The following is a 128219-nucleotide window of genomic DNA, read 5'->3' as shown; positions in this document are numbered from 1 at the left end:
GAAACTGCATTTCAGCCTGACCCATGTGTGAATAGGGTATGCCCTACCCCATGCCCTTGTTGAAACCACATGGTTGAGAGGTCAATTGTGCCTTTAAGATTTGCATCATTGCAAAAGTTTTTCCCATTGTTCCACCATCCTCCCATTCCATTTAACTTCAGGCTACATTGAAGTGGAATGCTGAGCAGTCCAAGAGAATTCCCAAACTTCTGACTGCTCCCCATGTTAGCATTGCAAGTAATCCAAAATTCAGAAGGTCAACCTGATAGGCTTGGCTGATGGCATTTGTCTTGAGAGGAGGCTGAAAGAAAGGCTTAGACTTCTGTGGTAAGAAGGCTATAATATTAACAAGCTAACCTGAAAGAAAGGCTTAAGGTAGAACATCAGTAAGGTAGCTATAGAGTTAATATAGTGAACACACCTCAGACTTCTGTGGTAAGAAGGCTGAGGTGCAGGAGGAAAAACTAACTGCCTAAGTGCGAAGAATTATTATGTAAGCTCATATGCTGTAAATAAACAAACACAGGGGACATATGTTCCAACAATTTGGAAGATACCATAGCAGGATGCTGCCCTCCTTGTCAATCACCACTGTAGGACATGTAATTTCCATATCATTTGAATGGGCCAGGTCGGTCTGAACACCCTGCTTTATGTTTCAGGTCACTTGTTGATGCTTTTAACCACTTTTCATTTGGTGGATCTTGTGTACTCACTGCATTCTCGATATACTTGTATGATGATGGCTACAATGTGATCCACCTCACAAGCTATTTGCATTGGAATGGATATTGCCAGGAGGGCACACAGGCCATCCACTATCTCTTCATGCAGCCTGGCCACCATGTACTGGCAGACAGCATCTGTTAGATGCATTTGCCAATCATTGGAGGTGTTGGCAGGACATTGCATGGCAGCCATTCAATTTTGGTCAAGAGGTAGATGGCCCAATGGAAATCCTGAGATGCAAGAGTACCAACACCACATTTGCAATATTTTTAACTTTCAACATGAGTTGGCACCCAATATGTGGTCAACTGCCTGGAAAGGCAATTGAAGCTATCAACAGTGTATTGATATTGCACCTTCAATTCCAGCTTGAAAATCAGATCAGATATGATTTCCAGAGGCCACACTCAATACTGCAACAATTCAGTGATGACATGGGCTGGATACATTTCCTCTACTGGTTGTTCACATACTTTGCTATCATCTACAATAGCAACAGTGGACCCCTCCATGGGTTGCAATGACAGGTGCCATATCAATAATGAGCATGTCTTCCATCTCAGTTTCACCTTGCCCGACCTTCTTGGAGATGCCTGTCAGCAGAGTGGGGAGGAATCCACCACATATGCAGCACAGTCAGCCATTGGGTTTGACTTTTGGACCAACCCATGGACTGGCCCATTGGTTGCTTTTGACTGGATTGGATATATCCCAGAGGCCCTGCCCATTGGTTGCAACTCATGCAATCTTCCTTCTATTGGCCCATCCATGGTTTGTGATGTCATCCAATATCTACCTGATGGGCCCACCCATACCATTTCACATGCACAACATTACTTGGACAGGCTCTTCCATGGGTTGTCCCCTCATCTGACATATATTTGACAGGCCTGTTTCGCATCATCTGATTGAAATCATATCCCTTCAATGGGCCTGTCCCTGATTTCAAACACCATCTGCTATAGACATGATTGGCCCTCCCATAACATTCATTGGATAGAATTGACCATGGATGGGCCCATCCATAGGTTTCAACCTCATCCAAGATACAACTGTCAGACCTTCCCATATGATTTTTCAGATGGAACATCCCATGGACAGGCCCATTCTTGTATTACAACATTATCCAATATTTACCTGATGGGCCTGCCCATAAGATTTGTCAGATGGGTCTTCCCATGCATGGGCCCATCCATCAGTTGAGACCTCATCTGCTATATACCTGGCAGGCCTGCCATATGTTAATATACATGCCACACCCCTTCTATGGGCCCATCCTTGTGTTACCACATCATCTGCTATATACCTGACTGGCCTGCCCATAAGATTTGTTGCATGGATCATCCCATGGATGGGCCCATCCATGGGTTGAGACCTCATCCATTATATACATGGCAGGACTGCCATATGTCAGTGCACATGCTGCACCCCTTCTATGGGCCCATCCTCATGTTACCACATCATCTGCTATATACCTGACAGGCCTGCCCATAAGATTTGTTGTATGGATCATCTCATTGCCAGGCCCATCCATGGGTTGAGACCTCATCCATTATATACATGGTGGGACTGCCATATGTCAGTGTACATGCTGCACCCCTTCTATACACCTGTCCTCATGTTACCACATCATCTGCTATATACTCGATGGGCCTGCCCATAAGATTTGTTGTATGGATCATCTCATTGCTGGGCCCATCCATGGGTTGAGACCTCATCCATTATATACATGGCAGGCCTGCCATATGTTAGTGCACATGCCATACCCCTTTTATGGGCCTGTCTGTGTGTTACCACATCATCCACTATATACCCAATGGGCCTGCCCATAACATTTGTCACATGGATCATCTCATTGCTGGGCCTGTCCATGGGTTGAGACCTCATCCATTATATACATGGCAGGCCTGCCATATGTTAGTGTTAACAAAGGTATGAGTTTCTACACTACATCAGTACCAAGTCAACAAGTGGGAATCTAGCTATACTCACCTCAGTGTATGTAGTCACTGAGGTGGAAAACAAAAGTGTGGAAAATTTATAGTATGGTAATTAGTAAGTGTAGTGACATCAGAATTTAATTCTGAGGCTCAGGGAGAAACTCCGAGAGGCTACCATAACTCCAGAATGCATTCTCAACACTCCCCCTCAATTGGAACAAAGTCTGAGTGCAGATGCAAAGTGTTTCACCCTGATGCTTGGTAAGGGTTTGGTAAGGGTATCAGCAACCATGTCATTAGTAGGGCAATAAATTAAACAAAAGGAATGATTTTCCACAGCAAAATGAATGAAGTGGTATCATATATCAACATGCTTGGTGTGAGCATGGTAGCTGCCATCCTTGGTGAGTGCAATAGCAGATTGGCTGTCAGAATACAGCAGGATAGGATGTTTGAGTGGTCAGAAAACTTCCCCAATGAGTTGTCAAAGCCACAAGCCCTCTTTGGCTGCATGAGTTGCTGCAACATACTCTGCTTCTGCAGTTGAGAGCATGGTGAGTTCTTGTTTCCACAAAGCCCAACTAATAGCTCCTCCATCCAATAGATATGCATATCCACTGATAGGCCTGTCAATTCTCCTGTGAAGCTCCATCTGCATCAGTATAGCCCTCAAGGCCTTGTTCTGAGTTTCTGAACATCAAAGCAAGCACTTTTGTGCCTGAGATATACCTGTAGATTCATTTCATGGCCTCCCAGTGAGTCATGTTGGGTGTGTTGTTGAACTGTGTGACTGTGGAGACAGAAAATGCAATGTCAGGGCATGTTCCAACAGCAAGGTGCATGAGGGAGCCAACAGCAGCACAGTAGGGTACACTTTTCACATGTGCAGCTTCTTTGGCTGGCTGCAGAATTTCTCCACAGGAGAGTTTTATGCTGGGGTCCATTGGAATTGTGGCTGGCTTGCAGTCAGTGAGGTTGTATTTCATTAGGATGGCCTTGATGTATGACTGCTGCAACAGGGATATGGTGCAGGCTTCTCTATTCCACATCACCTTCATTCTGAGTAGCCAACTGATAGGCCCTAGGTTGGATATTTTGAAATGAGTGCTTATCTCCTGTTTCAATGAGCAAATTAATGATGGGGAACTGCCTGTTATAGTGCAGTTGTTGATGTGGCTGGCAAGGATGAGAATTTCTGATCCTATGCAACCATAGAATATTCCCCAGTCCTGCACATGCCCTGGTGAGTCCAAGATCTGTGAGAGTGGCACATAGCTTCTGGTACCATCGAAGTGCACCTTGTTTCAAGCCATATAATGTGACATTTAACTTCCCAACTGGATGGGAAAAATTCCTGCCCTACAGTGTAGCCCTCAGGGAGCTCCATGTAGATGTCTTCACCATCTCCAAGTTTGCCATTGAGGAATGCTGAGTGGAAATCAAATACATCAATGTCCCAGTCATTGCATGCAGCAATTGCTAGTATGGTGCAGAGAGATGCAAGTCTTGTGATGGGAGCATATGTTTCATCATAGTCAATGCCCTGTATCTGAGAGTAGCCCTTAGCAACTAGGAAGGCCTTGTACTTCTCAATTTCTCCAGCAGTGTTGTGTTTGATCTTGAAAACCCATTTGCATCCTATGACATTTGCACCTTTTGGGCACTCAACAATGTCCCAGGTGTGCACTTCCTCTAGGCTCTGTAATTCCACATTTATGGCATTTTGCCACTTTGGCCAGTCAGCTCAGGATTTTGCCTCATGAACTGTTGATGGGTCCAGCCCTTTGGCTTCAGCCATCCCTGCCACCATAGCATACACCATGTTGGTGTCATCTTCATCAGCAGCTGTGTCCATCTCATGCTCACATGTCTAGCTTGGAGCCAGAGGTGTCATGGACCTTGACATGACATCCCCAGACTGGGATTTTTGAGAGGTCAGGTGGTCTCTTGTAAAGCATTTTGTAGGGAGTCTTGGTGCCTAGACAATGAGTCAACTGAGTGGTTTTTGAGCCAAGTCACATGCATAATGGCCTCCCCCCAGAGGTTCTTGGGTAAGCCACTGGCATGAATCATCACTCTCACACACTCAACAAGTGTTCTGTTGAGCTGTTCTGCAACTCCATTGTGTTCAGGGGTATCATGGACAGTTATGCATCATTCTGTGCCTCAGGATTTCAGATATTCTGAAAATTCTGCACCTAAGGTATTCTCCCCCACAATCCAAGCAAAGTCACTTGACTTTGGTGTCAAATTGCATGTTCAGCCATGCTTTGTAAGCTTTGTAGGACTTGAAGGTTTCAGCCTTCATCTTTTGCAAAATTAGGGTGGTGTAATGAGTGTGGTCATCCATGAATGACACATAGTATTGACTGTGGCCTGGGGTTTGAACTGGAGAAGGTCCCCAAAGGTCTGTATGGATCTTGTCACCAAGGTGTTCATGGCAGGGTGGGTCACACTCCTTCCCAATGGGCTTCTGAGTCACTTTGGCACATTTACATGAATTGCATGCACCCATGGTGGAATGCCCTTCATCCAGTTTAATTCTGGTGATTGTGCCATCCTTGAGCATGCACTGGATGGCTTCAGGAGCGATATGGCTGATCCTGACATGTATCTCCTCCATGGTGAGGGATTCCATGGCCTTAGCTAGGCCTTCAAAGGCATGACAAGCTCATTTGAGGCAGTAGAGCCCTTTTTGCATCAGAATTTTGGCTACTTTCTTTTTCTGAGCATCGAAAATTTGACAATGCTTGTCTCAGAATAATGCCACATACCCAGTGACATCAAGTTTGCTAACAGAAACAAGCATAATTCCCATCTTGGGGGCACAGAGCACATCCTTGAGTCAAATGTGGGTTTGCACAGTGCCATTTGGGAGTGAGATTGCAAGATTGCCTTTCCTGATGGCATGGAAGGTGTGATTGTTGGCAGCAGTAATAGCTTTGGGAATAATTGGCTTGTAGTCTAGGAATTTGCTGTGGTAGGAGGACATATGACATGAAGTGCCAGAGTTGAACAGGATGGTCTCCTCTGCAGAATTTAGGCTTTTGCCTGCAAGCAGAGCATGATTGAAGGTGTTTGTATATGCTTCTTCTTCATCAATAACAATATCCTGGGGGTTCAGAATTTCTTCCTCCATGATTTCCATTAGCCAATCATCATCCTGCAGGTGCACTAGCCAAACTCCATCAGGTTCGGAGTTGGTGCTGGTCTGTGTGCTCAAGCTGGCTGATGCACTGGCCACAGTGGCTGCTTTTCCAGAGCCTTTCTCCTTCTTTTTCCCTTTTCCCTTGTTCTGGAACCACCTGGGCACTTGCTCAGCTTTTCTGCCACCCTCTTCCCAGCATTGGTCTTTCATATGACCTTTCTTTCTGCAATTTTCACAAGTAGACTTCTTTCCATCCTTCACTGAATAGGCTGCATCTTTGGAATTTCCAGAGTTGCTGGAATTCCCTCTCTTTGTCTGCATTTGGTGCCTATTGTATTCATTGGAAATTACTTTGATTATAAAGTCCAGAGATAGGTCCTTTTGCATGACTAGGGCTGAAGATGTCGTAGCTGTGAGGTTGGAGTCATATGAAGTGGGAAGTGAACTGAGAATGATTGCTGTGAAGTCATCATCTGTGATAGATTGTCCAAGTGCAGCAAGTTGTTTGCACAGTGTGTGCATCTTGTCAAAGTGAGCATGGACATTGCCTTTTTCTGCACAGCAGGATTCTTGGAGTTTTCTCTGAAGATTGATTGCAATGATGTGAGAGTGGTTTTGGAAAAGATCAGTGAGGACACCCCACATACTCTTTGCAGTCTCTTCCTTCAGAACTCGAAGGAACAATGATTCTGGGAGTGACACAGTGATCACTTGCTTGACATATCCATTGTCCTTTGCCCATTGCCAGAGTTTTTCTGGGTATTTGCTGACAAGTTTTTGCTCTGTGGCTGTGGGCTTCCAGGAGGGGTCTTTTCCCACTGAAGGGTCCTCTGGTTTTGCATCCAAGCCAGTCAGGTGTCCAGTCAGCCCTTTTGAGCTGATGGCCCATTCAACCCAAGCCTTGTAATATAACCAGTTGCTTCCATCCACATTTAGGGTTGGGACTTGTAAGGAATGATCATCTTTCACCATAGTGGGTATTCTTGCTGTGTAATAACTCTTTCAGAATTAGAGCATGAGAGCAGGGCTCATAACCTAACAAAGGTATGAGTTTCTCAGTGTATGAAGTAGTCACTTTATTAGTACCTAACAAAGGTATGAGTTTCTACACTACATCAGTACCAAGTAAATGAGTGGGAATCTAGCTATACTCACCTCAGTGTACAAAGTAGTCACTGAGGTGGAAAACAACAGTGCAGAAAATTTATAGTATGGTAATTACTAAGCATAGTGACATTGGAATTTAATTCTGAGGGTTGGGGAGAAACTCCAAGCCCTCTGGGCAAAACTCCAAGAGGCTACCATAACTCCAGAATGCATTCTTGACAAGTGTACATGCTGCACCCCTTTTATGGGCCCATCCATGTGTTACCACATTATCTGCTATATACCTGACAGGCCTGCCCATAAGATTTGTTGCATGGATCATCCCATGGACAGGCCCATCCATGGGTTGAGACCTCATCCATTATGTACATGGTGGGCCTGACATTTGTTGGTGTACATGCTGCACCCCTTCTACAGGCCCATCCTTGTGTTACCACATCATCCACTATATACCTGATGGGCCTGCCCATATGTTCCCATGGATGTTTCATCCATTCCCTGGGCCCACCCATGGGTTGTGACCCCATCCATGATATACATGGCAGGCCTGTGCATAAGATCTGGGCCCTACCCATATCTTCTTATAGCTATCACACCCCTCCCACTGACCCACCCTTGGGTGTAACATCATCTGATATTTTCCTGACAGGCCTGCCCATAAGATTAGACAGGTAGAACACCCCTTGGACAGGCCCATCAATTGGACATTGCATCATCTGCCATATTAGTGATGGGCCTGCCCATATTTTCTGACCAGTGCCTTATCCCTTTGATGGGCCTGACTATTAGTTTTGATGGGTGCAGCATGCTTCAGACAGGCCTGTCCACAGGTTGTGGTGCATGCACTGTATGCATGATGGGCCTGCCAATAAGTTGCAATGGATTGACTCTTGTAATATACTTGTCATGGGCCTGCTCATTTCCTGCTGTCACTCTGGGCTTCCAGGCCTCTTCATATGTTATGACTTAATTAATTTGATGGGCCCACATCAGGCTCTACATGAGTAATGGTAATTTGGTGCACAGGCTACCCATATGTTGTGACTAAGCTGACTACATGGGGTCCTGGCTGTGAGTCTATCATTTACCACCTTGGCAACCTGCCTCAGATTTGATTAATCCTGATGCCCTGCTTCTCGAGTATACACCAACTCACTCTTAGCAGTGTACGTGCTTGACGTTCCTCCGCCCTCTAATCGATATTTCAATTAATCTTTCTGGATGGACAGGCTGAATGCCCGCGCTAAGTTCTCTCGCGAACTGTAATACCCAGGGTCAGCAGACGGTTTAGATCTGTCGTTGAGTAGACTTGATGCACGACAGCTGCACACCTAGCGAGAGTAGATGGTCAGTGTTCCGTCACAGAGAAGCCCACATGTGTGGACATATTGACTCAGACAATTATTCGCACTGCTCTCAAGGAAATTCAGGAGGCTGGTAATGGGGAGTGTACAGAGCTCGAGGGTGGTTCTAAACTCTACAAGCTCCGCACTGACACGTGCCATTTACGACTTGAGAATGTTTTATTCACGTCCCCACCGAGTGCTTTATATCCCGCCTTTCCGCCTTTTGCTTCTGCGGAAGAAAGCGGTTATCACAATATAGCTTATTTTGGGGATTGATTTCGTTTGGTTACGACTTGCATGGAATATTCTATCCGAGCGGAGGAGCCACTGCATCATGAGGAGCCTAGAGAGTCCATCTGAAGAGAACGAACGCTTATCAATCGTCCTTGCTGTTATGGTTGGAGAATTCGGAGTCTAGCTTTTTCCAGCACCACATTTTTTTCATAGTTTTACCTCCGGCTTCTCCGTGTACATATCAAGTTGCGCCAGCCTCGGTCAAAATCTGGATCCGAATGGTACTACATACAATCGTTCTCATTCGATCGAAGCATTCTTGCTCCCTATACTGGCAGTCAATGGCATGCTGTCTGGCAAGTGTACAGCAAACACAGTTTTTTTGGTTGTATGCACAGGCAGTGTGGTGATTGAATTGCAAGCAGTGGGGGTTGTTGCTCGTGCATGAAGCATCACGTGAGGAACCAATCTCATGGATATACCACCATCCTGCGCAAGTAAACGTGGGCCGAGTCGGACCTGCACAGGTCCCGGGCCTCTATCGGTGTTGGCTTGTTCCCGCCTCCACATGGCATAAAGGCTGGCTTTTCTGGCGATCGATCAGTTGGAAGGCTCAAGGGGGGCCCCACTTCTTCAGTACTCGTTATCCGCAATATCATCAGCCCAATGCCTCCTGTTTGGCCTCGGGAGTTGGTTGCGGGTCCCGCTCCGCTCAAATACGTGCACTTCGTTCTGAACAGCGCCGCAGTGGCTGGTCTCTTGGGTGGCGAGGAGGCCCTTGCTTCCATGGCAGCTGTTCACGTTTTTGGCGGGAAGACGTGGGCTACATGGCTGGTGTGGTACAATTCTCCTGGTTCATACAGCATGGGCATACGCTTCATGCGGCTTGCTCGATCAGCGGCCCCTGCATATGAGGGCGGCAAGGTACAGGCCGATTTGGCCGCGCTGTTCGAGTACAATGGTTGGAAAGGACCCAAGTTTACGGCTGTTCACTCCGGGACTACCATGCAGGATACGGGCCATATTGCCGCTTTACTGAAGAAGGAGTGCGCAGAGCTAACAAGAATTGCTGGTGTGGCGGAGGGTAGGGAGTCACAATCTGTTGGCGTTACTATCGCAACGCTCGGTCGACCCCCCAAGACTAGCGCAGAGGTCCAGTCGCCCATCCCCTACGTGACCTACTTCGCCAGTATACCCGTGTCCATCAGTGTCACCACCTGTGTCCTCTCTGCCGTGTACTCCGACTGGTATGCCTTCGCCATCATTCTCTTTGGCATCATTGCCAACGGCTTGGCTTCCATGGTGATTGGCTCCGGTAAATTCTTTTTCACCCATCCAGAACCCGCACCTGGTTCGCCTCCTGGAGATGGCATCCTTAATTTCGACGACGGCATCGTGTTGTTGAAAGGCGAAGAAGGGGCCGTCAACGCGGTTACTCGGGGAAGATTCTTCCTACTCTTCCAGTCCAAGGATGCCTCCCTAAAACTAAGAATCTGTTCTATTCTCCTCATCGCGCAATCCCTCGCGATGTTGATACTTATATCTCAAAGCTCATTCTTCGGCCAGTTGATGTTCGTCATCTCTTTGGCCTTTTCGTGGGCTTACAATCTTTGGGTCTGGACCTTTGACAAGGAGAAAATCCAGCGCGAAATCTTGAAAAATCTCCTTGGGGACCCAGTCTTCACCAAGTTCATTCTGAAGACCCGCACTAGCATGCTGGTGTTCGTTGTCCTCGCCTTAAAACTGAGGAACGCTACGGAGATCATGAAGGTCTTCCTGGTTCCCAGCACTGCGGTGTGGGAAAAGTGGAAGCAGATTGTGATCGAGCGCCTCAGTGATGGGCAAAGGCTCGATTTCGAGGAACCGGATTGGAACTGTGATGGTTTCTCAGAGGATCAGAAGTCCTTGTTGAAGACACTTCTCGAGGATGCCATGGTGGCATATAAGCTTTTCAAAGAACACGAGAGTGAGATCAATACTTGAGCATCGCAACAGGACATGAGTTAATCTAAAATGTATGATGTTCATCATTCTCGCATGACTCTTAACATGAGCATATGGATATATACCCCTGTGGGCTGTAGAGTAGTGGTAATCATGTCTTCTTGTTGATGTTTTGCTATCCTGTCTTATCGCTATCTCATCGCTTGTCTTGTTGGAATCACTACAGTCTACACTCGTATCTGGCGCAAGCCATCATTGATAATGACATCTAGGCCAACTGCCATTCCCTCAGAACTCTTAAGGATCGACTATTATCCTAGCAACTTACAGTACTTTGTATGTCTACCCAACTCTACGGCATCGGGACAGTTCGCCGTGGAAGGTCTCGTCAATTTGTGACCTGAACAATGGAATATCATTCATCTTCAAAATCAGGCAATCGCTCGAAATAAATACACGGAATGAAGATACGGTACACTGCAGCTACGTGGACGCTGCTTGCAAATCATCACGAACTTTCGCCACGGTAGCCTCCAGCTCCTCGTACGACTCACTGCTACGACATATATCACGAAAGACGCCACCTTCCTTGTAAAACAACTTCAATGGGGTATCGAACTCAACGACCTTTCAGGCAGTTAGTCTACAGACGGCAGCGTCGTGTGACAAAATAACTTGCCTTCCCGTCTTGGAGGACGATTAAGCGATCATAGTCAATTATGTTATTCAGCCTGTGCGCGACTGCGAGTAGAGGTAATCAATCCGTTGCAGGCTAGACGAAATAAAATACCAATACTTACCAGTTATAAGCAAAGAGTTATTAAACTGCTCCCGGAGAGTTGCTTGTATTTTTTCATCGGTTTCGAAGTCGACACTACTCGTCGCCTCGTCAAGGACAACGATGGGAGTCCGTTTCAACAAAGCACGAGCCATGGCGACTAGTTGCCGTTGGCCCAGCGAGAAGTTAGCTCCCCCAGGGGCAACTTCGGTATCCAAGGTAAGTAGAGGCCCTGGACTGGTATCGGCCCCTGCTTGGGATGGCCCACTAGCACTGCTTCGTGGTTGGCTGTCGTCGCCCAACAACTGAACGCGGCGAAGGGCGTCATAACAATCAACGTCCTCATGCTCATCTGCAGGAGTCAGTCAGTCCTGCGATTTTAACAAAAAAAGTGCCACTGACTGAATGGATCTATGTTGTCCCGCACTGACCCAGAAAATAATACAGCATCCTAGACGCAATTTGAGTACCTTAAAACCCCACGAACCAAGTGGCAATACCTCAGGGATGTAAGTCTGTGAATGGTTATTGAGTATTAGGCTCTACCATTGAAATTAAAACTCACTATGCGTGACCTCAAATCACGAACTCCAATCTTTGCAATATCAATTCCGTCTATCACAATGCGACCAAGTTCAGGGTCGACCTAATCCATTGGTGGAGTTTAACGAGCGCAAGCAAGATTAGAGGGACCTTACGAATCGCAGTAAGCTGATAATCAGGGTGGACTTTCCGCTTCCCGTTCTCCCGACAACACCAATCCGTGCAGGTGCATCCAAAGTGAACGAAACCTTAGAAAGGACACGTGGCAGGCCCGGAGCGTATCTAACGCTGATGTCTTCTACAGACAGGAATGGGGTAGTTGAGGTAGATGGCCAATATGCTGGGGGTCTGTTGGATTCGATGACAGTTGGAAAATCTTGGGGGATATTCAAGTATTCCGCGACCCGCTCCACGGCACTGTCGTTGGAAGTGAGAGATGCATTTGGGGTCAAACGCGAAAACTTACTTCAATTCGAGCTCGAGAGAAGCCCAGAATCGGCAGACCAGATACACACTGAACGTGAAAGTCATCGCGCTAGTTATAGAGAGACCAGCTGTGCCTGCGCCGACGTAACCAGATAGGGCAAATAGCGTAGTCGCTAACACCGCGAAGGCCCCAAGAACATCATAGTTAAAGAGTAGCCACCTGCTAGTCATCCAGGAATTGTAGTACATCTTAAGGGGGGGGGAAGGGTCATGTTATATGAGAACTCAGAGTTAAAAGTACAAACCTTGTTGGCGATGTCTACTTTCCCGTGAAATTCCTTCATGAAACGAGACTCAGATTGGAACGCCCGTATGGTCACAATACCGTCCAGAAGTTCTCCAAAGCCAGAGAAGATAGGAGACCGGGAAGTGGATTCCATGCGGCGCAATTGTCGGTTGATACCCAGGTAACGAATCGCAACGAAATGATAGCAGAAGGCAATGGCCAGCGCAGGAACGATGAACTCCGGGAAGAATATGCTAGGAACGAGGGAGGTTAACCTCCGTCACATGTTAGGGTCATGGAAATCCTACGCACATGACAGTGATGACAGCCACAAGAAAGTTCACCAAGGCATTACTGATGGTAGATACGTTATTCGAGAGGCTGATATCAATCGCATCCATGTCCTTGCTGAAGCGATTTAGAATCCGGCCTGCAAACAATGTCAGTGAGAGTTGTGTGCGAAGTGGGGGACGATTTACCTCTTGGTGTAGCATCGTGCCAAGGCAGGGTAGCGTGCATCACCTTTTCCAGTAGGCGGTGGAACAGTGAGCGTGATGCTCTCAGACCAGAGAAATACAGTGTCGTAGTCGATGCGATGTTGAACAAAGCCATAAAGAAACCAACTATGGCATAAACCTTGACGAAAAAGAGTGGGTGTACACCCGCATCGGGAAGAAATACTAGGTTCTGCTGGTAGTTGGGCTCGAAGGAAGCGTTCTTGCTCGGTCTATGAAGCATGGAGGTGTCCATCTGAGCATTACCGTAGGCACGTCCCCATTCCTGTTTTTGAATCAGTATCAAGCACACCGGCAAGAAAAATGACAGTGCATACGCGAATCCAAAGTTTTTCAACCACAGTCATGACGTGTGAAGATATGATCAGAAGAGCAAAGGCAATCCATATCCAGTAGGACCTGTTGCGACTTTAGCACTCCACCTCGGAAACGTAATGGGCACGTACGATGCTTGGAGATACGTTTTATAAGTCGAGAGCGTGACGGCCCCGCTAACCTCGTCTGGTACTGGTTTCTTGGCACGTTGTTTACGCTTTCGTGGGGGTTTTGGAGATTCCTCTTCGGGCAAGTCCTCTTGCAAGGGAGGCAGACGACCGGAAGCTTGAAGATCCTTCACATAACCTTGGGTAGCAATGCGACCATCTTGCATGTGGACTATATAAGCAACACTAGGTAGAACAAGTTCCACGTGGTGGGTAACAAGGATCTGCGAAGAGACATCAGTAGCGTACACATTCAACCTTATCACGTGCTCACAACGGTACGGCCCGCCAACAGTGGGCCACAGATCAATTGGTCGTACAAGAAGCGCGACGTCTTGATGTCCTGTAGGAGATAGTAGGCATGTGGAAAAGGGAAAACTGGCATTCGATACGTACAATTGCGCTGAAGGGATCGTCAAGAAGGACAGTATTGAGTCTGAGCATAAACAGCGCGAGCAACACCAACTCTGCATCAAAGCTAAGTAAAATCGTCGTCAAGATAAGATGCAGCATACCGAGCCTTCTGTCCTCCCGATAGGTTTGAACCTCTACGGGTAATTTATGGATCAATGCATCACAGGGTCAGAAGCACAAGCCCCACTCACCTATCACCGACTTCGGTGTGATCACCTTCCTCCCAACTCTCAAAATCGGGAAGCAAAGCACAGCTCTCAATCACATTCTCGTACCTCTGTTCGTCATATGGGTATCCAAATAAGATATTCTGCCTGACCGTTCCGCGCTGCAGCCACGGAGTCTGAGCAGCATACGAAATTGCCCCCGAATCAAGGTGCTCCGTCCCGGACGTATGTTTCGGCCGTACGAGTTTTCCTTCGACGATTGTCATTTCTCCCAACAACGCCAGCTGACGGCAAATTCAAAAACTGCCTCATACTTGTTGATAGGCACCTACCAGCAGCGCAGTCTTGCCACATCCCGTCGGACCCGTGACAAGCGATAGCTCACCCTCCGGAAAACGCACACTAATACCACGCAATTCGAAATAATTCCCATCCCGCAGTGCAATTTCCCCAGCATCAACCGGCGGACCGGCCGGCTCGGTTTGCACAACCGGTTGCGTGGTCAACTCGCCACTTCGTTCTTGGGGTGGATTCGCCTTTTTATCTCCGACCTTGTTCCACTTGAAGCGACCTCCCTGGATAGCAAGGGCACCATCGTATATTTCAGGGTCAGGAGACAGCGCGACGGGAGAAGAGGCATAATCGGATATTTCTTCTTCATTGAGGAATGCTTCAACACGCTCGAGAGAGACACGAGCCTTCGAAGCAGGTGTAAACTAGTTCGGATAAAACTGGACGACAGGAACGCACCTCGAATATTTGCATGATAAAGTTTGGGAAGACGTTCAGAGGTTGTCTACATGATAAAGGCCAGGTGAGTATCGAGCCGCTGAACTATGGTGATTACAAACCGGAGCATTCCTATCAGAGCAATAGTCTAAGACACATAGTCAGCCCTGCGTTAGAACATACGCAGATCCGAACTTGCCGTAAACGCGATAGAAGGGGTTAACTTGTTGCCCTGGTAGACGTAAGCAAAGAAAGAGAAGAAGGACACCAATACAGGAGCGGCCGCCCAGAGTGTTGCGGATTCGATAGAATTCATCCTAGCTGTTCATGTATCCCGTCAGAGCAGTATACGGTAGCAGCACAGTAGCCACTAACATCGCTTCAACCAATCCATTTCCTTGTCACGTGCATCCATGACTCGCATGATCCAGCTATCTTCCCACGTGAAGAACTTGATGAACCTGACAGCATTTACAAGTTCGTGGAGAATAGACATGCGCCGATCACGCGACGTTGAAAGACCTTTTTGGAGAGGAATCTTCAACTGTGTCACGTAAATATGCAGTATCCAAGCAACCACAATCACAGCAAAGCCAGCAAATGCTGCAGAACCCATGAGGCTATGGGTGTAAATTTGAATAACCGAGTCTCTAAGGAAAAGAAAGACAGGTACCTGTACAACATAGCGCACGCCAGGATAATCTCGAAAGGACCTTTTGGATACTTATGTTAACGGATCCTGCTATACTCAAGATGACATTCAACATACCTCCATAGAGAAGGTAGGCGCTTGCAACAATGGCGGAAACTTTAGCTGGCATCTATGGCCATCACATTGACGACTTTCCCAATATCGGCGCCAGGTTTGGGATCATTGGATTTAGGCACGTCCTTGGTAGGCTCAGTCTCCTTCTCCTTTACGACACCAGAATAATCCCTTCGTTTGAGAGCCTTGTCATAGATCGCATTCACGAGCTGTGCGCTAACACGAGCTGAAGCACGTCTGCCGAAAAAGAGATGTTGGGCATCGGCTTCCCCCTGAAGGAGTGTCATGATGACGTAAGGAGAGGAACGCATTCGGATGCACCTTCAATGCAGCACAAACGAAAGCAAGTAACGCCAAAACATATGCCTCTGAACGACGTTCCGGAGTAGGATTCTCGATCAGATCCAAAATCCGGCTAGTAAGTATGCACAATAAGGCAAAAGAATCGACAGTGACATGTAGTACTAACCGGAGAAAATATGGTGCGGCATAGCTCAACGAGACGGTAACTACAGTGAGGAGGATGTCGAGACTGCAGGAATCAGGGGACTTTGGGACGTGCAAGAGAGAACAACTCACATGAGGTCACTGCGGTTTGCAGCGATCAAACGAAGTAAAAGATTCGGTCGTCTGCACGTTGCTCAGACATGTACAAACTTTTACACTGAATAATGCCTACTCGATAGAGCTGAATTTGGCGAAGATGGGTCCGGAATGCATAGCCGGGGTTAGGTCCCAAACGTCTTCGTACTTCATCTCCATAGTGTTTCCGCGCTTGATGAGGGGGTATACCCAGCTGTAAGTGGCCCATTCAAAGATACTGGCATAATCCTCGGGAGAGCGCTTGTCATACTGTCGACGACATCTGCAGTTAGTCTGTGCAATGGTGATGCGAGTTTGTACTCACAATTTCTTTCTGGAGATCATCGGATGGAATTTTCAAAGGCATCGTCGAAATTATGCCCAAGCCGGCGATAATCGCAACGAGATTGAGAGACATTCCGATCCACTCCAGAATTGCGACAGAAGTGGTCTGAAGGTAATATATGGAGGCCCCGATGCGAATGACACCGAAAATAAGATGGAATGTATAGAGGATGAACATATCGATATATGCCGTAGGTCTTGGGCAAAGTACGGGCTTCAAAACGTTATAAAGCCAAGTAGTGCCGATCACGATGGAAAAGATTGCAATTTTGGAATCGCCATCGTCCCTGACCAAGTGGTATATTCCGAAAGCTGTCCAAGCAAAGACCTCAAGGAGTGCAATGAACGCGAGGAGTGCGAGTCGCCATTGGTACATGAAAGGAGTGGAGTGAATGTTATCTGTTGTGGCGTCCTCTCGGGTGTCAAGAGACGTCTCTGTTATCTCGTCCTCGCCCAGTACCACATACGATTGGAGCGGAGGCTTGATACCATCACGAACCCTGGTGAGAAAGATACGTATTGAAGGGGCGGCCGAGACCAAGACAAAGGTGACGGTGAGCAGCGCGGGTAAAATGGCGCTCCAGAACGACTGTACGCATGCGTTGGATATGTCGATGAGGCCCATGTCTCTACACCAGGGAAGCATGTTTACGGGCACACCGTCGTAGCAGTGAGGGAGTGTAGGGTGCCGACTATCGGCACAGCATTGGACAACAAAAGCATTTATGTTCGTCGCGGTTTTAAATTTAGCTTCAGCTGTCACTGCACAAGGTGACCTATTACAACCAAACGGCTAATTACCGCTTGGAGTCTACAGCAAGCACGCTATGCGCAGAATCCCAGTAAGTGTTTATTGGTTATTACAAGGTAACCGGCTTGCTTCTACTATCCTCTGGAGAAGCGGTGTATGCCTAGCAGTTATCACCAGGCAGTGGCACCGCTGGGAGCTCTCGAGTGGAGGTCGGAGCCCAAGTGACGAATTAAGAGCGGTCATAGTGAGAACCGTAAGTATTAAACATGTTTTGCTGATCCTACCTACGGCTGCTACTTGCCAAACTCGACGATTCTTCGTCTTGCAGACGACCGATTGGCGTTCCAGCATCCAGAGTCAAGGTGGAGATGATAATTTAGATGGAATTTCTCTGAAGAAATGAGGAGTTAGTGTCACACCCCAAGTCAAAATCTAGGCAACTCAGTCGAGTCATTGGTTGATGACATTCATTGCCTCAAATTTCAAACTCGGAGGCTGGCAACAACCGTCCTCATCCGAGCCCAGAATAGGTACCGGTATACTCCTCCCAACCGTGCAGTCTTTTGACCGCTTTGTTGTCAATCTCCAGTTCCGACTCCGATTCAAGACTGGTGCCAGAAGACCATTGAGTCAGAGCCGCCGCTGCAGTCACTAGTGACTATCAGGTCCTTGTCGGAAGCGAAATCCCGCAGCAATTAGTAATGTCCGTATTTCTCATATGTAGGAAGCTTGCCTGTCCGTCGGAAATATCAACACGTGTGCCCAGTGCCACTCTCTTCCGGTATTAAAAGGTCGGAATCACGGTGCGTAACTCACGCCCTCTGCCATCGTATGGCCGTCGTGCAGCTCCCCCAACGCGGGGATATCGATGTCCAGTCTAGTTCTTGGGATGAATCCAACTTCACTCTCAACAGCCCCTGAGCGATGGTCATGTTGGGCGGTGAATAAGTGATGTCAACCACAGCCTCGGTTCGTGTCTTTGAGGGTTTAAAATGGCTCGGGTGGCACAATTCTCCTGGCTCATACTATCATAAGCAGTTGGCTGTGCCGGCTCGCTCAGCCGGCCACCCATGTTGTTTCACCATCGGGTGCCGATCTCGCTGCGCCGTTCGAGTAATGTGGGTGCAAAGCGCAATTCAGAGCGGCCTACGCTCTATTCTGTAATTGTCACACAGGAAACAAATGACCTGGCGACTCTATTTTTGCAAGGGTGCAACTTTGCCTGGCACAGTGATCGGACACAGGACCCAACCTACTGGAATCACCATTGCAGGACACAATCACGTTCCCGCGCTCACCATGACTTGGGGTCATTGCGTGTGAAGTAACCTGTTTCGTCATGGGCTGCGGCATGCTCCTGTTTGCCCACACCGAGCCAGCCGCCCGTGGCCACCGTGAAGACCACATCCTCATCTCCACCGACAAAATAGCCCTGTTGAGAGGTGATGAAGGTACCGTCAATTCTGTCACACATGGCAGGTTCTCGCTGCATTTCCCACACACACCATATGATACTACTCCGACTTTCTCATGACACAAACCATGACGCAGTTGATCGTCATACCTCAAGTCTCGCATTGTGGCTAACTCATGTTCCTTGCTTCGCTTGTTCCTTGGACCTATAATTTATGGTTCTCCGTGCCTTCTAGGACTATAAGGTTGCAAAATAAAATTCTGGTGGACAGAGTTCTCTGTAGGCCACTATTCACCAAGTTCGTGCTTCGTAGGCTACACCAGCAGTGGTGTCCATTGTTCCTGTCCTGGACCTGAGGGACTGGAGAGAGAATATGGATTTACCTACAGTGGTTTGCTGTGAGAAAAACTTCAAAATTACTGCCACCACCTAGTCACCTCAGAATTGACATAACTCATCAACTATGCAAGCTATTGACAAAATTCCAGCAGATTTAGTGTCCTGGAAGGTAGGTGCAGAGCACCATATCAAAATTTTGGAATTTTACCATTCCATTCTCACAGTCTACATTCACCCCCTTCCATGACAAAAATTCAATCTCCTGCACCAACTGTTGTAGTTCTCACTTGCAGCCCACCCATTTCAGCAATGTGTAGCCAAGACAGAGGGCACTATACCTGTGTGGATATGCCACAACGCAAACTCATCACAGAGGACCTTGGATGGGTGGCTGTGGACAATCTCACACTCACAGACATCAGTCATCTGACTTCATTGATTTGAGATTTTGAGTCCTGATCGCCGGTGTCACGTACCATGAGGCTCTGTTTTATTAGTGTGGGTGACAGCCGATTCTGCCAAACACCTCATTCGAGGCCTAGCGGCGACCATTCAATCCTACGCGTTTTTTATCTTCCCGCCTTGGAGAGAACAATCACTACCGTTACCAGAGATGTGCGCGGCCTCCGTTCTTCGGCTTCGCTAGAAATAGGAAGGGTCCAATTGGCAGTGGATGCTGTAATCGGCAGTCAGAGAATGCCTGATTCGTTGTTCCCGATACCACTACCTGTTAGTTCCAGTTGTTGTCAATCTGCAGCTTCGGGTCTTGTGTTTTCCCTTGTGCCCCCTTCCTGTGCGTTTTACTGATGGCCTTGTATTGTTTACTAGTCGCATGCGTCGACCCTTTTATTGTTCTCCCCAGCGAGACGCTCAGCTTGTTGAGTCTTGGCCTGCGTAACTGGGTATGCATGCGTGCTTATGCCGGGTTTGGACGTTCGACGTCCTTTCCATTGCCTTTTCTAGTTTGTGTTTCTCGGCGTGCGCGGTTGTGGCGGAGTTAGATGGAAGGCATAGGCATACTACGATCCCACTTAACCGGACCAGCCTTCGGAAGTTCCTCAGACGACGAGGACTCTTCCAACGAGCCGTCTATTCCACACTTATTATAACCCGTCTCTTTGTTCCTTCGTTTCCCTCTTCGGGCCAGAGACAGAGTCAAACGCAGAGCAGGGGATCTGACCGAACACGGCAAGACTCTCATCGAACTTAGATGCCGCGGCTGCGACTCCGACGCCTATCGCTTCTACGGGTAAGATCAAGTTCCCAAGATGATCCCCGAGAAGACCGCCGTTATATACACGCCACGCCTACCCCGTCTGCCTCATCGACAGCAGTAGCAACAGCACCGTAAGCAGTAGTGCCGATACTGGTACCACTGATGCTACTGCTGCTGGTGATGTCCCCGCCATCACCGTTGCCCCTGTACTCTCGCTCGTAGTTCCATTACCTTCTACAGCAGTTTTGCCCGTGGTAAGCGGACACCGTCGATCCGTGAGTGCAGCCGCAATCCCGACGCTGACGAATTACAAGATGAAGTTCAGTCGTAAGTCAGGTCCACCCCAGAATAATCACGAACACAACTTTTCGACAGCGAATGATATCGTTGGGATCGTGATGCTGGAGACACATGGAGCAACCGATTTGCCAAAGTTGAATAGTGAGTGGTGCATGTTGTCTTTCTTTTGTGGGTCGACGCGTGTATGCAGATTGGGCTGGGTTACCTTCCCTCGTGATGGTGATCCGTCCCCGCGATGGCAGTGGCGAGGACGAGCTGGGACATGGACCCCTTTAGCAGTGTTTTCCTGTGGGAAGAAGGTCTTCCGCGCCCGCGTCATCTGACACACTCTCAAACCCCGTATGGAACGAGAAACTACCCTTCCACGTCCGTTGCTACGAGACCCGTTCAGAGGTCATGACAGTTCTAGACTCAAAACTCTTTTCAAATGACGACGTCGGTGACGCCAAGTTTGAGGTCTCTGAACTTGTCGGACTTGAGTTGTATTACTTGCATGAGGATGGAAGTCATTCGATGAAGGAGATCAACTTATTGCTTTGGATGTCGAAGCAGGTAGCTTGGGAGGTGAAACATGCCCCGATGTTGTACTTCGGGTATTTGGACCCCCCCCCCCATGCGTTGCTTCGACAAAGGGGTTCTTGGCGCAGTATCTCAGTATCTCAACCAATACGATGCAGACGAGACGGACACACTGTCACATATCCAGTTGACTTCAATGCTGGGTTCGATTGGCTCGACCACTATCTGTGCACACTATGTATCGATTTGTTCTTCACACGACACGATAAACGCCCTGCCGAGAATGAGTTGACGTTCCCGAGGCAGAGCTGTGCAGACCCAAGTGCGGGAACAAACAATGGCCCATCGAACATAGTTTTTCGGATAGTTTACTGGCGACCCCTAGGGGTGGTGTAAGCGCAGGAGGTGACGGGCAAGGTGGTCGGTGCGGTGGAAGACCGTTCTGTTGGACGAGTTGGATTCCTCGGGGCCTGGGTTGTTTGTAGTTTCTCGGAAAAGGAGAAGAGGTAGGTGAAGATGCTCCTTGAGGCCGTGCAAACAGTGTGCGATGGTTTTCATAAACAGACTATAGATCGTCCAATGCAATCGATGACTCCGAGGTGATGTAAATTCCGGAGTGATGATCTACAAGTATGCCATTATAATAACTCCGGTTTAATTAGTTACTGGCATGAAGTCCTCCCAAGACAGTTGATGTCTAAACCTCTCAGAAACCCATCACAAGAACGGAACGTTCTTCATCTCAGTAGTGGCAAGGAAGTCTCTGTCAAACTCCTCCTCTGCGGCCTCCTCCACAAACTCATCTCCATTCTCTTCCTCATCATACTCATGGGTTCCTTCCTCCTCCTCTTCGTCCATCATAAATTGCTCGTCGTTGTCTAGTGATCCAGGCATACTCGTCACGCTCGTGCTTCGTAATCTTCTTCTGTCCCTCTTCAAAGTACCACCTCCTTCCACGTCTACCTCGCCCTCTTCATCCGAATCTAACATTGTCGACGAAGCTGACGAGCGTGATTGGAGACTTTCTTCACCACTCTCTACCAAAGTAGATGGCGACGATGACAGCGCCAGCGCTGACAGCCGACTGCTGAGCTTCTCGAGCGAAGACATCTGACGCAGATGCGTACTTCGCTGCCCGAGAACCCCAGCACCGCCAGTGCCAACTTCAGCTGGCGTTCCTGCCCCCCCACGGGTCAGCGATGGGGCCGTCAGCGAAATCGATTGTCTTCCCCCGATACTAAAATTCCGTAGGCGAGCGAGCGCGCTCTTTCCAGACGTGTCGGACCGCGCGCTCAGTGCAGGTGAAGGCGGTGTCAAATCCGGCAGCGGGAACTCCTGTACCGGGGTCTTCCAGAAATTAAAGTCCGTAAACTCGGTTTCCCATTTCCTGTGAATGGGCGGGAACATCTGGTCAACGAGATCCGTCATGTGGATGTATCTATATTCCCCATTTCAGATGCTGTGTCATGATGATTCTCTCGGTTTAGAACTTACGATGATTTATACCCTGTCAACTCGAGGAGTTCCATCTTGACTATGCTACTCGAGTCAATGGTGAATATGCGCGATGAGGGAATGTTGACGCTTCGATACGACAGGGCGTCCGTGATTCGGTTCCCGAAGCCAGCATAAAATGGTGTCCGAGACTGCCTCCCCAAATAATCGTTGGATATCTCTTAAACACGCCATCTTGAATACCTCGGGCTTCCGCATAATTACCTCTCTAAACCGACCTCTTTAAGCATCGCGAGTCACTACAACCAACCAAATCAAAGAAAACGGACCTATGCAGCGACGCAATGACTCTATCCGGACTCAGGACCACGGGTCCCTCGGGAAGCTGAAAATCGTCCTGCTTGATACCTTTAAGATAATCTCGCGTCGAATCTGCCTGTCCAATCGCTCGAGAGGTGAGATACATAATCTTGTACCCGTTTCGCACGATATCATTGTACAGCTTCGCCACACCAGAATGTGTCCAGTCTCGTCCGATCATGGTGAATATGTGACCGAGACCGTCAGACCTGGAGATTACGTGAAAACGTTTCAGCGTGTGTTTAAACTGAATGAAGAGAAAAGAAGTACTTGGTGATCGTTCCGTCGATATCAGATACCACAATTCTGTCGGTCGCTTCCCAGACAAAAATCCGAGCCGTACACGCTGGTGCCCCTCCTGTCGTTAATGAGAACGTGATCGTATTAGTACCTAATTTCAAATCCAGTGCTTTCTGTCACGGACACATGAACGTAAACAAGGGGAGAGGTAATCAGAGAAAGTCTCACAAGTTGATCAGATGTCAATCGGAGGGTCTTTGCATACCTCTTCCGCGCTTCCGGTTTCGTGGGGATGGGCTGGTCTACGGGTTTCGGGACGGGTGATTGGGTCGCTGCGGGTGTGCCCGGTGGTGCTGATGCTGGTTTGCCAGTGGTTGCGGAGGGGCTATGTGGAAACTTCTGTTCGCATTTCATCAGTGAGACGACCGGGACATTCGCTATCCAATGATACTCACTGCATGAAACGGAATCGTTGTCGCTTCTCGGAGAACAGGTCTCTCTGCCTCAGGTATATCTTTACTTCGACTCCACCACCTCACCCAGCTACTGGACATTGTCGCCGACCTCCCAGGGAGTGGAGCTGGTGGTCTGAATTCCGAGCGCCTCAACTCCTCCTCGTCCGAAGATGAGGGAGACTGAACTTGCGATGGCGAGGGGGACGGGGAGTCATCTATGAGACCCTCCGGAGGAGAGGATGCACGCCACATGTTTAAGGCATCCATTAACGGAGATCGATCTTCCCGCGTGATGTATTGTCCGCCATTCCACTTGATGACCAAACGTTCGTCATTGACCAAGTTCTCGTCGTCCGACGAAGCGGTAGTAATCTATAATCCCAGCCTCAAAAGCACGCGCTGTTTCGACTTCGTCACGCCCGTGGAACACTCCTGGTCTTTCCACGAGACTGAGCTCAAATGTGGCGACTTTTACCGTCGATCGATACCCGGAATTTAGTCGGGTCCGAACGAGAGGCCGCGAGCCTGCCACCAGCGCCAAATTCTTCTGGTTCGGTATACAAGGTAAAGTTGCGTTCGCAAGGGGCATCATTGTCTGCATCCGACGCAATGGGAGGGAGAGACATGCGAACCGAATGTGGACTACCTTCGAGTTCGGGTGGCACGCTTCGACTACGCATGAGACCGCGATCGCTGTCTTCAGAATCGTCTTGTGTATCATCTATGGCTTTAGATTTGCCTTTAACGAAGGAAGGTGTAAAGTGGGTCTGGACTGGGGAAGGCTGAGGGAATGAACCCCATTCCCAGGAATATTCTTGCAAACGTGGCGGAGTACTGTTGCCGTCCAGCGAAGGACGACCTTTGGATGATCCTGGCAATGGAAACGATATTCGATTGTGAGGAGCTGGAAGCGGCACGTGAGGAATGACTAAGAGTAACAAATAGTATCAGACTAGCCTGTTTCGTTGCCTTCATATGAGTGAGGTAGTATTCGCTCATTAGATCGGTCGCCTTCGCGCCTCTTCGGCTGCGTTGGATCCGAATGATACCCGGTTATGTCGAGAGCCACGTCTAGTCTGCACTTTGAGAACAGATATGATGATTCATACGAATGAGAGAACGAACCGTCTTTGTACTGGACATCGGGTGCGGTACCTTCGCCTTCAGCGGGGACTGGTACGACATCGGACTGAGCCGGCTCAGGTACCGAGCGTACGCGTTGACGATGGGACGCAGCCTGTTCGCTGGACGTAGCATCTAGATCCAGGAATTCTGGTTCCGGGATGTCTGGCTTCGATCCGATGTGCGGTATTTCGGCCTGACTTGACTTAACGTCGAGCGCAACGGGTGCGATGTCCTTCTGCGGGGTGGTAGATGTCGCAGTGAGCAGTGGACTGGTGACAAGGTCTTCTGGGATATCTTCCTCAGTTTCGAAGACGAAGAAAGCCTCTCCGGCGTCTCCGATCTTCATGCTGAACGGAATCGGATTGCCATTGACAGAGACATTGACCTGGGATGACAGTCAGCGACGTACGATGACATTTCTCGACTCGACTCGACTTTGCGTACCTTTTTATCAGCTGGTCGAAGTACCTGCAGCTTTCCGAATCGAACATGAAACGGTGAGCAAGCTAAGTGGACATCTCCGTCGTTGGCCTGTCTCCGTACAACGATGACGTCGATCGCGCCGGTGAGCGTTGAAGGGTTGATGTCCTTGTAGTACTGGTAGGTTGCACTGACGGCACCACGGAGGTAGTTCATCTGGCCACTCAATCTCGTCCAGAGACTGGTCAGAGGTGGAGTCGGTGGTCGACAAGACAAGCTCCGAGTGTGGGGCAAATGTGGAGCCCGGCTAATCAATTATGTATTACTTGCTAATGGTTGACAAGCCACCCCAGCCCAACCATTTGATTGACGCCCACGACGATCCTTGTGACAATCAGACGATCGGGTGAAAAATTGAACGTAGGGACCTTCAGCGGACCGACCTCTGCAAGGCACGACCGTGACCATGACCAACCCACGTCGAACGTTCGTCGCCGGCGTCAGCTCTGGCCGTGTGTGTGTTCCTGGCCTGGATCATTCCACCCCCGGATCCGGTTCACACTGAAGTCCCGCCGGCGCATTCTGGTCTTGGGAGACGGCTTCAGCCTTGTCTCGCTTGTAGCTTCGCATACCCCACCGATTATTATACCACTGCTACCACCACGCAACGACCATGAAACGACTGTTGTTATTTTCACGTATACCGCGCCCGCTACAACGACACCGCTACATAGGGCTTGCCTCATTCTCGATCTTTCTCACTGCATTCATCTTGTCTCTACTAGTCGGCCTATCGCTAACCATCATAAAGTCCATATACCTTATTAAAATTGCAGCTGTCAACTCCGTGGACCCTGTATCGAATGCCGCAACTTCACTCGTCTTCGGGGTATGGGGTGTATGTGGGCTAAGGTGTGTTCTTATGCCATCTGCTAGGGCGCGTACGTATATCATTCGAACCATCCAGTGCGTCGGGCGCTAGCGAATGCTACGGCCCTCAGCTCGGCTATACCATTCCTTCCGATATTTTGTCTCTCGTGGGACTATCCCAGAGCGTAGCTACTATCGCTGAGAAGTCTCTCCTCGTACTCCTGGTCCTGCATCTTGTCTCAGCAGCATTGTCGACGATAGTCTTCGTCCTTTCCCTCTACCTGCACTCACATGCTGTAGCTATCATCGCACTTATCACGGCCATTGTCACCGCGCTCGTGTCGAGCTTTGTATTTGCGGTGGACGTGGTGTTGGTGGTACTCGTAAAGAGTCATATCGATTCGCTCTTCCTTGGTGCCAACTTTGGTGTGGAGTTTGGAAATGGTGTGTGGATGGTACTGGTGGCGGTCGTGATGACGTGGATTGCGATTGTCATTCTCTCAGCCAGAGCATGTTACTGCTTGGGAGTGAAGCCGTAAGTGATGCGTCATTTTGGACTTTTAGCCTCTAGGATAGCGATCCTGACCGCTGTTTTTCGTAGACCATTTCCGGACGATGAGTAACTCCGAATGAGGAATTCTATGTACAACGTCCTGCATTCGACTATATCCGCAGATCGTACGACATACCCATATCGATACAGGACGATATGTCATTTTGCACCATGATGGATATGGAGGTGGTTCTCTATTCAGCACACCCGTTCTACAGAGTTCAATCATGGGATCAACGTCAAATACTCTGCATAGGTGGGTGCATCTCCCTACGCAAGTTTGATCGCAACAATGTCAAGTATACAAACCTTCCATGAACCGTCCAACAAGCTTGTCCTTCTTCAGTCATTCAGCTGTCACAAATGAAGTGTTGCGAGGCTTCTGCAAGGTAAATCACAGAACTACGACTTCACTCTTACATAGCGGATTTGGCGTGTTTTTCCCTGAGCGCTATCAATATTCCAGCTATTAAGGAGTCGTTACAAACGATTCATTTAGGCGATAGCTAAACGGCCATCCGATTTTCCTTCTCGTAATGTCCTTTTCCTCGAATATGATCAGTATTGTGGCGTGTCGTGATAAGTCACCACTAGACGACCTCGAATTGCAGTGAATACTCCTGGAGTACTTCCAACCTGTCTCGAGAACTTGCCCAACCTCTACTGGGAGGACGAACTAACTTTTGCCTTGCAATACCTCATGCAGTACTATCACATACATTCAAGGTAAAATGTTCCCTCAGTAATACTTCAGGATACCCCGCGACCGTTCACTGCGCAGCTGATTGTTTCATCATGCGTTCCACGCCACTTCCGGTGGGTGGTTTCTGTGGTAATGATGCCTGATCCGTGTCCCTTTGTGTCCCTTGCACCGGCCGAATGCGGTGTACTCAGCGGCGGCGCTGCTTTCTGAACTTTGATGAAGAGCACGTGAAATTTCACTGTGTCCACGAGCGTCGCGTATTATCCATAGGTTTCTTCACGTAGATTGTCATGACGCCCATACCGAGGCAGTAGCACGTAATTGTTTGCAATCAATGTGACTTCAAATGGTCTGAGCGCTATGCCAGGCTATGCATGGCGCCCCGATCTCGGAATGACTTCGACTGATGACATAATTATCAAGCGGAGTATAGATACTCCTATCCTTAGTCATCCGATATTTAGGGAGTCGAAATTCCCCGGCTCTGTCTCTCTCTACGTGGTATACACTAGTCTGACGCAGTGCAAGGAGTCCTTGCACTAAGCTTGTTCAATTGACACCTTCACTGGCCTGTGATGACCTCGTTCTCTGCTAAAATCTCACCGCGTTCCATGGATCATGCATATGCGTCGTCGCTGGGGTCTCTTCAGTTTCCGGATTTCCCCCTACCGCAGAGATTTTCCGGTGCTAAGGTCCCTCCACAAGCGCCTCGTCATCATCCTTATCGCAAAAGATTCCTCCCAGATCGATACAACCACGATATACCAGTCGCCTAAATACTATCAAAGGAGATTTGATGACCACGATGCACCCGCGCTATTGAATCGTCTGAGCAATAGCCCTTCGTCATCTCATACTGCTACGCTGTTGGACAGGATTGGGTGTCAGGTAGAGGGGGGAGAAACCAACTCGGGGGGTGAATATATGCCCTCGTTTCGATCACCACCGACACCTCCAGGAACCTAGAGAGGTGGAATTTCGGGCTGATAAGCCCGTAGCAGTCGGGCCAGGAGAAGTCGAGCGCTTTTTAGAGAGTGTGTTGAAGCCCCATGTTGTGGAGGCTGTGGGTCGACCTGGACCTGCGGTACGTAGCATGCTTTCATCATGTACGAGAAGAGTCACGACTCATGACGTATTAATAAGGCACAAGAAGCACGTGTGTCTGAGGATGTCCCTCCGGCTCTAGCAAAACGCATAGGGCAAAGAAGACTGTCCCGTTCACCATTACCACGTTCCATGATTCAGAGCATGGAACAGGAGCGATTTCACACTCCTAACGTTGATGGCAAGGTCGCAAACGATAACCTCCCAAAACACCACAATGGGGAACATATCGTTAGTCCTTCGACGACTACCGTGCTTGAGCAGTGCAGAACGCATCTCGCGCCTGTTGTGTTGGCTTCTGTGACGGCGAGAGATTCTCAGGTAGCCACACAACTTCAGCAATGCGCAACCATTCTATCGGATGATAGATGCGCAAGTTTGCTCCGTCACGCAAAGGATATGAGAGAGCAGCTACGGTCTTCTGCACATGCGCATGTGCCAAGTACTCCCAGGTGTAGATCACCTGAGTACTTGAATCGCGAAAGCGACTACGAGCGTACAAATGGTCGTGTTTCATGGAACCCTGAAACACCAGAGTCTATTGTCTGTGCAGAAACACAGGTGCGAAGAGATAGTGATGTGACTCTCGCGGAGGATCTGGATGGGAATCATTCTACGGCTTTGAAAGCGTGTGCTGGTCCACTCCAAAGCCACCACCCATTGTCCAAGGTGGAAGAATTGTCACCTGTGTTATTTCCTGCAAAAGTTAGGGAAACAGACATCTACATGCATTCTGGGTCAGTTGAAGGAGACATTGGTCAAGAAAATATGGCACATTCTACACGTGGCTTGCCCCGTGGCCGAGCTGCTGTTCAACAGCACTCTCTACCTGCATTATGGTCAAGACACAATGGGCCTGATATGCCTTGTATCAATGAAGCATTTGCAATGGTGAGCGAAGAGCTATTCTTGGACACGGGAAGGTAGAATATTTTTTGTTCTTGAAACAACCATGTCCAACTTGATATTTCTTGACAGGCTAGATGCCGTCGCGCGTATATACTGTTTGAGGAAAGGTAATTTGACTTCGAAAATTGACTTCGATGGACCATTTGCAGAAACTCTTGGGGAGATCCAAAACACTGGATCGCAATGGCCTCAAACAGGTTCACTGATAATTCAGGTAAATCCAGGCTTCCCACATGGGAAGACTTGGTTACCGTATGCACTGGTATGTTGGGTTTGCTGAATGCTAACTTCATCCTTGCAGCCGCTGACGCTTTCACACAGGATTCTCCGCCGTTTTTGGACGTGACGTCTTGCATCGTTCCCGGCGAAAACGTTCTTCGCTGGATTTCGTTGTCCCCCATGTCAGATTTTGTCTTCGTGCTTTGCGCATCGCCGTTGCCGCTTGCTGAATCAACACTCAAAACATCGTGATTGGCGTTCTGTATTCCCATGCTCGAGTCGAGCTGCCTGCTACATCTTGCAAGTTTTCTTGCCCCATGCATCTTCATACATACATCACAGGTGCCCACAGTCGCTTTGGCACGACTGGTACCGCCTAAACACTTCCCCGCATGCACGCCGGCTGGATACCTTTGCTTGTTGTTTCATTAGTGTGGTGTTAACCACCAACACATTCTAATTCCTTTCCTAACCTCATTGCTGCCAGCATTGCATGCGGCATATAATTCGGTTATTGTATTCCGCAGTTTAATCGGTTATGTGATACGTGTTACAATGCGAAGTGCCCACACAATCTACATTGTAGCTTCTAGGAAACCATAACTACGGATTGCGGTTGAGGGCTGATACTCATCCCACCGAACGACTCTCCGAGACCGCCAGCGTCTGAACTTGATCGTGAGTGACTGGGTATGCCGAGTCCACCGGTGGACGTGAGACCAACATCTGGTATCCTACTACTTAGTACGTAGTCGTCGCCGAGACCGTCTTCTTCCTCAGCATCCTCTTCTTCCTCGTCCTCATCGATCGCGACAGAAGCCCAGTCACGGTACACGCCTTGGATGTACGAACTTGACCGAGGGAGCTTGTATGGATCAAACGGAAAAAATGTGTGCAGTTCTGTTTGTAAGAATTCCTCGTTGACAACCTTGGGCAGAATCGGTATGCTGCCTGCATTAATATTATACTCTGAGCGTTTGTTTGCCTCGAGTATCGAGTAGCAGTACGCAAAGTCGGTTGCTTTGGCGACACGGGCGAACTGCATGACGACGTTGGGCGAGCAGACCTTAGAACAGGAGTGTAAGCATGTAGCGCGAGGCCTTCGAGTGGAGGATAGCTCACCTTGAGCGGATTAAGCGGCGACGTAATCACCCGCTGAATGACGTTCAGATCACTCATCCATTTCTTCCCACTCTGATACTCCTCCGACTCGTCGAATTCCTCCTCGAGATCTCTCCACCGGAAACAAAAGATCAAAAATACTGCCTGTGCAATGGCGTAGAACAGGCTGTGGTGTGCCATACTCGGTAGTTCCTCTCCTGCTTGAATGACATTATCAAACGCATCTAGATGGCTCTTCAAAAATGTACACAAGACGCCGACGACGCAACGCGTGGCATCGCGATCTACGAACTGTGCACGGCTAACGAAGGAAGCGATGTAACTTGCTGCAGCTGCGCGAGTCACTGCCGGAACGTCCTGTCCGAGAAGCGCCTTTTCTACCAGCAATCCCTGGAAGAGGTCGCTAAACTCTGAGTCTAGAGAAGAGTACCAAAAGATGAGGAACTGGGTGTATCGAGATTTGAAGGTACGAATGATGGTGCGATCAAAAATGGCAAGCAAGGCGTGGAATTGTGCATCTCGCACGGCTCGACCTGCTTCAGCGGATATCGGCGAAGACGGGCGGGGAGAAGTGGGTGGCGATAGTGATGTATCGGATCTTGGAGATACGGTGACTTCCGCGGTCGAATGTAAGCGGTTAAAGTGGTCAAATACTACTTTCAGAATTGAGTCGAGTTTGTCAACCATGTCTTGAATGTGTTGTGCGTTGGCTGGTAGATCCGGATTATTGTTTCCGCTGTCGTCACTGTCATGGGATGAAAAGTCACTTGCGGAATCCTCATCTTCATCTCCATCCTCATCAGAGTCTTCGTCTCCTTCCTGCCCGACGACGACGTCAAAGGGGTCAAATTCAAAAACGTCTGCGTTTCCTAGGCCGCCCTCTTTTTCCTCGAGTTCCTCAAGCTCTACCTGGATCTCAACCTGGGAAAGAAAAGTCAGCCAATCCGTACACCACAAACCAAAAAAAAAACATACGTCTATTTGCAAAGCACGGTCTATGATTAGTGCCAATATTCGATCCGACAATGCAGAGCAATATTCAGTTACTCGTAGCAGATTGCGAATATAGGTTACTTGCGCTGCCTGAGGTTGACGCTTGTGAGGGAAATTACGAACGAGTAGAGGCTGTAGGGTTGACGGCAGTGTTGGGATGAGAGAGAGCAAGTGACCGAGGAGGTAATGTAGACGATCGTAGATGACCCTCCGCGTCAAGGGGCTTTCGGAACCCTCCGGTCCATTGGCATTGAGTGCTTGCAGTCCTGATTCTACCGGAATATGAGTGGCATGATCTTGCATCCGAACCACGTTACGCACGGTATGTTAGGCCCTGAGTAAGCCTGCCAAGCATCAGGGAGAGGTATTCGGGCCTGGCACTGAGAAGCATTCCGATAAACTCGGTGTATGTCTTCACAAATGCGGCATCCATGGTAGTCCACGGGAGGTTAACGATAGCTTCGACCAAGGGCGAATGGCGTCTCTCAAGTCGAGAGAGCACGTGTGACAGTGCCAGGATCCATAGTCGTAGCTGCGACGACGAGGTCGCGCTTTCCCTGGCTTTTCGAGGGTTGAATTGATCGACTAGGTCATCAAAATCTTTGCTCTGACCCTGTGTCGAGAGATCAGCAGAAGAAATGACCCGGCACAGGATCAGACGTACGTCGAGCTTCCCTTGTAATGCTTTATTGATAAATGCGATGTACATATCCTTCTTGAACTGTTCATCCTGCTTCACTCGAGAATTGGTCGCAATTGGCCGTTGGATCAACAGGGAAATGGAATCGGCAGCCCGACCGTCGGGGCGTGGCGATTTCGATTTTGCGTAGCTTTCGATCGAAAGTTTTGGATTTGGGTCTGTGTATCGCATCTGAGGCATATATGGCCCAGCTTTTGGTGTCCGTTGGTTGAACTGCGAACGTGTTGAGTGGGGGTCCATTGCAGCTCTTGACGTCCAGGAGTAAATCACAAAAATTTTGTCTACCCCTCGCAGAGCAATTTGACCACGAATATTGTCCATATATGGTAATTCCTGACAAATGCTCTCCATGTCTAGTTTTACTCCGGAGACGCGGTTTGCTCCATCTTCCAGACTAATCATGGCGACGACGCCGTTCTCGTCCGCGCACAGACTCTACGTCAAGTCGCTGTACCGGCGCATGTTGAAGAACGAGCTGGACTGGGTAGTTCGCAGGGATATCTGGCGTGGAAGGGCTTTGATGATTAGGGCCGAGTTCGAACGGAACAAGTGCGTTCGCTAGCTGTGTAAAGCATTTGGGGATGCTCACGACACTATACAGGGATGTGCAGGACCCGAGGGCCTTGGCGCAAATATTCGAGAAAGCTGAGGCTGAGTTAGCAGCGAAACAGCACCCAGACCCTTACATCCGTGAGTAGACGACATAACATTCACAGCAGTCGGGCTCAATACCATCCAGCACCTGCGATGCCCGGAGGGACCAAGTGGTAAGTGCTTTGAACAGTTTATGGCAGACTTATATTGAATATACGGTTCCTTTCCAGGGAACGCAACATCCCTGTAAGCGCGTTGTTCTTTCGCTAGTTTAGAGTTTTACCGAGTCCTTTGCAGCCCACCATTGCACCCATATACGACCACATCGCCGAGGGCCATCATTAATCACCTCCTTGGCTGTGCATAGTTTAGTTGCTCTTCCGGCTTAACAAACCTGTGTCGGAAGTCTGATGTACTCTTGAGCCACCGGGCAGTCGTACCACTACACTGCCATCTCGCTCGCAAAATGCCCAGATTGACCATGACCTCCAGGGTTAGTTGCGAGTATGCAAGTGCAACGTGAACAAGGCAATAGTTGCAGATGCGGTGGTAAGTATATGTCAGAAAGGCTCTATTCTGTGAAACACGCAAGGATCCCTCGCGAGTCGGCTGCAATTCTTCCTGGATGTTCGCTTGATGATTGAGGCTCATCCAAGAAAGTCTTTGTTTCGTTTATTGTTTTGATGCTAACTTAGAAGCTTACATGCGGTAACATATGTCATCAGTTGTTGACTCTTCCGGAACATAACCCTGGCATTGGGGTCTGCTATGACGTTCAAGTCCCAGTGGATACCCGGAACAGACAGGTAAGTCCCCTTCGGTATGAAAGTTCCGTCTGATAGAGTCAAGTCCTTCATTGCTTTTCTTTGTACGCTGGCTGGATGGTGCGTGCACTCCGTCAGCTTGACAGTAACAATGGGCGGCCGTGAACGTACCTGAGAGGACATTTTCGAGGCGCTGGGTCTCCGCCAGAATGCTGGCCAATGTGCATACACATCACAAGCATCGACCAATAAGAACTCACCGGTTGGTGATAGTGCAAGTTGGAAAGGTCACAGGAATTTCGGCGCTTGGTTGACGTCTGTAGGAGAGAGTGGGTGGGTCGCTTGAGCCTTCGAACGGGATGGGTCCTAGTAAGGTGTTCAAACAGGGTTAGTGTTGGTGGGTCGGACTTCTGATTATGTAAGAAACTACTATTCGGGAGAGTTGGGCTTTTCATGCGCCAGATCCTGGCCACCGTGTCCCAGAGGTATCCAACGACCGTTGGGCTCAGATTTGATCACGCAGCAAACCGAATTTTCTCTCGGCTCTCTCAACCAACTTGCACCTCTCGCGTTCGTTGGTGAGTTCCTGTTAGTCCATCGCTGTGAGGTATGCATTGACCTCCTTGTTCTCACCGACACCCAGGATTGCTGACCTCGTTTTCTTTTTTCGTTCCCACTTCAAGGATAACATATGATTCTACTGTCCTTGTCTTATTGAAACTGATCACCGAACTTGGCCTGACGGCCTGAAGGCAGAACTATTCTCCTGCGTGTACCCTTCCAGTGTTACCAGCATCCGATGTATTCAACAAACGGCGTTTCCCAAATGCGAGTAGAGTTGGAACGGTGTTTTCCAGGGCAAGATGTCCGCGATGATGCCATCTTCGACGTGCCGGAGGTCCTCCATGACAGATTTCAGAGAGAGCTTGAAATCGATGAATTGAACGAAACGATCGCCTTGCACCGTGCTACTTTGCGATTGGTTCTCTTCACTCAAAGATCTTGCGGCCTCTCTTTCGAAGAGATATGACAATCAGGAGGTAGTTTCTGACTTGGAAGAAGCTGTCACGCTTTTGCGAGCAGCACTAGCGCTCTGTCACCAGGACATCCCGATCGTGGCGTAGTTCTTTACAACCTTGCTTGCGACCTCCGGAATAAGTTTCAGAAACAAGCTGACAGGTGTAAATTGGAGGAGGCGATTAAACTGCACCGTGAAGCCCTGGAATCACATCCCGCTGGACACCCTGATCGGTCCTCATCGCTCTCATCGCTTGCTCTCTGCCTTTCAGATAGGTATGGCCACCAGGGGGTAGTTAATGACTTAGATGAGGCCATCATGCTTGGGCGTGCAGCACTAGCACTCCGGCCATCAGGGCACCCCGATCGCGGCCTAACTCTCTACAATCTCGCTAATTTCCTCAGGATGAGGTTCCTGAAACAAGTTGCGACCAATGATTTGGAGGAAGCGATTGTGCTGCACCGCACAGCTTTGGAACTACGTCCATCTGGGCACCCTGATCGGTCCTCGTCGCTCTCATCGCTTGCTCTCTGACTGTCATATAGACATGCGAAGTCGGGGATAGTTGATGACTTGGATGAAGCTATAAAACTTGGACGTGCAACACTAGAGCTTAGTCCGCCAGGGCACGCCAATCGTGGCGAATCTCTCCACAATCTTGCTTGCGACCTCAAGAAGAGGTTTGCGGCAAAGGGTGCGATCTGCGACTTGCAGGAAGCAATTGAGCTGCTCCGTCCAGCTTTGGTGCTACGTTCCACCGGCCATCCTGATCGGTCCTTAACGCTTCATGAACTTGCTCTCTGTTTATCAAATAGACATGATGTGCAGGGGTTAGCCAATGACTTGGAAGAAGCCATTACGCTCGGATGTGCAGCTCTAGAGCTCTGTCCACCCGGGAATCCCAATCGTGGCACAGTTCTTTACAGCCTTGCTTGCAACTTCTGGAACAAGTTTCGGAAACAGGCCGACATGCCCGAGTGGAATTCAGTGGTCCATCCGTCTAGCAGGACTGATTTAGCCTCCTCACTCCTTGAGCTCTCGCGACACCTCTGGGACAGGTTTCAGAAGCAGGCTACGATGACTGACTTAGACAACGCTATATGTCTTGCAACGTATGCTTTGGAACTCGGTTTACCTCGCGAAGATGTTTCTGTTGGAGGATGGGTTCAGAGGCTGGCCCAGGGTGCAAACTCGGACAAGCCGGACATGCTTAGTCGTGCGGCAGACAACCTGTGTGTCCTTGCGAACTACCATAGGGCCAGATTCCAAACTCAACACACGATTGTCGACCTGAACGAAACTATCACATTTTACCGTTATGTGGCGCAATTCCGCCCGACTGGGCATCCTAGCCGCGCTTCGCTCCTCCACGACCTCGCACAGTGTCTAGTAGACCGGTTCCATCAACGACCCGTAGCAGCAGATCTGGATGGGGCTATTGCGCTTGAGCAAGAAGCCCTGCAACTGTTCACGCCTGGAGATCCGGGTTACAACCTATCGCGGTACTATCTTATAACCTACCTCCAAATGAAGATCAAGTCACGAGTTGCTATGACGTCCTCTAACGCCTCATCTATTGCCCACTTCGACATTAAGCAAGCCATCCGTAATGTCGCATTCGATATTGATATTCTCAAACCCATGCCGCCCAGGCTGCTCTACACACGTACTGACATCTTGTGCAACCGGGATGCGCAAATATCGCATTTTATGAGCAGTTGGCAGTCTGATCAGCTACTGTCTTCGTGCGCAACGTGCGACCCGGCTCAGGGAATGGAACGTATCCGTACCGATGTCTCGAGGTACTTTCAGTATGCCATGTTTTCTCACCTCTGGGGTAAAGCCGAGCCATCATTGCACGACATCGAGGGTTGCTCGATTTATGGTATGTCAACAGACGGGGGCTTTGGAAAGTTTCAAACGTTCTGTCTTGTTGCCTGTGAGCAAGATTTCTTGTGGGCATGGACTGACACCTGTTGCATAGACAGAGACTGCAGTGCGGAGGTGCAAGAAGCGATAGGATCAATGTTCACGTGGTATCGCCGGTCCGCTCTGACCATTGTTTGCCTTCCTGACGTTCCCGATACCGGTTCGCTCAGGGGGAGCAAATGGTTCGGACGCGGGTGGACGCTCCAAGAACTACTGGCTCCCAAAACCGTATTATTCTACACCCCAAACTGGTCACTTTATAAGAACCTCGCAGTCTTCGAATCATAAAACCGACGTCACCGTACTGAAAGAGTTGGAGATGGCAACTGAAATCGAGTCCCGGTTCCTCACCAACTTTTCTCCGGGTATGGATGACGTACGTTCGAAACTGCAATGGGCGTCACAGCGTTGTACCACCCAACTTGAAGATATCGTCTATTCGCTTTTCGGCATCTTTAATCTTCACCTTACCCATTCTTTATGGCGAAACCGCCGAGAATACGCTTGGCCGTCTCCTAGCCGAAATCATATCGCAGTCTGGGGATATTTCGGTTTTGGATTGGGTCGGAGAGGCGTCACAGTTTCATAGTTGTTTCCCTGTTCACATTGCCTCGTATCAAATGCTACCGTTGCCTCCACCCCAACCCAACGCAGAAGAACAGTCGTCATCAGCGAGTCAGCAGCCTACGTCATCATTCGGAATACTGCGAAGGCTGCATGGCTCACTCACTGCGCCGCCCGTCCCCCAGTTTCGCAACCGCTCCCCGACACCGCCAAGCACTGCCCAGCGTTTTCCGGCGGTCCAGCCGCAAACCCCAGATTCGTACGCACCACGCGACGTGTATAGCTTCCACGCACTTCTTCGGGCACCCCTTCCGTGGTTTGTCAACCGCCGTCTTTCGCTACCATGCATTGCCCATCGTGTTAGAGATATTCGGCTGACAGGTGCAGATCCATCAGCGCCAAGTTACACGTACAAGATCCAGGCGTCCGGTCTGAGGCCACTTACGATCGTACTGCCAGAGGAGTTGGAAGATGTAACAAAGGTTGTTCGCCCTTGGCACTGGAAGTTGCTTGGACCATCCGCCGAACTCAGTGCCGTCACCGAAGAGCAGCTGGTTGTTGCGCTGGAGAGGTCATTTAACGCTCTTCTGTTAACTCAACTACCTCGCAACGAGCACAAACGGAACGTGTCTTCTGCCCTTATTATTGCTCAACCCATAGACCGGGCTAGCATCCTGAAAAGCAGAGTTAGGATATTCACTATTGCGTAGACGAAGCGCGCATCGGAAATCGAGTCGAGAGTCTCAGTACTCGCTCTCAGCCGTTTCAAATTTGTTCTTAGTTTCCGTCTGACGTTGACTGTTATATGTATATGGCCAATTCACCTGCACATGCACAACTCTTGTACAACCCATTCCCATGTGATAGATGAATGACCCTCTATATGTAAAGTTGTTTCCGCGGCGACCGCACTCCCACCAACATGATCTGGGTTTCACGCTACAACTCTGCTTAGCTCCGGGTGTCTCGATGTGAATTCATATGCCTCTTGGGGGAGGGGCGAGCAAAAGCGCGCTGGTCATCCTTATGCGGTGGCAGGGTTTTTTTTTTGCAACTCAGCTACCAGACCTCGTTAGGACAAATTCACCCTCCCGCACGGCGCAAGATAGGGGTCCATCTCATGCAGCGTCGAGATTGGTCATTATTTCAATTGTCGTGACCACGAGGAATCATTCGCCGACGCCCTAGCACGATATAATCACATAAAAATCATGATGTACCCTATGCCATAAGGGGGGCGTGAGGCGTTTTCAGGAAATCCGCACCTGCCGGAACAAGATATTAGATGCCAGTCGAAGTGGCAGCATATGGGACGACTTAGAAATACTGCAAGACCGCCCGGGGACGATGTACGAGATAGATAGCCTAGCTGCGAGTAGGTACATATGTAGGTACAACATGAACAAGGGAATGGTCGCAGACACAGCAATAAGTATAGGTCAGAAAGTTACTACTTTGTGAAACAAGTTACGAAACTTCCGGGACTCGGCCTCGATTCCTCCTGAGGATTTGCAAGAGACGATTGAGGCTACTCCAAAGGAAGTCTTTGTTGCGTTTCGTGGTTTTACGCTAACTTGGCCCGAGAAACTTACATGCGGCAACATAGGCTATCAGCTATCGACTCTCTTCCGGAACATAACCCTAACAGTGGGATCTGCTATGACATTTAAGTCCCAGTGGATACTCGCTGGTCTGGAGACGTTATCCTCGAACTTGACATCATACATCGTGAGGATATAAGCAAGCATAGTTTTCAGTTCATTGGCTGCCAGGAACCTCCCAGGGCTGTTGCGGAAGAATACGTGAGTGTCGCCACTCTAAGGTAAATGCAACCATACCATGCGTGCTTCCCATATCCGAAGGGGAAGTAGTCCTGATTCACTGCCACCATCTGATGTCTCCCGCTTTCGTTCCCATCGACGCGAAGTTGGTAGAATCGAAATGGATCGAAACCTCCGGGATTTTCATAGACAGTACTATCGCGATGCATGAGATACGTCGGAACAGACAGGTAAGTCCCCTTCGGTATGAAAGTTCCATCTGACAGAGTCAAATCTTTCATCGCTTTTCTTTGCACGCTGGCTGAACGATGCATGGGGTCCATCAACCTGACAGTAATAACGGGCTGACGTGAACGTACCTGAGAGGACATTTTCGAGGCGCTGAGTCTCCGCCAGAAAACTGTCAACTTTGCGCATCATTGCGATCGCCTCCTTCGTCCACCCATGTTCCCTAATGATTGCGTCAACTTCCTCACGAAGGGGCCCTACATATTGCGGATAGGCTGCCAGGTTGTACAATGCTTGTGTGAAAGTCTATCACGACATTAAATCACGTTCAAGGGGTAATGAACCAAATCTTACGTTCGAGGTCGACTGTTTTGGAACAGTCAACACCCAGGTAATGATCGTCGATGATGGGGAAAACGTACATGTATTGAGGCAAAGTTGATCGTCAATACACGCAAGGTCAACTTCTTGGTCGTAGACTCTTGTTTCTCATCTATCAACCACTGTAGAATGTCGTTCTGCCTTGAATAGTCAGGTGATGAGTCAACTTGGACAAAGACTATCACTCACGGGTTTGTTACTCCACTCGTCCCCGTGCTCTTTCATACACCTGAGGCGATCTTTGATAATCGGGTCGAGATGTTTTATGGCGCGTTCGATACCTGCCGCAGTATTAGGTAATATTTTTGACACAAAGCTAGCAAGGACGTGAACCCATTTGGGCTCTCAAAACTGAAGGAAATAAGACACTCACGGTACCAGAAATTTAGGGAACATGTTCAAGATATTTGCATCTGTAGCCACGTCGACCGCAAATCGAGAGTTTAGATCGATCCAGTCAGGATCCCGACCTATCGCATATCCATACCTAATAATTCACGGACGGGCCGACAGACCCAACTTACAAAGCGGTAGGCCGACAAAGACCCTGTTACTGGCTCTGCACACGATCTCGCGCATGGTGTCCATCGCCGGGACGCTCTTCCACGCTGTCAGGGGTGTCAGCGTCAATCGTAAAATGGATGATAGTTTGTCGAAGATACCATTTTCCTTGAGGTCGAGTAACTCTTCAAATGCAGTGTGTACCTCGTCTTTTAAGTCGGGGTAGTAAAGACCAATATTACGGGTGAGATGTATCCGCGCAACGGAAACGTGGTAGGGAGTAGAGCTGATCTCACGGCCAATCAGGTGGTCGACCTTGGCAGTCTGCGTGCACTTCCCGTCAGCGTTTCTTCGATCGGAACATGAATACACTTACTTCATTTGCTGCCTCTATCAGAGATAGCTCGTCTTCTGTAGACTTCTTGATATCTTCCAGGTGACAGGCGACCGATGATGACAATCCAGCGGTTTAAAGTAGGGACTTTGAAAGGCGTTTCCTTGTACTTGCAAACTCGTCAGGATATCGCCTACGGCTCGTCACGAGCTAACATACCTTAGCACGTCCCTCCTGCAAGATCTGAACAGCATTGCCCACGTACTTGAATGAGGAAATGAAGGACCCGAGCCAGGATGAGTATCCAAAGGATGGAATGTGGTCAAGCTTAGAGGTATACAGCAGTATATTATTTAGCACCACATTCGCGTAGAAGGGCAATTCCTCACGTTTGATGGCTTGCACAGCTTGAGCACGACCGCGGGAACAGTAGCGCAGATTGCGGCAGCAAGAATGTGGTTTGTGGGGGAAATGTCCATCATCGCGCAGGAAAGCCATCGCAGCGCTGCTTTCCTTTAAGTATTTATAGCCCCAAGCCCCTGGAACTTAAACTTGCTGCCTTCACATCAGACAATGTCTAAACGGGGAACGTGTACACGTACCATCGTCAAATTGACAATCCGGGTTGTTGTCGCCGCACGAGGCAACGGCCGTCGGAATCATTTTTGTAAGATCAAAGTACCAGCTGGAGGCCTCGGATAAAGCACTATTATTGATCTAGGGATAACAGCAATCCCGTGTTTGCCTAATTGGCAAGTAATACCCGAACGGTGTAGTTGCGATCGCGCGTGGTATGTATACGACCGTCCGGTCCAAGCTGATAGTCGCAACGACTCCATTTTATTCTGCTTGGTTTTTGCATGTTCTGACCCAATTGACACGTTTTTCCGGTAACGCGTGGTCACGATCGTGTGTTCCGAGTAATCTTTTACTCAAGGGGTAATTGCGGTGTCGAGATGCCGCGACGGCAAATTAGTCCGTGCGGAAACTACAGGCGCCGAGCCAGGTCAATAACTTCGGCTAATCTATGGAACCTCTATTAGTCTCACCGCGGCATTGCAGTTCAGCTGAGCTGAGGCTCTGTCCCGCGAAGATTTCAGTGATTTGCAATTGGACAAAGTTATCGCCTACACGCAGCTGTAAGGAACCGATTCGAAGTGGAAGGACCTACATCGCTAATTTCACTAGGCTCCTACTCTATTTGTTTGTATTCCGTAGCTGGGGGGAATGTACTGGGATATACTAAGAAATGAGAAGTGAGGACTGGGGTGCTACATATGCAGAAGCAATAGAAACAATCCGTAGAAATGAATGTAGAGGACTGGGCTCGCTCACGGAACATCCAGATTAACCATAAGTCTTAGGTGTAGGTGCAGCAAGAGAATGCTTGCAGACATAGCAGTAGGCACATATATATGTCAGAAAGCCTCTATTCTATGAGACACGCAGCGACTCATCCCGGAGTCGGCCGCGATTCCTTCTGCATGTTCGCGAAATGATTAAGGCTAATCCAAAGGAGGTCTTTCATATATTGATTGTCTGCTAATTCAACTTAAATGACTCTCTTCCGGAACATAACTCTAACGGTGGGATCTGCCATGACGTTCAAGTCCCAGTGGATACTCGCCGGCCTGGAGACACTATCCTCAAACTTGACATCATACATCGTGAGGATATATGCAAGCATGGTTTTCAGCTCATTGGCTGCCAGGAACCTCCCGGGGCTGTTGTGGAAGAATACGTGAGTGTCGCCACTTCAAGGTAAGTGCAACCATACCATGCATGCTTCCCATATCCGAAGGGGAAGTAGTCCTGATTCACTGCCACCATCTGATGTCTCCCACTTTCGTTCCCATCGACGCGAAGCTGGGAGAATCGGAATGGATCAAAAGCGTCGGGATTTTCATAGACAGGTACTATCGCGATGCATGAGATACGTCGGAACAGATAGGTGGGTCCCCTTCGGTATGAAAGTTCCATCTGACAGAGTCAAATCTTTCATCGCTTTTCTTTGCACGCTGGCTGAACGATGCATGGGGTCCATCAACCTGACAGTAATAACGGGCTGACGTGAACGTACCTGAGAGGCCTTCGAGGCGCTGAGTCTCTGCCAGAAAACTGTCAACCCTGTACATCAATGCGAGCGCCTCCTTCGTCCACCCGTGTTCCCGAATAACTGCGTCAACTTCCTCACGAAGGGGCCCTACATATTGCGAGTAGGCTGCCAGGTTGTACAATGCCTGTGTAAAAGTCTGCCAGGACATTACATTACGTTCAAGGGGCAGTGAACCAAATCTTACATTCGTAGTCGACTTTTTTGGAGCAGTTAATAATCGGACAGTGACCTGCGATGAAAGACGTACATGTATCGAGGCAAAGTTGATCGTTAACACGCGCAGAGTCAACTGCCTAGTCGTAGACTCCTGTTTCGCGTCTATTAACCACTGCAAAATGTCGTTCTGTCCTAAAAAATCAGGGGGAGAGTCAGCGCCAACAAAGACTCCCGCTCACCGGTTTGTCACTCCACTCGTCTCCGTGATCTCTCATACGCCTGAGGCGATCCTTGATAATCGGGTCGAGATGTTTTATGGCGCGTTCGATGCCTGCCGCAGTATTGGGTAGTATTTTCGATACAAAGCTATTCGAGACGTGAATCCACATGGGCTTCCAGGACTAAAGGAAATAAGACACCCACGGCACCAGCAATTTAGGGAACATGTTCAAGATATTTGCATCTGTAGCTACGTCGACCGCAAATTGAGAGTTTAGATCGATCCAGTCGGGATCCCGACCTATCACATATCAATACCTAATAAATCGTGGATGCCGACAGAACTGACTTACAAAGCGGTAGGCCGACGAAGACTCTGTTGCTGGTTCTGCATACGATCTCGCGCATGATTTCTACTGCCGGGACGCTCTTCCACACTGTCAGCGGCATCAGCGCAAATCATAAAGAGATGATGACGTGTCGAAGGCACCATTGTCCTTGAGATCGAGTAGCTCTTCGAATGCAGTGTGTACCTCGTCTTTTATGTCAGGGTAGTAGAGACCAATGTTACGTGTGAGATGTATTCGGGCCACAGAACTGTGGTAGGGATTAGAGTTGATCTCACGGCCAATCAGGTGGTCAACCTTGGCAACCTGTGCGTCGCACTTCTCATCAGCATCTCTTCGATTAGAACATGAATACACCTACTTCATTTGCTGCCTCTATCAGAGATAGCTCGTCATCTGTAGACTTCTTGATATCTTCCAGGTGACGGCGACCGATGATGACAATCCAGCGGTTTAAAGTAGGGACTTTGAAAGGCGTTTCCTTGTACTTCCAGACTAGTCAGGATGTCATCTATGGATTGTCATATGATATACCTTAGCATAGCCTTCCTGTAGAATCTGAACAGCATTGCCAACGTACTTGAATGCAGAAATGTAGGACCCGAGCCAGGACGAGTATCCAACGGATGGGATGTGATCGAGCTTTAGAAGTACACGTAGTACATTGTGTTCGTGTAGAAGAGTAACTCCTTACGTTTGAGGACTTCCAAAGCTTGAGCGCGACGGCGGGGACAGTAGCACAGATTGTAGCAGCAAAAATATGTTTTGTGGGGGAGATATCCATCATTGCGCAGGGGAGCCACCGCAGCGCTGCCTTCTTCCGAGTACTTATACCCCCAAGCCCGTCTTTGTCCCTGGAACATGAATTTCACCTGCAAGACGCATCCAAAAATTACTGGTTATAAAACCTACTCATTATGGGACTAGCGCAAGCTACCTCTACATCAGATAATGTTCAGACAGGGAATGTGTGTGCGCACCGCCGTCAATTATAATCCGGGTTGTCATGACCGCACAAAGCATCGTCGTGAAGGCCAAGCTGGGGTCAACGTGCCAGAGTGGAGCCTCGGACAAAGCACACCGACGATCTAGGGATGGCGGTAATGACACAGTGTTTGTCAAGTAATACCTGAATGTTGCAGCTTGATCGCACGTTGTATTGGCTAGTGCGGCCTATGCTGATATTGCAGCGACTTCGTCTTATCTATCTTCTCTGTTTGGTTCTTGCTTGTCCTGGACCAGCTGACATGTATTTCTGGTACGCGAGGTCACAGTCGCTCGTTCGGAGCAATCTTTTACTCGCCAGGCAATTGCGGTCTCGAGATGCCGCAACTGGTTAATACGTGTCGACGCGGCGCCGTCGAAAAAAAAAAAGTGATCACGGATGAGAAACTAGGGAACGCAAAGCTGGGTAAATAACTTCGGCTGCAAATATCACAGCTGCCTGTGACTGGGGTGTCAGTAGGAAGCTCCGCGGCACTCAAATTTCACTGAGGCTCCAACTCGGAGTCCGTGAAGACTTCAGCCCTTTGCAGCCCTTCGCAGTTGGACAAAGTTTTATCCTATACACACCCGCGAATGTTGCAAGTAAAACATCAGTACATTCTCACTCCAGTTAATCTTCCCTGGTCGCTCAACCGTTTATCTGACCAGCTAGGTGGCAGTGGCTGACTCTCCACACCCCCAAGCCACGTAAGCCATCCACATACTAGTAGTTCTGAGCCGTAAAAAATTCGGAGGCGAACCAACTCACCAGAAATTCGTTGCATTTCAGCAGCTAGCATTGCATTTTCCGATGGTGCAGTTCTTTGCTTAGCGGTTAGCACTTAGTTGTGATGAAGAAAATCAATGCACGTGATTGACGCGATATTGACTTCTTTGTTTGGCGCTGTGGGTCCCAGTTGTTTGGCCCATGTTCGAGTTCGTTGTCTTGGATTTATCGCAGCGTGTGTTTGTTTTCTGGTTTTTTTCTGCTCTTCAAGACCTGGACGCTTTTTTTACCGTAATAGCGCGAAGCCTACAAGCTTTTCTACAGGCTTTACCCTCACGAAGGCCTTACGCCACCTTACGCACGCACGCAAATCTACGCTCCCTCAGTCAGAGCAAATCAAATCGAGAATCGTCGAACGAACTCAACCAAGATGATCCCATTTATCCCGACCGTTGCACTTGCTTTCGTCTCGTTCATAACTTCAGCTTTCGTTGTTCTTCGTATAGTAATTCCGATTTTACCTCCTCATCCTTTGAGCAGACGAGTCCGTCCGGTGCGTTGATCCCTCCTGCACGTCCGTTTTGTTCACTGACCTCCCTTTGCAAAGTCTGAGTTTGGGCTCCCTAACTACAACTTCCGATCATTATCTACAGCTGACAAGAGCCACCTTTGGCTTGCCTCACTCGATTTCTTGGCATTATGCGTGTTCGTCTGGCAAGCCACCACGGAGTACTTCGATGGTCCTGTTGACGTTGTCGAGGCTCGCGACGCGGCGTCATCTGCTAGGCTTTGGTTCGCCTTGACAATTAGGCAGAGCTGTCTTCTAGTGGTGTCTGGACTGACACTCCTACATATTAGAATGGGTCGTTCTGTATCCTTTGGGGCCAGGCAGTGGATGATTTGGGCGCCTACGCTGCTCCTCGGTGTCACATCCACAGCGCTTGCCGCTGTTCTTTCGGGAGCTGGTGTTCCCAGTTTATTCATTGGCCTTGTCGCATACTCGGGAACCACAGCAGTTCTCAGCACTGCTGCCTTCGGTGGACTGGTCTACACATTGGTAGCTATTCGCCGCAACCTTGCCGCCCTCCATGAGCCGGCCGACAGCTGGCCCCCAGCAAAAGAGGTCGAGGAAAAACCCCGTCACTCATTTGCCACCGAAGACGTCGACATTCTTCGGGAAGGAAGTTCTTGGCTGACTTCAGATGCTGGTTCTCATCGTGACGAGGTCGCGTCTAACTGGTCTTTTTCTACTTACCATACGCATCACGGGCGATTCAACCCTACAGGATCTCAACAAACTTTGGCCCCTAGGTCGTCTTATTGGTTCAGTGCTCCTTCGCCTCAAGACCCCTCGATTCCACCAGTTCCCCCTCTCCCGTCGCCTTATCGTCCTAGCACTTCGCCCACTTTTGTCATCAGCGAAGATCCTGACCCGTTCCGTCGCGACGTTCCTAGCCGCCCTCGTCTCGGCTCACAGAGTTCCTGGTTGACTTCGTCCGCAGGAACGCACCCAACAATATCGGCATGGTCATTCCCCGCTACGCCCCATGGTGAAAGCGTGGTTGACGTTCGCGCCGGTTTGCTTCCTGCCGCACCGGGATCTCGGCCAGCTACTCCTGCTGCATTGTCAACTGCTCAGGTGTTGGGAGGGTATGGGTACACGGCCGACTCTGAGAAAGGAATCGAGTCCCTCGCTACGAAAGGAAGTGGGGTCGACATCTCATACTCAAGATACGTATTCTGGCTTCTTTCCATTTGGGTGCCCACGGTATGTGCTTGGAGCGTTTGCGGGATGGGTATATTAATTAATGAGATGTCTCTGCTAGGCCTTATCTCTTCCTTACTTTATCTTGCTTTCTGTCCCAGGTTCTGTTCCCAGTGATTCGCTTTCCCTTTTGCTAGTCCTCTCGGTCACCCTTTCGTCCCCTCTTCTTGCGATTAACATCCTCCTTCGCTCTCCCATCCCAATTCCAACCGGCTTGTTCGACGTTCACGCGAAGCCTCCCCCCGCCGCGGTGCTGCGTGCACCCTCTCCAGCAGATACCTTGGCGACGTACACTCGTGATTACAAACGTAGCGGCAGCGTCACCATCGTGGAGGGCCGTCGTAGCGGAGATGTGTGGATTTCGCAAGGAGATGCCATCGATGGTAAGGGGAAGGTTGGTCGGGCTCTTGGCCTCATGTCCCCCGTGCCTAGGCTCGCTGTTCTTCCTATCGACGACGAGAAAGACGAGGGCGAGCGTACGCCCCCGTTACCTCTTCAGGAGGAACCTTCGTTCCCCTCCACCCTTCCCCTGACTCCTGCGTCGACCAACAGTGCAGAGCTCGGCCGCTCAAGGAAGGAATCAAAATCGTCGTCTCACCTCTCAACAGGTGAAGAAGCATTTGCGTCGAGGATCATGATCGCCCAAAGGCACTATTCCGCACTTGCTACAACAGTCGTCGTCCCGGCATCGCCTGACAAACAAGAAGAACTCGCAGATGGTGTGGTGTCGGTTGCAACGGGTGTGGCCGTCGAGTCCGCAGCTGCACCAGGAGCAGCGTCTCATCTTCGCTCGCGGTCTGTATCTTCCGTGATCGGTCAAGCTATCACAACGGAGGATTTAGATATCAGCCCCCCGCCTTCCGACCCACTACCTCCAACGCCCCCGAACATTCGCAATGCTAAACTCGCCAAACAGTTGATGCACAAGAAGTCATATTCTTCTGGATTTTCTTTGGGTGCCGTGGGCAGCGAGGACATGAAGGAGATCGATGCGCTTACGGCAGGTGTACTCCCACTTCTAGTTCCTGGTCTTAAAGTCGGCGAAGACATGAAAATCAAGGATTGGGAATTCTCGCCTCCGCTCAGCAGCACCGTCGCCAAGAAATCTCGCCGTGCCCCGAAGGGATCTCATGGCTCGGACTTTGGTGTGTTAGCGCGGGAAGAATTTTCGTCACCTCAGCTGCACTCTACGCCTGCACAGGAACGTCGCAGAGGGAGGAAAGTCTCTGCTCACCGCAGAAATCACTTCAGCCTTCCCAGGTGAGTTGGTTGTGCATGCTGTGTTTGTTCTGGAATATTAATCGTATCCGTGTGTCAGTCTCGGCCTCGGCAAGGATGCTCTGCAAGCATGGAAATCGGAAGTTAATCACGCCTTGGCGACCAAAATTCACCAGTATTCGACGTTGCCAGTGAACGACGCCGCGCGGAGGAACACTGTCTGGGGTGACGAGTCTGTTCCCAACCTCATAGCTCGCCCTCGCGTCGGAGAGGACCAGCTCCAAGTCCCTACTGGTGCCTCCCTTGGTCGTTCGCTGTCCACTCGCACTCTCGGTCTTCGTCCCGAAGTCCCCCACGGCGTAGACAGTGCGCGCACGTCCGTGATTACGCTGACATCTGATAGAGTCGTTCCCCCATCTGCGGCATCCACCGTAACGCTGTTCGAACCAGAGAGTACCTTCGACCCCGACGCCCAAAGTACGCCATACGATACTCAGAAAGGCTATCCCTACACCAGAAAATACCAAGCTGCAGTGATGCCGCGATCCAACTCCCGTCGCTCAAGTATTGTATATATCAAGTCTTCTGACGATGAATATACCCGTCCCGAATCCGTCACTGCGTTGACGACGAATTCCAACGACGTACCAAGTTCAGAACCTGCTCCTCCAGTGTCCACCCGGGCGGTGAGACCTTTGGTACCCAAGTCGAGCACCAATAGTAAGCTGCAGCGCAAGACAACGACATCCTCCTCCGAAACGAACTCCCCTGGTGGGGGACTTCGACCGCTATCTCTGCTCAAGGACCGCGATCAGAACACTACGACCAAGGATGCAGGTGAATCCAAGGTCGGCGCCTCTGGCACACGTCCCCTTCTTCTTGGAAAGAAGAGGTCAAAGGCGAAGGTAGCGCAGGATGCAGACAGCGAGAATGTCAACCCTGTCAGTTCCGGTAACAACAAACATCTGAAGCCGCTTCAGCTGCATCGCTCGGAATCGAGTAGGATACGAGGTTTGCTTCGCAAGGCCGAAGCAGTACCGACGGTGGTCGTGCGGCCGCCTTCGGACCAATTGGGTACGCTCTACGAATATCGTTAAACACGGACAACAATTCTTTTCGTCGTCTTTTTCTTTTTCTTTTTCAACTTATTTTCACTTAGATTTTCTACTTCGACAGTCTTTTTGCTGGTCGATCAATGCTTTCCTCGCTTTCGTAGTTTACCTCCAGGCTCTCGCACTCTTGCTTTTTTAACAGCTTGACTCGCTTTCTTGCTGGTTTATGCCACGCGCTCTTCTACGCTCAGAAAACTTACCACCCGTGTACCCCTGTGCATCGACCTGCTCTATCCCCCACATGCCTTGTAGCTAACTATGCTTTGTTTCTCTCACCATATGCAGTATACCGTCGAAATGAAATCCGTTTGTAAACTGTCTCACCCTTGTGTGCGCCTGCAGGGTTTCTCCAAGAGATTCAATGGCAGCATAGTCGACTGGGTAATTACTAATTGGGGCAAGATTGGCACTGCTGAAGATGAATCAAAACTAGACTGATCTGCAAAATGTATGTCCACAAATATCTACAAGGAAAATGGAAGCGTGCATAATAAGCCAAAAAAAAACGTCGAGGAGAGCGGGGATCAATAACTTAGCCAGATGTGCTGCAGGGTCCAAAACGAGTTTCCATATACAAGAGGCGAGTCATAACTATGGTGATAAGTGAGGTCGCAGGAGGCGGGAACTTTGGTCCAAAACATAGGCAAGGTCCGTGTCTCCATACTCAGTTCCTGACGACAGAGGCTGCAATGCTGATGATTACCATGCGACCCCTGGCCTTTCCGAGGATTGCGGCGGGAGTTCGGTGACCTGCGATGCCGTAGGCGGAGCATCTGCTATATCCATACGAACAATGTACCGCATAGACTCGGTAGGAGTCATAAGAATTGTGGAACCCTTCCCAAGAGCAGACAACTACTGACTATACGCTTGTACCATTATAGGCTGCAAAACCGGAAGTGTTAGCGCCGGCAGAGGAGCCTTGTCGCAGGCTTGTCGAGGCACATAGTGAACTGTAGGTATCCTGCAGAGTAGTGCGGGTCATCCTGGGTATAGTCCGACCTGGCGGCACGAGGGACTGCGTACGGTGTAAGCTAACGAGTAACTCAGTCTCGAGGTAAAAAGAGACTGAGCTGTGTCAATGAAGGCCAGGTTCTTAAGTACTGTACGGCTAACATGAAAAACATGCATGAAAGGAGGGAGGTTGATGTAACGAGCCCACAGGGTGGCAAGTACGTAGAGTAGGCTTGTAGACGAGTATCTAATACACCAACATACGGTCGCTTTGGTACGTACGGGAGTATACGTGCGTAGTCGTAAGTATATCTAGGCCGACAAGGTCGGCCGAGTGTAAAGGAGGGGGATGAGGTGGCATAGAAGAGGAGTACACGGAAGCATTCCTGCGCCTCCTTTGAATAACACGCAGGCCGAAGCTCACCAGCGCGGCAAGTGTAAATACACCGACTGCTATTCCAGCGATAGTAGAAACGGGAATGTTTTTTGCTGAAGTGATAGAGCCAGTTTGACTGCTTAGGCAAGAAGCATCGTTCGAGGGCCCCACTGATTGAAGAACAGAACAACCACCTGAGTTGCCATTAGCATCCCACATCGAAAACATAATCGATGTCCCGGCTTGTACATCTGCCGTCCAAGTGTAGCTCGTCGTTGTCACGCCAGACTGAATGAGAAAGGACTGCCCCCCGGGAACGATCCCCTGCATTTGACTTGAGCGCTCGCAGGAGGCATGCACAATAACATACTACTGACCACAAAAGTAACAGGCAGTATCGCTCCCTGGTATCCGCTGAATTCAAAGGGTCTAGGATAATGGCGCGTCTGTATCAACATCCATGACGGTCATAGCGCTAAGACTTACCCGCATTGCTGGAGAGGAAACCCAACATCACTGAAGTAGTAACTCAGGGATGGCAAAGTAGTGTTGCAGCTGGAACTGCTGGTGGGTTCCCCCACCGTTATCAGGTAAGTTGTACCCCCAGTTGCGAACCCAGTTGCATCGGACAATATGACCACAAATTGGAGCCCTTGTGGCAGAGGGAGTTGAGGAATGGTATAAGATCCTTGATATGCCGAGGATGATACATTGTGGAAACTCGCGGGAACAGTGTCATCCTTGGTAACCTCTGTCTAAAGACAGGTTGCTTGATACACAGGGGACGAACTCACGGTGAAAATAGCAATCTGAAAGGGACTTTGTCCGCCTGTGCACCAATACGTGTGAGCGCACTAAGAGCTGGTAATATAAGGGACTTACCTGTCCAAGAGATGTTGAAGGGGCCGCATTCGGTGGCTGCTCCCACCAACATGGAGAACGCCTTTGCCATCAATAGAGGCGAGGACGATAATAAGATGGACAGTAGGAGGTGGGTCGAATGCATCCTTGCAAACTGCAGCTCACACAACGGATTTCGGAGAGTTAAGGACGGCTTTAAATGTAGTACCAGTGGTCTGGAAAAGTTGTATCATTATACCATTACAGTAAACCATCGTAAGGCATGTTGAAACAGATTAAGTTACTACCAGCACCCGACAGCCCGCTATCACCACCAAGGTGATAGCTGGTCAATGACATCGGGCATCGTTGTCGTTGTTGCTGGTGTACCATTGCATTGGTCGACGTCGTTGATGGTAGAAGCAGCTTTGGCGTCGTCGGGTACTAGTGGTCCGGCGGTCACGTTGAACGATGAGGTCGGGTGGTGATAGGTAATGTCGTCGCCCAGGGACCTTGGCCCCTGGTTTAATAAGTAAATACATCAGCCTAACCAAGGTAACGACGACGACCGCCACCGCCACCGAAAACAACGGCCTCCTGCCGCTCATTTCTTTTTCATGCAAGAACCCCCGCGAGTAAAAGACATTTGAATGTGAGGAATGGCCTCCGGTTTACCATCGACATTAATCAGCGAGCCATTCGTCGAGGACGCAAATATAACTGCCTTTGACACTTTGCCTTATATAGCTTTACATAGATTTACATTATGTAACATGACCTAATTCATACTGTGAACCATTTTACGGTCATCAGACATATCTCCCGGGCGCGACTTCTGTTACGAAAGACACGTTCAGCCCCATCATACGATTTGAACAGGCAACACCCCAGGGCCCTCTTCGTTGCCACTTTCAGGCAGTTCACCTTTTTCAGTACGAACCCTCCCTCTTTAAACAATCCCGCTAACGTTTCTGAAGCCTTAGTGGACTAACCTTTGTCGCTCCTCGCTACCACCTCTTTGGGCCTGTGAACACCACTGAGCTCGGTTGTCAAATGATGGGAACATCCACCATCAATGTTCGTTTACGATTAACGATCGCAAAATCGCCGCAATCTGCAAACCTTCCTTAACCTGGTTTAACGCCCCCAGCCATATGGCATTGGCCAAGTACAGCCCTACGACAACAGGACACTACGGAAATACCCATCAACTGGTTTCCACAATCTAGCGTCTATTCCCCTGTTTCTCCGACCCCCTTCTCACAAGGATGCTTTCGAAGCACCTCCTGAAGCCTATCTTATTCCTTTTCTCGTCCGTATGGGCGGCGAAGGCATTTTCCGTGTCGATGGGAACAGCCTCTGAATGCTCTCCATTCACCATCTCTTGGACGGGTAAGTCCTTCATATGCCCAGCTCACAGGGCACTCTCACGTATTGGCGCACAGGCGGACAAAGCCCCTTTGAGATTGCTATTTACCCCGTGAGCTCGCCCCCTATGTATTAGGCAAACCGTCTCTAGACATTGGTTACAAAGGCTGACAACCCCCCGATTTTCTATTCTGCGACATCCTCACCTTATACCATTTCTCAACTTCCACTGTCACGAGGGACCCAGTTCGTGGTGATGATGTCTGATGCAACCGGGTTCGCAACCGGGGGTACAACTGCAGTGCTGACGGTGGGGGAGCCCACCAGCAGCTCCAGCTGCAGCACTACCCCACCGTCCTTGAGTTACATCTTCATTGATGATACGTTTCCTCTCCAGCAATGCGCGTAGGTCATAGCACTATGACCGTCATGGATGTTGATACTGATACGCCATTCTACCCTAGACCCTTGGAATTCAGCGGATACCAGGGGGCGATACTGCCTGTCACTTTTATTGTCAGTAACATGTTGTTGTCCATGCCTCCTGCTGGTGCTCAATTCAAATGTTCAAATGCAGGGAATCATTCCTGAGGGAGAGTCCTTTCGCATTCAGTCCGATGTGGCAACGATGACCTACAATTGGACGGCAGATGTACCAGCCGGAACCTCGATTATGTTTTCGATGTTGGATGCTAATAACAAAACAGGTGGCTGTTCTGCGCTTCAAACAGTGAACGGCTCGAGTGACGCTTCTTGCCTAAGCTCCATCTCCCCTTCATCTACTGGAAGCATTCCGCAGTCATCACAGTCGGGGTCTCCCTCTCCGTCTGCCAGCCAGACTGGTTCTAGCTCCTCAACAACCCTTTCTACTGCCGCCATCGCTGGAGTGGTGGGTGGATGTGTAGTTGCACTTGCTGCCCTGGTGCTCCTTGGCTTGTACCTTATCCGTAGGACGCGCAAGGATGATACCACATACTCTGCTCATACGGCACCTAATACGCCTTCTTTACATCTGGGGGACTTTCGTCACAGCCCGGATACATCTGCGACTGCTTACCCATACTATCCCGTTCAGTACCAAAGTAACCTTGACCAGTCCTTCGCGCCGTCAGATCACACTATGCCCAGGATGAATCACCCTTTGGCGCAGGAGGCCTACAGCTTCCCCCGTGCTTCGGCAAACCTGCAGCGTGATCCCTTTGCTGGCGCTCCCAATTTTTCAGCCTACAACGATACAGGCATGCCGTCGGGACCGTCATTTGCCGGGTACACGCGACACAATGTTGTAGAACATGCTCCGCCTACCGCATCGCAGGCCATCGACTTTTCGCCACAATACCCGCGAAGGCCGGGGCCCGCAGCAGGACAACAATCACCACCGCGGAGCCTCTCGTCAGGGGCAGACCTTGCCTATGTCCCAAAGTCCTTCGATCAAATTCCCCGCCACTTGCTCCCGACAGGATAGTAGTTATGATTCACGTCGTACTTATATACGGAAAATCACGTTAGATACCACATTATGTCTAGCTAACTCTTTGTATTTTCGTTCTTCTCGATGGTTTTCAGCCTATTGCACATTGCCACCTTCCCATTCCCCTCCCAGGTATTTGTGGGCATTCGGTGAATGGTTCTAAATCTTCTTACTAGGTCGTAGTTGCGGACTTCAGCTTATACCCCACTCCATTGTCGGAAAAAAAAATTACGGCCATTACACGTGACTGTATGTAATTACAATGAATGATGTATGTTAGTGCCCAGCCAATGGGTAAAGTTTTCATTGGCATGGCATTGTAATCTGGGGGTTGCTGATTGGACTGCCTGACAATGGCTGGTTGCCGCAAGCCGGGAACATGTGATTGGAATGCTATTGTTAGTCATTGACTGCCAATTGGAGTGCCTGACAATGGCCAGATGCATTACAATGCTATTGTAAGCCATTGCCAAGCACATCAATGGGGCAGAATCCAATACAACACTCCTATAATTAGTGTAATGCTATTATCTTCGCTGTAACATCCACAATCTGTATTGCAATAGTATTTTCATTGTAGTGTCTTTCAGATTTGTTGCTATGACCCCATCTGTACTACTATTCTACCACCAGTAGTAACTAGATATGCAGTTTCGTAGGTATCTTCCACTCAACCTGATCTGATGTATCCAAGTCTGGATTAGATCAGGTAATGGATGATGTTTCATAATACATTACCAAATGCATTCCAAGGGAACTGGGTGGGGTGGGGTGGCAGCACTGGGCTGCCTGGTTTAGGGTAGGACAGCAACCAGGGAGAAAGGGATTCCATTCATAGCAAAGATGTGAGGTGTGCTGCTAGGATAGGTCCATGCACCGATGCCATAGGACAAAGAAGAGGGAAATGAGGAAATGCAAAGGTAACTGCATTGTCAACAGTCAGAGGGAAGGGTATAGCAAGTCCAGGCATGCAGCATGATTGGCAGCTGGAAGGAAGGGATAGTGAATACAGGGGGCATGGTGCACAGTGAGGAACCAGGGGAAGAGAGGATGGGAATGACTGCAGGGACATGCAGCATAGTCAGTGGTGAGGGAAGCAGATAATGAGTCCATGAGGATGTTGCATGGTTGTGAACCAGGAGGAAGGAATAGTGACAGGTCCAGGGTGATTATAGGCAGGGGAAGAGGACAGCAATGAGTCCAGGTGCACATTGTATGGTTGGCAGTTGGGAGAAGGGGATAGTGAGTCAGAGGTACCTGGACAATTGTGAATGGGACAGTGATGAGTCTGGGACATGCTGCATGGCCAGCAATGGTCAGAGGGAAGAAACAAGTCTGAGCCAGGGATGACCTACAGATGTGATGCCTAAATGTACATCAAGTGATAAAGCCACTTGCAGAACAGAGGAATCCCAACTGTTGACAAGACAGTTGGGAAGTTGGCAGTGTGGGGTGCCATCAGTTAGCACCATATAGGATCAATATGATACAACAGTCAACTACAATACTTGTCCTGGAATCAAATGGTTTGTGTGAGTAGTGAGCACATTCATTGATCACTCACCTGTCTTTATCATTGAAGTCAGACAATGACACTGCATTGAACAGTAACTGTCACATTGGTGTGAGATTGGACATTGACATGTAATGACAGTGGTGGTTGAAGGGAAAATGTATTCAAGTCCCAATGCTGCATGCATTATAACTGCAAGGCATAATTATCCCAAAAAGGTAATCCTCATCTGGATACTGACATGACAGTCAATGATAATCAGAGTTCTGGATTGGTGTTTCAAGTCTGCTAGGCTGTATGTATGCAATGTTCTACCACCCTATGAAGTTGTGAGTAGGGCATATCAAAACATGAGTTTGTTCTTTCATAAAACTAATTGTATCTCCCACTGCTACCTTGACTTGGCACCCTCTTCCACCTACTCACCTCCACCAGAAAGACTATCCAAGTGAGGGGAGAAGACAGAAGGACAACAAATGCATGAAAAATAAACCACACAATGGAAAACAGGGGTGAATGAAAAAGAGCATATATGGTCATGGAAGGCACATGAAAAGCAAATATAGTAGTATATGTTGTATGAGGACAGCACTGAAGGGAATAAGTCTGGCAAAGTGAGAATGGAATAGACAGCCATCCATGCCATTCCCCAGAGGGAGATCAGGGTAGCTTGAAAGAAAAGAGTGTCCATACTATACAAAATGATCAATTCAGATGCAATGGAAATCCAATTGTACTGTGGAATGGATGAATTGATAGTGGGCATTGAACAGAACTGTAGGTTTGACAAGGCTTGAGGTGCTGAACCATCACTGAGAATGAGTAATGCATTGGGCCAGCCACAAGGGTGGGAGGTGCACTACAGTGACCCAGTTCCACTGCAGAATGACCCACCAGGTCTGCCATCCCAACTGCAAACTTTGACCAATTGCAACTGAGTAGTCACACTGAAAGCCCTCATGAACAAAGAGGTTCTCATTCTCCCTATACAGTATGTGCAGATGAGTCTTGGGGTCATGGTACTTCTTTGCAAGACCGAAGTCAATAATGTTGACTTGGTTGCCTTGTTTCCTGATCCCTGTCAAGAAGTTGTTGGGCTTGATGTTGCAGTGGATAAAATTACGAGAATGAATATATTCAATATGAGAGATCTGGGGATGTAAATTAAATGGGGGAAAGATCAAAATGTATTTATGAACCAACTGGTCAGCTAGCAACAGCACAGTCTTAGGCTAAACTTGTGGCTGCAAAAGTTGAAGAGGTCCTCAAGGGACAGACCGAGCAAGTCCAAGACCATTGCATTGTAGTCACACTCTGTGCCAAACCACCTGACAAATGGAATGCCAACACTGCCAGCCAGAGTCTTGTGAACTTTGGACTCATATTCCAACTGAGGGTGCTTTGCTTTGATGGGCTTGAGCTTAATGGCAACTTCTTTGCTGGAGGTGATGTCAATTCCAAGGTAGATGTCACCTGGGGAGTGGTAAGGGTAGGCATACATTCGAGCACATAATGACTGCCTACCAAATGTGTCCAAGCCTATCTTCTTACCAAGCCTGTACTTCCCATTGATGTGGAGGCCAAGTCTATGAGAGGCATTGTCTGTCATGGTAACGATGACTGTACGATGGGACTGATGATGTGGCTGGACAACAGAATGAGTGCACAGAGTGAGGGCATGAAAAACAGTTGAAATAGCAAGACGCAGCAGGCTGTAAAGCACAGTGTAAGTGATGTGTCTCAGGTTGTTAGCAGACACTCCCTTATTTGTTGTGTAGAACTGGCCAGACTGCAGGAAGGTGAGCTCAGATGGGTGCCATGGCTACCTTGGGGGATCAAGGGTGTTTGGATGATGTCTGACACATGAGGTTTAGCATATGAAGATGGTGTGAACACCAGGGATAGGTATGGCATCAAGAATTTCACCTGTGAATTTTGACCCAGGGTGACATTTCTTCAGCAAGGGGAGTTGCAACGAGAGGGAGACAGTGCCATTCAAACTTGTCAGATGTTCCCTGAACCTATTTATTGGTGTAAAATCATCAAGTCAGGTCATGGGAAACAAAGAAAAAGATCCACTGTATTTAAAAAGAGTGGTTATGACAGTAGTGCATATAGCACATGAAGTAGCTAAACAGCCTGAAACTTGACTGACCATGACAATATAACTACTTACCCTTTCCCTTGCACCAGATGACACAATGTTCCTTTGCAGGCAGTTCCCAGGCATTCACTGGTGCAGCTGCTGAAACTTCAGCCATCCTCAAGCCAGAATGACTTCTTCCAGCAGATAACTCCTTTCCATGACTAGATATGGATGGTAGAGCTGATGTATGACTGCCTCCAAGTGAAAGATTTGATACATCAACTGAAAGTGCCAAGGAGACCAAGTTTGCCTGAGAAATGATGACCAAGTCTGCAGCACATCCATGGGTTGCTTCTGGCATGTGATGTGAAATGGAGGTTGAGTTGAGTCTGTCAAAGTGTAGGTCAGGAGGAGGTGTCAGCTGCCAGGGGCCATTCAACTGCACCAAGATGTTGGACTCCCATGTGAAAGCTACTGAGGTGTCATTGGATGAGCCTAATGCTGCATTAGCAGAGGCAATACTTGAGGTGTTCCATATGCCCTGATTGAAAAACTCCATCACCTCCAATGACCACTCCCATTTTGATGGGTGACTCAATAGCTCAATAAAATACTCAAAGTCATCCTGATACTTGAATCCACTTTCTTCACCAATGGTCATAAGCTTGCAGTCACTCAATAATAAGTACTGTGCCTGTTATACATTTGTCAGAATATCCAGACCAGAAGAAAAAGGTGACACAAGACTTACAAAGGTAGCAGTGATGGCAATCAGGCCAGCTGAAGGGCCAGATATCCCCAACTTCTGACCTTGTCCCTGTGGACCACCCCTTTGCTTGCCAGTGAGGACTCCCTTGCCAAAAACCATGACCCAGATGATCTTATAGAAGTAATTAGCATATATATAGTTGTAAGTTGTGAAGAAAACTTACATTAACCAGGAGTGGGGTTTTGAATAAATCCCTGGCCACTGGGGTGTCTGGTTTGGGAATGAGGATTGGTGAGAGAGGGGTATAGCAAGCATCCATGTTCCCCAGGTGCATCTTCAGCAGCACTCTCACAGCCTCATTTGATCCACACAGAGCTCTTGAATTCTCATTTGTGAATAAGTTGGCACTAAGTTCCAAGTGTGCAAAGAGTTGCTGCATGTTATCCTTAACAGGTTTGAGGATGTTGGGCCTCTCAGCCCCAACTGCATTTGAAAACTAATGGTGATCAACACAAGCCTTTGGATTATGGATTGGGAATGTCGACTTACCACATGGCCAAAGTTACCATATGTTGTCACATGGACCTTGAGGTCACTGGGTAGCATGAAATAGAGTTCCACTTTGAAGCCCACAATTTTTGATTCAGGCATACTCCAGTGAGCAGGGTCAGTCAGATCATATCCAGGTGGTGGAGTGATGAGTTGGAAAACATCTTCAGGGACCCAGAAATGATAGAAGAAACAATACTTTTTTGCCTGGGCAACAATGTTGTTGTCCAATACAGTGTTTGGATTGTTCTCTACAGCTTTCTTGTGGCTCTGCAGGAGGGTGGAGAGTAAACTGTTGTAGTTGATTCATAGCTTCTTTATCTGAACATGAAGCTTCAAGTATGCCAGCTGAGTGGCACTGAGTGCCTGTTACCATAGTGTAAGTGATAACTGTGTCAAAACTGAAAGAATGATAAAGAAAAGGGACATACACTGCATAGCTGGGGAGCACTAGCATCCAGAGGTGGTTCACACATGATTCTACACCATTCTCAAAGCTCCTCAAGATCAGAGGTCTCATCATTGTCAGAGTGGTCCAAGTGTGAGTCAGCACCAGAAGAATCCAAACCAACATTATGAAGGGCATCTGTAAAGTCCTCAGGCATGCCTACAAAAGAGAACTTGATGATGATTTGAGCCAAAGTTGACAAGAGGACAAAAATGCCACTACTCAGCCTGGGTCTGTTTTATGTCACAGGCCTCCTTAAAAGCTTTCAAGCCCACCCTGACTCCAAGAAGAGAGCTGCTGGGTGATGTAAAATGCCTGTCAGTGAGATGACAACAAGAAACATTTACTTGCATCACCAGCAATGTGCAGCATGTCTTCAGGTATCATTTCAATGGGTGTTTTGTCACTGCAATGCCATGTGGTTGCTCCCTGACAGCCTTACCAGTAATAACAGTAATATCATGATGCGATAAGATGTAATAGCACAGTGTACAAAGAATTGCATATCACAAACTGATCACATTCATTCTGACACTGGCCCTCCAACATCTGGGTCTGATTGTTCTGACCCTACCAGTATAGAACCAAATCAGTTTGAATGAAGTAATACACAACAATGGGGATCACTTACCCAAAGTATTGCCTTGAGTTTTGGCTGACATCTGGTCAGAGTCAGAACTTGAATCCTGTTTGGCTGCTACTGGTGCTTGGCACCAAGTCTGAGTCCATCTCTTCATGCAAAGGAACATGTCACCATCAGTATGCTCAACAACTAAAAACTCACCATGGTGGCTCAGATCCAGGTAAAGCAATGTGCCCTGAATGATTGACTTTACAGGAATGAATATCAATGCTGCACAGGATATGGCTTTGACTTGGGTAAGTTGGAAATCTTGGTCCAACCTGCACACTCCAGTCCCAGCCATGATGGCTGAACAAGTGCAAACTGAAAAACATCCTTGAATGCCACAATTTTGCAAGTGAACATGAATATGAGTCAAACAAAGGCAGCCTTGGTCTCCAAAAGTTGAATGAGAGCACAATCATATTGTGGCTGACCATGGAAACTTGGACTACATCTGATGTGGTTCACAGCAACCTTCCAGTCCACCACTGAAGTGTAGCTAACCTGCAAATACTGATACTCCCAGACCTTGAGGGGAATGCCAGGGGATCAGTCTGTATACAGATGACGAAGTAGGACATACTGTATCTGTTCCTTGTAATTGTATCCATGCATTGAGGGGGTACCCATAAGTGGAGAGGCAAGCATTGAGGAAAATTTCCAGCCTCCAACAGAATCCCTCAAATGCCCAATCATCCCAGTGAGTGTTCTCAATGTCAGAAAGTGAGCTAGGTTGCTGGGGTGCACTGAGCCTGGTGTTTCCTTCAAATGGCTTGTCATTGTCCTCATCATCATTTCTGTTGCTGTCATCAGTGAAATGAGTAATACATTTGTTTCCTGCATCAATTCACGCTTGAATGAGTTTGATCACAAATCAATGATGGTCAATATGGAGAATCCAAATGAAACATCATGTGACAATGTCTCTAAGTAAGGACTTGATATGCACCTGCCCCACAACATCCTTTCCATTAGAACAATCCTGGTATGCATCTTTGAGCAGACCATGCATCTTCTCATTTGGCTGAGCACTGTAATTACAAATGGCACCTTTGCTCCAAATGTCATGGGTAACATGCTTCCAGAGGTGTGCCTTGGGAAAGTTCCAATTGTCCTTGAGGCCTGTATCATGCAAATGATGAATGTGGGATCAGTATGCCTATTTTCAACAATCATTGTGTGACAATGGACAACCAAAGGAGCAGAATACCTTGAGTTCACCCCTGAAAACAAGAAGTTCATGTTCAATCATTCCAAGGGTTGCCTCAGTGTGTACATCAAGCCCAATGAGAGTTTCAAGCTGTAGGTAACTGCAGATCATACACAGCAACTGGTACCCAGCTTGAGATGTTGTGGACATCAAAATGTCAAGAGCAGCATAGGAACACTGCTATTCCAGATCATTAGCACATGTTTAAACACACATCCTAATTAGATTACCCTGGTGAGATCTTGCATTTTGTTTCCATCAGAAAATGTGATGTGGATCACATATTGAAATGTGCGAGGCCTCACCAATGGGGAAAGGCAGAAACCCTGAGTGATAGTCAGCCAGCCCCACAGCCCAATTGAATTGTCTTACCATTCTTCTAAACATGTCTCAAAATCACAGCCAAGTTCATTGACAACAATCTTGAGCTCCTCATGCATGTGATTGCCTCCCAAGCTGCCATGCAGGGAGTGAAGTGGCTTGAAGCTTGCAGCCTGTTCAGGCTCTGAGTGTTCTACCAACCAAAAAGCATTCTATCATACATTCTGTCAGTCATAAACATAGATTATGTATGTCAAAGCCCTACCTTGACAGGATGTAACCCAAGAGATTTCAGTTTCTTCTTGCCAGCTGACTTCTTCTGCTCATACAATACCAGCACTTCTTGATGTTGCTTGGTAGTGCACATTTTGTATGTCTTTGATAAGTCCCAAAGCTCCTCAAAAGGGACTAGGCAAAATGGGCATGGGAATTTGCATTTTGTGCCTTGTATAAGCATCATCACACAGCTAAAAAGGCTGGGTTTCATAAGTACAATTGATTTGCAGACAAAATAATGCTTACAGTTCTTCATAGTCAGCTGACAAGATAAGAATAACTGGAAAGAGCCACCAGTGAATGTTGTCATAGCATTCATGCAGGTAGCCAACCTTTGAGAGCTCTGCAACCTTCTCAAGGAGCTTATAGAAGGCTTTGTGCCAGACAACACACTTGAAATTTACATAGCTGGTCTTTCTCTCCTCACTCACAAGCTCAGGAACCTGCAAAAACCTGTTTGATCAATTTATTACTCTAAAACAAAGAGATATCATACTCACAATTGGAAGCCAGCCTACCATGCAGCCACCACCATATTGTTCACCATTGCAAATGTGAACTGGGAGGTTGGTACAATGTGCTACCATGGGGTAACCCTTGACAGTACCATGAGATGACAGCCATGTCTTGTCAGTGTAAAGAATAAATGCAAATGGAACAGCATTCTCCACATGTGTGGGTAACCATGACTTCATTTGCATAACAGGAGGAAACACAGTGAATTTACACAGTACAACAGTATGAAATAATATTAATTACAATGCACTTGAATATCCCACCAATGATCACCCATCCAAGGTTCAGTGTAGAAGTGTTCATACATCTCACCATCAAGTTTGAAGACTCATTCAGCATCCCAGATGAAGTGCAGTTCAAGAAAAGGATTTTGCAATAAATTGAGGGCCCAGTCCCACAGAGGGCAAATGTGGATGGGGAATGTCATGTCACTGCCCTTATAGGGCACAGCAATTTCAAACTTCAAGAACTGACAAGTGGCTGGGAAGTGAGCCACTTGTTAAAAGTGCACTGGAAATAAACAACTTACTGGTGTTAGTTGTGCCACCACTCTATCCAAAGTGGTGCAAAGCCCAGCATCATTATGCAGTGTGACACTTGCTGTTCCTTGCTGTATACAATGAATCAACTTGAGAGGGGAATCAACCTGAGTTGAGCTAAGCCCAGCTTCAACAGCAACAGTAGCAAAAATGTAATCACCCTCTGAAGCAAAAGGGCACCAGGGCTCACAGTCTGGGGCCATGTATTTGAGGTTTTGCTGGCCAAACTCTTTGGCAGATTGGAAAAGCATTGGGTACTTGCTACAGGGATGAAATTCAGTCTTGAATTCAGGGCGATGGTCATTTTGGACATCTGGCACAGCAGAGTTCACTGAGTGACCTGCCACTTGGGCTGCAGTTGACATGTCAGAATCAAGATTCATCACAAACAGCAGGAGATTAGTTGAATTTCAGTTAGAGATGAACATTCTAAACTTACCTGAGTCTGGTATATTCCTACCATGAGGACTCATCATACCCATCAACACATCATCTTCATTGAGAGCAAAGCCAGTTGGTGATCCTGTCTTGCAAAGTGTAAGCATCAAGAGTGACACTAAGGTGGTCTATGTACCAGGAATTGATTGTGAAGGGCCCACTGACAGCTGCCTGAGTGGCACTGGTATTACAGCTGCTGCAGAGCCCAAAGACCCAGTGATGCCAGGGTGCACTAACAACACAGACATAGCTGCAACTGCTTCCTTAGCAATTTCAGCTAGTAAACAACCATTGTAAATTAATGGACAGATGAGAGGGGGGAAAGGTATTGACTCACTTCAATGAACATCTCGTATGTATGCCTTATTGTGCTTGTCTTGTTCTTTGCAGTTCACATGCTCCTTCACACAACTGGTCTCATGCTTTTTGATTCCTTGTGGTAGATAGAGATTACTGCAGTGCTTGCAAGGTTGCTTAGTGGACAACTCTTTTGACTGCTGGTAATTTCGATGTGGGGGCATGGTGGACAGTGTTGGAGATATATTCTCCCCTGTGTTCTGCTCACTTTGGTGCGATGTTTGGGTGCTTACATAATCACCTTAGAGCGCACATTTTACAGTAGTTTATTCACTGTGCCCTCAGTAGCTTGTTGCACTACTGAGGATACCTACAGCATCCTTCAAAAGACAGAAGGCAATGGGCAAAGCTGATTTGGGTCCAAAATGACCCATAATATTACGATATGTAATTGATAAGTTAGATCAGAAAATCAATAATGATCATGTCACATGCACTTGCAATGATTCATTGGGCTTAAGGTGCACATCCAAATACTGAATGGAGTATTGTTATGGCATTGATATGATAAGACAAGATAAGATATCATTACATTGCCATTGTTATGCCATTGAATTAGGCATCTCAGTCACATGACAAGCCACCGGGATTGTCATGGCACTTTACTTTTTTTTGCGACAATCCCTCAAAAGTTCCAAGCTCACGTTAAGGCAATTATAGGTTGGATGCCATCACGGAACTGATCTACTACTAGTCTCGTCCACCGTAAATGCGTAAAATTTGAAGCTAAAATCAACACGTGCGCATAAACTTGAAGTATTGGCAAGCATTGAGACATTCACAAAAACTTCAAACTTTGCCTGCGGTAAAATGTGAAATCAATTTTCAGGTACAGTCTTCGCGTTTTCTGGGAACATGATCATATTGGTATTCGTCTTCGTCTTCGTCTTCGTGTAATCGTCAATTTTAGGTGTTAGATGATAGGCCGCCACTGGTGCCCGCTCGTCGCACGAAAGTGAGAGCAAGGATGGTACTGCTTACTTCGAGAAATTCACTGTCATACGATATACTGTGGCCTTCATTGTCCTATTGTTTCGTACTGTCGTTGTACTATTATTGTTATGTCGTTCTTATCGTCGTCACCGTCACTGTCATTGTTGTCGTCTTTTGTATTGCTGTTGCTGTGCCAGTATTGTTGAGGTCGAGATTAGGTCGAGATGGTTGACTAGTCCGATACAAAGGATTTGAAGTCAAACAAATTGACGGATCGAGCTTGCCCGAAAGGACCACAATATATATTGAAGAACCACGACACAGAGCACAGCTCGAGGACTCATAGCTCACCTTCGTGTTGGAGAGGACCTCCTCGAAGTCCATACTGCTGCCTCCCTCAGTCGTTCGCTGTCGGCTTGTATTCTGGGTCTTTGTCCTGAGGACCCCCACGGCGTAAACAGCGTGCACGCACGTCCCGTGATTACGCTGACATTTGATGGAAGTGTACCCCCATCTGCCGCTTCCACCGTGACCTTATTCGAACCAGAGAGCACCTTCGACCCCGACGCCCAAAGTACGCCATACGACACTCAGAAAGGTTATCCCTACTGCGGACAATACCAAGCCGCAGTGACACCGCGATCCAACTCTCGTCGCTCAAGTATTGTCACTATATATCCAGTCTTCTGACGATGGATATACCGTCCTATATCTGTCACTGCATTGACGACGAATCCCAATGGACATCCGAGTTCAGATCCTGCTCCTCTGGTGTCCGCTTGGGCGGTGAGACTTTTGATGCTCAAGTCAAGCACCGGGCTGCTCTATCTCCCACATGCTGCATAGCTAACGATGCTAACATCAAAGACTAGACTGACGCACACAGATATCTGCGAGGGGAATGGGAACATGCATAACAGCCCAGCAACAATCGGGGAAATCGAAAATAAAATAAGTTAGCCAGATGTGCTACGATGTTCAAAATAATGTTCCATGTGCAACTAAGGCGCGTATCACGACTGTAGTGGCAAGTGAGGTTGCAAGTGGCCGGAACTCTGATCCGAAACATAGGCAAGCTCCGTGACTCCATACTCAATTCTCAACGACAGAAACCGCGATGGTGATTATTGCCATGTGAGTCCCGACCTTTCGGAGTATTGAGGCGGAAGTTCGATGACCTGCGATGCGGTGTGCGAAGCATCCTCTATATCCGTATGAACAATGTACCGCGTAGACCCGGAAGGAGTCATAACGATCGTGGAACCCTTCCCCGGAGGAGATGGCGGTGCTGACGATACGCTGGTATCATTATAGCTTGTCGAGGCACGGGGTAAATTGGAGGTGTCCTGCGGAGCAAGATGGGTCATCCCGGATATAGTCTGATCAGACCGCAGGAAGGAGCTTGGGTATGGAGTGACCTCCGAGTGTAAAGGAGGCGAATTAGATGGCATAGGAGTGGAGTACGTGACATCATTCCTGCGCCTCCTTCGCATAAAGCATAACAAGAGGATCGCCAGCGCAGCAAGTGCAACTACACCTCCGACTGCAATTCCAGCGATAGCGGCAACCGAGAGGGTTGTTGAAGAGCCAGAACTAGTTTGGCTGGGAGAGGAAGACCCCGATTGTGACGCCTGCGGAATGCTTGCAGTGGATGAAGGGGAGTTGGAGCTCAGGCAAGAAGCATCGTTCGAGCCCCCTACTATTTGAACCAGAGAACAGCCGCCTGTGTTGTTTTCAGCATCCAACATCGAAAATATAATCGAGGTCCCGGCTTGTACATCTGCCGTCCAGGTGTAGGTCGTTGTCGTCACACCAGACGCAAGGATAGATGATTCCCCTCCAGGAATGATCGCCTATATTTGACTTGAGCGCCAGCAGGAGGTATGCACAGCAACGTATTGCCTACCAGAAAAGTAACGGGCAGTATCGCTCCCTGGTATCCGTTGAATTCAAAGGGTCTAGGGAAGAGTGGCATCAGTATTAACATCCACGACAGTCACAGTTCTAAGACTTACCCGCATTGTTGGAAAGGCAACGAAGTATCACTGAAGTAGTAACTCAGGGTCGGAAAAGTAGTGTTGCAGCTGGAGCCGCTGGAGGGCCCCGCCACCGTTATCAAGTCAGTTGTACCCCCAGTTGCGAACCCGGTTGCATCAGACATCGTCACCACGAACTGGGTCCCTTGGGGCAGCAGAAGTTGAGAAATGGTATAAGGTGACGATGTTGCGGTATAGAAACTCGGGGGATCATCAGCCTTTGTAACCGCTATCTTGAGACAGGTTGCCTAGTACATAGATAGGGGGAAAACTCACGGGGAAAATAGCAATCTGAAAAGGGCTCTGTCCGCCTGCGCACCAATATGTATGAGTCCACTAACGACTGTACATACGAAGGACTTACCCGTCCAAGAAACGGTGAATGGAGCACATTCAGAGGCTGTTCCCACTGACACAGAAAATGCCTTTGCCATCCATAGGGACGAGAAAAGGAATAAGATAGGCTTCAGGAAGTGCGTCGAACGCATCTTTGCGAGAAGGGGGCCAGAGAAACAGGGAAAATAGACGCCAGATTGGGAAAACGACGTGATGGACTCATTTCCGCAATGGAGTGCTGTGGTCATAGGGCTGTACTTGGCCAACACCATGTGGCTGGGGGCCTTTTTTAAACCAAGTTAAGCAGATTGCGGCGAGATTGGCTGTGATCGCAAGCGGACATAGTTGGTGGGTGCTCTGATCATTGTGCAACCAAGGACAGCATCAAAGATATACGTAGTAGAAACCAGCGATAAACGTCAGTGATGCTTCACTGGAGTGTTAGAGGCAACCAAGAAGAGAGATTCATACTGAAAAGAGTGAAGTACCTGAAAGCGGCATTGACGGAAATAAAGCGACATATACGGAGGGGCTGTGTATGATATGATGATCTATTATGTAATAGAAAGGAAAGCAGTTCCCAGAAATCCCACGGTGTGAATTGCCCTCAAGGAAAAGTCGCAAAACGCAGGCAAGATGTCTCTCTTTTACTTAGATTACTCCCTTGACATTTTCACTTTTTTTCTTCCTGTTCTTTTTGTTGGTTGCGCTTTTACATAACGCTTTCCACGCTTCCGTACTTATGTGTCTTGGTTTTTGGCGGTTCGACTTGCTTTCTTACGCGTTTTTCTATGCTCAGAAAACTTACATAATATCTGTGTACATCGACCTGCCATCTCCCACATGTCGTGCAGCTACCTACGCGCTGTCTCCCGCACCATACTCATATATGTATGCATAATCCGGTCTTGAAATCTATTTGTAAATCGTCACCTTTAGCATGTGCTTGCAGAGCTTCCCCAAGAGACCTCGAGAAATTCAGTGACAGCATAGTTGATTAAGTAATTACTGATTAGGGCATTACTGGAGGATGGATCAAAACTAGATTCATTGACCAGCGAATGCCCACAAATATCTGCGAGGGGAATGGGAACGTACATAATAGGCAAAAATCCATCAAAAAGAGCAAAAATACAAAGAGTTAGCCAGGGGTGCTGTAGTATCCAAAATGGTTTCTCATATACAAGTAAGACGCGGATCACAACTATGGTGGCGGGTGATATCGCAGGTAGCGGGGAGTTTGATCGAAGGATTTCGGGACACGGGCAAGGTCTGCCCCTGACGATAGCGGCCGTGATACTGATGATTGTCCTGCTGCGGGCCCCGGCCTTTCCGAGTATTGCGGCGGAAGGTCGATGGCTTGTAATGCAGTAGAAGGAGCACGTTCTACATCCGTGTGAACAATATTGTGCGTCATGGGCCCGATAAATGACGGTACCGGCAGTACGCCCGTAGCGTCTGCAGAGGAATCTTGCGGCAGACTTGTCGAGCCACGGTGTGAACCATAGGTCATCCTGGGTATGGTCTGCCCTGATGACGGCACGAACGACTGAAGATGACCACTTTGGTGCTGAAGGGGGTATATGTGTGCAGTCATAGATGTATCCGGGCCCTGATGAAGGTCCTCCCAATGTAAAGGAGGTGCATTATGTGGCGTAGGAACAGAATGCCTTGAATCGTTCCTGTTCCTCCTTCGGACAAGGCACAAGCCGAAGATCACTAGCGCAGCAAGTGCAACCACACCTCCACCCACCACTCCAGCGATAGTGGCACTAGACAGGATTGATGGGGAGCTAGAACCAGTCTGAATAGTAGACGGAGAGGTGGTAGATGGAGCGGTGGTAGATGGAGAAGAAGACCCCGATTGTGATGACTGCGGAATGCTTATAGTGGATGAAGGGGAGCTCGAGCTTAGACAAGAAGCATCGTTCGAGGGCCCCACAGATTGAAGCTCAGCACAACCGCCTGAGTTGCCATTAGTATCCCACATCGCAAACATGATCGAAGTCCCGGCCTGTACATCTACCGTCCACGTGTAACTCGTCGTTGTCACACCGGACTGAATGAGAAAGGACTCCCCCCCGGGAATGATCCCCTGCGTTCGAATTGAGCGCAATCGTGAGGCATGTATGGCAACATATTACTAACCACAATAGTAGCGGGAAGTATCGCTCCCTGGTATCCGTTGAAGATATAGGGCCTAGTGTACGGTAACATATCAGCATCAACGTCCGTGGTCACTAAGACTTACAAGCACTGCTGTAGAGATGACGAGGCTTCAACGAAGGTGAAACCCAAGGATGTGGCGGTGTTGCAGCTGGAACTACTGGTGGATGCCGCCACCTGTATCAGATCAGTTGTACCCCCCGTAGCAAATCCGGTTCCATCAGACATCGTCAAAGCAAATTGTTGCCCTTGTGGCAGTGGCAGTTGAGGAATGGTATAAGATCCTTGGTTTCCGTTGTATGCCGAGGATGGCACGTTGTAAAATGAAGACGAGTAGTTGGCCTTTGTAATGGCAATATCTAGAACGGGTTGGCTAATAGAAGGCAGGATGCGAACTCACGGGGAAAATATAGATCACAAAGGGGCTTTGGCCACCTGAATACACATGAGCCCACTAGAAGAGCTGGGTATATGAACGACTTACCCGTCCAAGAGACGGTCAAAGGAGAGCATGTCGCGGCTGCTCCCACTAACACGGAGAATGCCTTCGTCGTTAATAGAAACGAGGACAGCAATAAGATGAGCCTCAGGAATTGCATTGAACCCATCCCGATCGCGGAGCAGAGGGTCAGAGAAACAGGGAAAATAGACGCCAGATCGGGAAAACCTGGGGATAGATATAGTAGTCCTGTACCTCATGCGGCTGGGGCCTGTGATGACTTAAAGCAGAGTTAAGTAAGGTCTGTAGTGATTTCGTGATCGTCAATCGCAAACAGACATGGTAACTTGTGGGTGGGTGCTCCGATTGGTGAACAACCGTCCCAGAGAGGCATAGTAGCAAGGAGCAATAAACGTGAGTAAGAGTAAGACTTCATCGAAGTGTTAACAAGAGATATTCATACTTTCATACTGAAAAGGGGGAAGTACCTGAAAGCGGCATTGACGCGCGGAAGTCAAGTTGTCAACGTACTGGAGGGGCCGGCGGCTAGACCCAGGGGTAATGCCCAATATGATTGTGCTGATGCGGAAAAACTTTCGTAGCTCTGATTGAGAGAACGGTAGTTCGGTCCGGCTTTCCATAGGATTAACCACAGTGCGTATTGCCACCGCGGAGCAATATCTACTCCTAATGTTTGTTGAGGAAATAGACCGGCATGGCTGATATACAGAGAGATGGCAGATGGAGAGGTGATAGACGGAGAGGTGGCGGATGGAGAGGAGGTCCCCGGTTGTAATGACAGCGGGATGTTTTTGGATGAAGCAGACATCAGGAAAATAACACTTTACTATTTTTGACTTTTTGTGACTAATGTGACTTTTTGGGAAGGAATCTACTATCATTACCCATGTCCTGCAGGCATGGCTGCACTTTTCTTGCTGATTTTAGTCTTGTTCAAACCACCTAGTTCATAGCTTTCAGTAGATACCACATACATTCAAATTGATGGAGGTTCCAAAGAGATATTGTGATTTTTCTCTCAGACAGTGTGCATCACACCAATGGCTCAATATCTCTGAATTTTCAGACATTTTCTAGTCTTCTTGGCTTAGATATGTCATCACTTAGTTGTCTCAATAGATTCTGTTCTCTTTTCATTCTTCAAAATGCTGTATATGGTCAAAAAGAAAAGTACAGATAATAGGTTCCTTCCCAAAAAGTCACAAATAGTCACAATAGTCACAAAAAAGTCAAAAAAAGTCACAAAAAGGTCGAAAATAGTAAAGTGTTAATTTCCTGATTCGGAGGTGGGGCTTGGGCAAGAAGCATCACTCGACTCGGAGCCCCCCACTGTTTGAAGCAGAGAATAGCCGCCTGAGCTGATATCAGCATCCAACATCGAAGCGGCCGTGTAACGGGACGCTGAGGGCGACAAGTCTCATGGTAAGGTAGTTTCAGTTGAAAGGGTCTCGAGCTTGCTCAGAAGGAACTAGGCAAGGTGTCTCTTGATAAAACTGGGGAAGGTATCTACAAGTATAGGTCTTTGTGTACCTATGTACACGAGACTAAGTAGAGAAAAGGGAAAGAAACGTCAAAGAGAACATGAGGTCCGGGTGTCAAGTCGTTGGAGATTCAGACGGTTTGTCATTAGCATCAGCAAACGGATGGAGTCGAGTTGGGGGCTATGATGACTTAAAGCAGGGTCGAGTATGGCCTGTGGCGATTTCGCGATCGTCAATCGCAAACAGTCTGTAAACTGTCAAACCCTTGCGTACGCTTTCAGAGCTCCTTCAAGAGATCTCGCCAATGGCAGCATAGATTAGGGCATTACTAGAGGATGAATCAAAACTTATTAACGGAACGTCCACAAATATCTGCGAAGGGTATGGGAAAGTGCATAGTAGGCTGAAAACTACCCACAAAAGTGAAAACTCAAAGAGCCAGAAATGCTGTGGTATCCGAAATGATAATCTGTATACAAGTGAGACGTGAATCATGACTACTATCGTGGGGAGTGAGGTTGCAGGTAGCGGGGAATTTGATCAAAGGACCTCGGGACATAGGCAAGGTCTGTCCCTGACGATAGAGGTCGCGGTACTGATCGTTGTCCTGCTGCGGGCCCCGGCCTTTCCGAGTATTGTGGAGGGGGGTCGGTGGCCTGCGATAGGGCAGACGGAGTATGTTCTACAACGATATTGTGCCGCGCCGCGGACCCGGCAAATGAAGGTCCCAACGGTATGCCTGTATCATTATGGGCGGCAAAATTCGGATTGATAGTGTCGACAAAGGGGCCTTGCTGCAGGGTTGATGAGGCACGGTGGAAACTGTGGGTCTCCTGTTCGTAAGCGCGGGAAATCCTCCGGATAGTCCGACCTGACGATACGAAGGGTTGGTCGTGGTCACCTTGGTATGGATGCACATCACGTGCCATAGGAACAGGGTAGGTGGAACTGTCCCTGCGCTTCCTATGGACAAGGCACAAGCCGAAGATCACTAGTGCCGCAAGCGCAACCACACCTCCACCCACCACACCAGCGATAGTGGCAGTAGAAAGGGCCGTTGAGGAGCTAGAACCAGCCTGAGTGGTGGACGGAGCGGTAGTTAATGGAAGAGTAAAAGACGGAGGGGTGGTGGACGGAGAGATAGTAGATGGCTGGGTAGCAGACGGAGAGATAGTAGATGGCTGGGTAGCAGACGGAGAGGAAGACCCCGGCTGTGATGACTGCGGGATGTTTGCAGTGGATAACGCGGAGGTGGAGCCCAGACAAGAAGCATCATTCGAGGCCCCCACTGTTTGAAGCGGAGAACAGCCGCCTGAGTTGTCGTTAGCATCCAACATCGAAAATATAATCGAGGTCCCGGCTTGTACATTTGCCGTCCAGGTGTAGTTTACCGTTGTCACATCCGATTGAAGGATGATGGACTCTCCCCCAGGAATGATCGCCTGCATTTGACTTGAGCGTTGGCAGGAGGTACACACAGCAACGTATTACTGACCATAATAGAAACAGGCAGTACCGCTCCCTGATAGTGGTCAAAGAGGTAGGATCTGGGTGGAGTGAGACATTAGCATCAACGCCCACGATGGACATATCACTAAGACGTACCCACATTGCTGGAGAGCTAACGAAGAATCTTCGAATGAGAAGGTCTGGGACGAGGTTGTGTTGCAGCTGGAGCCATCGGTGGGCCCCGCCACTTGTAACAGATCGGATGTACCCCCCGTAATGAACTCGGCTCCATCATACATTGACAACACGAACTGTTGCCCTTGTGGCAGTGGCAATTGAGGGATGGTGTAATTTCCTTGGTTTCCACTGTATGCCGAGGATGGTACAGGGTACCATGTAGAGGAGTAGTTGACCTTTGAAACCGGTGCATGGGACTAATTGCCTAATACGCAGGAGATGGACTCACAGGGAAAATAAAGATCCAGAAAGAACTTTGGCCGCCTGTGCACCAATACACATGAGTGCACTGAGAGCTGGGCATATGAAGAATTCACCTGTCCAAGAGATGGCCAGAGAACCGCATTCGGTGGCTGTTCCCACTGACACGGACGCCTTGGCCATCCATATGGGCAAGGAAAAGAATGAGATGGGCCTAAGGAGGTGCATCGGACGCATCCTTGCGAGCGAAAGGTCAGAGAAACAGGGAAAGTAAACGCCGGGTCGGGAAACCTAATATCTCCGTGATGTCCTGTGGTTATGGGGCTATACTTAGCCATGCGGCTGGGGGCCTAAAAACTAGGTTAAGCGAAGTCTGCAGGTTGCGATGATTTTACGATCGTTACTCGTAAGCGTATATTGATGATGCTGTACCCACCAATGCATAGCGGCGTTCGCAGGCCAAAAGAGATGGTAGAAGGAGCGACAAACGTCAGTCATTGAGCCTTCAGAAACGTTAGTTAGCAAGAGTGAAGAAACTTGGGGATTCATATTCAAAAAGAGTGAACTACCTGAAAGTGGCAACGAAGAGGGTCTGGACCCAGGAGTGTTGACCGTTCAAGTCGCATCGATGGAACGAGTTGAACGTACATTCCCCTTCACACCAGAAGTCGCACCCTGGATAAGTCCGATGATCTCATAAAATCGTATATACGTGCGGTGTTCTGCCACTCAGTGAACACAGGTCACGGTCGACAACTGTAAGTTGTGGGAAAGTAGTGAACTTGACTGAAGTTGACTTGAACGCAACTTTCTCAGGTTTAAATTTCTTTGTACGAGACTAACCAACTGGGTGCGACCGCCACTGACGAGGTCCTTACCTCGGGGCTGCCTGCGGCCGAAGCTCTCAGCCGCCAATGGCTTTGCCCATGCGTCATCAGCGTCATCATGTCGCCTGTCCTTGCTGCTCTGCCCTGCAGCCTTGGTGAGATGGTGGTCACAGGGGTTCGCCTCGACTTTTTCCCGTCATCCCGCTAGGTGGGCCAATTCCTGTAGCTACCCTTTTCTAACTCTCCTGGCCTGTCTCTCAACCCTAGCGCAGTTTTTTGTCACCCAACCCATCTGCCTCTCTGTTCTCTTCGTGTTCGTCTCGCGTTCCTACTTAGCTGTATTTGTCATGATTTCTCTGTTTGATAAGTTGTCCCTCTCTGCAACTCACCCAGGCTGGAGACGCCGCGCGCCGCAGCCTTTCTTCGCTACCTGAATTCCTTTCGTACCTCAAAGCACCCTGGGTCGATTGGTGCCCGATAGCTGCCAATGCGGAAATTTACCGTGGGTCCGTTCTCCCATGCCCTGTGAAACTAGCTCTACATTGTCCCTCGCATCATATACAGATGTACTTGGATACTCCTGTCGAAGTAATGGAATCTATTTGTAAACTATCACATCAGAGCTTCTTCAGGAGATACCGATCGAAAAATCCAACAATGAGAGCATGGATTGGAGTATTACTAGAAGATGAACCAAAACTCGACTCATTATCCGAATGCAAACAAAGTTGTGGTATCCAAAATGATAATCTGTATACAAGTAAGACGTGAATCATGACTACTATCATGGGAGTGAGGTTGCAGGTAGCGGGGAATTTGATCAAAGGACTTCGGGATATAGGCAAGGTCTGTCCCTGACGAGAGGTCGCGGTACTGAGCGTTGTCTTACTGTGGGCCCTGGCCCTTCCGAGTACTGTGGCGGAAGGTCAGTGACCTGTGATACGGTAGGCGGAGCGTGTTCTACGACGAACTGTGCCGCACCGCGGACCCGGCAGATGGCGGACCCAATGGTATGTCTGTATCATTATCGACGGCAAAATCACAATTGGTAGTGTCGGCAAAGGGGTCTTGCTGCAGGGTGGCCGAGGCACGGTGGAAAGTGTAGGTCTCCTGCGCGTAAGGGTGGATAATACTCTGCATAGTCCGACCTGGCGACACGAAGGGCTGGTCGTGGTCACTTTGATATAGAACGTGGTATGCGTAAGCAGCCACAGGTGTATCCGGGCCGTGATGAAGGTTCCCCATTTGTGCAGGATGCACATCAAGTGTCGTAGGAGTAGGGTACGTGGAACTGTCCTTGCGCTTCCTACGGCGAAGGCACAAGCAGTAGATCACCAACACAAAAAGTATAACCACAACTCCACCCACCACTCCAGCGATAGCAGCAGAAGAAAGGGTCGTTGGGGAGCCAGAACCAGTGTGAGTGGTAGACATAGGGTTAGAACCAGTCTGGCTGGTAGATGTAGGGCTAGAACCAGTCCGACTGGTAGATGCAGGGCTAGAACCAGTCTGACTGGTAGATGTAGGGCTAGAACCAGTCCGACCGGTAGACGCGGAGGTGGTTAACGGAAGGGTAAGAGGCGAAGGGAGGACAGAGGCGAAGGAAACACCGTCGAATGTTTCCCCTGAAGCGAGTTCTGCCTCTGAAACGTTGAAGTTGGTAGTGCCGACGAAGTCTAGGCAAGAAGTATCATCCACTGCTTGAAGCAGAGAACAGCCGCCTGAGTTGCTATCAGCATCCAACATCGAAAATATAATCGAAGCCCCGGCTTGTACATCTGCCGTCCAATTGTAGCTCGTCGTTGTCACATTCGAACTAAGGATGATAGACTCTCCCCCAGGAACAATTGCCTACATTTGACTTGAGCACTGGCAGGAGGCATGCACGGCAACATATTACTGACCATAATAGAAACAGGCAGTACCGCTCCCTGATAGTCGTTGAAGATGTAGGGTCTGGGTAGAGTGACACATCAGCATCAACGCCCATGACAGTCGTATCACTAAGACATACCCACATGGCTGGAGAGCTAACGCGAATGAGAAAGTCTGGGATGAGGTTGTGTTGCAGCTAGAGCCATCGGTGGGCCCCTCCACTTGCAATAGATCGGATGTACTCCCCGTAATGAACCCGGCTTCATCATACACTGACAACACGAACTGCTGCCCTTGTGACAATGGCAATTGAGGAATGGTGTAATTTCCTTTGTTTCCGCTGTATGCCGAGGATGGTACGGGGTACCATGTAGAGGAGTAGTTGACCTTTGAAACCGGTGTATAGAACAGGTTGCCTAACACACAGGAGGCGAACTCACGGAGAAAATAAAGATCCAGAGGAAGTTTTGGCCACCTGTGCGCAAACACACATGAGCGCACTGAGAGCTGGGCATATGAAGAATTTACCTGTCCAGGAGACGGCCAGAGGACCGCATTCGGTGGCCGTTCCCACTGACAGGGACGCCTTGGCCATCCCTATAGGCAAGGAGAGGAACAAGATGGACCCAAGGAGGTGCATCGAACGCATCCTTGGGAACAGAAAATCAGAGAAACAGGGAAAATAAACGCCAGATTGAGAAACCTAATGGTGGATATCTCCGTGATATCCTGCGATCATGGGGCTATACTTGGCCAACTTGCCATGCAGATTGGAGCTTAAAGACCAGGTTAAGCAAGGTCTGCAGATTGCGGTGATTTTGCGATAGTTAATCGTAAGCATACATTGATGGTGGAGTTCCTATCAATCACAGCAGTATTCGCAAGCCAGCAGGTGGGAGAAGGAGTGATACACGCCAGTCATTGAACCTTCAGAAACGTTAGCGAGAGTGAGGAAACCTAGGGATTCATATTTAAAGAGTGAACTACCTGAAAGTGGCAACGAGGAGGGACTGAACCCAAGAGTGTTTGACCGTCCAAGTTGTATGGACGGAATGAGTTGAATGTCTATTCCCCTCGTACCAAAAGTCGCACCCGAGATAAATCCCGTAAAAGGGTAGTACATACATAAGGTGTCAAGGGCGCCCCGAAAAAGGACAACGTTAGTAAAAATTGCACCCTGAAGTCACCTTCTAAACTGGGTAATGGAAAGATGTGCACTGGTAAAGAATTCAAAAAGATCATCAAGTACAGCACTTACAAAGCAGAACCAAGCAGAGCATAAAATTATAGGAACATAAATAAAAGAAGAAGTAGAATATGTAGATGTTTTTCCTTCCATGCTTACATTACCGAGTTCATTTTTGATTTGGCACGGTGGTCTGGTATAGGATGCGTCTCACGAGACCAGGGTGATGTTTTGGGTCGTTCTATTGGAATGGTGTAAGCACGGATAAATACGTGAGAAAAAAGACATCACATGTAGTGTGTGGGAAAACCGAAGCTGACCTGGCATATGCGCTAAACAGCGAATCAAAAGTTATCGGTAACGTAAGTATGTTCCGGATATACATGTGGGGGAAGCAAACCCTTCACCATCCCCCATACCCATTGCTATCGCAGTTAGCTGTAATAAAAGTGTGAATAAGGGAGGGCGATAAAGTTAAAAATCCAACTGCTGCCTCTCCTGTTCACCAAGTTCTAAATACCCGCCCTTCTTTGCTGGCGATGGTGATGGCCCCTGGGCCCTGAAGTTTCCGAGTACGATGGCAGAAAGTAGATGACCTGGGATGCGGGAGCTGAAACACACTCTGCATGCGCATGGACATTATTGTGCCGCGTGGACCCGGAAAATGACGGTACCGACGGTATGTTGGCAACGGAGTCTTGCTGCAGGGTTGTTGAGGTACGGGATAAACTGTGGGTGTTCTGCAGAGCGGGGAGGGCCATCCTGGGTGAAGTTTGACCTGGCAGCACGAAGGACGGGGCACGGTCTCTTTCGTATTGAAGGGAGTATCCCTGTGCAGTCGTAGATACATCGAAGCGGTAAAGGTCTCCCGGGTGTAAAGGAGGTGAACTATGTGGCCCAAGATGGGAGTAAGTAGAATCATTTCTGCGCCTCCTTTGGATGAGGCACAGTCCAAGGGTCACCGGTGCAGCAAGTGCAAATACACCTCCGACTGCTACTCCAGCAATAGTTGCAACAAAACTGTTAGTTGAGGAACTAGAACCGGTATGGCTGATAGACGGAGAGATGGTAGACGGAGAGGAAGTCCCCGGTTGTAACAACAGCAGGATGCTTTCCGAGGAAGAAGGGGTGGAGCTTAGGCAAGAAGCATCATTCGAGGCCCCCGCTTGAACATCTGCCGTCCAGTCGTCGCTCATCATTGTCACATCCGATCGAAGCATGATGGACTCCCCCCCAGGAATGATCGCCTGCATTTGACTTGAGCGTTAGCAGGGGGCACGCACAGCAACTTATTACTGACCATGATAGAAACAGGCAGTACCGCTCCTTGGTAGTCGTTGAAGACGTAGAATCTGGGTAGAGTGACGCATTAGTATCAGCGCCCATGACAGTCGTATCGCTAAGACGTACACGCATTGCTGGAGAGCTGACGAGGAATATGCGAATGAGAAAACCTGGGACAAAGTTGTGTTGCAGCTGGAGCCATTGGTGGGCCCTGCCACTTGTAACAGATCAGTTGTACCCCCCATAACGACCCGGTTTCATCATACATCGACAACACAAACTGTTGCCCTTGTGGCGGTGACAATTAAGGAATGGTGTAATTTCCTTGGTTTCCGCTGTATGCCGAGGATGGTACAGGGTACTATACAGTGGAGTGGTCGACCTTTGAAACCGATGTATAAGACAGGTTGCCCAATACGCAGGAGGTGAACTCACGAGGAAAATAAAGATCCAGAAGGGGCTTTGGCCGCCTGTGCGCCAATGCACACGAGCGCACTGAGAGCTGTGAATATGGATTCACCTGTCCAGGAGACGGCCAGAGGACCACATTCGGTGGCCGCTCCCACCGGTACGGATACCATCGCCATCAATAGGAGCGAAGAAACGAAGAAAACGGGCAGCAAGAGGTGCGTCGATCGCATCCTTGCGAGCAGAAGGTCAGAGGAACAGGGAAAATAGACGCCAAATAAAGAAAACCTGGGGATGGATATAGTAGGGCTGTACACTCTTGCCAGTAGCGGCTTGTAACTTATACATACCATGTTAAGGAAGGTCTACAGATTGCGGTGGTTTTGCGATAGTTAATGGTAAACCTACATAGATGGTGGGCCTTCCCATCAGTACACAACCAAGTTCGGTAATGTTCGCAAGCCAAAAGAGACGGCAGCAAGGAACGATAAACGTCAGCCACTAAGCCTTCAGAAATGTTAGCAGGACAAAGAAACCGGGGGATTCACATCGAGAAGAATGAAATACCTGAAAGTCGCAACGCAAGAGGGTCTGGACCCGGTAGTGTTGCCCCTCATGTTGTGTCGATGAAGTCACCTACAAGTTTAAGTAAACAAGGTAATGCGAAGATACGCACCAAAGAAGGCTTCCAAAGATCATCCAGTACAACACCTACGAGGCAGGACCATGCAAACCATCGATACTTGTCCCCAAAAATTTAAAGTCACCTTGAAAACAGGATAATGGAAAGATGCGCACTGATGAAGGATTCAAAACCATCCAGCACGGCACAGCAACATCTACAAAGCAGGACCATGAAAAGCACTGATACATAATTTATAGGTAAAGACGTAAATAAAACAACAGATAGGATATGTAGATGAAAATTTCCCCCGACTTCACATTACCCAGATCATTCCTTAATTTGGCCCGATGAACTGGTATAGGATGCGCCTCACGAGACCAGAGAGATGTTGTGGATCATTCTATTAGAATGTGAGCAAAAAAGCGTGGGATGTAGTATATAGAAGAGTTGAAACTGACCTGGTATATGGACTACACGGCAAATCAAAAGCTGTCAGCAATGCAGATTCCAGGAATACGAGCAGGAAAGAACACTTCACCATAACCATACCCATCGCTACCGCAGTCAGCTGCGATCGAAGTGTTAATAAGGAAGATCATAAGTTGCAAATCCAACCGCAGGCGACTCACCAATGCCTCTCCAGCCGACCCGGTTCTAAACACCCAACCTTTCCCTCGGGCAGTAAGCCATGCGCTCTCCATCGCTTTGGGCAGTACATACATCGCCAACTCGCCCCGCCTCCTACGTTCTTCTATAAAAAGCGATAACGCACCAAGGAATCCCCCTAACGCGTAGGAATATTTAGACACGAAGAAATTGATCATGCTCTTTGGTAGCCTAAGAGTTTTCTGAGAAGAAAGAACTTCGTAGATGTAATGCTTCAAGCAAACCCATGCTAGTAAATGTGTTAGGCGAAACGGAGCTCGGGATATCACAGAAAAAAAGGAAGGGACTCACACTGGAAGGAAGCCACAAACGCTGCTAAAAACGCCGAGCTCCGTATCGTACCCAATCCCGCTTTCCCCAGCATGTGGATGGGTTTCGAGAGAAAGGCCTTCCGCTTAAATAATATCATCGGTAGGAAGTGCAGCGCGCCATATATTGGGAATGCCCATTTGAATACCGCCATCAATCGTGGTATGGGGACTCTTCGACAAGATTCTACCCATGGGTGGATAGCATTACATGGTGGGTATAAGCCAAAATCAGGAGGATCGCCACTAGCCAGTGCCTGGACCGCGAGGAGGGCAGTGCGGTTGGCAGGTATTACGTCCTGCAGAGACGTTAGTCAAACCAGCGAACCCCGAAAACGAAATTTAAAGGTCTACACTGCGTTGGAGGATCTTATCAATATCTTGAACGTCGAAAGAGCCAGTTAAATTCATATCTCGAACCATCTTGATTGCTTGGCGTGAAGCTCCGGAGGCGTTACTAAGCCTTCCCAACTATGAGACGCTGAACGGGGATACGAATAAGTAATTCCTACCAAATCTCGTAAGACCTTGCAAGGGTATCGGGTCGGCAGAACAGCGCGTGTACGATCTGGGTGGAACTAACGCAAAAGTGATCGGAAGACCATTTCTTAAGAGTTATGAGGCCATAACGTACCAGATACAAAACAGCAGTGCTTCTCCATGAGGTATGTGGAACCCATTTTTAGATGTAAATGCATTGTACGAGCCTTGCAGCCCTCTGGGATGAGGGCGTGGAACCAATTCCTAAAATGCATGCATATCCGCGGCCAAACTCACCTTACAAACAACTGTTGAGCAATCGCTATCCGTCGGGAGCGTTTTTCGAACATAACAGCAAGACTTCCGGCAACAGCACCAGCCAACGCTGCATGCCAACGATACGTTCGCTTGCGGACCCAAACCTCCTGCGCATGGGCAGACAATGAGAATCTTACCCGCTTTTGTGAAGTCATGACTTGGTCAGGGGTGGTGGGTTCGCTTTCATCCTCGGACTCTTCGAACGGAGAAGGTGGCGGTTCAGCTGGCTGGGGTAGAAGGATGGGGAAAGCATTTAGGGTGAATTTATAAAGTGCCACGAAAGAACCTGAGAACTTGGTCAAAAATCTCTCGGTGAGCAATAGTGCAGAGTTTCGACTTGCCCAACATCGCAGCAAACCTAAATGAATCTTTGCCAAAGATGGCGTGGCGAATAAGAGCGTACCGCATCTTCCTGTGTGTCCGGTGCATGAATGTCCACTACATACTAAGTTCACAAACTTACTTGGGAACTTGTCCGAGTCGAAGGGTGGCTAGTATTATGTTGAGGCCTGCACGCAACATAAATGCAATAGTGCCAGCTCCTGCAAAGACGCTATGTCGCAGTCCGAGACTATATGACGAATTGAGATATGACATACGCATTCCACCCCTGCCAGCATGCTCTAAACACTCCCAAAGGTCCTCCAACTCGACGACGGGTTCGCCTCTATCCCGCCATATGATCTTACGAGCATCTCGGAGTCGTTCCTGGTGATTTGCTAAAGCAACGAGGTTTTCGAATGATTCGATCGCATGCCGCGGGGCAAACTGAATGTATGAAGGTACTCGCGACAATGGAGGCGGTTTCGGCTGCGGTGGAGGGTCTGGTCCTTCGCCATGAGCGTCAACTTGCGCGGGCATGGCAATGGTGTGGGGATTGGGGAAGAGAGGTGTTCGGCCGTGACATGCCCTGAAGCCTAAATTTGTGTCTCAAATTACTTGTGTGTGACCCGGATCACTTTTCGAAATCAAGTGAATCATTCGTCTTCGATGGCACGTCCCGAAACACAAAGGTAGGCTAACTCAGGTACACAGGGGTGTACACAAGCCCGGGTCTTTCATGACTATGGTGGCCGTTTTCGCAGGAGGATAATCGATAACTTGCTCTCCGCAGACCTCCACTGCCGGCAAACGCCCACTACATAGCCTCCACCGTTGAGCCGGAATCAGTAGGGTTCTATCGTCAAGTTACCGTCAGGTCATCAAGGTGCAACCACGGTACAGCTTCGAAAAGTCACCGGTCATCCCTGACTAGCTGACCTGCCAGAGCAGTCAAAGGCGAGACTCGGAGCTCCAACCGGTCTCAAGCTCACGCCAATCTCTTCTACGCTTTCCGATGGAGCTTACGAGCAACCTGGGAGGAGGGGACCCAAAGGCGTTGTGTTGACCATACCACCAAAGATGCTTCCTGGGCATACATCCGATCAGTGTGTCTGATTCAAACCTTAGCGATTGTAGCATGAGGGACCGGACCAGTCAACTGATTGGTTGATTGGCTGGGTGAGTTTCCTTACAGACACTTTCTCCACCATTCACTCTCTGATTATCTTTATAATCTGGGCATTCCCTGCCGGGGCAAAGACGATCGATACGCGCCCTTCAAGATACTACGTGTATCTCTCATTGTGGGACGCCCGCCATGGCAGAGTCTTTTTTGTCGTCACACAAGGGACTTGCGTGGCCGACTGCAGCAAGCTATCGCAGCTGCACATGAAGCACCACCTCAGACTTCTTTCTGACGAATTTCTGGGTCTGTCACCGGTTCAGGCTGGTTGTTGATGAGCTGATGAGTAGCAGTCAGTTGGAATAACTTTATCAACTGTTTGTAAATGACTCGAGGAGGGCAGATACTAGTATTCACAGCTAGACGCAGTATGAATACCAGCCTCGCAGATGTTTTATGTCAACGACTCGTGATGAACGCCGTTGACATGACTTCACTATATAACTGGCAGGGCTATACAAAGCATTGATACATAATTTGTAGGCAAAAGCATAAACAAAACAACAGGTAGTGTGCAGATGAATTCTTTCCCCAACTTTCCATTACCAAGATCATTTTTTAATTTGGCCCGATGAGCCTCGTTCTATTAGAATAGTGTGGCATGCATAAACACGTGAGCAAAAAGACGTCGGCAGTAGTATATAGGAAAACTGAAGCTGACCTAGTATATGCATTAAACGCCCAATCAAAAATTGTCAGCATAGCATGTTCTGGAAATACGGCTGGCAAAAGAAAACACTTCACCATCACTATACCGGTTGCTGCTGGAGTCGGATGTGATCCAAGTGTTAATAGGCAAGGTTATGAAGTTAGAAATTCAATGTCGAGCGACTCACCAATGCATCTCCAGTCAACCCAGTTCTAGACACATCACGTGACCCTCTTAACTGAAGCTGAAGTCGAAAACTTGGACTTCGCATTTGCAGGGTGAATGGCACCTTAAGTTGGTCCGATAAACTGGTATAGGATGCGTCTCACAAGACTAGAGATATGTTGTGGGTCGTTCTATTAGAATTGGGTTGCATACATAAACTTATGAGCAAAATGATGAAGGAAAGTTGCAGCTGACCTGGTATGTGCACTAAATGGAAAATCAAAGAATTGTCAGCAAGGCATGTTCACAAGTACAAGTGAGCAAATCACCATCACCATGCCCATCGCTACTGCAGTCAGCTGTGATTGTAGAGTTATTGAGGAGGGTTATAGGTTACAAATCCAACTACAAGCGACTCACCCATGCCTCTCCAGCAGACCCAATTCTAAACACCCACTCATTCTCTCTGGCAGTAAGCCATATGCTCTCCATTGCCTTAGGCAGCACATACATTGCCAACTTGCCCCACCTCTTGCATTCCCCTACAGAAGTGACAATGCATGAAGGAATCCTCCTAGCATGTAGGAATATTTAGACATGAAGAAATTGATCATGCTCTTTGGTAGCCTAAAAGTTTTCTGGGAAGAAAGAACTTTGTAGATGTAAATGCTTCAAACAGAAGGATGGATGACAACTTAATTTGATGTCCTAAGCTGCACTGAGCTCAGGGAGGGCTTGGAGCAAAGTATATTGATAATAGACAAGGATAAGTGAAGTAGATGATAGTTAGACCCTTAATAAAGTCTCAACTATTGAAGCTGCTGAATGAATTACTGAGTGATGATAAAATGCAAGCAAGAGGGGCTCTCTGATGTCTTTTTTTTTTTTTGCTATTTAAGTACAGTGATTTATATACAGTACAGGGGTGTTGCCCTTGGAAAACAAGGTGCAAACACTTGGTAAGTGATTGGTAACTGATGAGTAAGGAATGTAAGTGATGGGTAATCATCTTGGAAAGCATTGGTAAGCATTGGTAAGGATTAGCAAGCCAAAAGGTGAAGAATCAGTAAGCAAAGTCAAAAGATTGGTAAGTATTGGCAATAGGTGAGTCAAAGACAGTCAGAACATCAAAGTATGAGTCAAGTAATGTCAGGAACTGGGAAAGTGCACTGGAATCACATTAGGGGGAGGCTGTGCATGTCACATCTCAAAGAGATTGCTTCTAGGCCAAGGTGGGATGACAGAGAGGCAGCACTGATCTGATGCCAATATAGTACATCCAAAAGTGGACAGGGTGAGTCAGATGTCAACAGGGGTCAAGCTTTGGGGGTCTGTGGGGTGACAGGAGCATAGGGGATCACAACTTTCCCCCCCAAACCATCCTCTTAGGGAAGCAAATAAAAACTTCATGAATGAGGCTCTGTTGGAAGAGAGGATGAATGGGGAGTGTCTTCTGCTGTATCTTGCAACAAGGAGGCAAGATGTGCATCATACTTGTCATGGATGCAATCAGGGAGAGTGGAGAACAGTAGATTATACTGTAGCTGTTGCAATCTTGGAAGAATGATGGACAAGACCAGTATGAAGACATTGCAGGGAGCAGGGAGGAAGGATCCATATGCTTCTTGGACTGGAGAGACTGAAATGACCACATAAGACCTTTCCAAGCGAATGACAGACCTGAGGCAACCAAAGAATGTCCTCCTAGAGGTCATACTGACAAAAAGAACATGCTGTCCAAGCTGGATGGGCTGAGAGGGCACAGACATGGGTGGGATGTACCAGGATGCTTCAGGACAGAAGCTGGTAGGAACTCCTGGTAGATATATGTAGCCATGGTCTCTAGCAAAGGGGACAAGCAAAATGATTGATGTAGAGGCAGCCATATCAGAAGAATTTAGCGAAATGAGCATCTTTTGGAGGGAGTGCTGTAGAAACATGTGGAGTGTGCAAATCCTTTCCAATTTTGGAAGGTAAGATCGCATGGCTGAGCACTACAAGCAAGTGTGGGAATGGTCTTGGTATCTGCAGAAATGGCAGAGATATGTCAAAAACCAGAATGCTGTACATGGGCACTTAAGAAATTTAGCCAGCACTTAACTTGCTCCCTTTCTTTTTCTCTGGCACTGATGACTTGTTCTTGTGTGAGGGATGACTGCCAACATTCCTGGCTGTCCTTCTTCACATGAGGGCTATGGTCTTCATCTCCATTCATCAGCTGTATCCATGTCCACCTCACAAAACACCTTTGGTGTGTGACACTGGCAAGGTTGACTCCATGAAATTGGTGAAGAATGCCAACAGAGAGATTTGGATAGGAGGAATCACAGGCCTTAGCCAGGACCAACTACAAAAAATGGTTCACAGATTTGTGACTGCTCACTACCATGAGTGGCCAGAGTATTTAGTGTCCTCAATCTCTGATGAGTGCTATCAGGATTAGCATGCAGAAATCCCTTGTCAGCAGTGCTGTTCAAGAATTTTGGTCATCATCAAGCAGACATGATAGCAGCCCACCATCTTCCTGAAGGATTTACCTTCAACCATGACCCAAGTCACATGTGGACAACAACAGCTACCCAGCTGCTGTCCTTTTGGCACAAGTGACAGGAATGCCATCCAAATGATGTGTTTGGATTTCAGAAATGGATCAATCGATCTGGCAAGCTGCAGCCACTGGTGGATAGAACTTTGGCACCCCTCCAGGTTGTGAGGCAGTGGAAATACCAAAAGACACCTGCCCCCAAATGCAAAAAGAATCCTGGAAGGAAACATGTCAAGGGCAAGGGTAAAGTGCAGGAAGAGGGAGTAGTGGATGATAGTGCAGATGATAGCATGGACAACAGTGCAGATGACAGCTTGGACAATCAAAGTGAGGCTGAGGTGAGCAATGTTGGAACAGATGGTCCCTCCACTAAAAAGGTGTGCCATGTGTGATTTTCATGCATGACAGATCAGCACTAATGCAATTCTGGTCATCAGGTATCTGGTGGGAGGCAAAACTGTGCCAAGACACCATTCCCTTCTCATTCCTGCTCAAATCCCCCACCAGCTGATGGTTCCCATAGTAAGCAGCTCTCTGCACCTCCAGCCCATGCAAAGACCCTGGTGCATCATCCACAAAATAAAGCACTAACTGACTATAATGGGCAGGAAAGCAACAGCCATGATTCTGATGATGAAGCTGATGAAGACACTTATTTGCCCACCCTATCCAATTCAAAGAAAACAGCAACATCCCTGAATAGTGAGATTCCCACTGTAACTTGTATTTGCAGCAAACCCTGATCTGCACTCAGGGAACAAGTACACAACTGAACTACAGGACCACTCAGAATATGCAGATGAAGATGGATTGGAGAGCATTCCTTTCACTGACCACCCAACTGAGGAGGGGTCAATGAGCAGAAAAAAAGGTGGAAAGCTGAAATCTGCCCTGAAGCACACACACCATGCAAGTTCAGTCATGTTGAATCAGCTGTTATGGCTAACAAGTTTGCACTGTATATTAAGCAGGCTCTGTCAGAATCGAGTGAGCCAGACATGAATCAACATCAACCTGGGGCCAAATACTCATCCAAGTCCAACCACAATGGATCTGTGACCACTAATGCAGCATCTACAAATGTGAAACAGGGTGTCCCTGGGAGCACCTGGAAGTCACCCTGTGTCAGAAGGCCCCTGCAAGGCCAGATGCAGATGTTCCATCTCCTGATGCAAAGAGATTGCACAAGCAAACAGGCAGCAATCGGAAGCAGAAGTAGTTGTCAAATCCCTCAAACAGTCAGAGTGGAAACCTTTTTTGGAACTTGTGTATGGTCTATAGAGGGCTTAGCCTAGTGTGACACATTAGAATACAAGTGTATGGCATGTACAGTAGCTCATGACACCATGGTGGTTGTGAGAGGCATCTTTGATATCAGAGAGAGGGATAGTTAAGTGGGACAGTTGAGCAGGACAATTGAGCAGAGAGCTGAGCAGGACAGGTCTACATATTAGCCATGTGGAAGCAACTGGTAGCTATCTATGTAGGGAGATATTGCTGCTCATCTCCCATGTATTGCTGTTACCCAAAATTTGGCTCCATCCACCATTGTCCAACCTTGCTTCCCATGGTGTGAATGATATTCTCACCATTGTTCCTATAAGTTTAAATCTTGATTGATCATTGACCTATCAGTGAACCCATCATCATCAAATATGTCTACCAAACAATCCTGCCAAGTTCATTTCCATCATCAAGGTGTGGTTGTCTTCATTGTTGGATCCAGCAACCTAAGCCATCCACAGCTAATGTAAGACCAATTGAGCCAAGGCAATCTAGCTCCTGTGTGCAGCAGTCCAAAAATCTGGAGGAGACACTAGTACAATTGTGTGAGTTGCAAGAGCCAACCCCTCCACCAATTGTCTCAAGTGGAAGGGTGGATGTGGCAGGGTCAATCATGGATATTGCAGCTGGTGAGTGAACATGATCTCTCTCCAAGCTAAACAACAAATGTTCTTTCACTATAGATTCATGCAAAAGCTTGCTGGATCAGTTCCTGCAGGAAAGGGAGCCAACTGCTCTGGCAGAGGGTGGAATCATGGCTGGTGAGTTGGCATGATTGCCCTTCAAGCTAATGAACAAACTAATTTTCTAGTAATAGATCCACACAACAACGTGATGAATCAGTTCCTGAATGAATGGGAACCAACTGCTCCCCCAGTGGACGGTATGAACATGGATCTACTCAAGCAATTGCTGAATGTGTGGGAACCATCAGCACTGCCAGTCACACATGAGAAATTAAACAGGATGGATGGGTCTTCAACACCTGCACAAGACATTACTATGCAGGTCGATTTTCTGGCAGACTTGCAGAATGTGTGGACTGATCTCCTTGACCTGATTCTCCAACTAACCTGCTTGCTCGATTGCAGGATATGAGGGAACCAATGCCTCCCCCACTTGTTTCAAATGTACCCATCAAATCTTTTGACTTGGCAGCAGATGAGGACAATGGTGCAAACCATTTGACTTTTGGCATGTCCAAACGATCAGAGATGAGGGATCATTTTGAGGAAATATGCAATGGTGAGCATTTATTTGGTTCTATTCATGTGATTGGTGATATCCATTGATTATGTAGGTGAACTTCCATCTGCACAGCAATCTCTTCAAATGGAACAATGGGGATTGGCACCTGTTCCACATTGCAATCAAGGTATGGGCATGGGCTTAATCTGATACACCTTTGACATTGATAATTTTAGTCCTGTGCACCTTACACACTGTGGTATCTTGCTATTGCAGAAACACCACTCCCAGTGACACACTGTTCAATCCCACCCTTGATAGGCACCTTGTGTGGGCTGTGAATGCCATTGTGAGAGAATTGGTCACAGCTGCAAGGGACCAGTATGGTGCAGCCTCTCAGGGCCTTTGACTTGTCAATATGCTTGATTTGATGGAAGTCATTTGTTATCTGCATTCCACCTTTGAAAATTGTCCTGAGCCATTCATCACCAGCCAATCACACCCATCTTGCCAGTCTGTGGTAGAGATGGGTATCCTCTACTTGGCATGCCAGATTGAGGTGGCCTCTGTACATCTGAAGCAGACTGCCAATATCACAGGATGGCACATGCATTGGTTTGCAATCCTAGCAATGGACTTGGTAGGTTTTACATCAATTTTTCACAATGTGGGACTGATACATAATTCCTTCAAAATCAGCTTAATAGCTTGATTCTGGTGATGGTGTTGCATGCCAGTTATACTCCTCCCCTCCCAGTGTGCTACCATGCATACCTCAGACACCAAGATGATGAGGTTAGCTTCCACAATCAAATGCAGCTAATTCCCCTTAGCACATTTTGCATAATCAACAATATCAGTGCCATCATCCTGCATTGGACCCCACATGCAGCTGATCCCAATTCTGGCTTTGCATTCCCTTGGTGGCTATATTGTTCTGAGGAATATGCAGCAGATTCCCAAAGATTGCAAGCCAAGGGATTGTTTTCTGCAGCCTGGGATTTTTTTAAGGTATGCCACTTACTCTCATCACTGCAAATAGTTGATGATGGCCCAGGGCTTATGGCCATTGCCTGAGGTGCCAATTGCAGACCATCTCAATGGCCATATCAAGGAGCAGGTAAACCACTGCATTGAAAATATTCAGAAATATGCCAATGTTGTCAATGGTCAGGGTCAACAAATTGACCATTTCTATGCTAGGTGGTGGGCATTGCATGGGTTGTTGGGCATGCCACTTCAATAGTTTACATGTTTTTGACTGTGGAGTTGGTTGAATATACATTGCTGTGAATGTCAATCAATTATGAGATACTGCCCATTCACATGATGTCTGAACCCCCACCCATCTGTGTGATGTCTGACAATCTGCCCATCTGCATGATGGCCTGAGTAGGTTTATTTTTTTTGCAGTTTATGATGCACACCCTTTAGCTCTGAGTACCTGCCCAATCTATGATGTCAAAGCACCTGCCCATTTGCAAAATCTTGGCAACACCACCCATCCAAAGTTCAAGAGCCAGCATATCCTAATAAAATATGAGATCTGCATCACCTACTAAATCTTACATTAATTTTTGCAGCTTCAAATCAACAGTTCTCCAGTTGCAACTGGTCTAGGTAGTAGGTCATCCATCCATGGTGATTGACACATGGGAATGTGCACCAACTGATGTACATTGGCACACATGTAGTATGCCAGGCATGCTCTGTCACCATCTACAGCTCCAACCCCATGCTCCAATGCTGAACCTGAAAATGCAATGATTGTCCCTGGGTTGTAGCACAGCTGCAGATTCAATGTTGGAATGACAATGTCCAAGGGCAGGGAGTCACCCATGGTTACCAGCATGTCATACCATGGATCCTGTCCATTGATATCCCTGTGGTAACAAGTTGCCTGATTTGCCATCATGGACATGCTGCTATACATGGAGCTCCATATCAGCAGTATGGAGCTCATATCTGAATCTGCCTGCTGTTCTGCCTGTTCACCAAGGTGGATCAACACCTCCCTGCCATCTTCATACATTCATGGATGGATGACATGCAGGATCACAGATAACAGGGCGTTGGTGTTGGACATTTGGTTGACCCAATCCCTTGTAGAAGTGTTTTCCATCCTGGATTTGAGCAGCTGTGAGGCTTCCAGGAAGCCATTTTGGGGCTTCAAGACAGATGAGTGCTTTATTCACAAGGAAAGAAATGATCACCCACCCCATGACCCTGTTGAAACCATGCAGGTGACAGGTTGATGGCACCTTTCAACTCAGCATTATCATGGAAATATGACTTGTCCGTCTGCCATGCCTGTGGGGAAGCCTTTATGCTCTCCCACAGTGGTTCCCTCAGAAGATGAAGGCAGTTCCATACATTGGCCTGCCATTGCATTAAGTCAGTAGAATATGAGATTCTGCATTCCCTTACCCTTCTTTTTGGGCTGAGAGTGTCCAGCAAATACCAAACATGGATGGTGTTTGAGTCAGTCACCAGAATGGATGGCTCAGTCACTTCTGCATATCTCTCAGCAGCTTCTGCATTGCAGGTTTTTCCACCCTGATTTTTCCCAACATTGACTGCAGAAAGATGAAAACTTCCATCGCACCATTATGATGGACTTACTTGGGCAATGATAGGCCTGTGAGATTACTGGTGATATGTGATCTGCTTCACATAACACTGGAAACAGAATCAATATATCTGGAAGGGTGTGAGGTCCACTGAATACCTCCTCTTGAAATCTGGCTTTCATGTATGACACAATGCAGTCTGTTAGTTCCATTTGCCATCTGTGGGGGGTTTCAGACATGTCTTGTGTAGTATTCATGCTTGGGGTGGATGAGGTCGGAGTTGTATAGTGGGCAAGCCACTTGCAGCTTGTTGGAAAATTACAGTATGTCAGGATGCTTGCCTCAATATTTTGCTGTGATCTGATCAATATGTTGTGATGCTACACATGCTATTGGTGTTGGGCCTGTCTTATGTTGCAACAGGGGTGGATCTTACTAGATGGACCCATCCTTGTTTTATGGTGATATAAAAGATATTACTGAAGGGCCCATCCATACATTATGACCATATAAATAATACTGCTGAAGGGCCCATCCATATGTTGTGACTGCATAAATGATACTGCTGAAGGGCCCTTCCATATGTTGTGATGCTATGAATGATATTACTGATGGGCCCATCTTTATGTTGCAACAGGGATGCATCTTACTAGACAGGCCTGTCTATGTGTTGTGACACTGTAAATGATATTACTGATGGGCCTGTCCATGTGTTGTGACCCTGTAAATGATATATATTGAAGGGCCTGTCTTTATGTTGCAACAGGTACATCTTACTATGGATGGGCCTGCCCATGTGTTGTGATGGTATAAATGGTATTACAGAAGGGCATGTCCATATGTTGTGATGCTATAAATGACATTACTGACAGGCCTGTCTTTATGTTGTGGCAGGGATGCATCTTACTAGATGGGCCAGTCTATGTGTTGTGACACTGTCAATGATATTACTGACAGGCCTGTCCTTATGTTGTGACAGGCGTACATCTTGCTATGGATGGGCCCATCTATATGTTGTGACAGGGGTATATTATCCCAAAGATGGGCCCTTCCATATGTTGCCAACTCTGTAATCTATCATAGAGGGGCCCCTCTTTATGTTGTGACCCTATAAAGCATATGATGGGCAGGCTTGTCCATATGTTGTGACCTTCTTCATGATACAATAGGTGGGCCTGTCCTGATATTGTGACTGGGGTGCACCCTACCATGGATGGGCCCATCCATGTCTTACAGTAGCTCAGCATACTTACTTGGTCATGGGCCTGTCTATATGTTGCAGCATCCTTACCCTCCACAGGCCCTCCCATATGTTGTGGAATTGCACTTACAGGCCCATACATATGTTGCTCTCACTATAGGCCCTCAGGCCTGTCCATGTGTCATGGCTAATCTATTTACCACAGCCATTGGTGCCCATGGGGTACCTGAAATGTGGTGCCATCCATCCATGGGCATGATCAAAGCTGGACTCTCATCCACCAAGTGGTTATCACTCAAAGACTCAAGTATCTACATGCTGCAAGTGTGCCTTTGAAGTGCATACTCAGCCTCTACCAGTTGAATATGACATGCTCCATGGTGACCCTACATCTGGATGGCTCAAATACACCATTTGTGCTGCAGTGCCACTGTAACTTCATGCATTTGCCTGTCATTTATTTGCTTGATACTTCCAAAATAATGTAATACTCATCAGCAGAACACAAAAATGTGTTAGTAACTCATAGCTGCCCATAGTATTTGCACAATTCCATATTAGTCCAAAGCAATGTCAAGCATCCTAGCAACTCATAGTGCCAGAGTAGACTACACCCGACTTGCCCAAAGTAGTGGCCAGCATCCAAGCAACTCATAGCACCTGAGTAAGTCACACCAGTGATACCAGCAATCCAAAGACCAATAGCTACCTAGCATACAAGGGAACAGACACACCTAGCTAATACAGCAACCTAGATTCCCACTGTAGTAGAGAACTTGGTAGATCTAACTTTGTTCCTATGCATGAAGGCAACAACACACAGACATAACGTACAGCATTTTTTGATAAGTACAGGAAAGTAATGGATAGTACTAGTCTAGATGAATGGTGAGTATTCAACTACCAGCATGCTCAATAACTGTGCCTATCAAGATCTGGCATAAGTAAAATAGTGGCCCAAAAGAAAAGAGTGAGCATAGCATACCATTGGACTTGAGAGATGGCTGCAGCTCACCAGCCAGAACACTAACATTGAAAATAGGCTCCCCCAGTCTGTGTTTTTTCATTGCTACACATAATGAGCCAACCTCCATATCTTTTTCATGGACTCTCACCTTGCCACTGCCTGCCTTGTACTTGTACAACTTGGCCATCGATTCGTATTCATGGGTGATGCATGTGGCCAGAGCTTGTTCTGCACAAAAGACTTTGCATTGTGCACGTGCTACATCAAGAAGGAGAAGTGCCTTGTGATTCAGCTGACTCTTTGATTCATGCTGCAGATTGAAAACCTATCAATGAGCAGTTATTAGGAAGGAAAAAAAGAACTTACTGTGTGAGTGGATGACTCCAATATTCCATACATCTCAGCTAAGACACCAGTTGTCTCTGCTTTGACCTCAGCACTGCTAGAGGGACCGTTGCAGGAAGAGAACCCACCATCATGAGGCTTATGGGGCAGTCCTTTGCCACCTGGGTGATGCTCAACCATGGGCATGGTCAATCCAGCATGAAGGTGTGTGTGATTGAGGTTATAAATGGACATGAGTGACTATGTTCGTGAATGGGATGTGATTGGGTAGTATATAAGAAATACACTCCATAGTGATCTGAACAACATCCTGATTCACACTGAAGTGATAATCACATAACATGGAATCAGCCTGCCTGACCATCTAGAGTATGCCCCACTGTCCAAGTTGCAGTAAAGGTGGCTTCCAGAGTCACAGCACTGTCACAATGCACATGAGCCAGCCATCCTCTGGGTGCAATACCTGGGTCAACAACTTAGTCCACCTTCACAAGTCTCTCCAACCTTTGAGCTTGAACATTCATAACTCTCAACACCCAACACACTTAGAAGATGTCCTGATGAGCACTGACCCCGATGACTATGCAACTCATGATTACCTGGATTTTGTTCATATGGCATTTGACATGTTGGGGCCAACCACAGATGACTTTGAGGGCACAGCTAAAACATTTGGACTTGGCCCAATGTTTATGGACAAATTTAACAGCAACCAGTTCAGCAACCTACAGGCATCAAATCTGTACTACCCCTTCAACTCCCACAATGAATGGGAGCTGGCATCATGGTTCATTCAGGCCTGAGCATGAGAGCTATAGACTCTTTCTTGTCATTGTCAATTGTAAGCCTGTCCCTATTCTCTCTGAAGATCATTATTGACATGCACCAGATACAGCTACTAAATATTTCCTTTCGTACAGCCAGAGCACTTCGTGGGCTGGCTGAGTTACTTCCTGGCAGGCTGCACTGGTGCTCAATGGAGATTACTCCTTTGCAGCCAACCAAACACCCTGTGCACATCATCCATGAACCATGGATACAAGTTAGCTCTCCTCAGAGCCTTGGTTATGTTACAAATATTATCTTCAAGTCCTTCAGAGATACATTTACCTCCATAGCTCCCAGGTCCCTGATTGTCCCTCTGAAAACAATTCCCACATGTGTCCGTAGCTATTCTGCCTCCTTCAACCAGGGTGGCTTGTCAGAGGACAGCCTGGTCAGCCTATATGACAATGATAGAAAGTGCTGGAACTGGGAGCTTCGTCCACCCCCAGTCTCTGATTCACATCCTGAGCAACCTGGGCCACTTGCCTCAGAGCTGCCAGTAGAATCAGAAAAGCTCTGCTTTGAAAAGCAAGTTGCTCTGTTTCTCAATGCTATCAGAACCACCACCAAATCCACAATGCCCAGTCTATCCAGCAAACCCCAGCATCAATGGATGGTGGACTGGAGCAGAACCAGCTTGCAAGGTTCTACAGGTTATTCCCAAAAGCCTGACCTCATCCTTGTCAATAACACCCCAGTATCCCTCAACAAGATTATGTGGTTAAGTCCCAAAGTCATCGCCAAGTACTCAAAGGAGTCTTTCAAGCCAGCATCCCACCTTGGGAAGATGATGGACACTAAGGCATATCTAACCCTCGTTGACCAGCCCTGGAGGTGCTATGTCCTTGGATTATCAATTACTGATAGTGAACTTCTTCAACTTCACTTTTACAACCACTCTGGTGGTGCAATCTCACCCTCTATCAATATCCACACTGATGCAGAAGTCTTCATATACATTGTATGTGCCATTGCATTTGGCTCCTGCTCAACCCTTGGCTTTGATTCAACCATAGAGATATCCCCCCATCCTGCACACAGCTGCAAATGCACAACACTTGCGATACCTCTCTCCCCTTTCCCCTCTCCTGCAACACCTTCTCCTCACTTGGAGTTGGGCATCCTCCCCAGTGCAAACCCACTCCTGACTCCTGTATCACCCAAACACATCCCAGCAATTGGGAGGATCCAAGTAAACAAGACCTTCTATGAGGTGCTTGATGTATTATTCTCGAGCACAGGCTTTCTAGGAAGGGGTACTGTTTGTTACCTTGCATGCTACAATGGGGAATACTACATCATCAAGGATTATTGGGTGGAGGAGTTGGAGCAGAGGACAGCCCTGCACAAAGTCAACATGATGAAGCTGGTCCAGGACATTGATGGAGTTCCCAAGTTGCAACACTACTGGGTCATCAAGGTCAAGCTGGGCATTGTTGATAAAACTGAACAATATCATGATGAGAAGTGGCAATCATGCATGAAGTCTCAGAGAACTCATGTGCAATTGGCTATGAAACCATGTGCAAGGCCAATGGTAATGTTCAAGACAAAAAAGGAACTTGTTTCATGCATCTGAGATATTTTATGAAGTACATATCCTCTTCCACTTGTAAAATCAATACTAATTGCTTTAACAGTCCAACAGCAGGCTCTCAAGAGTGGTGTCCTCCATCGAGATTGTAGCATCAACAATACAATGATCAAGGACTTCGCAAATGGGTTGTGCAGCTTTCTCCTTGACTGGGAATTTGCTGTATGGGTCACATTACAGGGGGAGTATGACTTGGGCAGCACAGTAAGTACTATGCAAAACATTTTGGAACTTGAAGCTGATAGTATGCAAAGGGGACAGTCCCCTTCCTTTCAGTGAATATCCTTTGCCAACTCAAGGAAGCCATCACTAGAAGTGGAAAGACTAATGTCCCATCAATCTGGAAAAGTGCCTCTCTCACCTGTGTATTCATCAATCACCCTACTACTATACACCATACATTTGCAGATGATATCGAATCCCTGTTCTACATTTTCATCTGGATCCTCATCCTTTATGATGGGCCACTTGGCCATGAGCATCAAGATATCAGCCATGAAAAGACACTTCTTGGCTTGTGGAGTGAAAAGGTGGCCAAAGATCTCAAAATTGCCAGATGCACCAAGTTCACATTCCTTAATGACCCATCCAAATTGAGGCTGGATTCCAAGGTCTTGCAATATTTTCAAGATCTAATCCCTCTGGCTAATGAGTGGCATGTATTGCTTGGGCAGTCCCTGCTGAGCAGAACTGCAGTGCAGTTCTCTGATGTTATCTCCCTTTTTGATCATTTCTTGGCCAGCATGCCATACAAGAAACCACCAGAGATGATGAATGCATTCCAGCAGATCATTGCCCAGCACAAAGTGCTTAATTCAAGCATGTGTCTGAGTCAGGAGAACAATATGGATGTTATGTCTTCAGCAATTATGTCTTCTAAATGCCTTTGTGAAGAGGTAAGGAGCATGGATAACCCTCCTATACCCAATAAATGCTTCAAAGGCATGTAGTCTGAGCATGAATTTTATGTTTAGTTCATGTTCTGTATGTTATGTGTAAAGTGTTTCAATTCATTTGCAGTGGGTAACCATCTCTGTGCATCATTTCATTTTACATCTCACAATGAACCTGTCAATGTTTATATGGATTCACAAGATGTCATTTCATCATGGTCCCCAGGCTTCCTTTTTATACTGTTCTCTGTTTAACTGCTTGTACCTTCAGATGTCCACCCAATCTGGAACAATCCCGTCAAAAAAGAAGGATAGCAAAAAAGCCAAATGATGACCAAAGGCTGATGGAAGCACTCAACCCACAAAAAACAAGCATCTAGGAAGCCCACCCATCAATCTCAAAGAGTCTCAGTCTGTTGCCACAGCAGGACTTCATCATAGTGAAAGGGAAGGGGCAGGTTCAGGTGGAAGGGCCAAGCAATCGGAGCAGATTGGTACTGCCCTTGAAGGCCAAGCTACACAGCTGCGAAAGTCGACAGATCTCCCCAACAATTCCATTGTAAATCCTCTTGCACCTCTGCCCACTCAGCAGAAAAAGGGTGGGGGCTGCAGTGCTGGCCAGAATGCAAAACTGAAGGTCAGTTCTAGTTATTTGCAAATATCAAGCTAACCGCTTGCAAAGTCCAATGTCACCCCACCACCCTACATGCCTCCCATTGTGAATGGTCCTAGCCCAGCTGATATGCCTCTGGTGAGTGTCTTTTCATACTGATATACAATGTTCATTTCAGAATCCCATCCCTCAGTCCTCAACAGCAGTAGCAACACCTGTCTTCCATCAGCACCCCACAGACTCCCATCACTTTGGTTTCAGTGTTCTGGCTCAACAGCCAGGTCATATCATGCCTCCCGGGATGGAACCTGACCTTCAAGTGCTCAATAATCCTTATATTGCTGTGATTCAGGGAGACCAAGTTCCCAGTAATACATCTCATCCACCAACACCCCAGCCCAACTACCAGTCTCGGTTTATCCCCCACCAGCCACCTGCTACCATTCCTGACTCTTGTATTGACCCCTCCCTTGATAGCTCACTCTCATTGAGACAAACTTCGGCAACCACTGACATTTGCCACAAGAGTTCAGAGAAGCTGTCATCAGAGGGCTCCTCAGAAGAGTCAGAGTCCTCAAGTAATAACCCATCAGACACAGAGGCTGGTGAGGTCTCCAGTGATGAGTTTGACAATGATGAGGATGATGCATTTGGATGGGGTGCAACAAATCTTAGGCAATCAACTCATCCTGGTACATGTCAGAGGTTATTATGGTATTGGCTCAATGTTCTTTGTTAGGCTTCTCCCAAGAAATGATGACAAGCAATCCTATTCACCACAATTCCTTACCCCCTGACCACGAGTTTCAGTACTCATGCAACAAGGATGACAATGCAGCTCTGCGAAGCTTACAATCCAAGGACAAGGCTCAGCCAGAGGTATGAAAATGCCATTCCTGCTAGCTTTATTTATTCAGATTGTTATTTTAGGGTTCCCAACATGGCACTTTCATTGACATTCTTGAATGCCACCATCACACTAACAGCCATCCTGTTCCCAATCATGATCTTCTGACCCTTGTGCATGACTCGGTCAACAAAGTATCTCAGCACACCAGAGCCCCTCATAACTCCAAGAAAGCTAAGGATGAGGGCCCATTGCCTTCACAATTGAGATTTTATGAGGCAGTATGGAAGGACTGTCTTGAAGATGCTAAGTGAGAATGCAGGGCTGCACATGCACTTTCTAACCCATTCCCATCAAAATCTCATGACCTCAGCCTCTCCACAACAGAGGCGCTCATCACTGTCATCATTGAGTGGAATCAATGCAGTGTGCAATTTGAAGATGGTGAGTAACAATATTTTCACTTTATACATGTCTCATTATCCTAACTTTATAGGTTACTGGCCTGACCACAAGCAAGATATGGCATGCCTTGTAAGTAGTCCCATCTTTCGGTTACAGCTACTGACATACTGCCAGTAGCTCCTTGGTGATATGTCTACCTGGCATTTGGAATTGAAGTTGGTTACACTGGCAACCACACCATCCACATTCAACCTTATCCCTCCTTCTGATGTTGCACCATGGGTTCATGTACAATGGATAGAGACCACTGCCACAAAGCTCCTTGACAACTCACTTTTCCTGCAAGATGGTTTTGACAAGAATGTACATTCACACAGTTCGTTGTCTGCACTACTAACAGATTGGTTTATCAGGGAAAAACCAGGAATTTCACTCACCCCACCCTCAAGGAAGCTGTCATACAATTCTACTATACCAGGACCTATCAAATCGTGGATAAGTGTCCTGAGTCCTTCAATAATTCAGTTCCCCTTTCCTGTCTGGCTCTTGTCACAGCCATGGTGAGTTATTTTACACCCCAAGTCACTGCAACTCAAACTTTTCTTGCAGTATCATTGTGTGTTGTGTTACGCTTCCATCAGGGGTCTTGCCTTTTTCGACTCTTCATGGTCATGTGCGTCACGTGCCTTGTCGCATCTCTAATAACCGTCACCATCCTAGGGGTTCGAATGCTCCAGGGAATGTTAGGATCCCCATCATCACAGGTATTTCCAATACCTGTCGAGACCGCGTTGTCACTGTGATCCAGTATTCCACTGCCCTCTCTGATGGATGACTTGTTTACTTCTTGTTCCGGTGACTCATTTCTGACTCGTCTTTGTTGCCTTTGTGCTGTACTATAGATCCAGTGTCAGGCTCCTCGCTGCGCATTGATTGCACAGCCAGTATAGCCTTCGTTTCCTTGCCTACCCCCATCTTTGACACCATATGACTCCTCTTATTTTATTGATGAACTCGTTGACTGCTGTGGATGCACATCACTCGCAACTGCTACAGTACTCATACTTAGGAGTATATAATCCTACATACTTTGTCCTGTATCAGCAGTTTTTTGATAGCTTGCAACTGAGCTTCATCCCTTCGCCTTAATCCTTGTTCTTTCTCCGTGCAAACAACCTTAGGGACTCGCCAGAAGACAGAACCTCTGTTGGATCATCACAATAACTCAGCCATAGGGGTTATGACAAGTTCGGCCCATAGACTCCCACCTTGTGCACTTCGTGCCTATTCCATTTGAAGAAGTCACTGCGCTCAGGCATAACAAAATCGAAAAACTCTACACAGCTTTTGGACTTGTCGACCTCTTCGCAAAAGTCTACTCATCCTCAGTTACTGAACTTCAACAAACCATCTTACCCAGTCAAAGGCTCATTGGTCTCCCTCAGTGTAAAGACTAACTTGCCTTCTCTCCTGCTCCTCAACTTGATCAACAAGTCGATAACAAAATTGAGAAGCACCCTTCTACCCTCAATCAACTTCACCACTCTACAGGCAGCCACTAGGCTTTAATAGATCGCCTCCCTAGAGCCAGCACTCGTGTCTCCCTATGTGTAAAGCCACCTGCGCTATCCTCAAACATCCACCAACAGGTTTCTTTCGAGAAATAAATCCTCCCTCGGTCTTCGTTATCACTTTCCATTAAAGTGTCTAACTCACAAAAGTCAAGACCTCCAGTCCCTCCACAAAATACCCCCTTAGGACTTGGAAGGAACCCGCCTCTACCACTGATACCTGGGAGACTAAGACTGTCAGCCACAGCTAGTAATCCCCAGTTATCCTATTTGTCCCGCTTTAGGGAATCAGAAGTTGCGCTTAGCTCAGAAGAAGAAGACAATCAGAAGTCTGATACTTCTTTCGGATCAGTCCTCAAGGAAGAACAAGAAGCATGCAAATCACCCATTATGTCCATGACAATTAGTCATGGAGAATCAGCCCCTGAGATGCTGCCGAAGGTTTTCTCCGAAGTGGAGCTGAAGGAAAGGTTGGAAGAACAAAGGTGCTCTTTGGCGGAAGACTGGCGCAAGATAGCCGGTGGACAGTCAAGCGACCCTTTTCCAACAGGAATGCCTACGGACTTGGCTCTACGAGCTTGGTACACCAGAAACTATGGAAAGGTAATTCCCCCAGAGGTCCCCCTAGCAGGGGCCAGTAAGGGTAAGGCCTCAGTAGATCCTGACGACTCGTATGATGTCTGCCCACCCAATGGAGGAAGGGAGTTTAATGTCGGGTGTCCCAGAGAATACAATGGAAGCCACAATGGGCTTCAGACTTGGGTTACGCAAGTCAAAGGATATTTGAACCTTAACAAGCATGTCTACAACACAGAGTCACTCAAGATCTCGTTCACCCTTACATATATGATGAAAGGAGCCACCGTCTCGTTTGCTGAAAATTACCAAAATGAAAACAAGCTTCTCGATGGAACCATTTGGTATTCAGACACCTTCCAAAGGTTCGTTGAGCGTCTCAAAGCTACCTTCGAATCTGGCAATCAAACTGCCTTGGCCATCCTTCACCTTTCCGACATCTCGCAAGGGAAACGAGAACTCGAGTCGTACATTGCCGAGTTCACCAGGCTTGTCAACAAGGCTCAGCTTAAAGAAGAATCATGTGAAGCAGGGATCTTCTTCGGAAAAGGATTGAATAAGGAATATCGCGATTGGGTTCTCAATTCAGGATGTGCCCCATCCACGGTCATCGAGTGGATCCAGTGCATGGGAGAAGCAAGGACTGCGATCATGACGAAGCACATCCTTGAAGGGAAGGAATCTCGGTATGAACGCAAGTTTATTCATTACTGCGGAGGTTCCCGAGATCCTGATGCAATGGACATCGACAAATGCAAACGGAACGTCAGACATTCTAACTCCAAAATTACATGCTTCGAATGTGGAGCAAAGGGTCACTACAAACGTGACTGTACAAAGTCCCAAGGCAAAACCCCCCCCAGTATACGAGTTGTTCTTTCTGCTGATGGAACTAAAACTGTGTATATGGGAGACCATTTGGCAACAGCTGAAGAAAGGAAGGCCTACAGGATGGATTTTTAAATGGGACCGCCGAGACTCCTAAGGCAGGTCCCGCTTTGATATTGTCCACAAATTGTACTTCTATAGACGATGAATCGTGCATGAGAGTTGGTTCACCTCTTGGAAGGGCATGGTTGCCAGACTTTATGGCAGGAGTAATGGTCTGTGTTGACTCAGGCACAGAGGTTTCGCTCATCTTGGAGCGAATTGTTCAAAAGTTACGAATTCCTTCGTATCGGGTCAAGACCAGGTTCAACACTATGTTGTTTACCGGAAAAGATGTCAAATGGGTCACAAGAAAGGTTACCATACAACTCCTTATCAAGAACCGCATCGTCTGCATCAAATGCTACGTCAGACCCTTAGTAGGGAAGGAACACATCCTTCTAGGGATGCCCTTCCTCCGGATGTACAAGCCCTGGATGGATTGGGAACACAACAAAATAACTTGTTGGGACAACGGGTATGTACCGACCCAGGAAACTGACGTCGCTATTAGGAACTTCACCCCCTTTTACAAAGGAAGTGCCATATCATTTAACGATGATGGTTCCATCCAGGAACCACCAGTAAGTAGTGTTTGCAAGACTACTTTGTCCACAGAACTTGAGGCTGCCTTATCCTCAACTAAGGAGGAAGTTAAACTTCCAAAGGAGTATGAAGAATTTGCCAAGGTGTTCTCGGAAGAGGATATCCCACTGCTGCACCACCGACCCGGGCTGGACCATGAAATCTGGCTGCAGGATGACTTTAAACCCAAGAAGGCAGTAGTATATCCGATGTCCCCAGACGAACTCAAGGTCTTGGATGAATTCTTGGACGAAAACCTCAGGTGCAAAAAAATTCAACCATCTACTTTGCCTCAAGCAGCTCCGGTGTTTTTTGTCGCCAAAAAGGATGGAAAGAAGCGGTTAATCCAAGACTACCGCTACTTGAATTCCTTCACAATCCCAGATGTGCATCCCTTGCCCAATGCACAGGCACTGTTCAACGAGTTAGTCGAATCAAAATACTACACCAAGTTCGACATATGATGGGGATTTACAAACCTCTGTGTTCGCAAAGGAGATGAATGGAAAGGAGCCTTTGTTACGCCAAGAGGACTGTTTGAACCTACGGTAATGTTTTCTGGGCAGTGTAACTCACCTCCTTCTTTTCAGAGGTATATGGACCAAACCTTTGCTTCCCAAAGAGGAAAGCAGGTTGGGTACATGGATGATGTAGCAATCCATGGGAAGACAAAAGAAGAACTTCGCTCGCGTGTCAGGGAGTTCCTCCTAATCTGTGCAAAGGAAGGTTTACAGCTCAAGATCAGCAAATGCGTCTTTGAAGCCGAAGAAATTGAGTTTCTTGGGATGATAATAGGAAAGGGGTGTATCAAGACTTCACCAACAAAGACCGATGCCATCAGTACTTGGGAAGCCCCCAACAATCTTACAGGGCTTCGATGGTTCCTTGGATTCTGCAATTTCTACTGCAAGTTCATCCCTTCCTTCTCAAGCATTGCCTGCCTGCTCCATGACCTTACAAAGAAAGGAGCATCATATCAATGGACCCCCGAACGAGACTCTGCATTCGAAAGGTTGAAGTCTTTATTATGCTCAGCTCCGGTCCTCTCTATACCTGATTTCTCAAAACCCTTCGCACTGTTCACCGATGCCTCAAAACTTGGTACTGGTGCAGTGCTCGCCCAGAAAGGAATGGACGGTGAATGGCATCCTTGCTCCTACCTGTCCCAGTCCCTTGTCGGCGCCGAACAGTGTTACCAGGTCTATGATCTGGAAATGTTGGCCATCATCCGCGCCCTGAAAGCCTTCCGACCATATCTCCTGTCTGCTGTCGAGCCGACTGTGGTCTTCACAGATCACAAGAACCTAGAATACTATCGTGAGCCTCAACAACTCACTCCTCGACAAGCTCGCTGGGCTGCCACTGTGCAATCCTACCCCATTCGCTTTTCCTGGCAGGCGGGTCGCCTCCAGGTTCCTGCCAACACTCTTTCATGCAAAAACGAAGCGACAGAGCCCACCCCTGTTGCCACGGTCCTGCCGCCAGACCTTTGGCTTTCGATGGGGGTGGATTCCCGAAATTCCCAAATTCGCCTCATATCACCCTCGTTTTCCCTTACCAAACTACAAAAACAATTAAAAATCAACCATTTGTGCTGAATTGGACGCATACTGACTCGGAGGTTGCATGCCAAAGATGCTAAGCCATACTCCCACCCCACTGAGGACAGGTTAAAGGGGAGTCAGCTGTTCAATGTTCGCCCAAATGAGGACCCCATAAAAGGAACAAGAGGCGTCTACATGATATCCACGGACCTGTATGAACGCATCAAGAACGATTCGTTAAAGGTTTTGACAGGTCCAGAACCATTGGATAACGTAACAATGGCACACGACGGAACAAAACGCTTTGGAACAACTAGGCTGTACATTCCCCCTGAACACCGACATCATTGCATGCAGACATATCATGACCTTGAGTCTTCTGGACACCCTGGACAGAAGGCGATGTTCGCTAAGATGAGAAAGGAGGTTTGGTGGGAAGGTATGGGTAGAGACATCAAAACTTATGTTGCAGGGTGCCCTGTCTGCCAAACCACTAAGGTGGTCACACATCCGCCGACACCACCCATCATCCCTCATGAAACCCCTAAAACTGCCTTCCCGTTCCAGCAAATCTCGATGGACCTTATCACGGATCTTCCTGTCTTGGGAGATCAAAAATACGACTCTATTCTCATGGTTGTCGATCAGGGCCTGACAAAGGCTGCACTCTTCATCCTGTGTCACAAAACTATTGACTCCGTCAGGATCACCAGGTTGTTCCATCAGTTCATATATTCCCGATATGGCATCCCCAAGTCAGTAATATCCGACTGTGGACCTCAGTTCGTGTCCTCGTTCACTAAGGAACTGTACAAAGCGATAGGGGTCAAGTCTAAACTGTCCACAGGATACCACCTGCAAAAAAATGGAGAAAGCGAACGGGTTAACCAGGAGGTCGAAGGGTACCTCTGGCTGTATTGTTCAGAGTTTCCGAACTCGTGGGCAGCCAAGCTACCCTCTGCTGAATTCGCACACAACTCCCGGGTCCACTCCATACATCAAATGACACCTCTTTCGCTTATCCTTGGTTACGACCCCTCCCCATATCCCAAGGTCCGGCTCACCCTGGTCCCCACAGTTGACAAAAGATTGGAGCGACTCGCATCAAATTGGGATGTTGCCATTCTGGCCCACAGGAAGGCACAGGACTTGATGCAAGCACACTCAAAAGGAACATATGTTGTGCCAAAAGTGGGAGACAAGGTCCTCCTGGATACCAGTCATCTTCGGATCAAAAACCAGTGCGATAAAATTGCGCCCCGAAGACTCGGACCTTTCAGGGTGACTCAGGAAGTGTCACCAGTCGCGTTCTGATTGGAGCTTCCTGAGTCCTGGAAAGTTCATCTGGTGTTTCATGGTTCCTGCATCTTTCCGTTCACCAAAAACGATACTTATGGGACTGCACCCACAGCCCCTCTTCCCAAACTGGTCGACGACAAGATCGAATGGGAGGTCAAGTCGATTTTAAATCACAAGGTCGATGGACAAAGAGGGAAAAGATGGTACTTGATCAAGTGGAAAGGGTTCCCCCATTCATCAAATACGTGGGAACCTGAGGAACACATAAAAGATCACACGTCTGAAGCCCTCGAACAATACAAACTCACCCATCACCTGCGAAGCTAGATGGACTCCCCTTGTTCTGTCAATACCGAAAACGACTATGCCAACATCCCCTTCACCAGTGAATCCGTTTACTACACCGATGATGACAGGCTCGTTCCCCCTGTCAATATCTATGCCCCAACCTCACCTCCAACGTCCCCCACTGGCTTTCATGTCTCCGGGTTCTCCTCACCCGTCTCCCAACCCCATCCAATATCACCCCCTGTCGCCCGTGCTTTCGGATCATGTCCACTCAAGGGGATCTCTGTCAAGTGCGTCCTGGCCCCAAGGGCCAGAGCCCCCCCCAGTGGGGACAGTAACCCAAAGGGAAAGGGTAAAGCACACGTTGACAATGACCCCGATAACACAACAACCCCTGCTGGCAGCTCCCATGTTGCCGAACCTGCTGACCTTCACACCGCCTTTACCACCTACTCTGACAGTGCACAACATGCTGCCCTCGACCTCCTCGCCTCTGCTGCCACTGCCAGGCTTGACCAGCAGCGACTACCAATCTCAGCAAGTGACTACCTGGACATTGTTAGGGCGCTTGACGTCTTCAACGACAGGGACAACATTAATGGGTGCTCACCAGAACAGGTTGAGTATTTTAGGATGTTGTCTAAAATCTACAGAGCGTCAGATGTAATCAATGGACTCGTCTCGAAGATCCGTACCTGGAAATTAAGTGGGACAGCCCCCTTGTCCAAGGTAGTCATGATCGACATGCTGGAAAAGGCCTCTTCAGATATTACCGAGGCAGTTACCAGTGGCGCATATCACCACTTACGGCAACAGCAGATAGGAGAGTTTTTGGCTCTGCCTGCTTCTCACATCCTTGATCGGATTATCCCAAAGCAGGAGGAAGCGTCAGCTCCAGCGATCAAGTTAAAAGAAGATGTCTCGGATCAGGAGAAAGAGAAGGAATGGCGTGCCATGGAGTTAAGGTTCATGGACTCGGGAGAGTTGTTTAAAGAGGTTGGTTCTCATCTTGGTACTGGGACTCATAACTCTGCTTGGGAGGTTTTGTTACAAGACACATTGTGGGCCGGAATCCATAAGAACTACTTTAATGCCATCCACACCTCCGACCCTCTCCCTGCGACTCCCTTCGTCCCTGTCCCTGCTGATCAACTTCGGTTTTACCTCGGAGGGCAGTCCCCTGTTCCTCCTGATCACCCCCTCTATCCCCACGCCTGTTTCCAGTGTCGTTACTTGGGACATTGGTCGTGTTGGAATGGACATGGCTCCCGTTTTACTCCAGCCCTCGAGGAACCACCAACTCCATCACCATCATCACCCATCACTGCTAGGACACGTTCCCATGTCTACACTACTCGCCGACCCCTATCTGCTCGCCCCACCAATGCAAGTTCTGGCCCGTCCTCAAGGGTCTGAGGACCTTAGAGGGGGGGTGATGTTATGCTTCCATCAGGGGTCTTGCCTTTTTTGACTCTTCGTGGTCACGTGCATCACGTGCCTTGTTGCATCTCTAATAACCGTCGCCATCCTAGGGGTTTGAATGCTCCAGGGAATGTTAGGATCCCTGTCATCACAGGTATTTCCAATACCTGTCGAGACCGCATTGTCACTGTGATCCGGTATTCCACTGCCCTCTCTGATGGACGACTTGTTTACTTCTTGTTCCGGTGACTCATTTCTGACTCGTCTTTGTTGCCTTTGTGCTGTACTATAGATCCAGTGTCAGGCTCCTCGCTGCGCATTGATTGCACAGCCAGTATAGCCTTCGTTTCCTTGCCTACCCCCATCTTTGACACCGTATGACTCCTCTTATTTTATTGATGAACTCATTGATTGCTGCGGATGTGCGTTGCTCGCAACTGCTACGGTACTCATACTTAGGAGAATATAATCCTATGTACTTCGTCCTGTATCGGCAGTTTTTCGATAGCTTGCAACTGAGCTTCATCCCTTCGCCTTAATCCTTGTTCTTTCTCTGTGCGAACAACCTTAGGGACTCGCCAGAAGACAGAACCTCTGTTGGATCATCGCGATAACTCAGCCATAGGGGTTACAACAAGTTCAGCCCATAGACTCCCACCTTGCGCGCTTCGTGCCTATTCCATTTGAAGAAGTCACTGCACTCAGGCATAACATGTTGGACAGATTTGCAAAGAATGACACAGGAAAGACAATGCCTCAATTCTCTGGAAAGGCTTACAATTCCATTTTCCATGGCATAATGAAGGTGCTGAACAACATCCTTCATAATCCCTATCACAGTGTGAGGTTGTGCGATCAGCTTTCTTAGTGGGCAAAGGAAGGATGGTAGGTACTGGGGTGGCTGACATGCTCATGCTGACTCCTCATATCAGGGCTGCACTGCAAGAGGTTGATTCAAATGTAGAGAGGTACCAGCACATTCAGGTAGTCCTTGATTGATTTCATAATACCTAGTCCTGTCATACCTGTCATTACATGTAGTATGCAATTGATGCCAATACTCCTGTTCCTGTCATACCTGCTGTGAACTGTTCCTAGTTGCGGAGTGATCACATGTTTGCAAAGTAAACATTGAGATGGGGAGTACTGGACAACACCCCAAGGAGAATACAGTCTGGCCAGTTTTGTACAGTGACATCTAAGCATGAAAGTTCCATAGCAATCCATAGTAAGTAAGATATTGGACAAAGTTCCATGACAATGTGACCATTCCATAGTAACAGGCAACTAGCCATAGCAAAAAGTGTTGTTGGGTGCATCTGTCCAGCCTGGACCTAGCTAGGGGACTCTGTGTATTATGGAGCACTGTGGAGAGCTCCACAGCTCAAAGTGATTTACTGATGCTGTCTGCATGCAATCTCACTTCATTGGTTTGACAACTTGGTGTGAGCTTGACAGTACTTGGTGGTACAGAGGGGCAGAGATGCAGAGTACAGAGCTGTGGCATAAAAGATGATATTTGCAGCTAACCAAAAAGATGTATGAATTTCGGCCTGTGGGGACCTTGTAAACATGGTGACAATGTCATGTACTAAATATCAGTGCCGGTAAACTTCAAGTACTGAAAGTCATGGTACTAAAAATCAGTGCCAACAAACTTGGGGCACTGGTAAGTGCCCACTAGATCAGTGCCACTGGCACTGATATTCAGTGCGTTTACTTCCCACAGTGACGTTAGCTGATTTGAATTAACAAGATCCGTTAATCTGGCATTGTTGCTACTGTAATAAACAAGAGTTAGTTACGGTCAATGGCACACTACACTCCAACTTTGCACCCAACTCTTAGTATGGATGGAAAGTTGAGGTGTGAATCGAAAGAGGCTTAGAGGCAAGCAACGATTAAGTCGCAACTGGTGGGAATGAGCCCCACATGTGTTCCTGAATGTCCAAACTCATCAGGAAGCGAAAAAATGGTTTAAACCTGTTTAAACCCGTCACTGGTTGGTCGTGACCGCAATTCTGTCATTCCCCGTTTCTCTGATGCTGTGCAATGTGGTCCATGATGCATACTGCGGGCTCCGGAGAGCGTGCGACATCCCATAGCTGTTTCTGGTCGACAGAGTCGTACGGCCTAAACTGTAGGCTCGTTGTACGATAACAAATTGATACCTCGACCAATGCCTTGAGTATCATCAGATGGTGACCCAGAAGCATCAAGTGACAGAATTCCGGTCTGAATAGAGCTCGGTCTGAGTGGTAAGCTGTTGATACACGCCTCATTAGACGGTTCTGGTATCCAGACTACGACAATTTGGCCAATAACGACGATAACTACTGCTTCGAAGAGTATGAGTATGCATGTATATTAGTTCTGCGAACCTTTATCTGCTATGTCAGGTGTGGCCAACCTCTCGAAAGCCGCTACAGTCTCAATTCTATGCATCCTGCCTTCGTCATGCACCCTTCGTAAGTCCAGTGTGAGCGGGGACATGCCGTCAGCTAATGGCTCGTGGCGAGTCCGAACCCACTCAGATCTGGAGAACCAAAGCGTCGCGCACAATAAACCCATGACCGTTACGAAGTTGTTGATCAAAAGTAGCAGATCGCTGGTAACCGAGAGTTGAGTAGTCGTGATGGAGATGATTAGTACAATGTTGAAGATGAGAGGGAAGACGAAATTGGCAGCGGCAATGTAAAAGATTCGGCGGATACGGGCTGGCATTCGGCCTGCTACATGGCGGGAAATGCATGTCATTCAGTCCGCCTGCAAAGATATAGGAGAGCATACTCACCACGCCTTATTAAACCTGTGCGGACACGGAGACCATAAAGGAAGAGACTAACAGAGTACCTTTTGAAAGGGAGCATTTAAGGCGCTTTCAATGGACTATTCGAAGATTTACCGACTCACAAGTTGTCTGCTATTTGCATTGTCAATTCAGCGAACAAGTATGGATTGTGGGAGATGGGGTTGAAATGGGTCCCGATCGCAGACCTAACATAGTCAATGAAGAAAAGAATCTGGATACAGAATCACCATGCGTGGACGTAGATATCGACAAGGAAACGCACGAGGACCACCACCCGAGCACATTTAATGCAGAAGGGAAATACAAATATCTTCAATAGAGTGATCCGAGGTGTACTGGAGAGAGGATAGAGTGCAAAGAGGCGAGTTAACAATATCGAGTCACACGCGAACGGTGGGAAGACGGTGAAAGCTGTCGCAGCGTCAGGGATGCTATTTGGCAGCCAATAACCCTGGCCAAGTATGCTCTTCCCACAGGTGAAGTTGACCAGTACACTCGTCGTTAAGACAAGGCAGATAGCAAACACATTCAGTCGGAATACCAAGCGACGTCGAGATTCCTTGGTGGAGAGTGCAAGAAGGAATACAAAGAGAGTAAACAAGGACGCAGACAACGCGACGTCTGCAATGGCAAAGATGAAACATGGCCGTATGGCGTTGACGAACCCATTGATGATAGCTCGTTGATCTGTTGTTGAGGAGATGTCCGACATTTGCAAGGTGGGGTCAACCTGAGTGTTAACATGTATCCATATTATGCTCTACCTGATGAATCGAGTGGTTGTCCTGGTACCTAGTTTGCACAGCCAATGAGGGGAGGATCTAAAAAGAGCTTAGTACGCCTTCCGTTGAGAAGACTAGTCTGAATGCCAGAGATCAGTGGTGGCTGGGGAGTTCCCAGTATCAATACTTGAAAGTACAGGATTACGTACTTACCTTGTGGTTTACTTTCCACACTGGCACCCCTGTATTCCGCTTCATCATCGTTGGCCAGTATAAAAGTCGCTGTTGGTCTATACGCGTTGGCAAATCGACATACCAAGACCCACCAAGCTGGCGTCGTTACTACCGTAAGAAGCACATGAAGCTGTCATCATTAGCGCTCTTGAATGTCCCAGCTTCCTCGTAGGGCGCGCAACGCAAGAACGGTTTGGGCAGTACACTCAATCGACCAGAAACAGTTTCATGAATTACGGCAACGAATTGACACCTCGACCACGGCTTGATTATTATCTGGCGCCGACCTACAAGAATCGAGGGTTGGGACAATTCCAGTCCGGATACCGGTATCAACCCGTCTATGGTCAAGCTGTCGGTAGAGCCTCACTAGACGGTTCTGGTGTCTAGACCAGGACAAGCACGGGCATTTTGGCTGTTAGGTGATGGACTGATGTAACTTGGTTTCACGAACTTCAGTATGATATTCCCTTTTGGAACGGTCCCTGCCTTCTACTTTCCGCCCGTATGGCACAAAAATTGTTTCTATTCTGTTGGAAAACATGCAAGAAAGCTGCACTCGATTAGATAAGCGACATTGTGCGTGGAGTGTGTGCTGTGAGACGCGTGTTATTCGCGTGTCGAGACTCGTCGACGCCCTCATATAGCATCAGCTCGTCATCGTTCCGTTCTTTCATTAGTTACTTTACTATTACTCTCGTTTCTTTTCTTCGCTAGTAATTCACCATGGTATTTGGCATATTCACTCGCAAACCACCGATCCCACCTTCCGTCTCACCAGAGCAGTCGAAGGCAACTACGGACTCGGCTGAGCCCCGTCCAATCTCAAGCTCACGCCTTCCCACCCCGACACCCTCGACGGTCTCCATACCCGCATCGGCACGCCAATCGCCGCTACGCTTTCCGACGTCGCTTCGTGCTGTGTTTGCGGGCAGCACGAGCGAACTGGCAGTAGGGTACTCGGATGCGGGCACAGGCGATGGAGGAGAGTCGCCGGCTGCTCAGCCTCCGCTGACACCGTCACCACCACCGCCAATAGCAGGAGACTCGAAGGCATTGTACGATCTTATGTTGACTATACCACCAAAGACGCTTCATGCGTACACACTCGCTCATCTCCGTGCGCTGTCCCCCGAGCCATCCAGCTCAACACTATATAATAGTCCGGGTACTGGACCTCCAATACCCCCGCCGTCGCCGGAGACAGTTACCAAGCTGCATAATTTTTTTGCAACGCTCGCTCCACCTCCACTTCTACACTGTGTACGGTGTCATGCAGAGTTCTATGCAATTGAGAATGAAGAGAAGGACAAAGCGTGTCGAGTACCTCATGACGACGAGAGCGCGCTGGTTTCGCGTGTAACGGGAGGTGGATACGAGACGCTGTGGGGATGCTGTGGAAAGACCGTGGAAGGGAATGGAGGGGAAGGACCTCCTGATGGCTGGTGCTATGAGGGACGACATACGGTGAGAGAATCCGTTCTGGTTTTGGACCTTCTTTACTAGTGCACGTGCTGACGTTGGTGTAGACAGACACAAAGCGGGCGAGATTCCGCGCAGATTCGACAATCCACGACGATAAGCTAACGTCTTGTCTGAAACTGAATTGTCGTGGTATCAGAGATACATTGCCTCGTCCTAGCGAACACCTCGCTCAATCGTCTTCGACACGAAAGTCGAATGCATCCCCTGCACGTTCTCATGGAGTCGCGTCCGTGACGCGGAAACGACCACGCAAGTCGATCAACAAGGATCTGTCATCTGCATCAGAGGATGAACAGGAACATGCAAGTCACCGTGGACGAGCCCAGAAGTGTGAGGATGCCGGCGACTCTAGCATGATAATCGACAATCCCCCTCCGAAAGTGAAAGCTAAACCTAAGCCTAGACCTGTATCCCGAGTCCGTCCACCCAATAGTACTTCCACGACAGCATCCCTGCCTCCACTTCCCTCCAAACCTATTTCGACGTCAAACACGCCTAAGAGTGCGCAGAAACCAAAGTCGACGTCGCGAACACTCCTGTCACAGAGCCAGAAGCAAGACGCATCGGATTCGGACACATCCTCGCGAGTGCGTCCGCGTACGAGGAGTCTCGTGCGCAAGCAATCCAAGAGAGATTCCACCCGTCCGCGTCGTTCCGCGAGGGAGCCATCTCGGTCGTCCCCACTACGGAAAGCGACTCAGGGTTCCGAAGGCGACGGCGACGGCGGCGGAAGTACGGATAACCGTGGTGATGATAGGGAAGAGGGGACGAGAGGGAGAAAGAAGAGACGTACGGGCGCCTGATCAAAGTTTCATCGTCATCTATGATGCTGGTTACATTATCCATGTATGGTTGCTTGTTGTGATATCATTATCTTCCCCCCGCTGTACCGGTATACAGAAACTTTGTCCGATTCGGACACCATCCGCACACCATATACATAGAAAGACCGCGCTCCATCCTATTCCCACCTAGTAATTCTATTCCATACGAGGCTCTCCGATGTCGTGGCAAGGTAAGCACTCACTAGTTCCAAGTCTAAGTGAACACGTCTTGATCCCAATGCAGACTTTGTCGACAAGGGTTTATTGGAAGGCGGGATCATTCGCGAAGCGGCCATCTTTGGAATTGACGGAGGGATATGGGCACAGTCGGCTGGATGCAACGTGTGGCAAGCTTCACTCGCCTTTGCGCACATATCACATCTTTAACGATCCTCCGTTCGATATTTCAATCACGCACTCGTCGTACTTAACAAAATAGATTTCCGAAGACGAACAACGTGCGATCGTCGATGGACTCAACGACCCACCGCTACGCGAAATCCGGGTCGGAGGGCGCAAGTACAGATGTACGATGTCGAGTTTGGACGTGATATTGAGCAAAGGCGCATTGGTCGTCGAGTCAGATGACAGGTCGAGGTCCGGCGGGGATGTTGGTGGGTGTATCATTAAGAAGACCAATCAGGCGGTTATCGTGGCAGAGTATCCACCAAAATCGAGTGAGATGGATGTTTTGGCGGGTGTCGAGCAGCTTGGGAATTATTTGATTAGGAACAACTATTAGGATGGGTTCGCTAATACTATTAGGGCGTTTACTACTTGGAATTTATGTTTGTTCGACGGGTGTACAAACAACGCCATAACAACCGTAGCGTGTAGTACTACCCTCCCTCCGAAACTGGTGACGGTAGTCTCACCGACAGCGGCAACCATGAAACGGACACAGGACAGCTACACCTTTACGGTCGGTAAACTCGGTGCGTGGAGGTTTCAGCTCTCAAGTTCGTCAATACCCTAACTAACAACCTGTACATTTTCCGAAACTCAGATGCGGGCATGGCGGTACGAAAGCCAGTTTCATCTCCTTCAGGAACGCTCATATCAGAGTCGCTCTACAGATACTCATAGGCGAACGGGCTCATCTAATTGAGTTTCCGTCTGTTTTGCTACCTCCAGGCTCGACGACCGGGTCCATCGTGAACATCGCTGTACACCAGAACCTCTCCGAAGAACGCAAACGCGACCAACAGTTTTGGCAGCTACAACACGACATTTTCGAGACGTTCGGATGTGCCTCGCCAGAACCTCCCCGCCTCGAGGTAAACTATACATATGCATATGCTGTCTTTCGTGCGCCTCACTGACCCTACCTCATCAGGTTCGAAATGTCACGCAGACATCCGTTACGCTGGAGTGGCCACCTATCAAGCTTGCGACCGCTAAACTACGGTCTTTGGACATATACAAAAATTCGCAACGCGTCGCCGCGATTCCGAGTGCGCTCACCAACACATCGACAAAGCTATCCGGTCTGTCCCTCGATACGCCTTACACCTTCCAACTCGTCCTCAAAACGTCAGCCGGAACGTTCCACTCTAACACCGTCAGCATACGCACGCATACCATTGCAGATACCAGCGGAATTTCCGTGTGCTTTGGTACAGTGGCAGATCCTGTTCTTCTCGAAGACGCCAAGTCTGCACTGCACGAGATGAAGGCAAAGTGGAGCGACAAGATACAGATCGATACGACGCATTTCGTGTGTACTACTCCTGCGATGACCCCTTCGGGAGCCAAAGCGAGTGGGGGAAATGTTCCTGGTGGACCTGGAGTCGAGTATCAGAAGGCTCTTCAGCTCAGTATACCCGTCGTGCAGCCACAATGGATCTTGGCGTGTCTCACTGAGAAAAAGTGTGTGACCTAGCGTTTCCTGTCTTGCACGTTTCTTACTGTACTGACTCCAACAACTAATTAGAATGGTCCCGATTGCGGGATACTACCTCGGAGTGACCCCTCCCAATGCGGCGAGCTATTATTCCCAGCGGACACAATCAATGTCTCAGGCATCTCTACCTTCGTCAGGCAGCGCCAGCAGTGCACATAAAGCTGCTTCTAACCGATCGTCTATGCCTGCGCCGCCGCGAAGCACCAACGGCACACCTCCATCAAATTCCCGAAAGAAGACCTTTGAACCAACGCCGGAAGATCCTGAAGCTGAGACGGAGGCAGCTTTGGAACATGGGGTGGCGGTGGCAGCGGCGACTCCGCAACCAAGGAGATCCGCATCTGTGACGGAAACACGGCATAGAAGCAACGGAACGATGGATCGAAACTTCAAGTTCCCACAATCCCAACAACCTCCACAACGCGTCGCTTCGCCGCCTTCTCTACCATCGTCACCGCCGCTTGTACCAAAGCAGCAACAGCAACGTCCTCACCCTCAAAAACCGATTCCGCTTCCATTACCACACGAAGCGGAAGTGGGTGAAGATATGCCCCCCGTCAGTATTATTACCCCATCGAGTGTGGAAGTACCCCCGCCTCCACCTGTCGAAAAGGAGAGTAGTAGGAGACCGGTGGTGGTAGATGAGGGAGATGAGGATGTCGGTGAGACGGTCGAGATTGATTTGAGATGATGTGGTTGGCGTTATGTATTTTTCGGAGTAATTTACCAGTTTGTTCCTCGCACCCTTTTTTTTCCCATTTCTTTTGAATAAGCGCCTGGATTCTGAATTCATTGGCTATCTCCAGTATAGTATTCCCCTCCTTTCCTGATGCTGCGGATTCCTAGCTGATCAATCCTGTGGCAATAGTGCCATTTGTCCTCGACACCACGCATTTGAACACGTCCAAAGTTCAGGTTTTGGTATACGTTCTCTTTCCTCACTCGCAAGTTTGCCTTCGGAAGTTTCTGATTCAAGTTCGGTTGGGAAAGTCTGGTACATAAGAGAGTTCACTGATTACACATGGTCTTTAGTCGTAGGAGGGAACATGGTTGCCGGACTAGACATCCTCATGGCTCTTATCATAGGGCGCGACCGGGTATCTATGGGACAACCGCAGACGATAGACTGGCTGTACCACTCCCAGCCGGACAAGGCTTGTCTGTCTCCATTCAGGTCGTCACCCTAGCCGCGCTCATTCATTATGCTGGTATTCCATCAACCATATCGTCTTTCGCCGTCTCTGAGCTCCAAGATAATCATCCGGCAAGGAATCCGAGCACAAGACAGCCCAAGTCCTACATGTATATACCGCGCATCGGTGAGTTTCAACGTGCCGAAGCTGGAGGGAGGCCTGCTTCAAGCCGAGTCATCGTCAACGTTTCAAAAAAAAACCTGTCTGATAAGTGGACTATGCGGTGAGCAATCTTCAATTGATTTCACTTAGGATTCCATTCCGGTTTGAAGCATGCCATCATGGCGGTGGCAAAGCAGCAAGGCGATGTTATAGCGAATGGAAAAACGGCAGGAAGTTGGTTGAAGTTCTGATGATCATGGGCTAGTATGATAAGTGCGCGGCGAACTGCACCCTGCTTGATATCATGCTTGCACCGCTTCACACAAGGTATATATATATTCGGCGATGCCCTGGATGCCCCGTGTGTGAAGTATTGGACCCCAGATTATCCATGGAAACTCCTTTGACTTCGTCTTTGGGGCCCATACTCGTTTCGCTCGTGCTTTCTGGCGTCCTGTATGGGTATGCGCTGGTGCAGACTTACGTATACTTTGCGTTATTTCCGAAAGATAGCTGGAAATTGAAGACTCTGGTATGTTACTCATGCACTTGATTCAACAGCTCCTCGTGTGTCACCAATATTCTATTGGTTCAAGGTCGCATTTGAGATGTATGTAGTATTAATTCCTCTTTTTCCCCAACATCGGTTTGACCGGCCTAAAGGTATCTCCAATCCGCACACTTAGCATTCCTCTTCATGTTCGTGTGGCAGCTGGTAATGGCCGAAGATGATCTCCTCGGGCCTACACTCACTACTGTGATAACTGTCATGTTAAGCGGACCCATCGCATTTTGCACACAGGTAGATCGTCCAGTCATGAATCGAAACGTGCAGATTAAACTCCCATTATGTCCGGCAGGCCTTCTTTGTTTTCAGGCTATACATTTTCTCACACAAGAAAGCCCTTCCCGTCTTCTGTTCATTCATGGTCATAGCTCAATTGGCCATCACTCTAGTATTTGGCTTTTTCATGGGAATTACAGAGCCCGCCTTCATAATAGCCACGGACTTGACCTTCACAGAAAAGTTCATCACACCCACGCTATTCATCACAATATGTGTTGACACGACAATCGCGGTGTCGATGAGCTACTACTTAAAGGCGAGTGAATCGGGCTTACGTCGGTAGGTGTTCTTTAGGACGTTGCGAAATATCGTGACTGGCGCTCGCTGTCCCATAAGAACCTCACGTGTGGTAGATCGGATGGTTTTCTACATCATGGGTGCGCACTACCAGGGCAATTCTGATATGTTGTTGATTCCCTAATCTGGTCCGATTGCGTAGCAACGGGCACGATAACCAGGTGAGGGACTCCATCTCAGTAGTATAACGATTGTATCGACAGAATCTCCCACAAGCATATTTGCACTCGCTTCTGGTGTCGCCGTATGTTGAATCTAACAGCACCCTGTAATCCAAACTGCTGAGGCCACTCACCAGTACTTGATCAACCCTTCTCTGTGTATGTCGCACTTACTTTGCTGTGTGACGTTCTCATTGCAAAGATTTGCAGGGGTTTGGCTGGGACTCTTCATGATCGAGTCAGGCTGTGAGTCTGTCATTCACTGCCTTGGCAACCTGCGTCAGATTTGATTGGTGCTGATGTCCTGCTTCTCAAGTCTACACCAACTCACTCTTAGTAGCGTGTGCCCGGTGTTCCTCTGTGTTCTAATCCATATTTCCTAATCCTCCTGGATGGACAGGCTGAATGCTCGGGCTAAGTTCTCTTACGAACTGCAACACTCAGGATCAGCAGACGGTTAAGAAGTGTCGTTGAGTAGACTTGGCGTATGGTAGCTGCACACCGAGCCAGATTCAAGGACAGGTAGATGGTCAGTGTATCGTGACGGAGAAGGCGGTGTGTATTGTCATATTGATTCACATGAATGTTCGCACCGCTCTCAAGGAAACGCAGGAAGCTGATAATGAAGGGTGGATGGAAAGACTTCGAGGGTGTTTCTATGTGGACATTACATTTGAACGAGAGTAGTAGGAGACCAGTAAGGGGTAGATGAGGGAGATGAGGATGTTGATGAGACGGTCGAGATTGATTTGAGATGATGTGGTTGGCGTTATGTATTTTTCGGAGTGATTTACCAGCTTGTTCCTCACCCTTTTTCCCCCCTCCTTTTGAACATGTGCCTGGGCTGTATAGGATTCTGAATTCATGGGCGTTCATCAATGATCACTTTGTTTACCACAAGGTCATTCCAGCCTGAAAATGAGACGCTTCTTTCGACATACCGTCGCCTCTAAATCAACTCCACACAGCAAATCCCGCCAGCCACGTCACATACTGCAGCTACTGTACATCATATTCACATCATATTCACAGCACGTATGTTGCTGTTTTGTGTGGTGCTTTTGGCGTGTGCAGCGCTCCGGCGTGGTAAACAAGGTGCCTTCCGGCGGCGATGGCCCTGTTCTGGTTCATTGACTATCTCCAGTATAGTATTCACCTCTTTCCCTGATGCTATGGATTCCGAGCTGATCAATCATGTGACTATATGGTGCCTTTTTGCCCTCAACGCCACGGGTTTGGACACGTCCGACGTTCGGGTGTTGGTGTCCATTCTCTTTCGTTACTCGCGAATTTGCCTCCAAAAGTTTCCGATTCAAATTCAGTTGGGCAAGTCCGGTACGTAAGAGAGCTTGCTGAGTACACATGGTCCTTAATCGTAGGAGGGAACATGGTTGCTTGACTAGACATCCCCATGGCTCTTATCATAATTAAGGTCGCGATCGGGTGTTTATGGGACAGCCACAAACGATAGACTGGCTGTGCCACTCCCAACTGGACAAGGTTTGTCTATCTCCGTTCAGGTCGTCGTGCTAGCTGCGCTCATTCACTATGCTAGTATTCCATCAACCATTTCGTCCCTCCCCGTCTCTGAGCTCCAAGATATCATCCGGCGAGGAGTCCCAGCAAAGGGAGCGTAAGCCCTACATGTATATACCACGTTTCGGTGAGTATCAACGCGTCGAGCTGGAGCGAGGTCTGCTTCAGGCCAAGTCATCGTTAATTCCCTGGCGCTGACCACTCCGGTATGTTCCAACGTTTCACAAAAAACATGCTTGATCAGTGAACTATGCGGTGAGCAGTCTTCTATTGATTTCACATGGGATTTTATTATGGTTCGAAGCACGCCATCATGGCGATGGCAAAGCAGCAAGGCGATGTAATAGTGAATGGAAGAATGGCAGGATGTTGCTTGAAGATCTGATGATCATGGGCTGATATGGTAAGCGCGCAGCGAATTGCACCCTGCTTAATATCACGCTTGCACTGCTTCACACAAAGTATATGTATTCGGCGATGCCCTGAAGGTGCCACATGTTGAAGTATTCGGCCCCATGACAGACTACATGCCCTCGTATGCTAGCCTTTGCTTGTTTCGCTGACGGTTTCTGGTATCTTGTATGGATGCGCTCTGGTGCAGACCTACGTATACTTTACGTCGTATCCAAAAGACAACTGGAAATTCAAGACTCTGGTATGTTACTCATGTACACAGCTCAAGTTCCTCATGCTTCATTGATTTGCTTATCGTCGCCTTGGTTTAAGGTTGCATTTGAGATGTGTGCAACATTAATTCCTCTCTTTACCCAACATTGGTCTGACCAGCTTGAAGGTCTTTCGAATCCTTACACTTAGCATTACTCCTCGTGCTCGTGTTTATGACGGTTGCCAATGGTACTCCTCCCCAACTATTCGACTTTTCAATGACCATCGGAATTGGTCTCTTGTGCAGCGGGCCAATCGCATTCTGTACTCAGGTAGACCGTTCAGTTATGAACCGAACTCTGCAGATTAAACTCACGTTATGTTCGGCAGGCCTTCTTCATTTTCAGGCTATATGCTTTCTCACACAAGAAAGCCCTGTCCGCATTCTGTTCCATCCTTGTCATAACTCAGTTCCTCTTTACCCTGATGGGTAGCATTGCCACAACCTCGTTCAAACCACAATTACTTGACCGATGGAGATAGTTTACTATATCCACGCTAATCATCACAATATGCGCTGACACGGCCATTGCGGTGTCGATGCGCTTCTACTTGAAGGCGACCGAATCGGGCATCCATCAGCAGGTGTTCTTTCGGACATTGTGAAACACTGTAACTGACACTGGCCTTGTCCCACAAGAACTTCACGTGTGATAGATCGGATGGTTGTCTGCATCATAGGTGCGCACAACTGGGACAATCTTGATGACCTGTTGATCGCCTAATCTGGTGCGATCATGTAGCGACGGGCGCAATAACTAGGTGAGGGATTCCATCTCAATAGTATAACGATGGCTTTGACAGAATCTCCTGAAAGCATATTCGCACTCGCTTCTGGTGTTGCTGTATGTTGAATCTAATTAACATCGCCCCATAATCCAAACTACTGAAGTAACCCACCAGTTCATTGTCTCGTCCACAACCTGTATGTCACATTTACTTCGCTGTGTGGCATTCTTATCCCAAAGCTTTGCAGATCTTTGGCTGGCACTTTTCATGATCGAGTCTGGCTGTGAGTATATTGTTCACTGCCTCGGAAAGCTGCCTCAGATTGGGTTGGTACTGATGCCCTGCTTCTCAAGTATACACCAACTCACTCTTAGCAGCGTATGTCCTCGCTCTTCCTCCGTGTTCTAATCCATATGTCAACTAATCTTTCTAAATGAGCAGACTGAATGCTCGTGCTAAGTTCTCTCATGAACTGCAACATCCAGGATCAGCGGCCGGTTTAGAAGTGTCATTGAGTAGATTTGGCGTACGACAGCTGCACACCTAACGAGATTCAGAGATAGGTGGATAGTGAGCATATCGTCACAGAGAGGATGGTAGGTATTGACATATTGACGTAGATGATTGTTCTCAAGGAAACGCAGGAGGCTGATGGCGAAGGGTTGATGAAAAGACTTGGATGGAGCTCTATGTGGACCTTACACTTCAACGATTCATTTTGAACAGTAGGGGAACATTTGTATGCTTAGTGATGTTGGGATTCTTCGTGACCTTCTGTTTTCATTAAGGTCATACTTCTACAGTCTTCGTAAGAAATTCATCCTAGACATCAGGTCGCCAAGCCCTAACATAACTGCTTTCGCCAACGGTCAATCACAAAATCACAGCTGCATACATACATTTCTTGTCGAGGTAGCAGTGATTACTGAAATTGAAGGCAGTCGTAGTGTTTACTGAATATTGTACTCCAAAACTGGCTCTCCGTCTTTTCCTTGTATGAAGGGGGGTAACATTGTACGTGAATGTTCAATGCAAAAGGAGGCTGGACAGATAGAACGCCATGGAGCTTGTCTATCAGTCCCGGTGAAAGTCATGTTCTTGTCTCCAAGTCAATTAAACATTGATACAAGTTGCATGAAAGCCTGCCTGCAATGGTAAAGAAGTTTTTTCGCTGTGGTCCCACAAAAGCCTCTGATCAGCAAGTTCACAGTACTGCTCCCACGATGTGCCAGGCTGGTGAGGAACTTGTCTCTGCTCCGGATGGGGGGACTTATCGCCTACACGAACTGTATTATTTCGTCTCAGCGACTCCAAATGATGGGTGGCAGCGGCTCCGTGTGTATTCCAAGGGGTCCTAGTCAGCAGTATGAATTTTTTTCATATCCAAACAGCAATGAAATCAACTTTGCCTTGTACAAAACCTCAGGCCTTCTGTGGTACTTCTTCTCTTCCTTGTGTAGGCAGACATCTCTTCATACGTCCAGTGGTTAAGCTTAAAGTCATCCAGTATGATCATGTTGTTGGAAATATGATAATATATCTGATGTACTTACACATTTTGATACATGTGTTATATCACATGACTTGCCTTAGCAATCAGCTCCACAGTGATGTCAGAATGACATCACTCATTGTGTCATATTCCATAGCATTCTCTGCTATTCTTTACTATATGTAGTAACAGTTTCCTTATATGTTACTGGTCCATGCATACAGAAACATGTATATAAACTCAGGGATATTGACCCTGACTACTTATCAAATTCCACATTTATTCTACTGTTCTTTCAAGAACAAGAGCCCCTACAAACCTAATCTTCAAATCTACTGTTTACTCAAGAATAAGGCAAGTGCTCTTGTCTTTGCTCTTTGTACTGTAGCCTGTCCTCTGTGCAATAGGTTATGAGCCCCACCTTCTAGGTGAGTGCTATTTATGCAGTTTGCATAGAATAGATCACTGCCAACAGGCAAATCACTATGGATCATGTAGGCCTAGATGCACTAGAGTTATCAGTAGTCACCATTGTTTTGTTGCTTCTTGCTGGCTGTCAACAGTCAGTTTTACTTTTATATTATGGAGCTTATGATCCTGGTAACTTGCATTGGCTCTTTGTGAGCTTGACAGCATTTTGGATGACATTTTTAGGTCTCTCCATGTGGTGGCAGCAATGCCAACACCTGCTCCAACAAGCAGTTGTGCACCATGCTTTGATACAAGCACTTGTTATGCACCCACCTACTCCTCCACCTCATTACTTCCACTTTCATCTTCCCAGTATTGACTTTGATGCTGATTTAGACCCTGTACCTCCTTACACCAAGGTTGTAGTGGCTGACCCCACTCCTCCTCAATGTGCTCCAACACCTATGGCTGAGGAAATTGAGGTACTGAATGAGTTGCTCAATCCTGAGCTCATTCTCACAGTCATTGATAATGACTTCACTGAGTTTGATTTACTTTAAATACTCATTTGTCCTCTATTTATTCCGCTACAGGTGCTAATCTACTCCAAGAATGTCTTTGGTTATCACTAAGTGTCTTGAAACTCAAATTGCCAAACATTGGGATGGAATGTATGAGGGTGCTAAATGGAGGAAGTATGCAGTAAAAGAGATCATAGAGTTTATGGAAATGTTGTATGTATGAGACTGCAGTAGTTGGTGTGAGGCTGTGCCTTCTTCCATGGCATTCTTCAAGAAGCTGAATCCAGCTACCTATCTCATTCCACTATCAGTTGTGGAAACAGCATGGCAACTTATGCCCCACTTTCCCAGCTTTGATTCACCATACTTCTGTCCTGGGATTCACATTGCTCATCATGGCTATTTCACCAATTTCATTCCAAAATTAACCCATTCTTCATCTCCACACACCATTGCTAATTAGAATGGTTGCAATCTTCCTTCAGTTACTTATGAAGATCCTTTGCTCTTCACCATCCCCACCTTCACTATCACACACAACACTTTTGTCTATGTCACCTATAACACCCATTCCCATTATGGTCCTGAGTTCTGCAGGATCATCCCACCTCTTCAGGTTTGGCACAAGCATCTTGAATGCTCTTTCTGAGGAATTTGAGCTGACAGCACCACTGACATCAGATGTATCCCAAGGTGGTTCTGTGAAAGATGAATTGGCAGAGATCAGTTCGATGAGAAGCTGTTTGCCTTCTGCTGCTGTGAGTCAAAGTGTGGTTCAGTGGTGAAAACCAACCAAAACCAACACAAAAGACAAAAAGAGCGAGTGGTGGTGTGCCTATGCAGTACCTAGATGGTAGAACCTGTTCTTTGGGAGGGTTTTTGCAAGCTACAACACTCAAAGACAAGTGCTGAGGGTTGGGGGTGCTCCTGATGAAGAAGAAGCAGGAATGTGAGAGAATGCGATAGGGTAGACTGCTGTCAGCCTACAGAAGGATAGATGATGACTTAATTTGATGTCCTAAGCTGCACTGAGCTCAGGGAGGGCTTGGAGCAAAGTATATTGATGATAGACAAGGATAAGCAAAGTAGACAATAGTTAGACCCTTAATAAAGTCTCAACTATTGAAGCTGCTGAATGAATTACAGAGTGATGATAAAATGCAAGCAAGAGGGGCTCTTTGACATCTTCTTTTTTTTTTTTTTGCTATCTAAGTACAGTGATTTATATACAGTACAGGGGTGTTGCCCTTGGAAAACAAGGTGCAAATACTTGGTAAGTGATTGGTAACTGATGAGTAAGGAATGTAAGCGATGGGTAATTGTCTTGGAAAGCATTGGTAAGCATTGGTAAGGATTAGCAAGCCAAAAGGTGAAGAATCAGTAAGCAAAGTCAAAAGATTGGTAAGTATTGGCAATAGGTGAGTCAAAGACAGTCAGAATGTCAAAGTATGAGTCAAGTAATGTCAGGAACTGGGAAAGCACACTGGAATCACATTAGGGGGAGGCTGTGCATGTCACATCTCAAAGAGATTGCTTCTAGGCCAAGGTGGGATGACAGAGAGGCAGTGCTGATCTGATGCCAATATAGTACATCCAAAAGTGGACAGGGTGAGTCAGATGTCAACAGGGGTCAAGCTTTGGGGGTCTGTAGGGTGACAGGAGCATAGGGGATCACAACTTTCCCCCCCAAACCATCCTCTCAGTGAAGCAAATAAAAACTTCATGAATGAGGCTCTGTTGGAAGAGAGGATGAATGGGGAGTGTCTTCTGCTGTATCTTACAACAAGGAGGCAAGATGTGCATCATACTCATCATGGATGTGATCAGGGAGAGTGGGGAACAGTAGATTATACTGTAGCTGTTGCAATCTTGGAAGAATGATGGACGAGACTGGTATGAAGACATTGCAGGGAGCAGGGAGGAAGGATCCATATGCTTCTTGGACTGGAGAGACTGAAACAACCACATAAGACCTCTCCAAGCAAATGACAGACCTGAGGTGACCAAAGAACATCCTCCTAGAGGTCATACTGACAAAAAGAACACACTGTCCAAGCTGGATGGGCTGAGGGGGCACAGATGAGGGTGGGATGTACCAGGATGCTTCAGGACGGAAGCTGGTAGGAACTCCTGGTAGATATATGTAGCCATGGTCCCTAGCAAAGGGGACAAGTGAAATGATTGATGTAGAGGCAGCCATATCAGAAGAATTTAGTGAAATGAGCATCTTTTGGAGGGAGTGCTGTAGAAATGTGTGGAGTGTGCAAATCCTTTCCAATTTTGGAAGGTAAGATCGTGTGGCTGAGCACTACAAGCCAGTGTGGGAATGGTCTTGGTATCTGCAGAAATGGCAGAGATATGTTGAAAACCGGAATGCCATACACAGGTGCTTAACTTGCTCCCTTTCTTTTTCTCTGGCACTGATGACTTGTTCTTGTGCGAGGGATGACTGCTGACATTCCTGGCTGTCCTTCTTTGCATGAGGGCTATGGTCTTCATCTCCATTCATCAGCTGTATCCATGTCCACCTCACCAAACACCTTTGGTGTGTGACACTGCAAACTTAAGATTCAAAGAGATATGGGTAATAGCCTGCAATACTTGTCTGCTAACCACCATCTTGGATGGCTTGACTCTACCAGTCAACAAGAGTATGCTTACTGGCCATCCCAGGAGGATGTTCTTTGAGATCTTGAACATGCCATGGAGAAAAGTGATTTTGACTATCTCTCACAGCCAAGAAGCTGCCCAACACCTGCTACTGCTCTTGCAAGAGCTTGCAGCTCTCATGCCACTCACACACTTCTATCCTCTTCCCAGTACAATGGACATACTGTATGCATCTGGAGGCCAGTACCACAAGGCTTCTGATAATTGTAGTATTGGGGAGTCATATACTTCTTTTGAAATTGTTGTATGATCTGGACTAGTAGGATCTTGCCACAATAATTTTGTTTTTCCTTTTCCATATAGTTGTGCTGAACCTTATTTAGGGTTCACAAGGAACAGACTTCTGCTACACGATGTGGTGTGGAGTTTCTTTGGGTACCACTATTTTGGACCCTTAGATTTTGATTTCCTTGAGAAAAATAACTCTTGTATTGGTCTTCACCAATTCACTGAGAGAGGCACTCCTATCATTAAGGAATGGCATAATCCTCGTCCTCATATCCCCAGGCCTCATCATAACTGCAAATCTCAATCTGCTAGAGCTTCTGCTCACAGACCAAAATGTCAACAGGATCATATGTTGAATCCTCCATCCCATTCAACTCATCCAGTCAAGTCATTCCTTTATGAACACTTGCTAATGGACTTCTAAAGATGTCCAAAGGATTGTCCAAACAGATTCCGAAACTTAATGGAGTCAATTATGCCTCTTGGTCAGTTTTAATGAAAGCATATATGCAAACTCTCAGTATCATGGATATTGTTTCTGGTGCAAAACCTCTTCCTGCCAACATTGCTCAGCAGGAACCTTGGTGCATTTCTGACACTTGTGCACAAGGTATTATTACACTTTACTGCAATCTGATGATCACAATGTCTATTGATGGACAAGATATGTCCAAGAAAAAGTGGCAAGAACTCAAGTCCAAATATGGTGAACCTTCTGCCATGACTACCTTCATGGAATTTCAAAGGTTGATCCATATCCAGATCAAACCAAAAGATGATATCATGGTCAAGATCTTGGAGATCACCATGATTATGGCCACTATCCAAGGCCAGGGCATTGGTCTTAATGACAAAATGAAAGCCCTGATTCTCATCCATTCCATGTCCCAAGCCTGGGAACAGGCACCTGTCAATATTCTATCATCTATTCCTGCCAATCAATTATCCACCAATACCGTCATACCTTGAATGAAAGAAGTCTGGAGCCATAAATCCAGAAAGTTGCTTCTCCCACAGCAGGAGAAACCATCTACATCATCTGGCACTACTATTAAGCAGGAATCAAATTCCTTACTTGCTTGTATGAATAAGCCACCACTTTGTAATATATGCCATGGTGGGCACAATACACAGGATCACCATGGAGGTGGTGGATCTGGATCTGGATTCCACAGAGGACATGGAAATCATGGAGGTCAAGGAGGATCTCACAGAGGTGGTGGATGTGGTGGTTTTACACCTTACCCACAACAACCTCAGCAGCAACAGTCCAGTTCCTCTGGCTGAGGCCAAGGACAAAACCATAGATGCAGCAAGGGCAAGGCCCAAGCCAATAATGTTGAAGTCAAGGATGCAGAAGCTGTTGAATCAGCTTATATTGAAGAAATCCCAGACTATCAACAATATGAATATGCTGCTGATGACTTCAATATCACTGCTATCAAAATACCTCACAATTCTACCCCTGAACTTTCTCCTGAGCAACCTGCTCCAGTTGAGAATGTTTATTCTAATGACCTCAGTACATATATTAGTTCTCATGTCATTGGTGAAACCATGGCATATGATCCAGATCTTACCAGACAAGATATTACAACTGCTACAGAATTGATTGAGCTTACTCCCAATCTCCTGGTTGATGCCTCCACAGGCCAACTAGCATCGTGGTATCTTGAAGAAATTCAGAACCATCAACTAGATCTAGTTGAGTCAGTCAAGATTCATGTTAATATCCCTCAAACTAATTTGCCCTGCACTTGTTCTATATGTCACTGAGCAGCCCTCACTTTACACTGAGTGGTCTCACCCCTATGGGAACCCTGGGAATGGGAGACTTTGATCTCTCATCAGAGGCAGATTCCCTTTCCCACTATTGGGGAGGACAGGATATGTCCTTGTAGTCCCAGCTTGCCCTCAAATAGAGTGGCAGATTCCCTTTTGGCTTGCAAGGACATGGTGGTGATTAGGGATGTTGAGGGAAATGGTGGGTCATCTCCAAAGGCAGACAGGGATTCTGGTCACTCTGCCAGAGATGTTCAAGGACATGATTGTCACAACTGAAGATCTGTCTGAGTATTAAAGAAAAACCACCCTATGTCCTTAAAGACATTTTATGAATCTGTGCCTACATCTGTGCCTGTAAAACCTTTCTGTATTTGTCATAATCCAGACATTGAGTATGATCCTAATGAATCAGCCATGGGATATTTCCCCAGTGAGTTCAATAGGAATGCTTATGATGCTTTTGACTGCTATCCCTTGGGTGTGCATGTCTCTTTTAAAAACCTACCAAAGGGTGAGTCAATTTGGATGTTAGATTCTGGTGCATCACATCATGTGACACCATTTAAAACTGATTTCCTCACTTTTCAAGAATTTAAAACTCCTTCCCTTGCTTCTACTGCTGGGTTAAGTTGAGTTCAATTACTTGGAGAAGGAACAGTGGTTATTCACCTTGAAAATGGGCAGAATTTACTGCTCCATAATGTTGTATACAGTCCTCTGTTCTCAAAGAGACTGTGTTTGAGAAATGTGCTGTTGAAAAATGGGTATCACAGCACTGTGACATTAACCAACAAGGTGATCCAAGCACCAGAAGATGCCTGGATTGTACTTGAGGCGCACTTAGCCTCACCTACTTCACCACTACATTGGTTTGTGGGCATACCACTTCCACCTACCAACATGTACATGGTCCTTTGCCCTCTGGTTAGGACTTCA

At 47.9% G+C, this 128219-nt stretch overlaps 40 protein-coding genes across 40 annotated transcripts; 23 read left to right on the top strand and 17 right to left on the bottom strand.

The window, feature by feature from the left end:
• The first annotated feature begins 9385 nt into the window (after positions 1 to 9385).
• F5J12DRAFT_847292 (uncharacterized protein) lies at positions 9386 to 10793 on the top strand. Its single transcript, XM_051746376.1, has one exon. The coding sequence runs from the start codon at positions 9510 to 9512 to the stop codon at positions 10485 to 10487; it is 978 nt and encodes a 325-aa protein (XP_051597756.1). The 5' UTR covers positions 9386 to 9509; the 3' UTR covers positions 10488 to 10793.
• A 39-nt stretch (positions 10794 to 10832) lies between these two features.
• Positions 10833 to 17191, bottom strand: F5J12DRAFT_847273 (P-loop containing nucleoside triphosphate hydrolase protein). Its single transcript, XM_051746375.1, has 28 exons — positions 16462 to 17191; positions 16234 to 16406; positions 16134 to 16184; positions 16024 to 16086; positions 15876 to 15969; positions 15623 to 15826; positions 15598 to 15602; positions 15558 to 15577; positions 15462 to 15501; positions 15164 to 15408; positions 14968 to 15109; positions 14810 to 14855; positions 14392 to 14757; positions 14084 to 14343; positions 13994 to 14026; positions 13905 to 13945; positions 13753 to 13856; positions 13439 to 13702; positions 12961 to 13261; positions 12794 to 12911; positions 12501 to 12735; positions 12236 to 12444; positions 11925 to 12186; positions 11792 to 11872; positions 11714 to 11741; positions 11249 to 11578; positions 11128 to 11189; positions 10833 to 11075 (listed from the first exon to the last, which is right to left on the bottom strand). The coding sequence occupies exons 1-28, from the start codon at positions 17125 to 17127 to the stop codon at positions 10932 to 10934; spliced, it is 4587 nt and encodes a 1528-aa protein (XP_051597755.1). The 5' UTR covers positions 17128 to 17191; the 3' UTR covers positions 10833 to 10931.
• Positions 17192 to 17243: 52 nt separating this feature from the next.
• Positions 17244 to 17791, top strand: F5J12DRAFT_270867 (uncharacterized protein). The gene has a single exon (XM_051738683.1). The coding sequence runs from the start codon at positions 17309 to 17311 to the stop codon at positions 17633 to 17635; it is 327 nt and encodes a 108-aa protein (XP_051597754.1). The 5' UTR covers positions 17244 to 17308; the 3' UTR covers positions 17636 to 17791.
• Positions 17792 to 18535: 744 nt separating this feature from the next.
• Positions 18536 to 18739, top strand: F5J12DRAFT_698332 (uncharacterized protein; the record flags this gene model as incomplete). The annotated part of the gene is made up of 1 exon (XM_051740465.1): positions 18536 to 18739. A coding segment is annotated over one exon (204 nt), but the record flags the coding sequence as incomplete, so codon positions are not given.
• A 1779-nt stretch (positions 18740 to 20518) lies between these two features.
• Positions 20519 to 21545, top strand: F5J12DRAFT_270795 (uncharacterized protein). The gene is made up of 2 exons (XM_051738682.1): positions 20519 to 20528; positions 20577 to 21545. Exon 2 carries the CDS (start codon positions 20898 to 20900, stop codon positions 21414 to 21416), a length of 519 nt encoding a protein of 172 aa, XP_051597752.1. The 5' UTR covers positions 20519 to 20528; positions 20577 to 20897; the 3' UTR covers positions 21417 to 21545.
• Positions 21546 to 21564: 19 nt separating this feature from the next.
• F5J12DRAFT_952037 (LNS2-domain-containing protein) lies at positions 21565 to 25291 on the bottom strand (the record flags this gene model as incomplete). The annotated part of the gene is made up of 12 exons (XM_051749821.1): positions 21565 to 22458; positions 22515 to 22670; positions 22705 to 22743; positions 22805 to 23044; positions 23106 to 23248; positions 23304 to 23474; positions 23531 to 23842; positions 23889 to 23984; positions 24019 to 24364; positions 24484 to 24601; positions 24656 to 25040; positions 25100 to 25291. The coding sequence occupies 12 exons, from the start codon at positions 25289 to 25291 to the stop codon at positions 21738 to 21740; spliced, it is 2919 nt and encodes a 972-aa protein (XP_051597751.1). The 3' UTR covers positions 21565 to 21737.
• Positions 25292 to 25520: 229 nt separating this feature from the next.
• Positions 25521 to 26690, top strand: F5J12DRAFT_270719 (uncharacterized protein). The gene is made up of 3 exons (XM_051738681.1): positions 25521 to 25987; positions 26043 to 26480; positions 26547 to 26690. Exons 1-3 carry the CDS (start codon positions 25749 to 25751, stop codon positions 26566 to 26568), a joined length of 699 nt encoding a protein of 232 aa, XP_051597750.1. The 5' UTR covers positions 25521 to 25748; the 3' UTR covers positions 26569 to 26690.
• Positions 26691 to 28273: 1583 nt separating this feature from the next.
• Positions 28274 to 29328, top strand: F5J12DRAFT_270621 (uncharacterized protein). The gene is made up of 2 exons (XM_051738680.1): positions 28274 to 28285; positions 28345 to 29328. The coding sequence occupies exon 2, from the start codon at positions 28438 to 28440 to the stop codon at positions 29230 to 29232; it is 795 nt and encodes a 264-aa protein (XP_051597749.1). The 5' UTR covers positions 28274 to 28285; positions 28345 to 28437; the 3' UTR covers positions 29233 to 29328.
• A 694-nt stretch (positions 29329 to 30022) lies between these two features.
• F5J12DRAFT_724341 (RNA polymerase I-specific transcription initiation factor RRN3) lies at positions 30023 to 32488 on the bottom strand (the record flags this gene model as incomplete). The annotated part of the gene is made up of 5 exons (XM_051741530.1): positions 30023 to 30499; positions 30556 to 31476; positions 31531 to 31820; positions 31870 to 32161; positions 32213 to 32488. The coding sequence occupies 5 exons, from the start codon at positions 32486 to 32488 to the stop codon at positions 30023 to 30025; spliced, it is 2256 nt and encodes a 751-aa protein (XP_051597748.1).
• A 157-nt stretch (positions 32489 to 32645) lies between these two features.
• On the top strand, positions 32646 to 33659 carry F5J12DRAFT_847250 (NDUFB9, NADH-ubiquinone oxidoreductase; the record flags this gene model as incomplete). Its single annotated transcript, XM_051746374.1, has 6 exons — positions 32646 to 32797; positions 32850 to 32938; positions 32988 to 33015; positions 33073 to 33088; positions 33140 to 33497; positions 33568 to 33659. 5 exons carry the CDS (start codon positions 32649 to 32651, stop codon positions 33185 to 33187), a joined length of 330 nt encoding a protein of 109 aa, XP_051597747.1. The 3' UTR covers positions 33188 to 33497; positions 33568 to 33659.
• Positions 33660 to 34591: 932 nt separating this feature from the next.
• Positions 34592 to 35350, top strand: F5J12DRAFT_847237 (uncharacterized protein). The gene has a single exon (XM_051746373.1). It carries the CDS (start codon positions 34943 to 34945, stop codon positions 35156 to 35158), a length of 216 nt encoding a protein of 71 aa, XP_051597746.1. The 5' UTR covers positions 34592 to 34942; the 3' UTR covers positions 35159 to 35350.
• Positions 35269 to 37035, top strand: F5J12DRAFT_270615 (uncharacterized protein). Its single transcript, XM_051738679.1, has one exon. The coding sequence runs from the start codon at positions 35594 to 35596 to the stop codon at positions 36839 to 36841; it is 1248 nt and encodes a 415-aa protein (XP_051597745.1). The 5' UTR covers positions 35269 to 35593; the 3' UTR covers positions 36842 to 37035.
• On the top strand, positions 36829 to 37193 carry F5J12DRAFT_847235 (uncharacterized protein). Its single transcript, XM_051746372.1, has one exon. It carries the CDS (start codon positions 36873 to 36875, stop codon positions 37140 to 37142), a length of 270 nt encoding a protein of 89 aa, XP_051597744.1. The 5' UTR covers positions 36829 to 36872; the 3' UTR covers positions 37143 to 37193.
• On the top strand, positions 37064 to 38091 carry F5J12DRAFT_847234 (uncharacterized protein). The gene has a single exon (XM_051746371.1). The coding sequence runs from the start codon at positions 37174 to 37176 to the stop codon at positions 37825 to 37827; it is 654 nt and encodes a 217-aa protein (XP_051597743.1). The 5' UTR covers positions 37064 to 37173; the 3' UTR covers positions 37828 to 38091.
• Positions 38092 to 38727: 636 nt separating this feature from the next.
• On the bottom strand, positions 38728 to 41021 carry F5J12DRAFT_914445 (cytochrome P450; the record flags this gene model as incomplete). The annotated part of the gene is made up of 14 exons (XM_051749119.1): positions 40945 to 41021; positions 40732 to 40897; positions 40562 to 40669; positions 40491 to 40511; positions 40385 to 40429; positions 40170 to 40332; positions 40032 to 40115; positions 39881 to 39977; positions 39697 to 39823; positions 39549 to 39644; positions 39481 to 39492; positions 39258 to 39432; positions 38956 to 39199; positions 38728 to 38902 (listed from the first exon to the last, which is right to left on the bottom strand). The coding sequence occupies exons 2-14, from the start codon at positions 40822 to 40824 to the stop codon at positions 38728 to 38730; spliced, it is 1440 nt and encodes a 479-aa protein (XP_051597742.1). The 5' UTR covers positions 40825 to 40897; positions 40945 to 41021.
• Positions 41022 to 41894: 873 nt separating this feature from the next.
• On the bottom strand, positions 41895 to 43964 carry F5J12DRAFT_895103 (cytochrome P450; the record flags this gene model as incomplete). The annotated part of the gene is made up of 12 exons (XM_051747806.1): positions 41895 to 42066; positions 42120 to 42258; positions 42423 to 42582; positions 42643 to 42654; positions 42706 to 42801; positions 42854 to 42980; positions 43038 to 43134; positions 43187 to 43270; positions 43324 to 43486; positions 43542 to 43667; positions 43715 to 43822; positions 43875 to 43964. The coding sequence occupies 12 exons, from the start codon at positions 43962 to 43964 to the stop codon at positions 41895 to 41897; spliced, it is 1374 nt and encodes a 457-aa protein (XP_051597741.1).
• Positions 43965 to 45131: 1167 nt separating this feature from the next.
• On the top strand, positions 45132 to 49338 carry F5J12DRAFT_270440 (uncharacterized protein). The gene is made up of 4 exons (XM_051738678.1): positions 45132 to 45444; positions 45499 to 46659; positions 46718 to 47916; positions 47975 to 49338. Exons 1-4 carry the CDS (start codon positions 45322 to 45324, stop codon positions 48969 to 48971), a joined length of 3480 nt encoding a protein of 1159 aa, XP_051597740.1. The 5' UTR covers positions 45132 to 45321; the 3' UTR covers positions 48972 to 49338.
• A 635-nt stretch (positions 49339 to 49973) lies between these two features.
• F5J12DRAFT_952009 (uncharacterized protein) lies at positions 49974 to 51310 on the bottom strand. Its single transcript, XM_051749820.1, has 5 exons — positions 51199 to 51310; positions 51094 to 51145; positions 50803 to 51036; positions 50694 to 50745; positions 49974 to 50640 (listed from the first exon to the last, which is right to left on the bottom strand). Exons 1-5 carry the CDS (start codon positions 51266 to 51268, stop codon positions 50188 to 50190), a joined length of 861 nt encoding a protein of 286 aa, XP_051597739.1. The 5' UTR covers positions 51269 to 51310; the 3' UTR covers positions 49974 to 50187.
• Positions 51311 to 52286: 976 nt separating this feature from the next.
• On the top strand, positions 52287 to 54078 carry F5J12DRAFT_270410 (uncharacterized protein). Its single transcript, XM_051738677.1, has 5 exons — positions 52287 to 52548; positions 52602 to 52636; positions 52691 to 52929; positions 52989 to 53040; positions 53102 to 54078. The coding sequence occupies exons 1-5, from the start codon at positions 52425 to 52427 to the stop codon at positions 53987 to 53989; spliced, it is 1338 nt and encodes a 445-aa protein (XP_051597738.1). The 5' UTR covers positions 52287 to 52424; the 3' UTR covers positions 53990 to 54078.
• Positions 54079 to 56705: 2627 nt separating this feature from the next.
• F5J12DRAFT_952005 (kinase-like domain-containing protein) lies at positions 56706 to 57117 on the bottom strand (the record flags this gene model as incomplete). The annotated part of the gene is made up of 2 exons (XM_051749819.1): positions 56706 to 56981; positions 57033 to 57117. The coding sequence occupies 2 exons, from the start codon at positions 57115 to 57117 to the stop codon at positions 56719 to 56721; spliced, it is 348 nt and encodes a 115-aa protein (XP_051597737.1). The 3' UTR covers positions 56706 to 56718.
• Positions 57118 to 57676: 559 nt separating this feature from the next.
• Positions 57677 to 59328, bottom strand: F5J12DRAFT_895098 (uncharacterized protein; the record flags this gene model as incomplete). The annotated part of the gene is made up of 6 exons (XM_051747805.1): positions 57677 to 58288; positions 58346 to 58474; positions 58527 to 58799; positions 58853 to 59122; positions 59180 to 59218; positions 59284 to 59328. 6 exons carry the CDS (start codon positions 59326 to 59328, stop codon positions 57677 to 57679), a joined length of 1368 nt encoding a protein of 455 aa, XP_051597736.1.
• A 495-nt stretch (positions 59329 to 59823) lies between these two features.
• On the bottom strand, positions 59824 to 63746 carry F5J12DRAFT_784618 (uncharacterized protein; the record flags this gene model as incomplete). Its single annotated transcript, XM_051743079.1, has 15 exons — positions 59824 to 59870; positions 59932 to 60031; positions 60430 to 60453; positions 60509 to 60762; positions 60931 to 61039; positions 61136 to 61235; positions 61508 to 61668; positions 61722 to 61923; positions 61979 to 62175; positions 62233 to 62421; positions 62778 to 62858; positions 62895 to 63139; positions 63227 to 63310; positions 63362 to 63502; positions 63680 to 63746. The coding sequence occupies 15 exons, from the start codon at positions 63744 to 63746 to the stop codon at positions 59824 to 59826; spliced, it is 2001 nt and encodes a 666-aa protein (XP_051597735.1).
• A 1893-nt stretch (positions 63747 to 65639) lies between these two features.
• On the bottom strand, positions 65640 to 67039 carry F5J12DRAFT_895097 (uncharacterized protein; the record flags this gene model as incomplete). Its single annotated transcript, XM_051747804.1, has 5 exons — positions 65640 to 66368; positions 66422 to 66473; positions 66531 to 66769; positions 66828 to 66862; positions 66916 to 67039. The coding sequence occupies 5 exons, from the start codon at positions 67037 to 67039 to the stop codon at positions 65640 to 65642; spliced, it is 1179 nt and encodes a 392-aa protein (XP_051597734.1).
• An 885-nt stretch (positions 67040 to 67924) lies between these two features.
• Positions 67925 to 69833, bottom strand: F5J12DRAFT_270215 (uncharacterized protein). The gene is made up of 5 exons (XM_051738676.1): positions 69538 to 69833; positions 69454 to 69488; positions 69139 to 69395; positions 69036 to 69087; positions 67925 to 68982 (listed from the first exon to the last, which is right to left on the bottom strand). Exons 1-5 carry the CDS (start codon positions 69659 to 69661, stop codon positions 68092 to 68094), a joined length of 1359 nt encoding a protein of 452 aa, XP_051597733.1. The 5' UTR covers positions 69662 to 69833; the 3' UTR covers positions 67925 to 68091.
• A 1448-nt stretch (positions 69834 to 71281) lies between these two features.
• F5J12DRAFT_952001 (uncharacterized protein) lies at positions 71282 to 73064 on the bottom strand (the record flags this gene model as incomplete). Its single annotated transcript, XM_051749818.1, has 5 exons — positions 71282 to 72436; positions 72490 to 72541; positions 72600 to 72877; positions 72910 to 72944; positions 72998 to 73064. 5 exons carry the CDS (start codon positions 73062 to 73064, stop codon positions 71495 to 71497), a joined length of 1374 nt encoding a protein of 457 aa, XP_051597732.1. The 3' UTR covers positions 71282 to 71494.
• Positions 73065 to 74325: 1261 nt separating this feature from the next.
• On the bottom strand, positions 74326 to 76294 carry F5J12DRAFT_951999 (uncharacterized protein; the record flags this gene model as incomplete). The annotated part of the gene is made up of 6 exons (XM_051749817.1): positions 76112 to 76294; positions 76024 to 76058; positions 75723 to 75970; positions 75613 to 75664; positions 74680 to 75559; positions 74326 to 74621 (listed from the first exon to the last, which is right to left on the bottom strand). The coding sequence occupies exons 1-6, from the start codon at positions 76230 to 76232 to the stop codon at positions 74326 to 74328; spliced, it is 1632 nt and encodes a 543-aa protein (XP_051597731.1). The 5' UTR covers positions 76233 to 76294.
• Positions 76295 to 77004: 710 nt separating this feature from the next.
• F5J12DRAFT_847161 (uncharacterized protein) lies at positions 77005 to 78506 on the bottom strand. The gene is made up of 4 exons (XM_051746370.1): positions 78489 to 78506; positions 78180 to 78435; positions 78070 to 78121; positions 77005 to 78016 (listed from the first exon to the last, which is right to left on the bottom strand). The coding sequence occupies exons 2-4, from the start codon at positions 78296 to 78298 to the stop codon at positions 77282 to 77284; spliced, it is 906 nt and encodes a 301-aa protein (XP_051597730.1). The 5' UTR covers positions 78299 to 78435; positions 78489 to 78506; the 3' UTR covers positions 77005 to 77281.
• A 697-nt stretch (positions 78507 to 79203) lies between these two features.
• On the bottom strand, positions 79204 to 81793 carry F5J12DRAFT_847146 (uncharacterized protein). The gene is made up of 12 exons (XM_051746369.1): positions 81458 to 81793; positions 81322 to 81400; positions 81200 to 81270; positions 80838 to 81144; positions 80695 to 80778; positions 80573 to 80638; positions 80415 to 80523; positions 80044 to 80359; positions 79716 to 79981; positions 79625 to 79654; positions 79545 to 79556; positions 79204 to 79486 (listed from the first exon to the last, which is right to left on the bottom strand). The coding sequence occupies exons 1-12, from the start codon at positions 81717 to 81719 to the stop codon at positions 79421 to 79423; spliced, it is 1668 nt and encodes a 555-aa protein (XP_051597729.1). The 5' UTR covers positions 81720 to 81793; the 3' UTR covers positions 79204 to 79420.
• A 3806-nt stretch (positions 81794 to 85599) lies between these two features.
• Positions 85600 to 86940, top strand: F5J12DRAFT_784613 (uncharacterized protein; the record flags this gene model as incomplete). Its single annotated transcript, XM_051743078.1, has 7 exons — positions 85600 to 85635; positions 85820 to 86098; positions 86130 to 86243; positions 86330 to 86423; positions 86455 to 86572; positions 86641 to 86708; positions 86813 to 86940. 7 exons carry the CDS (start codon positions 85600 to 85602, stop codon positions 86938 to 86940), a joined length of 837 nt encoding a protein of 278 aa, XP_051597728.1.
• Positions 86941 to 87376: 436 nt separating this feature from the next.
• Positions 87377 to 89439, top strand: F5J12DRAFT_784612 (uncharacterized protein; the record flags this gene model as incomplete). The annotated part of the gene is made up of 12 exons (XM_051743077.1): positions 87377 to 87471; positions 87501 to 87634; positions 87689 to 87766; positions 87817 to 88040; positions 88097 to 88250; positions 88306 to 88380; positions 88430 to 88542; positions 88708 to 88833; positions 88893 to 88988; positions 89013 to 89204; positions 89236 to 89313; positions 89341 to 89439. The coding sequence occupies 12 exons, from the start codon at positions 87377 to 87379 to the stop codon at positions 89437 to 89439; spliced, it is 1464 nt and encodes a 487-aa protein (XP_051597727.1).
• Positions 89440 to 92477: 3038 nt separating this feature from the next.
• On the bottom strand, positions 92478 to 93462 carry F5J12DRAFT_928661 (uncharacterized protein; the record flags this gene model as incomplete). Its single annotated transcript, XM_051749458.1, has 3 exons — positions 92478 to 92673; positions 93080 to 93256; positions 93298 to 93462. 3 exons carry the CDS (start codon positions 93460 to 93462, stop codon positions 92488 to 92490), a joined length of 528 nt encoding a protein of 175 aa, XP_051597726.1. The 3' UTR covers positions 92478 to 92487.
• Positions 93463 to 93704: 242 nt separating this feature from the next.
• On the top strand, positions 93705 to 98952 carry F5J12DRAFT_784609 (uncharacterized protein; the record flags this gene model as incomplete). Its single annotated transcript, XM_051743076.1, has 17 exons — positions 93705 to 94018; positions 94074 to 94117; positions 94197 to 94401; positions 94447 to 95624; positions 95742 to 95899; positions 95995 to 96043; positions 96104 to 96591; positions 96697 to 96718; positions 96969 to 97225; positions 97271 to 97339; positions 97380 to 97893; positions 97941 to 98080; positions 98132 to 98358; positions 98422 to 98492; positions 98545 to 98582; positions 98631 to 98816; positions 98854 to 98952. The coding sequence occupies 17 exons, from the start codon at positions 93705 to 93707 to the stop codon at positions 98950 to 98952; spliced, it is 4059 nt and encodes a 1352-aa protein (XP_051597725.1).
• Positions 98953 to 108953: 10001 nt separating this feature from the next.
• On the bottom strand, positions 108954 to 110456 carry F5J12DRAFT_269960 (uncharacterized protein). Its single transcript, XM_051738675.1, has 5 exons — positions 110270 to 110456; positions 109740 to 110207; positions 109579 to 109688; positions 109460 to 109518; positions 108954 to 109397 (listed from the first exon to the last, which is right to left on the bottom strand). Exons 2-5 carry the CDS (start codon positions 110187 to 110189, stop codon positions 109033 to 109035), a joined length of 984 nt encoding a protein of 327 aa, XP_051597724.1. The 5' UTR covers positions 110190 to 110207; positions 110270 to 110456; the 3' UTR covers positions 108954 to 109032.
• Positions 110457 to 111159: 703 nt separating this feature from the next.
• Positions 111160 to 112217, top strand: F5J12DRAFT_683332 (uncharacterized protein; the record flags this gene model as incomplete). Its single annotated transcript, XM_051740277.1, has 3 exons — positions 111160 to 111349; positions 111389 to 111900; positions 111963 to 112217. Coding segments are annotated over 3 exons (957 nt in total), but the record flags the coding sequence as incomplete, so codon positions are not given.
• A 604-nt stretch (positions 112218 to 112821) lies between these two features.
• F5J12DRAFT_269872 (profilin) lies at positions 112822 to 113546 on the top strand. The gene is made up of 3 exons (XM_051738673.1): positions 112822 to 112933; positions 112987 to 113084; positions 113182 to 113546. Exons 1-3 carry the CDS (start codon positions 112921 to 112923, stop codon positions 113482 to 113484), a joined length of 414 nt encoding a protein of 137 aa, XP_051597722.1. The 5' UTR covers positions 112822 to 112920; the 3' UTR covers positions 113485 to 113546.
• Positions 113547 to 113594: 48 nt separating this feature from the next.
• On the top strand, positions 113595 to 115365 carry F5J12DRAFT_914431 (uncharacterized protein). Its single transcript, XM_051749118.1, has 5 exons — positions 113595 to 113677; positions 113749 to 113762; positions 113819 to 114019; positions 114079 to 114611; positions 114676 to 115365. Exons 1-5 carry the CDS (start codon positions 113632 to 113634, stop codon positions 115334 to 115336), a joined length of 1455 nt encoding a protein of 484 aa, XP_051597721.1. The 5' UTR covers positions 113595 to 113631; the 3' UTR covers positions 115337 to 115365.
• Positions 115366 to 116307: 942 nt separating this feature from the next.
• Positions 116308 to 117489, top strand: F5J12DRAFT_269736 (uncharacterized protein). Its single transcript, XM_051738671.1, has 7 exons — positions 116308 to 116550; positions 116604 to 116742; positions 116801 to 117066; positions 117124 to 117164; positions 117227 to 117245; positions 117301 to 117404; positions 117456 to 117489. Coding segments are annotated over exons 1-6 (504 nt in total). The 5' UTR covers positions 116308 to 116548; the 3' UTR covers positions 117338 to 117404; positions 117456 to 117489.
• F5J12DRAFT_847080 (uncharacterized protein) lies at positions 116313 to 116583 on the top strand. Its single transcript, XM_051746368.1, has one exon. The coding sequence runs from the start codon at positions 116332 to 116334 to the stop codon at positions 116491 to 116493; it is 162 nt and encodes a 53-aa protein (XP_051597720.1). The 5' UTR covers positions 116313 to 116331; the 3' UTR covers positions 116494 to 116583.
• Positions 117490 to 117679: 190 nt separating the features above from the next.
• F5J12DRAFT_269819 (uncharacterized protein) lies at positions 117680 to 119423 on the top strand. The gene is made up of 8 exons (XM_051738672.1): positions 117680 to 118146; positions 118214 to 118393; positions 118550 to 118571; positions 118704 to 118745; positions 118801 to 118908; positions 119026 to 119036; positions 119086 to 119184; positions 119244 to 119423. Exons 1-7 carry the CDS (start codon positions 118000 to 118002, stop codon positions 119164 to 119166), a joined length of 591 nt encoding a protein of 196 aa, XP_051597718.1. The 5' UTR covers positions 117680 to 117999; the 3' UTR covers positions 119167 to 119184; positions 119244 to 119423.
• Positions 119424 to 119859: 436 nt separating this feature from the next.
• Positions 119860 to 120939, top strand: F5J12DRAFT_269598 (uncharacterized protein). The gene is made up of 9 exons (XM_051738670.1): positions 119860 to 120028; positions 120088 to 120128; positions 120191 to 120209; positions 120265 to 120292; positions 120351 to 120372; positions 120424 to 120470; positions 120541 to 120554; positions 120618 to 120746; positions 120797 to 120939. Exons 1-8 carry the CDS (start codon positions 119988 to 119990, stop codon positions 120721 to 120723), a joined length of 318 nt encoding a protein of 105 aa, XP_051597717.1. The 5' UTR covers positions 119860 to 119987; the 3' UTR covers positions 120724 to 120746; positions 120797 to 120939.
• The last annotated feature ends 7280 nt before the right edge of the window (positions 120940 to 128219 follow it).

Source organism: Pisolithus orientalis (genome assembly GCF_024613125.1).
Source record: "Pisolithus orientalis strain OTSU chromosome Unknown F5J12scaffold_27, whole genome shotgun sequence".
Classification (NCBI taxonomy): Eukaryota; Fungi; Basidiomycota; class Agaricomycetes; order Boletales; family Pisolithaceae; genus Pisolithus; species Pisolithus orientalis.
Note: the sequence above shows the minus strand (reverse complement) of the source record. Positions and strands in the feature narration are given on the sequence as shown.

Bases quoted from the DNA above. Each gene is read 5' to 3' on its own strand.
- F5J12DRAFT_847292 (XM_051746376.1), top strand. From the start codon at position 9,510: ATGCAGGATACGGGCCATATTGCCGCTTTACTGAAGAAGGAGTGCGCA.
- F5J12DRAFT_847273 (XM_051746375.1), bottom strand. From the start codon at position 17,127: ATGCTTCCCTGGTGTAGAGACATGGGCCTCATCGACATATCCAACGCA. The intron at 15,110-15,163 runs GTTAGTGGCTAC...ATACATGAACAG, and splicing joins AATGGATTGGTTGAAGCGAT to CTAGGATGAATTCTATCGAA. The intron at 13,262-13,438 runs GTGCCCATTACG...ATTCAAAAACAG, and splicing joins CGTATCTCCAAGCATCGTAC to GAATGGGGACGTGCCTACGG.
- F5J12DRAFT_270867 (XM_051738683.1), top strand. From the start codon at position 17,309: ATGCGCAGAATCCCAGTAAGTGTTTATTGGTTATTACAAGGTAACCGG.
- F5J12DRAFT_270795 (XM_051738682.1), top strand. From the start codon at position 20,898: ATGACAGTTCTAGACTCAAAACTCTTTTCAAATGACGACGTCGGTGAC.
- F5J12DRAFT_270719 (XM_051738681.1), top strand. From the start codon at position 25,749: ATGAAACGACTGTTGTTATTTTCACGTATACCGCGCCCGCTACAACGA. The intron at 25,988-26,042 runs GTGTGTTCTTAT...CGAACCATCCAG, and splicing joins TGGGGTGTATGTGGGCTAAG to TGCGTCGGGCGCTAGCGAAT. The intron at 26,481-26,546 runs GTAAGTGATGCG...TGTTTTTCGTAG, and splicing joins TACTGCTTGGGAGTGAAGCC to ACCATTTCCGGACGATGAGT.
- F5J12DRAFT_270621 (XM_051738680.1), top strand. From the start codon at position 28,438: ATGATTCAGAGCATGGAACAGGAGCGATTTCACACTCCTAACGTTGAT.
- F5J12DRAFT_847237 (XM_051746373.1), top strand. From the start codon at position 34,943: ATGCTTGGGCGTGCAGCACTAGCACTCCGGCCATCAGGGCACCCCGAT.
- F5J12DRAFT_270615 (XM_051738679.1), top strand. From the start codon at position 35,594: ATGCCCGAGTGGAATTCAGTGGTCCATCCGTCTAGCAGGACTGATTTA.
- F5J12DRAFT_847235 (XM_051746372.1), top strand. From the start codon at position 36,873: ATGGCAACTGAAATCGAGTCCCGGTTCCTCACCAACTTTTCTCCGGGT.
- F5J12DRAFT_847234 (XM_051746371.1), top strand. From the start codon at position 37,174: ATGCTACCGTTGCCTCCACCCCAACCCAACGCAGAAGAACAGTCGTCA.
- F5J12DRAFT_270440 (XM_051738678.1), top strand. From the start codon at position 45,322: ATGATCCCATTTATCCCGACCGTTGCACTTGCTTTCGTCTCGTTCATA. The intron at 45,445-45,498 runs GTGCGTTGATCC...CCCTTTGCAAAG, and splicing joins TGAGCAGACGAGTCCGTCCG to TCTGAGTTTGGGCTCCCTAA. The intron at 47,917-47,974 runs GTGAGTTGGTTG...TCCGTGTGTCAG, and splicing joins AATCACTTCAGCCTTCCCAG to TCTCGGCCTCGGCAAGGATG.
- F5J12DRAFT_952009 (XM_051749820.1), bottom strand. From the start codon at position 51,268: ATGGCAAAGGCGTTCTCCATGTTGGTGGGAGCAGCCACCGAATGCGGC. The intron at 51,146-51,198 runs GTAAGTCCCTTA...ATTGGTGCACAG, and splicing joins CTTCAACATCTCTTGGACAG to GCGGACAAAGTCCCTTTCAG. The intron at 50,641-50,693 runs GTCAGTAGTATG...AGTCAAATGCAG, and splicing joins TACTGCCTGTTACTTTTGTG to GGGATCGTTCCCGGGGGGCA.
- F5J12DRAFT_270410 (XM_051738677.1), top strand. From the start codon at position 52,425: ATGCTTTCGAAGCACCTCCTGAAGCCTATCTTATTCCTTTTCTCGTCC. The intron at 52,637-52,690 runs GTGAGCTCGCCC...TTGGTTACAAAG, and splicing joins TTGAGATTGCTATTTACCCC to GCTGACAACCCCCCGATTTT. The intron at 52,930-52,988 runs GTAGGTCATAGC...ATTCTACCCTAG, and splicing joins TTTCCTCTCCAGCAATGCGC to ACCCTTGGAATTCAGCGGAT.
- F5J12DRAFT_270215 (XM_051738676.1), bottom strand. From the start codon at position 69,661: ATGGGTTCAATGCAATTCCTGAGGCTCATCTTATTGCTGTCCTCGTTT. The intron at 69,489-69,537 runs GTAAGTCGTTCA...ATGTGTATTCAG, and splicing joins TTTGACCGTCTCTTGGACGG to GTGGCCAAAGCCCCTTTGTG. The intron at 69,088-69,138 runs GTAAGTCTTAGT...ACCGTACACTAG, and splicing joins TCATCTCTACAGCAGTGCTT to GCCCTATATCTTCAACGGAT.
- F5J12DRAFT_847161 (XM_051746370.1), bottom strand. From the start codon at position 78,298: ATGGGGGGTACAACTGATCTGTTACAAGTGGCAGGGCCCACCAATGGC. The intron at 78,122-78,179 runs GTACGTCTTAGC...CACTCTACCCAG, and splicing joins TCAGCTCTCCAGCAATGCGT to ATTCTACGTCTTCAACGACT. The intron at 78,017-78,069 runs GTCAGTAATAAG...AGTCAAATGCAG, and splicing joins TACTGCCTGTTTCTATCATG to GCGATCATTCCTGGGGGGGA.
- F5J12DRAFT_847146 (XM_051746369.1), bottom strand. From the start codon at position 81,719: ATGCCCGCGCAAGTTGACGCTCATGGCGAAGGACCAGACCCTCCACCG. The intron at 81,145-81,199 runs GCAAGTCGAAAC...CCAAGTTCTCAG, and splicing joins TAGGTTTGCTGCGATGTTGG to GTTCTTTCGTGGCACTTTAT. The intron at 80,639-80,694 runs GTACGTTATGGC...CTTTTGCGTTAG, and splicing joins GCACTGCTGTTTTGTATCTG to TTCCACCCAGATCGTACACG.
- F5J12DRAFT_269960 (XM_051738675.1), bottom strand. From the start codon at position 110,189: ATGTCGGACATCTCCTCAACAACAGATCAACGAGCTATCATCAATGGG. The intron at 109,689-109,739 runs GTGCGTTTCCTT...TTCTGTATCCAG, and splicing joins GTGCTCGGGTGGTGGTCCTC to ATTCTTTTCTTCATTGACTA. The intron at 109,519-109,578 runs GTGAGTCGGTAA...CCCTTTCAAAAG, and splicing joins ATGCAAATAGCAGACAACTT to GTACTCTGTTAGTCTCTTCC.
- F5J12DRAFT_269872 (XM_051738673.1), top strand. The intron at 113,085-113,181 runs GTGTGGCAAGCT...TTAACAAAATAG, and splicing joins CACAGTCGGCTGGATGCAAC to ATTTCCGAAGACGAACAACG.
- F5J12DRAFT_914431 (XM_051749118.1), top strand. From the start codon at position 113,632: ATGAAACGGACACAGGACAGCTACACCTTTACGGTCGGTAAACTCG. The intron at 114,020-114,078 runs GTAAACTATACA...CTACCTCATCAG, and splicing joins CAGAACCTCCCCGCCTCGAG to GTTCGAAATGTCACGCAGAC. The intron at 114,612-114,675 runs GTGTGTGACCTA...ACAACTAATTAG, and splicing joins GCGTGTCTCACTGAGAAAAA to AATGGTCCCGATTGCGGGAT.
- F5J12DRAFT_847080 (XM_051746368.1), top strand. From the start codon at position 116,332: ATGGAAACTCCTTTGACTTCGTCTTTGGGGCCCATACTCGTTTCGCTC.
- F5J12DRAFT_269736 (XM_051738671.1), top strand. The intron at 116,743-116,800 runs GTAGATCGTCCA...TATGTCCGGCAG, and splicing joins CCATCGCATTTTGCACACAG to GCCTTCTTTGTTTTCAGGCT. The intron at 117,067-117,123 runs GTAGGTGTTCTT...CTGTCCCATAAG, and splicing joins AGTGAATCGGGCTTACGTCG to AACCTCACGTGTGGTAGATC.
- F5J12DRAFT_269819 (XM_051738672.1), top strand. From the start codon at position 118,000: ATGATGTGGTTGGCGTTATGTATTTTTCGGAGTGATTTACCAGCTTGT. The intron at 118,394-118,549 runs GTATTCACCTCT...TGCCTCCAAAAG, and splicing joins CATTGACTATCTCCAGTATA to TTTCCGATTCAAATTCAGTT. The intron at 118,746-118,800 runs GTTTGTCTATCT...TCACTATGCTAG, and splicing joins GCCACTCCCAACTGGACAAG to TATTCCATCAACCATTTCGT.
- F5J12DRAFT_269598 (XM_051738670.1), top strand. From the start codon at position 119,988: ATGCGCTTCTACTTGAAGGCGACCGAATCGGGCATCCATCA. The intron at 120,029-120,087 runs GCAGGTGTTCTT...TTGTCCCACAAG, and splicing joins ACCGAATCGGGCATCCATCA to AACTTCACGTGTGATAGATC. The intron at 120,373-120,423 runs GTATGTCACATT...AAAGCTTTGCAG, and splicing joins CATTGTCTCGTCCACAACCT to ATCTTTGGCTGGCACTTTTC.